The sequence below is a fragment of the Oncorhynchus gorbuscha genome, linkage group LG22, assembly GCF_021184085.1.
Source record: "Oncorhynchus gorbuscha isolate QuinsamMale2020 ecotype Even-year linkage group LG22, OgorEven_v1.0, whole genome shotgun sequence".
In the NCBI taxonomy this organism is placed as follows: domain Eukaryota; kingdom Metazoa; phylum Chordata; class Actinopteri; order Salmoniformes; family Salmonidae; genus Oncorhynchus; species Oncorhynchus gorbuscha.
In genome coordinates this window covers 37910478-38030902 of record NC_060194.1, presented here as the reverse complement: position 1 = coordinate 38030902, position 120425 = coordinate 37910478, and the positions used below count along the sequence as shown (strand labels likewise).

The 120425-nt window shown below is 43.4% G+C and overlaps 6 protein-coding genes and 1 pseudogene across 18 annotated transcripts; 4 read left to right on the top strand and 3 right to left on the bottom strand.

Moving 5' to 3' along the window:
- The first annotated feature begins 2068 nt into the window (after nt 1-2068).
- On the top strand, nt 2069-11822 carry LOC124009627 (MAU2 chromatid cohesion factor homolog). 4 transcript variants are annotated; one of them, XM_046321618.1, is made up of 20 exons: nt 2069-2380; nt 2645-2662; nt 2927-2992; nt 3237-3248; nt 3399-3494; nt 3698-3792; nt 3951-3978; nt 4327-4482; nt 8210-8356; nt 8450-8540; nt 8705-8808; nt 8889-8966; nt 9096-9161; nt 9274-9357; nt 9460-9509; nt 9603-9680; nt 9852-9963; nt 10095-10185; nt 10256-10383; nt 10751-11822. In XM_046321618.1, the coding sequence occupies exons 1-20, from the start codon at nt 2147-2149 to the stop codon at nt 10826-10828; spliced, it is 1812 nt and encodes a 603-aa protein (XP_046177574.1). In that variant the 5' UTR covers nt 2069-2146; the 3' UTR covers nt 10829-11822. The 4 variants fall into 4 exon arrangements, with proteins under 4 accessions (XP_046177574.1, XP_046177573.1, XP_046177576.1 ...); XM_046321617.1 differs by having other exon boundaries at nt 2070-2380; nt 9096-9170; XM_046321620.1 differs by lacking the exon at nt 3237-3248 and having other exon boundaries at nt 2071-2380.
- Nucleotides 11823-17041: 5219 nt separating this feature from the next.
- LOC124009613 (transcriptional repressor p66 alpha-like) lies at nt 17042-48101 on the top strand. Of its 6 annotated transcripts, none has more exons than XM_046321593.1 (11): nt 17042-17249; nt 36471-37034; nt 38625-38772; nt 39090-39239; nt 39539-39616; nt 39715-39843; nt 40139-40354; nt 42777-43050; nt 44150-44589; nt 44783-44912; nt 45731-48101. In XM_046321593.1, the coding sequence occupies exons 2-11, from the start codon at nt 36475-36477 to the stop codon at nt 45865-45867; spliced, it is 2262 nt and encodes a 753-aa protein (XP_046177549.1). In that variant the 5' UTR covers nt 17042-17249; nt 36471-36474; the 3' UTR covers nt 45868-48101. The 6 variants fall into 6 exon arrangements, with proteins under 6 accessions (XP_046177549.1, XP_046177547.1, XP_046177545.1 ...); XM_046321591.1 differs by having other exon boundaries at nt 17043-17249; nt 40163-40354; nt 44783-45026; XM_046321589.1 differs by having other exon boundaries at nt 17043-17249; nt 40160-40354; nt 44783-45026.
- A 150-nt stretch (nt 48102-48251) lies between these two features.
- Nucleotides 48252-49646, top strand: LOC124009607 (NADH dehydrogenase [ubiquinone] 1 alpha subcomplex subunit 13-like). The gene is made up of 5 exons (XM_046321551.1): nt 48252-48409; nt 48725-48803; nt 48926-48997; nt 49121-49190; nt 49390-49646. The coding sequence occupies exons 1-5, from the start codon at nt 48316-48318 to the stop codon at nt 49507-49509; spliced, it is 435 nt and encodes a 144-aa protein (XP_046177507.1). The 5' UTR covers nt 48252-48315; the 3' UTR covers nt 49510-49646.
- Nucleotides 49647-51943: 2297 nt separating this feature from the next.
- Nucleotides 51944-57477, top strand: LOC124009606 (yjeF N-terminal domain-containing 3-like). Its single transcript, XM_046321549.1, has 6 exons — nt 51944-52099; nt 55014-55122; nt 55209-55316; nt 55418-55531; nt 56016-56166; nt 56959-57477. The coding sequence occupies exons 1-6, from the start codon at nt 52044-52046 to the stop codon at nt 57150-57152; spliced, it is 732 nt and encodes a 243-aa protein (XP_046177505.1). The 5' UTR covers nt 51944-52043; the 3' UTR covers nt 57153-57477.
- Nucleotides 57478-71736: 14259 nt separating this feature from the next.
- Nucleotides 71737-76376, bottom strand: LOC124009494 (glycine-rich RNA-binding protein 7-like). Of its 5 annotated transcripts, XR_006834299.1 has the most exons (8): nt 76263-76376; nt 75387-75496; nt 75182-75288; nt 74807-74972; nt 74475-74658; nt 74290-74351; nt 71899-71978; nt 71737-71791 (listed from the first exon to the last, which is right to left on the bottom strand). XR_006834299.1 is itself a non-coding variant. In XM_046321315.1 (7 exons), exons 2-7 carry the CDS (start codon nt 75484-75486, stop codon nt 73932-73934), a joined length of 633 nt encoding a protein of 210 aa, XP_046177271.1. In that variant the 5' UTR covers nt 75487-75496; nt 76263-76376; the 3' UTR covers nt 72984-73931. The 5 variants fall into 5 exon arrangements, 3 of the variants coding, with proteins under 3 accessions (XP_046177271.1, XP_046177272.1, XP_046177273.1); XR_006834300.1 differs by lacking the exons at nt 71737-71791; nt 71899-71978 and adding an exon at nt 72984-73945 and having other exon boundaries at nt 74290-74355; XM_046321315.1 differs by lacking the exons at nt 71737-71791; nt 71899-71978 and adding an exon at nt 72984-73945.
- An 18712-nt stretch (nt 76377-95088) lies between these two features.
- On the bottom strand, nt 95089-97879 carry LOC124009752 (annotated as a pseudogene).
- Nucleotides 97880-104169: 6290 nt separating this feature from the next.
- LOC124009435 (basic proline-rich protein-like) lies at nt 104170-116714 on the bottom strand. Its single transcript, XM_046321248.1, has 9 exons — nt 116516-116714; nt 114274-116367; nt 114011-114198; nt 109137-109234; nt 108844-109001; nt 108537-108729; nt 105389-105533; nt 105214-105289; nt 104170-104981 (listed from the first exon to the last, which is right to left on the bottom strand). The coding sequence occupies exons 1-9, from the start codon at nt 116712-116714 to the stop codon at nt 104896-104898; spliced, it is 3237 nt and encodes a 1078-aa protein (XP_046177204.1). The 3' UTR covers nt 104170-104895.
- Between the last annotated feature and the right edge of the window lie 3711 nt (nt 116715-120425).

Genomic DNA, 120425 nt, shown 5'->3' with positions numbered 1-120425 from the left:
AAATGTAACCTTTATTTAACTAGGCAAGTCAGTTAAGAACACATTGTTATTTACAATGAGGGCCTAGGAACAGTGGGTTAACTGCCTTGTTCAGGGGCAGAATGACACCAAATGTTGTGTGATCATCACACCACGACTATGGAAACCATGCAGTTTATTAGGCTACAGATTAAATAATTCATGAAGAATTTAACAGGGTGGTGAAAGTGCAAGGTGAGCTTGATGCTTTTCCCACCACGACTTGTTGGGAAAGCATGCAGTTTATTAAGCTACAGATTAAATTAAAGTTATGATGAACTAACTTCACAGGGTGCTGAAAAGGCAAGGTGATGAGCTTAATGCTTTTTTTCCAATAAATATTGAGGGTCTGATTCTGGTGACATGATGATCGATGCTGTTTTGACTGCTGTTTGACAAATATTCTTGCTCTTATCCATAATAATTTCATCATGTAGGCTATACGTGCGCTCTAGCTAACAGCGCGCAGATACCGCTGTTTGCTAGCGCACACTTGCCAATACCAGAGTGGACCCACTCGCTATATAATGCCAACAATTTTTGTGAGAAAACCATCAGTAGAGTTGAAAAGAGAGTAGAGTTGTTTTTTTTCTTCGGTACATGAGAATTTAACAGCAAAATGTATTTTTGTGTGCACTATGTCAACAGGCCAATAAGATGGAAACATCTCTGGTGGGAAAATGTGCACATTGTTTTTATGCAGATTTTTGAATAATTGCATGAAAACCAATTCACCAATTTCACAAATGAAATGGAAACCTAGATACTAACCACGAAACAGAACGTTTTGGTACAATTGTATTATTATTATATATTATTAGGCAACAGATTAAATGATTTATGATGAACATTTTTAGGGTGGTGAAAGTGTGTATTTTGATGCTGCTTTCCAATAAATATTGAGGGTCTTATTCTGATGACATGATGATCAATGCTTGACAAATAAAAACATGATCACTTGTATCCATAATAATCTCATCATGTAGACGAGCCTATCCGCACAGTCTACACACACTGTATCTGTTGTTGGTTAGAGTGCACGTGGCAAGCCCAGAATATGCACATTTTATATTTAACACAACAGTTTTTATGACAAAACCATCAGTAAATCATCAGAGTTGAAAATGTGATGGAAACCCATTTAACCCAAAAGTCACTTTTATTTGTATATATGTACTGTACACATGAACTGGCTCCTATTTCAGTCATGTATTTGGTGACTGTATTTATTGTGGGTCAAAAAAAAATACAAATAATGATTGGTTGACAATAGAGCCTCAGAAAAACACAGGTGATGGCTGCAGGATTAAGTTGGTGAAGAGCAACTGCAGAAACTTGCAGTCAAAATGTCATGACCTTTGATCACATTATTTTTATTAAAGTACATGCAGTCGACATGTAGGTGCAAGTGTCATGGGTAATGGATCCATCTTTTGTCAAATTAATGTCCTAACCTTAACATGATGCGTAAATTCTCCTTACCTGCTATGAAAAGTCAAATCTGATGTTAATTTGACAAAAACTGGATCCCTTTGAAAGAGAGTGACTAACGATGGTCAAAGACTTGACAAAAGTGATCCGCTCGAACGCGCCCAATGACTCAAACCCAACTGGGGAGATTACGCAAATAACGTCACAGCGTGGAAGCCGATATTGCTGGAATTGATTGCTACGTTATTATACTGTAAATAGTTAAACATGTACGCAAGTCCTTCAAATAAATCGTTTCGTCTCGTTTGAGCTTTCATAAAATAAAAAGGTTCCGCATACTTTTTTTCTAGTTCTGTTAAAATACTATTCACTGCTGGAAGTCAAAGATAATCCATACAATATACAAATATTGGACTCAGGTAAACATATTTTGTCAAGCTATATCACTTTTACAAATGATAAATAAATCAACTGCATGTCCCAAGATGCAAGGGATCTCCGTGATCGCTGCCATTGAAATCACGTGGGGTCGCTTGCTCCTACGCGCAGATCCAGGATCAGCTGACCATTTCCCAACCTAACAATAGCAATCAGAAGTCAGAGAGCATAACCGATCCTAGATCAGCGCTCTGGAGCAAACTCGCTGAACAACGGCAGTGGTGCGATAGCGACTGTTGATGTTTTTGTTGTCAGTAAGATGGCGACAAGCGGAGAGGCCCCGGAATCTTGGTACCTAGCTCTGCTCGGCTTTGCGGAACATTTTCGCACCTCAAGTCCTCCGAAGATCCGTCTCTGCGTTCACTGTCTGCAGGCGGTGTTTCAGTTCAAGCCGCCGCAGAGGGTCGAGGCCCGAACTCATCTCCAGCTGGGCTCGGTACTCTACCACCACACCAAGAACACCGAACTCGCCCGAAGCCACTTGGAGAAAGCGGTAAGCATTCCCCAGAAACTCCGTGGATGTGTTTTAAAGGGGAGGGAAAAGGAAGGCCGCAGCTTTGGCAAAGCTGTCGGTGTGTTGTTGATCAGAAAAGTGGACGAGAGTGGTTGATTATCAGTAAGGATATTTAATTATCGCGCGTCAGCTTATAATAATTGTTGGGACATCAATCAAACAATGCAACATTGCATGTACTAAACAGATAACAGATATTGAAACTAATTTTCGCATTCTGTCCCCCCCATCCCCCTCTCAAAGTGGTTCATATCACAACAAGTATCCTTTCGGGTGTGTGTGTGTGTGTGTGTGTGTGTGTGTGTGTGTGTGTGTGTGTGTGTGTGTGTGTGTGTGTGTGTGTGTGTGTGTGTGTGTGTGTGTGTGTGTGTGTGTGTGTGTGTGTGATGAGAGAGAGAGCATGCATCTACCTGAACAAATGACTTAACAAATGTTTACCATGTCTCCATGCCCCGTACGTTTTTTTTTTCATTGATGCTAGTGTTATCATGCAGAAAAATACATTTCCTTTACAAGTAATACCAGATCCCTCAGTTTGAAGATGTCAAATTCGAGGCAGCAAGTCTTCTGTCAGAACTGTATTGCCAACAGGTAAGTGTAGTATTGTTCTCATTTCCAACCTGTGGCCCACCTTCACCTTGCACTATTACCTGAATTCAATCAAATGTCAGTGTAAACATGCCTTGCTTATCTGTTCACATGTTTATCTCAGCATTTTTGTTTGTCAACCTTTTGTAAGACAAAATATCATACTCCATTATTTTGGCTTTGGCTGTTATGTCATCATAAAATAGGCCTAATCGGTAATCCTTGCGTTGTCTTTTCCCTCATTAAGCTGCTTTTGCATGTAAGTGAACTCTGAAACAGTAAGATTAACTAGGATATGTTAGTTGGTTTAGCAAACACTTCTGATTTGTAGTGTCCTATACAGTATTGTTGTAAAAGTTATTTAAGTCAATGAACTGATGATTATCTCTGATCTGGTCTTTCTTTGAAGAATCTGGTTGATTCGGCAAAGCCCTTGCTGCGGAAGGCCATCCAGATCTCCCAGCAAACTCCATACTGGCACTGCAGATTGCTTTTCCAACTGGCGGTAAGTCAACCTAACAACCGGACCTGATAACCCAATCTGTAAAATGACTGAAATGTAAAAATTCAAATCAGTTCTGAAGTCGAGGTTCACAGAAATGTATTTAGCTGTTATTCACCTCAATTTACATCTATATGGGTCATTATTTACTTGTCTTAAATAGTGGATCAAAGTTTTCTTGTCCTTTTTTATTTCTTTTTCTTCAGCAACTGCACACACTGGAGAAGGATCTGGTGTCAGCTTGTGACCTCCTGGGGGTAGGGGCAGAGTATACCAGGGTAGTGGGCTCTGAATACACCAGGTAGTGTATCATGGTAGAACACAATACAAGTAAAACAGTTGAACAGTTCTAGTAATGTCTGTACTTTATCAAGGTGTTGTTTTACTGCCCTGAGGACTAGTGCTGTGGTCTGGTCAGGTAATGTTACTGATATCCTTGTTTTCTTTCTTCCTGCACAGAGCTCTCTTTCTGTTGAGTAAAGGAATGGTAAGTTGAGAAATATACTAACCACGTCAAGACATTCTCTCATGACGATGAATTAAAATCGAATAATGATAAAACTAAGTAAATTAAATATTCAATTCTGCTGAAACCACTTAGACCTTTGCTGTTTTTTAATGAATGTCTTGATGGCCACCTAAAAAATGAAACAAATGCTTATTTTTGCAATGTTTACTTACTTATCTGCATTAATAGTCACTAGCGGATAGACATTATTGTAATGGAAGTTTGAGGCATCCTACTTGAATAATTTGAAAGAAAAATATATTTTTAGGGACAAAATTGTGCTGGTTTTAAGAAGAGTGAAATGTCACCCTGTGTGTTTGTCTAAAGCTGCTGCTGATGGAGAGGAAGCTGGGGGAAGTGCATCCTCTGTTGACTCTGTGTGGGACCATCGTGGAGAACTGGCAGGGAAACCCCATCCAGAAGGAGTCTCTCAGGGTGTTCTTCCTGGTGCTGCAGGTCACACACTACCTGGATGCTGGACAGGTACAGAATCAGAATCACCTTTATACGCCAAGTACATTTACACATACCCAGAATTTGACTTGATGAAGTAGACAAAATATAGACAGGAATTTACACAATCTACATACAGTATTTACAGTGCGTTGCAAAAGTATTCATCCCCTTGGCCTTTTTCCTCTTTTGTTGCATTACAACCTGTAATTTAAATTGATTTGGGTTTCATGTGATGGACATGCACAAAGCAGTCCAAATTGGTCAACTGAAATAAAATATCTTGTTTCACAAAATTCAACAACAAAAAATACGGAAAAGTGGTGTGTGCATATTTATTCACCTCCCCTTTGCTATGAAGCCCCTAAATAAGATCTGGTGCAACCAATTACCTTCAGAAGTCATATTTGTTAGATTGCACACAGGTGCACTTTATTTTAGTGTCACATGATCTGTCACATCTCAGTATATATAAACCTGTTCTGAAAGGTCCCAGAGTCTGCAACACCACTTAGCAAAGGGCACCATGAAGACCATGGAGCTCTCCAAACAGGTCAGGGACAGAGTTGTGGAGAAGTACAGATCAGGGTTGGGTTAAAGAAAAATATCTGAAACTTTGAACATCCCACGGAGCACCATTAAATCTATTATTAAAAAATGTAAAGAATATGGCACCACAACAAACCTTCCAAGAGAGGGGTGCCAACCAAAACTCGCAGACCAGGCAAGGAGGGCATTAATCAGAGAGGCAACAAAGAGACCAAAGATTACCCTGAAGGAGCTTCAAAGCTCCACGGTGGAGATTGGGGTATCTGTCCATAGGACCACTTTAAACCGTATACTCCACAGAGCTGGGCCAGAAAAATGCCACTCGGGTGGCGCAGTGGTCTAGGGCACTGCATCGCAGAGACTTTGCATCGCGCCCAGGCTCTGTCGCAGCCGGCCGGGGCCGGGAGGTCCGTGGGGCGATGCACAATTGGCCTAGTGTCGTCCGGGTTAGGGAGGGTTTGGCCGGTAGGGATATCCTTGTCTCATCGCGCACTAGCGACTCCTGTGGCAGGCCGGGAGCAGTGCACGCTAACCAGGTCGCCGGATGCACGGTGTTTCCTCTGACACATTGGTGCGGCTGGCTTCCGAGTTGGATGCGTATTGTTTTAAGAAGCAGTGCGGCTTGGTTGGGTTGTGTTTCGGAGGACACATGGCTTTCGACCTTCGTCTCTCCCGAACCAGTACGGGAGTTGTAGCGATGAGACAAGATAGTAACTGCTAACAATTGGATACCACGAAATTGGGGAGAAAAGGGGGTAAAATAAAAATAAAACAATTGAAGGAATGATGGATGGCGCTAAATACAGGGAAATTCTTGAAGGAAACCTGTGTCAGTCTTCCAGAGATTTGAGACTGGGACGGAGGTTCACCTTCCAGCAGGACAATGACCCTAAGCATACTGCTAAAGCAACACTCGAGTGGTTTAAGGGGAAACATTTAAATCTCTTGGAATGGCCTAGTCAAAGCCCAGACCTCAATCCAATTGAAAATCTGTGGTATGACTTAAAGATTGCTGTACACCAGCGGAACCCATCCAATTTGAAGTAGTTGGAGCAGTTTTGCCTTGAAGTATGGGAAAAAATCCCAGTGGCTAGATGTGCTAAGCTTATAAAGACATACCCGAAGAGACTTGCAGCTGTAATTGTTGCGAAAGGTAGCTCTACAAAATATTGACTTCGGGGGGGTGAATGCACGCTCAAGTTTTCTGTTTTTATTTCTTGTTTGTTTCACACACAAAAAAATTGCATCTTCAAGGTGGTAGGCATGTTGTGTAAATCAAATGATTACAACCCCCCCAAAAAAAAATTTATTCCAGGTTGTAAGGCAACAAAATAGGAAAAATGCCAAGGGGGGGTGAATACTTTCGCAAGCCACTGTAAAATATAGATACAGTTAACCTCACTCACTTAGCAGACGTGGGATAATGCCTGAGTTTTTATGAAGTCTTGATTATGTGGTCCATGGTCACAAAATAAAAAGATAAGGCTGTCAAAAATGTACAGTTGAAGTTGGAAGTTTACATACACCGTAGCCAAATAAATTTAAACTCAGTTTTTCACAATTCAAAAAATTCCATGTCTTAGGTCAGTTAGGTCAACACTTTATTTTAAGAATGTGAAATTATTTAAGCTTTTATTTATTTCATCACATTCCCAGTGGGTCAGATGTTTGCATACACTAAATTAGTATTTGGTAGCTTTGCCTTATTAAATTGTTGAACTTGGGTCAAACATTTTGGGTAGCCTTCCACAAGCTTTCCACTTTAGGTTGGGTGAATTTTGGCCCATTTCCTTCTGACAGAGCTGGTGTAACTGAGTCAGGTCTGTAGGCCTCCTTGCTCGCACATGCTTTTTCAGTTCTTCCCACAAATTTTCTATGGGATTGACGTTAGGACTTTGATGGCCACTCCAATACCTTGACTTTGTTGTCCTTTAACCTTTTTGCCACAACTTTAGAAGTATGCTTGGGGTCATTGTCCATTTTGTAGACCCATTTGCGACCAAGCTTTAACTTCCTGACTGATGTCTTGAGATGTTGCTTCAAAATATCCACATTATTTTCCTCCCTCATGCGGTATTTTACTTCCTCGTGATGCCATCTATTTTGGGAAGTGCACCAGTCCCTCCTGCAGCAAAGCACCCCCACAACATGATGCTGCCACCCCCGTGCTTCACGGTTGGGATGGTGTTCTTCGACTTGCAAGCCTCCCCCTTTTTCCTCCAAACATAACGATGGTCATTATGGCCAAACAGTTCTATTTTTGTTTAATCAGACCAGAGGACATTTCTCCAAAAAGTATGATCTTTGTCCCCATGAACAGTTGCAAACCGTAGTTTGGCTTTTTTGTGGCGGTTTTGGAGCAGAGGCTTCTTCCTTGCTGAGCAGCCTTTCAGGTTATGTCGATATAGGACTAGTTTTACTGTGGATATAGATACTTTTGTACCTGTTTCCTCCAGCATCTTCACAAGGTCCTTCACTTTTATTCTTGGATTGATTATCACTTTTCGCACCAAAGTACATTCATCTCTAGGAGACAGAACACGTCTCCTTCCTGAGCGGTATGATGACTGCGTGGTCCCATGGTGTTTATACTTGCAAACTACTATTTGTACAGATGAACATGGTACCTTTGGGCATTTTGAAACTACTCCCAAGGATAAACCAAGCTTGTGGAGGTCTTTTTCTGAGGTCTTGGCTGATTTCTTTTGATTTTACCATGATGTCAAGCAAAGAGGCACTGAGTTTGAAGGTAGGCCTTGAAATACATCCACAGGTACACCTCCAACTGACTCAAATGATGTCAATTAGCCTATCAGAAGCTTCTAAAGCCATGACATCATTTTCTGGAATTTTCCAAGCTGTTTAAAGGCACAGTCAATTTAGTGTTCCTTCTGGAATTGTGAAATAATCTGTCTGTAAACAATTGTTGGAAAAATGACTTGTCATGCGCAAAGTAGATTTCCTAACCGACTTACCAAAACGATAGTTTGTTAACAAGAAATTTGTGACGTGGTTGAAAAACAAGTTGTAATGACTCCAACCTAAGTGTATGTAAACTTCTGACCTCAACTGTATAAAATAGGACTTAATTAACACGGCAAGATTTAGGAGCAATATGCACGCAGAGATGAAGTCATCATACAATTCCAGATGTAATCCCAGTTGAAAAGGCACATAACCGATGTAATAAATATCTTTGGGCTGATAGGTGAAGAGTGTGAAGCCGTGTCTGAAGCAGCTGCAGCAGTGCATCCAGACCATCTCTACACTCCACGACGATGAGATCCTACCCAGTAACCCTGCCGACCTTTTCCACTGGCTGCCCAAGGAGCACATGTGTGTCCTTGTCTACCTGGTGGGATACAGCTACTGCAAGTGACCTTTGACCTCTATTGGTCATATTGTTCTTGTCACGACAGACTTTACTTACTTGTTTTTCTTCCAACAGGTGACAGTCATGCACTCCATGCAAGCAGGCTACCTGGAGAAGGCCCAGAAATACACAGACAAAGCTCTCATGCAGCTGGAAAAGCTCAAAAGTAAGTCAATGGAATCCTCACCATAGAATTACATATGGAGGTCATTTAAAAGGATCTCTGTGATCCTCACCCTCTCTCAATCTCCCAGTGATTTTTCAGCTGTAGAAGTATTGTGGTTGTCAGTGACTTTCTGTTGATGCTACTGATATTGATGTGTTTTCCAGTGCTGGACTCCAGCCCCATCCTCTCCACATTCCAAGTCATTCTGCTGGAGCACATCATCATGTGCCGACTCGTCACTGGTCACAAGGCCACTGCATTGCAAGAGGTAGGGAACATGCTTAACATACACATGAATTCATGGAAACGGATAGATGTTCGTGATGCTGATGGTTTGCCTGTTCTCAGATCTCTCAGGTGTGTCAGCTGTGTGCACAGTCTCCCAGGTTATTCACCAACCATGCATCCCAGCTACACACCCTGCTAGTGAGTAGCTTTCTAGCCTTGGATTTCTATTTCTTATATCTGTACTTTGCAGTGGACAGGTAGTTGTTCTGTTATGATTTTCTATGTTGTGCCGATCACCTCCCTCGTCACTGTTGTGGTCTGTTCCAGGGTCTGTACTGTCTCTCAGTGAACTGTATGGATAACGCTGAGGCTCAGTTCACTGCTGCCCTGCGGGTGAGTGACGTGAGTGTGTCTACTAAGATATCTATTGGCAAAATTAGTAACCTCCTTAGTTTGATATTTATGGGTGTGTTAATTGAAATACATCTGCGTTTCACTCTTCCAGCTGACGACGCACCAGGAACTGTGGGCGTTCATTGTAACCAACCTGGCCAGCGTCTATATCAGGGAGGGCAACAGAGACCAGGAGGTCAGAGGGCATCTGGGGTGCATTCAGGATAGCAGGGTAGTTGTATGTGATGAATGTGAGTTCTTCACCTGACGTAATATGTCCCTGTTTCTGTTATAACAGCTTTATAACCTGTTGGAGAGGATAAATCCTGATCACAACTTCCCTGTCAGGTAAGAAAGTGTTTGTATGTTTATCTATGTATTTTTGCAATATTGTGATTGATGTTTGATTCTAAATGGACTCCTCTACTCCTCCCGTTCCAGCTCTCATTGTCTGCGAGCAGCAGCCTTCTACATACGTGGACTGCTCTCCTTCTTCCAGGGACGCTATAATGAGGCCAAGTAAGTTCAACCATGGCTCACCAGAAACTATTTATTGATGTACATCTCCATTACATCACATTCAAATGATATCTTCACACGTTTAGAATACCTGCTCAGTTGGAAAGAAAGCTGAAGAGCGCGGCTGTGAAACCTTAACAAAAACGTGTTAGTGACTGTGTGTCGCGTTAGGCGGTTCCTGAGGGAGACTCTGAAGATGTCCAATGCTGAAGACCTGAATCGTCTGACTGCATGCTCTCTGGTCCTACTGGGGCATATCTTCTACGTGCTGGGGAACCACCGGGTGAGATCACATCACAGGGCTCTCCAGGATCATACTGCAGTGTTTCCAAAAGCACATCATTTCTCGGAGCAATGCTAGGAGGTGTGATTGAATCTGAACCATGCATTTGGTTCTGTCTGTGTTTCCGCCAGGAGAGTAACAACATGGTGGTCCCAGCCATGCAGCTGGCCAGCAAGATCCCTGATATGTCAGTCCAGCTCTGGTCCTCTGCTCTGCTCAAGGGTAAGGCAACACCTGTCTGTGTGTGTCTGTTTTTGAGATGTACTGACTGAAATGACTGTTCTCCCTGTAGATCTGAACAAGGCATGTGGGAACACGATAGACGCCCATGAAGCAGCTCAGATGCACCAGAACTTCTCCCAGCAGCTCCTGCAGGACCACATCGCTGCCTGCAGCCTCCCTGAGCACAACCTCATCAGTGTATGATTCATCAATCACTCAGTCTTTATAACCCATGCACAGCCTTCCAAAGCATAACTTCATTTGGATAAGAACTGATCAATCAGTATATCAGTTAGTCATCCATCAATATCTTTGTACTGCACCATGGTGAATATTTATACACAGAAAATACACAACAAGTACATGCACAGTTAGAGGAATGATTTTATTTTATTAGGATCATCATTAGCTGACACCATGACGATAGCTTTTCTTCCTGGGGTCCGACACATAGCGAAAAATACTTTACAGACAAATGACTTTACAATTGACATTTAACAAGTAGACATTCCAGCTAGAGGAATGAGTGTGAGACAGTGAGCTGACAGACTGTGTGTTGTTGCAGTGGACGGATGGACCTCCTCCAGTGGGTCAGTTCCAGGCCCAGAATGGACCCTCTACCAGCCTGGCCAGCCTGCTCTAAGCACCACCACACCATGAGAGAGAGTGTGAGAGAAAGGAAGGGAAAGGTAGAAGAGGGATAGAGATGTGAAGGGGCAGACTGGTATGCCGCTGATCTGCATACAGCCTGGATGCTGGTTTGTTTCAGTATTGACCAGTTTCATTGTAGTTACTATGCCAACGAGCATAGCTAACCAATGCTGAAACAATACTACATATTTTATCTAGAATTCTAAAGATTTTAACTTGTTCTTTCAACAGTAGGACTTTTTTAGTGGGAGGGTGGTGGGACACGCAAAAGGTGTTTATCTTTAGGTGGTGAGATGAGAACTGAGCTTACACCTACCTCAGAGAGACTGCCACTGGGCACTGCATTAGCAGGGCGTACACATAATGAAACTATGCACCTTTATAGAGTTGAAATGTAACGTGATGAGTAGCCTGGAGTAGAAGCTAGCTTTTTGGTCTAGCTGGCGGTATGAATGGTTGACATTGAATTGCTGACAACTAAGGTACCATAGAAGGTTTTCACACACAGAGTTGTGCCCCGAACTCAAGGCAGGACAATAATCCAGGTGAAGAAAGAAGACCATCTCTGTGACACTGCAGCGACCTGAGATAGAACCTAACCATCGTTTAAAGTTCTACACTTTGTCCCCCAACTTTCATTGTTGTCAAGCTCCTAACAACGGTCCTGGAGTGGGAAGTTAAGACATTGGATTGGGTGAATATTTTAATATCATTTTCTTTTTTAAGTCAATAATAATTTTTAATGGCAAGTTGAATTTGGGAGGCAATGTTTGCACCCATTTTTTTTTTTCAGTAGGCGGTATCAAAACTAAAACTACATTTTATCTAGATACAGTGCCTGTGGAAAGTATTCAGCAAACCCTTTGCTTTGAGACTTCAAATTGAGCTCAGGTGCATCCTGTTTCCATTGATTGTCCTTGGAATGTTTCATCAACTTGATTAGAGTCCACCTGTTGTAAATTCAATTGATTGGACATGATTTGGAAAGGGACACACCTGTCTATATAAGGTCCTGCAGTTGACAGTCCATGTCAGAGCAAAAACCAAGCCATGAGATCAACAAAATTGTCTGTAGAGCTCCGGAAAAGGATTGTGTCGGCACAGATCTGGGGAAGGGTACCAAAAAATATATGCAGCATTGAAGGTCCCCAAGAAGACAGTGGCCTCCTCCATTCTTAAATAGAAAAAGTTTGGAACCACCAAGACTCTTCCTAGAGCTGGCTGCCTGACCAAACTGAGCAATAGGGGGAGAAGGGCTTTGGTTAGGGAGGTGACCAAGAACCCAGAGTTCCTCTGTGGAGATGGGAGAAACTTCCAGAAGGACGACCATCTCTGCAGCACTCCACCAATCAGGCGTTTATGGTAGAGTGGCCAGATGGAAGCCTCTCTTCAGTAAAAGGCACATGACAGCCCGCTTGGAGTTTGCCAAAAGGCATCTAAAAGACGCACACCATGAGAAACAAGATTCTCTTATCTTATGAAACCAAGATTGAACTCTTTGGCCTGAATGCCAAGTGTCACGTCAGGATGAAACCTGGCACCATCCCTACGGTGAAACGTCGTTTTAGCATCATCGTGCTGTGGGGATGTTTTTCAGCGGCAGGGACTGGAAGACTAGTCAGGATCGAGGCAAAGATGAATGGAGCAAAATACAGAGAGACGCTTGATGAAAACCTGCTTCAGTGCGTGCAGCTCCGCCGACTGGAGTGAAGGTTCACCTTCCATCAGGACAATGACCCTATGCACACAGACAAGACAACGCAGGAGTGGCTTCGGGACAAGTCTGAATGTCCTTGAATGGCCCAGCCAGAGCCCAGACTTGAACTCAATCTAATATCTCTGGAGAGACCTGAAAATAGCTGTGTAGCAATGCTCCCTATCCAATCTGACAGAGTTTGAGAGGATTAGCAGAGAAGAATTGGAGAAACCCCAAATACAGGTGTGCCAAGCTTGTAGCGTCATACCCAAGAAGACTCGGGGCTGTAATCGCTGCCAAAGGTGCTTAAAAAAAATGTTGGAAAAAAAATGTTTTTGATTTGTCATTATGGGATATTGATATGCCGAAAGGTATGCCTAAAGGTTGTAAGACTGAATCTGCCGTTCTGCCCCTGAACAAGGCAGTTAACCCACAGTTCCTAGGCCGTCATTGAAAATAAGAATTTGTTCTTAACTGACTTGCCTAGTTAAATAAAGGTAAAATAAAAAATGAGGGGGAAAGATACGATTTCATCAATTTTAGAATAAGGCGAGTGAATAACAAAATGTGGTAAAAGTCAAGGGGTCTGAATACTTTCCGACTACACTGTATGTTATTCCTACTCATATTTTCCCTTTTGTTCCACCGTTTGTTATTTACCTTGTAAATCTCCCTGTATTTTAGACATCTAAAAGGTATTGTCCCCCTGAAAACTCCCAAGTGCAACCAGAGAGAGGCACTGCAGAGTCATTTTTGAGCAACCTGTTGGTGACATGGCAGAGAACACTTACTTGTATTATTTTACAGAACTGTTTAACGAGTAAGGGTTTGTCAACTATCAAATCTATCACCAACTTTTTCAAGAATAACACACTTCTTAATCACTCTGTAATTATATTTGATTGTCATTGTATTGTATCACAATGCAGACTTATTTTAGCAGCCTTATAAACAATAATGCTTTGCAAATATTTCCCTCTTTATTTTCAACAAATGAATCCATTTATTCGATTTTGTAAAGTTTGACTATTTATATACCATGTTTGACCATATTATATCGGTTTCACTATTTATTTTTGCAGGTACGTTTTTGTATAGATATGGCAGAAAATATAAATGTTTTGTGACCTTTTTCCCCAATGTGTGTTTTTATGTTTCTTATGAATGATTTAAACATGTAAATACTAGGTTTGGTCAGTTGTGAAACAAAATGCTAGAGCTACGACGACTGCCTTGTGTTTTTATTTTCACGTCTACGTTATACTACAAGGTTATAATAGGTTGGTTACCCTGCTCATTAGAGTATTTTAGAATTCTGGTTTTGTGTTTTTAAATAAAAGATTTCTTTCAACACATCAAGACTTTAAAAAAAGAAGATAATTGTAAAAACAATATGTAGTTCTCTTTTGCATCAACTGTATTTTATGCTGATCTGAACATTCCAACTCAATACGTTATCAACTTCAACTTTGATTTGTCCAGAGCATTGGTCCTGATGCATAACATCTAACTGCTCTATTCAACCCATGGAACACACACATATGTGACAAATTTGATATGTGACACTCAAAATGCTTATTTTCACGTTTATGCTTAAAGGCACATTTATGCCCTCAATATACAGTACGTGGGAAGATGTGTGACAACGTTTTCCCTTTGAATGAAACTTGTTGTTGGGATTATACAGTTAATGGGTGTGGGGATTGTCGCTGCATTGGATTTTTAGCATACGCTCTTATCCAGAGCAACTTACAGTAATGAGTGCATACATTTTTGTACTGGTCCCCTGTGGGAATCGAACCCACAACCCTGCTGTTGCAAGGGCCATGTTCTACCAAAAGGCTGATTGTGTAGTGTCTTGACCAATGTTTGAATTACACTTTGACCCAAAGGTTCCCTAAAAAAAATAGTTGTCTAGACCAATGTTAATATTCTTAACCTTTTATGGAGGTTTCCATGTTAATATTCTAAATGAAATATTTCCTTGATTCCCAGTGTCCTTGATGCCTCAACGGCTTTCACAAAACACAGGTTCCTCCCCCCTCCTGAGAAGGAGGTTAAGGAATCAAGGACACGAATCAAGGAAAGATTCTTAAGATTTACCCCATAGTTGTTCTACCACAGGGACATTAAGGAAGTCAGTAGAGGGTTCCCCCTAACCACTGATACAGGGTCAGATATTTGAATCCCCCTAATGGTAAAGGCTAGGGATGTGGTGGCATAATCTCATCCTAGATCTGTAGTTACAGGCATATTCTACCTCAAGCGTATGTGAGACAGTTACTGAGATCAGTCCTCTAGACTAGTCACATGTTTGTCTTTATGTCTGATTTGCGGTGCCTAGTGTAGAAGCCTGAGGTAGACTAGCTTGAGGTAAAAGTTGCCCTTAAACGCAGGTCTAGGATCAGATTAACCAACGCTTGATCTAAATCTTAGACTTTAGGGAGGTGACAAAATACTGAACCCGTGTCAGAGTGTAGAGGCCACTTCTACCTCCTCAGACCGCTCCAATGAAAGGGCAGGATAACACCACCAATAACCCCACAATCTGCTTCATCTCAATATAACAAATGCAGATGATTACCCTCCAATGGTTTTGTGAAAGTATAGAGTAAAGAGAGATGAGCTTGGAAAGAGAAAGAATGGGAAAGGGGGAGGGGAGGGGGGGGGCGAGATTTCAAGGCACTGCTGTGAGTGTGATACTAGCCACTGATGCTTATTAGGTAATAGGTGTCTTAGCAAAGCTATGTGAAGGAGGAGGCCCTAGCACTTCCTGCCAAATAGTGAGTGGGGCTGATCGTGACTGCGACGGCTACTTCCTGCTTTGTACAGTACTTAATGGGGATTAAGTTGAAGCTGTCATGATGTTACTGGCGGCCATTACCTCATGCAGGGAGAGGAGAAGCCACAGTCCGTGACCATACCACAGTAAAAGAAACGCTGTGTGAATCTGAAATTAGGACGTGGTTCTTATTGGTTGATCGCCACAATGTGTTGTGGTTGATGAATATTTAGCAGAGATCATTCATATGTTCACATCTTTATGAAAGATGCATAAGGAATGTAGTCTGTTTTCTCACCAATGCTTACTGTAAATAGAGAGAAAAAACAGGGAGACTGAGTCAGAGAATGTAAGGGGACCATAACAGGAACAAAAATACATCACAAGCACAAAACCTCCATTGTATTACATTTACAAACGTACAAGTGCATGGGATATAAAGTCATGATTTGATAGTGCCAAGAAGAGAGCTGAGAATGGTAAAGGAACCCAGATGCTATGTGAAGGGAGTGGTATTCAGTCTGCGATGGACGGGTCACTAGTCAGATGCTCTGACTGCAGTAGTCCAGAACAATGAAGCAACCTGACTCTTCAGTACTCCTCTATATTAGGAGCCTCGTCTTCACTGTTAGTCCTAAGGCGCTGCAGGCTTTTGTTTTATTCTAATGCTACAACACCAGGTTTAACTAAGCAAATAATGATCAAGACCGTAGCTGAATCTCACATTCAATGTTGGACTCGGGGCGTATAATGCTGGTTGAGTGGACAGGTCTGACATCATCCAGGCAAAGCGAAAACAGACCCATTCACTGCCTGATTAACAAGTAACAGGGCTTTACTCTGACACGAGCAGACAAGGGAACCTGTGAAGAGATGAGCGAGATGTGTGGCGTGATGATGTATGAAGTCATTTAGGGCCAAAGATAAGGCTACCTTGACTAACCTTAAACATTAGGGAGGGGAAACAAAACTGACCTCAGATCAGTGTAGGAGGCAACTTCACCATGTGTCTTTGGGGAAGAACAGCATAAGAATTAGCTGAAAGGGGCATTCACTTTTTTGAGTATCCCTCCCCCACTCCCCCTGCTCGTTTGAGCATCCTTCTCCCCCTTACCCACAACCTGAGTACTTGGAGTATAACATTGACACTGGTCTAAGGTCAGTATTGTTAGCATTGGGGCAGGGTAAAGTAAGCTAAGCGGATCCTGGATCTGTTCGTAGAGGCAACTTGAACCCACATCTCCACACTTCCCTTACACACAGAGCATTACTTTAAAAAACTCAGGTTAGGTGAGCTGTGGTCATTTCTCATTGAGATTAACTGGATTATAAAACTGAAATCGAACATTCTACCAAGTGTGGGGTCTCAATCATGAATGCCCAAAGGTAGGCTATTCACCATGGTATTGATACTGCTGATGTTGATACACTTTGCTTCTGTATTGTCTTCTGACCTGTTATGAAAAGAGAAGGAGATATATGGCATCCACCATATCCACTGTGCACGTGAATAGGGTTCAGCCTCAGACCCATGTCTATGGCAACTGATCTGGGATCCGTTCTCCTTATTCCTCCTCGCTATGCTAAAAATCATCCTGATCCTGGATCAGCTGTTACTTGTATTTTAGGCAAGAAGCAACCACAAGACCTAGGGGACCGTGGCATGGTTGTGCTGCTTTGCCCCTTGGTGATCAGTGGTTATAGACGTGCACTTGGTCCCCCTGGCGTGCTGAAGCGCGCATGCCCACTGCGGTGACGCCGCGGCTCCATGTGTGTTGAGAAGCGCATTATTTGGCAACAGAGGCGGTAGCGGGGAGGGTAGAAAAAAAGAGGGTATCCCCTGGATTTTTAAATAACATCGAATTATCGGAGCTGATTGTCATCCTAAATACCTTGGACGACCCGCAGTCGACGGATCGCTGTCGAATCGACCGAGTAAGTTGATTGAGGTGTCCCGAAGTTTTTTTGTGGAAGTGGATTGAGGGAAGCCTTTTATTCGGACTTGTCGCGAGCCAGCTCCTCTTCCTCCACCTATCTGTGACGATAGAGAAGCTGATGGGCTGTTGAAAAGTAGCACTTCTCCGCAGAGCAAAAGCTACGGTTGGGAACGGGAAGGGCGGTGCATACGTTTTTATAGAAGTCGCATCTCCAGACTTTATTGTTATGACTACACATAGTCAGAAGATATTTAGTATTTTAATAATGTCACTTCGAAAGTATATTTTCTGAGTTGAGTCGACCGAACAGAGACAGTCAATCTGAATCGGATTGTCGAGTGTTTGTTCTGTCGTTGGACTGGGAGTTAGAATTATTTTTAGAGCAGCACTTGGCTCGTTAGCCTTTTGACAACCCAGGTAGTTTGCCAATGCGAAGATAGCTAATCACGAACTACTAAAACATGTAATTAATATATATATTTATATATATTAGCTAGCTAGCTGAAACATTTGGCCAGTGTTTGAGTTACAGTTTTCCGCTGGCCATCTTCTCCCCACCCCAAAAGCAAGCTAGCCTCAGCTAACGTGACTTCATTGTCTTGTTGGTCCGGGTACCTGGTTGTTGTTGTTGTTTTTGCTTAAAAAAAAGTTTAGGTAGCAAGCTAATTATTTGCTAGCAATTTAAATGCACCAAGTTACGGTTTCGTAAAGTGCGTGTATTGTGCTTCACTTTGTTGCCAAACAAATATCTGGACAGGTAGCTAAAATGGCACGAGTGCTAATGATAAATTGGCATTATGCTAGCTCGCTAGTTTATTTTCATGGTTGTGCGATTTATAAACATGCCAGCTATTTCCTCCATTTAGCCGTGGTCTTACGAAAAGCCGGTCAAAATAAAGCATGGGCTGTGTTTGGTCTTTAAATGGGCGAGTTTGCATTTTCGGTATTTGCATTGTTTTTAATGGAGGTTCTACTGTATCGGATTAAGAGTCCCTGGTAATCTTCCTACTTCTGTGTGACGACCATGGTCTTCCTCCTCTTAAAGCTGAACGCACACACATTTACACACTATTTTCTCCAGCCTAGCGGTATGTATAGGCTGGTGCAGCGCCCTGCAAATGTTTCTGAGCCAGCCTCTGTTACTTTGTGCTGTACTGCATGTAGCTACAGAGATCAGTGAGTTGAGTTGTCAGTGACTGGTACCTATGCTGGTTCCTTGGGTCCTGAGTTTTTCCTGGGCAGATCACGACACAGGAAATTCTGACCCCTAGTTATGTGTAACCAAGTAGTATGCAACAAGGTCATATTTTACCCTATGGAAATGGCTTTCATGATAAGTCTATCTCTCTCATTTAGTGCTAACTCTGGTTTCTGTTAGGACTTCTAGTGTGGCAAAAAAATAGAAACATAAAGGTTCTGGAACAGGACAATCAGTTGTTCATCAGAACAATAGATTTGGATGTTCTTTGCAATGTGATGTCACATGGTTGCTTTGGGGGTGCGCTTAGTCAAGAGGACCTTATAGGTGTCCTCACATTGCCGGTGAGAAATTCTGGCCGCATAGTAATGTAGAGTTGGATGGAGAGTGGCAGAGCAGAGTCTTTGTAAGCCCTTCTCTGGCCTATGTGATTGCATCCCTAACATTCACTTTATAGGGTTGAGTAACAGCTCCAAACAATTCACTCATGTTGATTTCCAAGAATGTCTGTTCCTGTGATTTAATGCAAGGGGCGTCAGGTAGCCTAGTGGTAAATTTGACCTTTATTTAACTAGGCCAGTCAGTTAACAACAAATTCTTACTTTCAATGATGGCCTAGGAACAGTGGTTTAACTGCCTTGTTCGGGGGCAGAACGACAGATGTTTCAGCTCGGGATTTGATCTTGCAACCTTTCGGTTACATGTCCAATGCTCTAACCACTAGGCTACCTGCCGCCCCAACAAACCACCTGCAGGCATAGCCGAGGGAAGTAGGGATGCTCCAGTAACCCCCTTAAAAATCAGGTGTGCTGCAGAAAAAAATTGCAGCACCCTAAACATCGTTCTGCGGCTGCGCCTGTAGTCCTAAACTGAAGAGAGAATTATCTTCTGTGTAAAGCAATCCTGAATGATGGAGACTGTTTGTCGTCAGTCTTCCGTAGTCAGTCTCCTGTCGTTACCAGTGAAGTGGTCATGCAAACTTTCCTCAACAACAGCATGGGTTCCAATTACATATGGTCTCTTCAGGATGGCCTAAAGGTAGTGGACAGGGCCACGGGTAATATTTTTTAATAACATGAGAGATCGGCTGTCCGTGTTGACGTTTGTAACAGTTATGGAGGTGACATTATTTGTGTCAAGGGGACACTCTAGGCTACACTCATTGGCACCCCTGTGTTTGGAACCCTGCTCAAAGTGGCATTGACTTTACTGTGTCCCACTCCCAGGCGTTCATTACATTGTCTAAACAAACACTTATCCTTGTGGATTTGTGTGTGTGTGTTACTGGTTCTGAACTCAATAGCCGTTAGCCTATGTAAATTTTGTTAGGCAAATGCGCTGATGCCAACAATTCAAATTCTAGACCAGTTCTCTGTAGTTTGTTTGCAGCATACAAACAGATGCCCAAAGTAAACCATTGAATTGCACAGTTCTGAAAAACCCAGCCACTAGCGATCGGTGTAGAAAGTTCAAGTATCCTAGAGAGGTAGCCCCGTCAAAGCTCATCTAAGCAGCTCATTGAAATATTACACATTTTCTGTCTCTCTCTTCTATGACCTTTTACCACCTGTCCTGTCCAACAGGCCATGGGTCGTAGGTTAACACAAGTGGTGTTTAACAGGGTGTTTGTAGCCTATGGTGTGAGAGGCCTGCTTTTTGTCTCCTCTGTGTAAGGACACGTCGGCCCTGACTCCACATAGACACAGGGATGGCTAAGCCTTGGAAGATCTGCCACTCACACTAATTACACTAATTACTGATGGAGCTAGGACCACAGGCATTTCACTACACCCACAATAACATTTGCTAAATATGTGTATGCGACCATATTATTTAGGCGGCAAAAAGGGTTATTAACACATGTTGTTTTGTCTTAATGTAGGCCTATAATCTAGTCTGAAAGAGCAGATTAGACATGTATTGATGCCTTGAGAAGGGTCTCAGTCCCCCTGTGTGTCTGTTATCTTCAAAGATTACATGGTTTTTAGGAGAGCCTTATTTTGGCTTGAGCCAGTCCCATCGTTGATCTAGAGCAGTGGTTCCCAAACTTTTTATAGTCTCGTACCCCTTCAAACATTCAACCTACAGCTGCGTACCCCCTCTAGCACCAGGGTCAGCGCATTCTCAAATGTTGTTTTGCCATAATTGTAAGCCTGCCACACACACACTATACAATACATTTATTAACTTCTTGTGGGACGGTGGCGTCTCACCTGGCCAACATCCGGTGAAATTGTAGCGCGTGAAATTCAAATGACAGAAATATAAATATTTAACATGAATGAAAATACAAGTATTATGCATCAAAATAAAGCTTAACTTCTTGTTAATCCAGCCCCTGTGTCAGATTTCAAAAAGGCTTTACGGCAAAAGCATACCATGCGATTATCTGAGGACAGCACCCCGCATACAAAAGCGTGAAAAACATTTTTCAACCAGGCAGGTGCGACATACAAGTCAGAAATAGCTATATAATAAATGCCTTACCTTTGAAGATCTTCTTCTGTTGGCACTCCAAAAGGTCCTTTTGTTCGATAAAGTCCTTCTTTATATCCATCAAAACTCAGTTTAGCTGGTGCGCTCATTCAATAATCCACCGGTTTCCCTCCTTAAAAATGCATACAAAATGAATCCCAAACCTTACCAATAAACTTATCCAAACAAGTCAAACAACATTTATAATCAAACCTCTGCTTCCCTAATACGTAAATAAACGATACAATTTAAGACGGAGAATAGTATGTTCATTACCGGAGATAAATAACAAAGAACGCTCTCATTCACACGCATGGAAACACTACAGCCAAAATGGGAACCACTTAGAAAAACTACAACTTCTAGCTCATTTTTCCAAAAACAAGCCTGAAACTCTAACGACTGTTGACATCTAGTGGAAGCCCTAGGAACTGCAATCTGGGAGGACTTCGCCTCATCATAAACATGAAAGCCATTGGAAACAATGGTAGATTGAAAAAAAAATTGAATGGTTTTTAGCTGCCATATCAGTTCTGTTATACTCACATACATTATTTAAACATTTTTAGAAACATTAGAGTGTTTTCTATCCAAATCTACAATTATATGCATATCCTAGATTCTGGGCCTGAGTAACAGGCAATTTTACTTTGGGGACGCTTTTCATCCGGACGTGAAAATACTGCCCCCTACCCAAGAGAGGTTAATTTTTTTATTTGACCTTTATTTAACCAGGCAAGTCAGTTAAGAACAAATTCTTATTTTCAATGACGGCCTAGGAACAGTGGGTTAACTGCCTGTTCAGGGGCAGAACGACAGATTTGTACCTCGTCAGCTCGGGGGTTTGAACTTGCAACCTTCCGGTTACTAGACCCACGCTCTAACCATTAGGCTACCCTGCCACCCCGTTCTTAAACTTAAGAATGAATGTGAGTTTTTGTCACAACCCGGCTCGTGGGAAGTGACAAATAGCTCTTATAGGACCAGGGCACAAATGATAAGATAATAATAATCAATCATTTTGCTCCGTATTTAACCATCTTACATATAAAACCTTATTTGTTCATCGAAAATTGTAAATAACTCACTACAGGTTCATGAGAAGGGTGTGCTTGAAAGGATGCACATAACTCTGCAATGTTGGGTTGTATTGGAGAGAGCCTCTGTCTTAAATAATTTTCCACTCACAGTCTGTGCCTGTGTTTAGTTTTCTACTCTCCGTATTTAGAATCCACTCACATAGGTACGTGGTTGTAAACGGCATCAGTGTCTTAACAGTTCGATTTGCCAAGGCAGGATATTCTGAGCGCAGCCCAATCCAGAAATCTGGCAGTTGCTTCTGTTTAAATTAAATTTTCACAGAACCACTTTTTGCCATTTCGATGAGGCTCTCTTGTCAAATATTGGTAAGTGGACTGGAGGCAGGGCATTAAAGGGATAACAAATCCAGTTGTTTGTGTAATCTGTTTTGGGAAAGTACCTGCTTAATTGCGCACCCAACTCACTCAGGTGCTTCGCTATATCACATTTGACATTGTCCGTAAACTTCAGTTCATTTGCACATAAATCATACAATGATGGAAAGACCTGTGTGTTGTCCTTGTTAATGCAGACAGAGAAGAGCTCCAACTTCTTAATCATAGCCTCAATTTTGTCCCACACATTGAATATAGTTGCGGAGAGTCCCTGTAATCACCCAGGTAGGCCAGTCGTGTGAGAAACTCGTCATCATGCAAGCGGTGAGACAAGTGAAAATTATGGTCAGCAAAGAAAATATTAAGCTTGTCTCTCAATTTAAAATAAAATATGTGTCAATACTTAGCCCTTTGATAACCAGCACACTTCTGAATGTTGTAAAATCGCTACATGGTCGCTGCCCACATCATTGCATAGTGCAGAAAATACACGATAGTTCAGGGGCCTTGCTTTAACAAAGTTAACCATTTACACTGTAGCGTCCAAAACATCTTTCAAGCTGTCAGGCATTCCCTTGGCAGCAAGAGCCTCTTGGTGGATGCTGCAGTGTACCCAAGTGGTGTCGGGAGCAACTGCTTGCACGAGCATTACCAGTTTACTATGTCTCCCTGTCATGGCTTTTGCGCCGTCAGTACAGATACCAACATGAGCAGCAGCTACGTTTGGCTACATACGAACCGTTAGTGGAATTCCCGTGGGAGAGTAATGGTTAATGTGATTGAATGTTAGTTGTTTGACTGGGCTACCTGTATTTGACATTGTGTTGTTATTTAGCTGAACACTAGATGGTTTAATTTTTTATTTTTGGCAGTGAAACTAAGCTACTCAGGCGAGGGGGAAAAAACCTCACCCAAATGTGTTGGAAAATATAAATGGACTGTTTGAAAATGTGAAGAAAAACACACTACGGTTGAAAAGTTTGGGGTCACTTACAAATTTCCTTGTTTTTGAAAGAAAAGCTTTTTATTTTGTCAATTTTTAAATAACATCAAATTGATCAGAAATAGTGTATATATTGTTGATGTTGTAAATGACTAAAGTTGGAAACAGCTGATTTAAAATAATAATAATAATAATAAATAAATAAAAATATATATATATATGGAATATCTACATGTATCAGCAACCATCACTCCTGTGTTCCAATGGCACGTTGTGTTAGCTAATCCAAGTTTATCCTTTTAAAAGGCTAATTGATCATTAGAAATCCCTTTTGCAATTATGTTACCACAGCTGAAAACTGTTGTCCTGACTAAAGAAGCAATAAAACTGCCCTTCTTTAGACTGGTTGGATATCTGGAGCATCAGCATTTGTGGGTCTGATTACAGGCACAAAATATCCAGAAACAAATAACTTTCTTCTGAAACTTGTCAGTCTATTCTTGTTCTGAGAAATGAAGGCTATTCCATGCGGGAAATTGCCAAGAAACTGAAGTTCTCGTACAATGTTGTGTACTACTCCCTTTACAGAACAGCGCAGACTGTCTCTAACCAGAATAGAAAGAGGAGTGGAATGCCCCTGTGCACATCTGAGCAAGAGGACAAGTACATTAGTGTCTAGTTTGAGGAACAGATGCCTCACAAGTCCTCAACTGGCAGCTTCATTAACCTTTCTGGCGCAGGCATTCCACTAGCGACCCACCTCGACAACATCCGGTGAAATTGCAGAGCGAGAAATTCAAATTACAGAAATAGAGCTATTTAACATTCATGAAAATACAAGTGACATACATCAGAAAAAAAGCTGAACTTCTTGTTAATCCAGCTGCTGTGTCAGATTTCAAAAAGGCTTTATGGTGAAAGCACACCATGTGATTATCTGAGGACAGCGCATACAAAAGCGTGAAAAATATTTTTCAACCGGGCAGGTGCGCCACAAAAGTCTGAAATATCGATTTAAAAAATGCCTTACCTTTGAAGATCTTCTTCTGTTGGCACTCCAAAAGGACCCAGCAACATCACAAATGGTCATTTTGTTCGATAAAGTCCTTCTTTATATCCATAAAACCTCTGTTTAGCTGGCACACTTCATTCAATAATCCACCAGGTGCCCTCTTTCAAAATGCATACAAAATGAATCCCAATCCTTACCAATAAACTTATCCAAACAAGTCAAACAACGTTTATAATCAAACGTCAGGTTCCCTAATACGTAACTAAACGATAAAATTTAAGAATGAGAATCGTTATTGTCTTTCCCGGAGATGAACAAAGAACACGCTCTCATCCACGCTCATGAAAACACTACAGCCAAAATGGGAGCCACTTAGAAAAACTAAATATTATATTTTTCCAAAAACAAGCTGGAAACTCTTTCTAAAGACTGACATCTAGTGGAATCCCTAGGAACTGCAATCTGGGAGGTTTTCACTTATTAAACATGACAGCCATTGGAAACAGTGGTAGGCTGAATGTTTTTTTATGGAGGGTTTGTCTTCGAGTTTTTGCTTGCCATATCAGTTCTGTTATACTCACAGACATTATTTTAACAGTTTTAGAAACTTTAGTGTTTTCTATCAATTGTATGCATATCCTAGCTTCTGGGCCTGAGTAACAGGCCGTTGACTTAAGGCACGCTTTTCATCCATACGTCAAAATACTGCCCCCTAGCCCAAAGAGTTTAAATAGTAACTGTAAAACACCAGTCTCAACGTCAACAGTGAAGAGGTGACTCCGGGATGCCGGCCAGTTTGTGAATACCTTATCTAAAGGCTCCATATGTAATGTATGGTTCTGCGTAGATCCATTGAGCTGGTTCGAATCCCGCACTGCAGATAGATATATATTTTCACCAGGGTAAAGGTCTGTATTAGTGAGTAAACGGCATGCTGACGCGGCTGCTGAGAAGAAGGGAACTTGGTCTTGTTGTAGGTTACAGAATCCACACAAGGCCTGGGCATGGATATGTTAGCTACAGCAGAGATTGAGTTTTTGCTGATTTTCTGACCTTGGAAAAGTATCATATCATTGCACAGCCTACATCTGCTTCTTGTCGTTGGAATTAACCTCTCCAGAAGCCATTTTCCTGATTCTCTCTATGTTCTGAGAGTCGATGATCATGTTCTAAAGCTGATACTTGGATATCAAGAAAATTATAATTTAAATCACATTTAATTTGTCACGTGCGCTGATTAAAAAGGTGTAGACTTGACTGTGAAATGCTGACTTAAAAGCCCTTAAAAAAACATGGAGTTAAGAAAAATAAGAATTTAGAAAATATTTACTAAATAAACAAATGTTTAAAAAATGTATATAAATAAATTAACAATAACGAGGCTATATACAGGGGGTACTGAGTAGAGGTCGACCGATTAATCGGAATGGTCGATTTTAATTAAGGCCAATTTCAAGTTTTCAAAACAATCGGAAATCAGTATTTTTGGACACCAATTATTTTTTAAAATATATATATTAATGACCTAATATATATATATATGTATATATTTTGCCGTATCTTTATTTGTATTTTTTTACACCTTTTATTTAACTAGGCAAGTCAGTTAAGAACACATTCTTATTCTAAATGATGGCCTAGGAATGGAATGGTGGGGTAACTGCCTTGTTCAGTGGCAGAACGACAGATTTTTACCTTGTCAGCTCGGGGATTCAGTGTTGCAACCTTATGGTTAACTAGTCCAACACTCTAACCACCTGCTTTACATTGCACTCCACGAGGAGCCTGGCTGTTACACGAACACAGTAAGAAGCCAAGGTAGGTTGCTAGCTAGCATTAAACTTATCTTATCTTATAAAAAACAATCAATTAATCATAATCATTAGTTAACTACACATGGTTGATGATATTAATAGTTGCAAATAATCGATGCGGTGCGCATTCACGGAAAAAGGACCGTCGTTGCTCCAACGTGTACCTAACCATAAACATCAATGCCTTTCTTAAAATCAATACACAAGTATATATTTTTAAACCTACATATTTAGTTATTAATATTGCCTGCTAACATGAATTTCATTTAACTAGGGAAAATGTGTCACTTCTCTTGCAACAGAGTCAGGGTATATGCAGCAGTTTGGGCCGCCTGGCTCATTGCGAACTATGTGAAGACTATTTCTTCCTAACAAAGACAGCTAACATCACCAAATGGGGGATGATTTAACAAAAGCGCTTTTGTGAAAAAAGCACAATCATTGCATGACTGTACCTAACCATAAACATCAATGCCTTTCTTAAAATCAATACACAGAAGTATATATTTTTAAACCTATATATTTAGCTAAAAGATATCCAGGTTAGCAGGCAATGTTAACCAGGTGAAATTGTGTCACTTCTCTTGCGTTCACTGCAAGCAGAGTCAGGGTATATGCAACAGTTTTGGCCGCCTGGCTCATTGCGAACTAATTTGCTAGAATTATACGTAATTATGACATACCATTGAAGGTTGTGCAATGTAAAAGGAATATTTAGAGTTATGGATGCCACCTGTTAGATAAAATACAGAACGGTTCCTATTTCACTGAAAGAATGAACGTTTTGTTGTTGAGATTGATAGTTTCCGGATTTGACCATATTAATGACCTAAGGCTCATATTTCTGTGTGTTATTATGTTGTAATTAAGTCTATGATTTGATATTTGATAGAGCAGTCTGACTGAGCGGTGGTAGGCACCAGCAGGCTCGTAAGCATTCATTCAAACAGCACTTTCGTGCATTTTGCCAGCAGCTCTTCACAATGCTTCAAGCATTGCGCTGTTTATGACTTCAAGCCTATCAACTCCCGAGATTAGGCTGGTGTAAGCGATGTGAAATGGCTATATAGTTTGCGGGGTGCGTGCTAATAGCGTTTCAAACGTCACTCACTCTGAGACTTGGAGTAGTTGTTTCCCTTGCTCTGCATGGGTAACGCTGCTTCGAGGGTGGCTGTTGTCGATGTGTTCCTGGTTCGAGCCCAGGGAGGAGCGAGGAGAGGGACGGAAGCTATACTGTTACACTGGTAATACTAAAGTGCCTATAAGAACATCCAATAGTCAAAGGTTAATGAAATACAATTGGTATAGAGAGAAATAGTCCTATAATTCCTATAATAACTACAACCTAAAACTTCTTACCTGGGAATATTGAAGACTCATGTTAAAAGGAACCACCAGCTTTCATATGTTCTCATGTTCTGAGCAAGGAACTTAAATGTTAGCTTTCTTACATGGCACATTTACTTTCTTCTCCAACACTTTGTTTTTGCATTATTTAAACCAAATTGAACATGTTTCATTATTTATTTGAGGCTAAATTGATTTTATTGATGTATTATATTAAGTTAAAATAAGTGTTCATTCAGTATTGTTGTAATTATCATTATTACAATAAAACAAAAATTTGTCTGATTAATCAGTATCGGCTTTTTTTGGTCCTCCAATAATGGGAAAAATCATAATCGGTCGACCTCTTGTACTGAGTCAATGTGCGGGAGTACAGGTTAGTCAAGGTAATTGAGGTAATATGTAGGTTAGGGTAAAGTGACTGCATAGATATTAAACGGTGAGAAGCAGATTAGCTGTTCAGTAGTCTTATGGCTTGGGGGTAGAAGCTGTTAAGAAGCCTTTTGGACCTAGACTTGGCGCTCCGGTACCGCTTGCCGTGAAGTAGCAGAGAGAACAGTCTATGACTAGGGTGGCTGGAGTCTTTGGCAATCTTTAGGGCCTTCCTCTGACACCGCCTGGTATAGAGGTCCTGGATAGCAGGAAGCTTGGCCCCAGTGATGTCCTGGGCTGTATGCACTACCCTCTGTAGCGCCTTGCGGTCGGAGACAGAGCAGTTTCCATACCAGGCCTTGATGCAATCAGTCAAGATGCTCTCCATGGTGCAGCTGTAGAATGTTTTGAGGATCTGTGGACCCATGCCAAACATTTTCATTCTCCTGAGGGGGAATAGGGATTGTTGTGCCCTCTTCACAACTGTCTTGGTGTGTTTGGACCATGATAGTTTGTTGGTGATGTGGACACCACGGAACTTGAAGCACTCAACCTGCTCCACTACAGCCCCGTTGATGAGAATGTGGGTGTGCATGGCCCTCCTTTTCCTGTAAGTCCACGATCATCTCCTTTGTCTTGATCGTGTTGAGGGAGTGATTGTTGTCCTGGTACAACACTGCCAGGCCTCTGACCTCCTCCCTATAGGCTGTCTCATTGTTGTCAGTGATCAGGCCTACCAGCGTTGTCGTCTGCAAACTTAATGATGGTGTTGGAGTCGTAATTGGCCATGCAGTCATGGGTGAACAGGAGGGGACTAAGCACGCACCCCTGAGGGGCCCCCTTGTTGTGGATCAGTGTGGCAGATGTGTTGTTGCCTACCCTTAAGATATGCAATAAAGAAAAAACAGAAAACATGGAGGGTTGCAGACTTAGACACTGTTTCTATTGACCGGTAGTGGTTGTGCAGCGGCCTAATAGTGTGTTTTTGTCTGACTGTTGTATGAAAGACCCAGCTGTAGACTTCCAGATGGTTAAGGTCTGTGATGGTGGTGACAATGATGAAGTTGATCGTAGTTGGTATCATTTAGAAATTGTCTCCTGGTGAGACAGAGAGCATTCCATAGGTAAGATTACTTGCTTTTTTGTCAGTTTGTTGTCATGGTTACATTCCTTTTGGGCTAAATCCCATTCAGAGTCAGAATGGTGTGTCTCTATGCTGATATGTATACATACACCCATTGCCATGGTAATGCCCTGTTTTGGCAGGCGTTACATCACAAGCTATATACATTGGGGCAAAAAATTATTTAGTCAGCCACCAATTGTGCAAGTTCTCCCACTTAAAAAGATGAGAGGTCTGTAATTTTCATCATAGGTACACTTCAACTATGACAGACAAAATGGAAGAGAAAAAAATCCAGAAAATCACATTGTAGGATTTTTAATTAATATATTTGCAAACTCCCATACGGGAGTTGTAGCGATGAGACAAGATGGTAGCTACTACAACAATTGGATACCACGAAATTGGGGAGAAAAGAGGGGGTCTAATTTTTTTTTTAAAGAAGGAAAAAAATATAAAAAGATGGGTCGTGGCCTCCTTCCCTTAGTAAGAGCATTGAAGATGGGTCGTGGCTGGCTCTTCCAGCAATGCAACGACCCGAAACACACAGCCAGGGCAACTAAGGAGTGGCTCCGTAACAAGCATCTCAAGGTCCTGGAGTGGCCTAGCCAGTCTCCAGACCTGAACCCAATAGAAAATCTTTGGAGGGAGCTGAAAGTCCGTATTGCCCAGCGACAGCCCCGAAACCTGAAGGATCTGGAGTAGGTCTGTATGGAGGAGTGGGCCAAAATCCCTGCTGCAGTGTGTGCAAACCTGGTCAAGAACGTCAGGAAACGTATGATCTCTGTAATTACAAAACAAAGGTTTCTGTACCAAATATTCAGTTCTGCTTTTCTGATGTATCAAATACTTATGTCATGCAATAAAATGCAAATTAATTACTTAAAAATCATACAATGTGATTTTCTGGATTTTTGTTTTAGATTCCGTCTCTCACAGTTGACGTGTACCTATGATAAAATTACAGACCTCTACATGCTTTGTAAGAAGGAAAACCGGCAGTGTATCAAATACTTGTTCTCCCCACTGTAGCTTCCGTCCCTCTAATCACTCCTACCTGGGCTCGAACTAGGAACACATTGACAACAGCCACCCTCGAAGCATCGTTAACCATCGCTCCACAAAAGCCGCGGCCCTTGCAGAGCAAGGGGAACAACTACTTCAAGTCTCAGAGCGAGTGACTTTTGAAACGCTAACTAGCTTGCCATTTCACATCGGTCACACTGGCCTAATCTTGGGAGTTGATAGGCTTGAAGTCATAAACAGCGCAGTGCTTGAAGCATAGCGAAGAGCTGCTGGCAAAATGTTTGAATGAATGCTTACGAGCCTGCTGCTGCCTACCATCGCTCAGCCAGACTGCTCTATCAAATATCAAATTATAGACTTAATTATAGCATAACACACAGAAATACGAGCCTTTGGTCATTAATATGGTCGAATCCGGAAACTATTATTTCGAAAACAGAACGTTTATTATTATCGCATATACCCTGACTCTGCATGCAATGAACGCAAGAGAAGTGACACAATTTCACCTGGTTAATATTGCCTGCTAACCTGGATTTCTTTTAGCTAAATATGCAGGTTTAAAAATATACTTCTGTGTATTGATTTTAAGAAAGGCATTGATGTCAATTGTTAGGTACACGTTAGAGCAACGATGGTCCTTTTTCCGAGAATGCGCACCTCATCGATTATATGCAACGCAGGACACGCTAGATAAACTAGTAATATCATCAACCATGTGTAGTTAACTAGTGATTATGATTGATTGGTTTTTTAAAATAAGATAAGTTTAATGCTAGCTAGCAACTTACCTTGGCTTCTTTCTTCATTCGCATAACAGGTAGGCTCCTCGTGGAGTGCAATGTAAAGCAGGTGGTTAGTGTTGGACTAGTTAACTGTAAGTTTGCAATATTGAATCCCGAGCTGACACGGTAAACATCTGTCGTTCTGCCCCTGAACAAGGCAGTTAACCCACCGTTCCTAGGCCGTAATTCTTAACTGACTTGCCTAGTTAAATAAAGGTGTAAAAAAAAATCTAAAATAAATTAATAAATAATCGGCCAAATCGTTGTCCAAAAATTCAGATTTGTTTTGAAAACTTGAAATCGGCCCGAATTAATCGGCCATTCCGATTAATCGGTCGACCTTTAACATATACTGCCTGGGCACACACACACTTTTTAGTGAGTAGAGGAGGTACAGTATGGTGAGATTTTCAGATCATGCCAATATAGGCCTTTCCTGTGTGTGGCAAAGAGGGAGAGCTTGCGGCTAGATGGATCTATCAGTGTTTCCCTAACGCTGTCCTCGTGACCCCAAGGGGGTTCAAATATTAAAGTAACCAAGTTTTGATTATTTTAATCAGCTGTTTAGTGCTTGGGCATAAACCAAAACATGCACCCCTTTGGGTTCCCAGGACCGAGTTTGGGAAACACTGATCTATCAATACTTATATCCGTAAGGGACAATGTCACAGACAAGTCATCTCGGTAGATTTTTGTGTGGGTGCCTTAGAGGTGTGTGTGTGTGAGCTGCCATGGAGATGTAACCTGATATATGTCAGCCATTAAGTCATTTAGATCCTGACCTTTCCTGTTAAAAAGCTGAACTACCCTAGGACCTGCTGCTCATAGGGTTAACATCCACTACACTGTAGACCATGACATTGCACTGTAAGAATAGGATGACGTTTCCTCCAGACACCAATCTGAAGTCAGTTTAGCGTTTTCGGCCCTAATAGAGGAGCTTAGGATTTGGGGAGGGTGAGCTGGTCCTAGATCTGTGCCTTGTAGGCCTTACTACCTAGTCAGTGCCTACAGAGTTCTGTGCAGAGTTGTCATGGTGACAGCAGACATGAGTATGCATCAGTATGTTGGGTGTTTTTATTCCTCCCTCTTTTTAATTCTTTCATCTCCCCTCCCCCCTATCAATTCATTTCAAAGGGCTTTAATGGCATGGGAAACAGATGTTTACATTGCCAAGGCAAGTGAAATAGATAATAAAAAATGAACAGTAAACATTTCACTCACAAAAGTTCCAAAGGAATAGAGACATTTAAAATGTAATTTTATGGCTATTTACAGTGTTATAACGATGTGCACAAATAGTTAAAGTACAAAAGGGAAAATAAATAAACATAAATATGGGTTGTATTTACAATGGTGTTTGTTCTTCACTGGTTGTCATTTTCTTGTGGCAACAGGTCACAAATCTTGCTGCTGTGATGGCACACTGTGGTATTTCACCCAGTAGATATGGGAGTTTATCAAAATTGGGTTTGTTTTCAAATTCTTTGTGGATCTGTGTAATCTGAGGGAAATATATGTCTCTAATATGGTCATACATTGGCAGGAGGTTAGGAAGTGCAGCTCCATCTCATTTTGTGTGCAGTGTGCACAGCCTGTCTTCTCTTGAGAGCCAGGTCTGCCTACGGCGGCCTTTCTCAATAGCAAGGCTATGCTCACTGAGACTTTACATTGTCAAAGCTTTCCTTAATTTTGGGTCAGTCACAATGGTCAGGTATTCTGCCACTGTTTACTCTCTCTTTAGGGCCAAATAGCATTCTAGTTTGCTTTTTTTGTTTTGTTTATTCTTTCCAAAGTGTCAAGTTATCTTTTTGTTTTCTCATGATTTAGTTGGTTCTAATTGTGTTGCTCTTTGGGGGATCTGTGGGGTCTGTTTGTGAACAGAGACCCAGGACCAGCTGGCTTAGGGGACTCTTCTCTAGGTTAATCTTTCTGTAGGTGAGGGCTTTGTTATGGAAGGTTTGGGACTTGATTCCTTTTAGGTGGTTGTAGAATTTAATGTCTCTTTTCGGGATTTTGATAATTAACACCAAACTGGCCTGATTCTGCTCTGCATGCATTATTTGGTGTTTTACGTTGTACACAGAGGATGTTTTTTCAGGATTCTGCATGCAGTCTCAATTTGGTGTTTGTTCCATTTTGTGAATTCTTGGTTGGTGAGCGGACCCCAGACCTCACAACCATGAAGGAAATAGGTTCTATAACTGATTCAAGTATTTGTAGCCAGATCCAAATTGGGATGTTGAATTTTATGTTCCTTTTGATGGCGTAGGCCCTTCTTGCCTTGTCTCTCAGATCGTTCACAGCTTTGTTGAAGTTACCTGTGGCTCTGATGTTTAGGCAGAGGTGTGTATAGTTTTTTTTGTGTGCTCTAGGGCAACGGTGTCTAGATTAAATTTGTATTTTGGGTCCTGACAACTGGAGCTTTTTTGGAACACCTTTCTTTTTGTCTTAGTGAGATTTACTGTCAGGGTCCAGGTCTGACAGTGCAGAAGATCTAGGTGCTGCTGTAGGCCCTCCTTGTATTTGTTTTACATTTATTTAACTAGGCAAGTCAGTTAAGAAACATACTCTTATTTTACAATGACGGCCTACCCCGGCCAAACTCTCCCCTAACCCGTTCGACGCTGGGCCAATTGTGCGCCGCCCTATGGGACTCCCGATCACCGCCGGTTGTGATACAGCCCGGGATCAAACCAGGGTCTGTAGTGATGCCTCTATCACTGAGATGCAGTGCCTTAGACCGCTGCCCCACTCTGGAGCCCAGCAGCATCAGATCATCAGCAAACAGTAGACATTTGACTTCAGATTGCAGTAGGGTGAGGCTGGTTGCTGCAGACTGGTCTAGTGCTCTCGCCAATTTTTTGATATATATATACAGTATATTCAGTGCATTCGGAAATAATTCAGACCTCTTTCCCTATTCCACGTTTTATTACTTTACAGCCTTGTTCTAAAATGGGTTTAATTCATTTTTCCCTTATCAATCTACACACAATACCCCATAATGACAAGGCAAAAACCAATGCATTAAAAAACAGAAATACCTTATTTACAGAAGTATTCAGACCCTTTGCTAAGAGATAGAAAATTTAGCTCAGGTGCATCCTGTTTCCATTGATCATCCTTGAGATGTTTCTACAACTTGATTGGAGTCCACCAGTGGTATATTCAATTGATTGGACATGATTTGGAAAGTGACACACCTGTCTATATAAGGTCCCGCAGTTGACAGTTCATGTCAGAGCAAAAACAAAGCCATGAGATCGAAGGAATTGTCTGTAGAGCTCCGAGACAGGATTGTGTTGAGACGCAGATCTGAGGAAGGGTACTAAAAGATGTCTGCAGCATTGAAGGTCTCAAAGAACACATTGGCCTCCATCATTCTTAAATGGAAGAAGTTTGGAACCACCAAGACTTATCCTAGAGCTGGCCGCCCAGCCAAACTGAGCAATCTGGGGAGAAGAGCCTTTGGTCGGGGAGGTGACCAAGAACCCAATGGTCACTCTGACAGCGCTCCAGAGTTCCTCTGTGGAGATGGGAGAACTTTCCAGAAGTACAACCATCTCTGCAGCGCTCCACCAATCAGGCCTTTATGGTAGAGTGGCCAGACGGATGCCACTCCTCAGTAAAAGGCACATGACAGCCTGCTTGGAGTTTGCCAAAAGGCATCTAAAGGACTCCCAGACCATGAGAAACAAGATTCTCTGGTCTGATAACCAAGATTAAAATCTTTGGCCTGAATGTCAAGTGTCACTTCTGGAGGAAACCTTGCACCATCCCTACGGTGAAGCATGGTGGTGGCAGCATCATGCTGTGGGGATTTTTTTCAGCGGCAGGGACTGGGAGACTAGTCAGGATCGAGGGAAAGGTGAACGTAGCAAAATACAGATAGACGCTTGATGAAAACCTGCTCCAGAGCTCTCAGGCCCTACGACTGGGGCGAAGGTTCACCTTCCAACAGGACAATGACCCTAAGCACACAGCCAAGACAAATCAGGAGTGGCTTCGGGACAAGTCTCTGAATGTCCTTGAGTGGCCCAGCCAGAGTCTGGACTTGAACCCGATCGAACATCTCTGGAGAGACCTGAAAAAAGCTGCACAGGCAACGCTCCCCATCCAACCGGACAGAGCTTGAGAGGATCTGTAGAGAAGAATGGGAGAAACTCTCCAAATACAGGTGTTTTAAGCTTGTGGCGTCATACCCAAGAAGCCTCGGCTGTAATCGCTGCCAAAAAAACAGTTTTTGGTTTGTCATTATGGAGCATTGTGTGTAGATTGAGTGGGGGGAACAAAAACGATTTTAGAATAAGGCTGTAACGTAAGAAAATGTGGGAAAAGTCCGGGGTTGTCAGGGCATTGTATGTTGCAGAGGGTGGGGCTCAAGCTGCATTCCTATTTCACCCCACGGCCCTGTGGAAAGAGATGTGGTTTTTGGCGGTTTTAACCGCACACTTGTTGATTTTTACAGTATCGTCAGTCCAGTATCGTTTTCCCCCGAACACCACTTTCCATTCATTTGTATAACAGACCCTTATGCCAAATTGAGTCATAAGCTTTTTTGAAATCAAATCAACTAATCAAATAATAATCTGTCAGTGTAGGAGTGGAGTTTTCATTCCGGGCCTCAAAGGGTTAACCTGCTTCAGCCTCACTCTCAACCACACACACACACTTGCCAACCGGTTTAAACGGGTTCTTAGGAAAAGTGCTTTGTGTGTCCCAATGAATCCTGGGAAGGGTCATATGTGCCTTAGTGATGTCAGATGGGTTAACAAAAAAAAAAAACTTGTCAGGTTTCTTTTATCAGATGAGATGTGTACAGTACAGTAATGAGTGCGGCTGTGTGTGTGTGCTCTGCATACTCGCGGACATAACTATTCTGAGAAATTGAAAGGGGAGGGGGCAATGTGTGGGTGCTGTGTGTAATCGCTGAAAAGTGTCCCCTGGTGAAAGTGTAAATGTGGTTGTTTTTTTCCAAAGTCGTAGCTTCCTGCCGTGCGTCACTGGGCAGACGAGAGGCCTGAGTGTTCAATTTGTTTGTTTACTGCATGTATGACACTGCATGTATGACACAGAACTCAACTCCTCACTTTACTATCTGTCTGTCAGTATGACTGTGGTTAGTCTTGCAGCATCTCAAACAGTGTTGTCTGGTCAAGTCTCTCTACTCCTTGTTTGTCTCTGTCTCCCTATCTGTGTGTGTGTGTGTGTGTGTGTGTGTGTGTGTGTGTGTGTGTGTGTGTGTGTGTGTGTGTGTGTGTGTGTGTGTGTGTGTGTGTGTGTGTGTGTGTGTGTGTGTGTGTGAACGGGAGGCAGGGATTAAGAGCAGCTAGCATCTGTGTAGCTGGCACCAAGGTGGTCATGTGTGTTCCAATCCCTTAGCCATCAGTCGCAGTGAAAGAGAGAACTAGCTAAGTACTGTAAGTCTCCTACTCCTTTCTGTCCCATAGGACAACATCTGTTGCCCACCTAGCTTCATAGAGAGGGACCGAATCTGGCGTTAATGTTTTGTCTCTGTCCTCAGTAACTGCTTCAGGGTCAGCGATGCCTGTCCAAGGTCTATACACATTATGCTTTACAACTGATTTGAGGTCAGCTATAGCCACCCTAGTCAAAGTCAAGCAGAATATAGCCTATCTATTGATGTCAGCTTTGTCTATTCCAGTGAATGGCTGACCAAGTCTTCTTCTCTCCTTATCTTTGTAGGGGGATGTCTGAGGAGGCTGTTCGTCAGACACGCAGCCAGAAGAGGGCGCTGGGGAGGGAAATCTCACCCCATGATTCTGAAGCACCTCCCACTCAGTCTGACAGCAAAAAGATCAAACTAGACGAGGCCGAGACTGGAGCTCCGGACCAGGATCATGAGAGCCCAAATGAACCACAACCAGAACCACAACCTGAAACCACGAAGGAAGATCAGGACCTGGTTAAACCTCTGGTCAAGCCTGTGGTCCAGCCTGAGAAGGCAACGGAACCAGAACTACCCCGATTAACATTACCGTTGGTGTTACCATCGCACCCGGCAAAAGAGCAAGAGCAGGACCGGGCACCGAAACAGTCAGAACAGAACTTAGAGAACTGGACTGAGCGGAATGACTGCGGCGACCAGGTAAATGTGAAGAGTGAGATGCATCTAGATGGGCAGAACCAGACTGTGCGGTCAGAACCGAAGGTGGCCAGCAGCATGATGACGTCAACGGAGGTGAAGGCTACCATTAAAGTGGAGGTCCAGACAGGAGAGCAGGCTCTGGACATGAGCACCTCTAGAGGGTGAGAACACTGTATTTATTCTCTTAAAAACTGATGTGAGATCAGCTCCTTTTACTCTAGTACTAGTAGTAGCATTTACTCTATACCATTTGAAACTGACTTCAGATCAGTTTCCCCCAATGAACAAAACGTTTTATAATTTGGTTCTGACAGAAGTCTTTTAAATCGGTTTGGTGTGGGCAAGGGGGAGATCAATTAGATGAACATTATTTTGTAAATTTTTTGAGGGGAAGGGGGTGGAGCTTTGTTTGCATAGCTCTCTGTGTACTTTGTGCTGCTTCATTTTTGAAACGCGAGAAACTGTGAAATCACTGGAGAGCCCTTAACTCCCCTGAACGAAATGAAGCCTGTGTGTCATAAACCGGTTCCAACTGGCTGTTGCCATGGTTTTCACTGTGGAAGGAACAGCAAGGGGAGGGGGGCAGAGTGAGATGCAGGGTCACGTGATGATGCCTGAGTGGAGGGTCATGTGACCTGCTTTGGAAGAGTGATTAATCCACAGGAAGTGGTGATGGTGCTGCTACGCCCTGAGGAAGAAGACACTCAAGGTGTTGAGGAGGAGGCTGGTTGTCCCTCCTTATTCATTAAATATTATATTAATGTCCACTTTTGAGAATTTACAATCTGTCTTTACAATCTGGAATTAGTAAATGACTACGTCACACTGTCAACTGAGTAATTCATATCAATACAAGTTTACAGCAAAAAAAGACATTTCATTGATGCTAATGAAACTCAAATAGAATGTGGTTAGACTAGTGTTGAGCCACTGGCCCACACACATCTGATATAAACTGGTAGCCTTCCAGTAGAGGCACCGCTAGTCTAGGTGTGAGGAGTTTATAATGCAGTTTCCTCCTACTCCTTATCATGTCAACACAGCTTTATGTTTCCTGGTAAGAAGGGGGCCATTTCTGAGGACAGTTGTCTGATACTGGACACTGTAGATAACAGAGAACTGATCCAAATTGTACCCTCTTCAATATATTCCCTCGGTCCCAAAAGACCCCCGTTCTTTAACAAATCAAATGTATTTAGAAAACCCTTTTTACATCAGTAGATGTCACAAAGTGCTTATACAGAAACCTAAAGCCTATGAGGCTAGCCAGGTGCCACCTGTAAGAGGCTAGCCAGGTGCCACCTGTAAGAGGCTAGCCAGGTGCCACCTGTAAGAGGCTAGCCAGGTGCCACCTGTAAGAGGCTAGCCAGGTGCCACCTGTAAGAGGCTAGCCAGGTGCCACCTGTAAGAGGCTAGCCAGGTGCCACCTGTAAGAGGCTTGCCAGGTGCCACCTGTAGGAGGCTAGCCAGGTGCCACCTGTAGGAGGCTAGCCAGGTGCCACCTGTAGGAGGCTAGCCAGGTGCCACCTGTAAGAGGCTAGCCAGGTGCCACCTGTAAGAGGCTAGCCAGGTGCCACCTATATCTCTTATTGTTGAAGTGCAACTTCGTGAGAAGTGAAACTATAGAAGATATTATTATGAATGTACTCTTGTTACCATCTTGTGGACAACATGGGTTACTACACCTCTCTCCACCTTTTTCAGATTAAATTCAATGTAAATATCAACCCCTTTCTTCTTCCTTCGATTAGGGCCATAAAGAGGGAGCCGTGTCCCCCGTCCCCAGATGATGATGATGATGATGATGATGATGTCATTGTCCTATCAGATAACGACTCCTGCAGTCCGCCGATGAACGGTTTGGACCACTTCAAGGAGGTGGACACAGTCCTACTCATGGTTAGTGAAAGAGCTATACCACCCTCCCATAATGTTCCTCATACCAGTCTCTTTCTATGGTTTTCTGATCCTAGATCAGCACTCATAACTAGTCCGGGCCCAGGGCCCTTATACACAAAGCTTCTCTGAGTAGGAGAGCTGATCTAGGATCAGTTTCAACTTTTATATTTTATGTGAAGCAGATCGTACGTACAGACAGATCCTAGATCAGCGCTCTACCTCTGAGACACTTTGTGGATTGAAGCTCTGGTCTCTCTTTATGCTGTACCGGTCTTTCTCTCTTTGGTCTAACTAGTCTTTATCTGTTGTCTGTGTAGAAGAGCAGGCCAGAGGAGAGGGATCGCATCATCAAACAGTTGAAGGAGGAGCTGAGGTTGGAGGAGGCCAAGCTGGTGCTGCTGAAGAAACTACGCCAGAGCCAGATACAGAAGGATGTGTTGCAGAAGGTATGGACACATGCAGCCAAGGTGAGCTGGACTCACTCTATCGTGATGAGGTAGCCCTGGTTGCCACTTAAAATCAGTGTTTCTCCCTCGCCCAGGAGGGAATTTGGTTTCCCAGAGCGGAAGATTGGAGTTCAGATCCCAGTCTCACACACACACAGACAAACCCACACACACAAATATAGACAAAGCCACACAGGCCAACACAAATACATTCACCCAGATGCATACCTCTTTACACTTACAAATTGACAGACACTCTGATACAAACAAACCCACACACACAAACAGCTCATTCTGTCCATTTCTGTCTTGTTCCACAGCCCTCAGGATTGTCGGGTTCTGCGGCTCCTCCATCTCTGATCCGGGGATCCATCACAGCCAGCAAAGGCTCCCAGCAGGTCGGTCACCTGTCTCACACAAACAAGCTTTAATTCACACACAAGTTTATCATCTTAACCACATTTCTGTTTACTGCATCGTTTAATTTTATCCCCAGGTGGTGTCAGGTAGGAGTTCAGGCACAGTCATTCCACCTCCTCTAGTGAGGGGAGGGCAGCAGATCTCCTCCAAACATGGCTCCCACAACTCCCAGATCATCATGCCACCTCTGGTCAGAGGGGCACAGGTAAGACACGCCACAATCTACTGATATCAATACTCAAAATGACAGAGTTTTGTGTCTTAGACTATGCTCACCTGTTTTCTTTTTTCTCTCTCTCATTCCCTCCCTATCTCTCCACACTCCCCCCATATCACTGCTTTGTCCCTATAATTGTTCTGTCCTCTGTTGACTGTCCCTTGCCCTTTCCTATATGTCCTCTGTCTGACCTATGTTGGCCCCCTATATCCCTGCCCTGTCCCTCTTCTCCTCCTCTGTCCACTCACTCCCCTGTCCCCCATGTGTCATGTGTCCCGGGTAGCCAATCGCTGTGTCTCCCCAGCAGATCCAGTCTCTCCGGCAGCAGCAGCAACAGCAGCTGTCAGGGTCTGGCTCAGGGAGCTCTGGCCCCCCTCCTCTGCTGCTGGCTCCCAGGGCCAACGTACCCGGCTCTCAGGCCCAGAGAGGCCTCATGCAGTCAAGCCTCATCAGGGTGGGCAACGTCAACAATGCCAGCCTGCTGGTTAACATCTCACAAGTGGGTCAGAGGTTTATCTCGATAACAAATCATTTCTGGGTAACAAATAAGTCGCTTACTGCAATAGGTTTCCATTAAAATGGTTAAAAATAAACAAACTATTTCTCAAGCAATAATTTGGCTATGAATGTCTTGGATTGGTATGAGAGGTGAGGGGGAGAGCACCAGAGCGGTGCAATAACCACAGTGTGGACAAAGATTATAGAATTAACCCAAGATAGTTCATTTGTGTCTTTTCCAATGGGAGCAAATGAAGTACAGTGGGCAGAACAAGCAAGGAGGTGGGCAGAGCCAAGCACCTGCGAGCTCGATCCCATTGGTGCAGCTTAGCATTTAATTGCATATTTTCATCAGGGAACGTCTAATTTTTACGTGTGCAAAAACTCAATTTGGCCTTGCACTGCTTCTAAACAACACCCTTTTTTTTTTTTTACTCTTGCAAAGCGTCAATACTACAAAACTTAGTGCACTTCGTTCATAAAATATTCTACTTTTGGGAACAGAAAACTATTGAGATCTGATTTTTCATTGATAAGAAAATCAGCAGAATGTCGGCCCAGTTTCATCTAGCTCCATCTCCTCCCTCTGCCCGCCAATGGACTTCCCTTCATCACCATATTTGCTGGTGACTGGGTTCTAAATAGATTCTTCAGATTTATACCCCCTGTGAACTATCTGGGTTTCCTCTTTTATCTGTGGTGTGGATCAATCCACCAGCCTGGAGGGACCTAATGGGAGGGATATGTAACCTGAAATGAGCTATTATACACTATTCAAGTGACACGGCAGGCATCCTTATAGTTTTAGAGTTTTTCTCTGCTTTTTGAATTGTCTTCAATTGGCAAAAACGTAGCATAATGGTTTTCAGTGCTAAAACACCATGAAAGGCATCTAGCAAAAGTAAATTCATCCATAAACACAAATATAATTTTTTATATAGCTTATGTGCCCACATTATAAGGAATTTGAGGACCAGGGTTAATGCAATTAATTGATTATTGAATGTTATTCGATGAACACAGCTTTGTAGAGCCAAAACAAACGCATGCCTCTACTCAACACTCGAGAACGATTCGTTTGGATGGCTGCTGCAGCTTGCATACTGTGCTAATCTCTCGCTATTGTCAAGCCGAGAACATTCCGCAAAGAGTTGTTCAGAATCTAGTCTGGTTGTGGCCACAATTAGACTTATTTTCAAAGCTATTACTAAATAATCTTATTTGTATACTTAGATATCACAAATGGACACTTTTTTGTAGAAGTCTGTCACAAATGACAGCTACAATAAGCCTCTATGGTGAATGAGAGGCTTGTAGAATCATGAAACCTACAGAGTTTTTACTTAATTGTTTGCCAGTAGGGGGTTCTGCATGCTCTTGGCATTACTGAATAAAATGAGTCGAAAGATTTGTTCTTTTGACTGAACGAGTTGAACAGATCTAAGTAATTCAAAAGAGCCAAACGTCACATCACTACTGGGCAGCAGCTACGTAAAAAAAAAACCTGCACTGGCGCCGAAATCTCCATGAAATCCAGAACTGCCTCCACTTTGTTAATTTATAGAGCCTGGTGATGTCACCAGCCAAGCCAAAACTACACCCATGCAACACCTGATGATTACAATATCCTGTGTAGATTGTATTAGGAAATAACACTGATTAAATAGTCTTGAATTTGTACGGTGTTAGTTTCATCAGTTGACCAAAAATGACACAAAACACATGAAAAACAGTATTTTTAAAGGCTTTGCCAGGGGGGTGGTTCAGACTCTGCGAAGCAGTGATTTAAAAAAACAAATATGGAGAACCAAAGTACTAAATTAAATAATTAGTTACATCCTTTTGGCAATTAACAATAATTTTGAGAAGTTTGGATAGGAAGGTAGTAGTAGTAGTAGTAGTAGTAGTAGTAGTAGTAGTAGTAGTAGTAGTAGTAGTAGTAGTAGTTATTAGACGATAAGTGCATTGAATGTGCATTATAAAACAGATATGGTTGATGAAAGATTAAATGCATGATTGTTTTCAACGTTATCGTTGCGATCAGGTGGTGCACATGAGGCAGCCTTGCACTTGATATAGATTGAAAATGGCAAGTAGAGATGATGTTCTCTCCTCTAGGCTAGTGGATCATAGAGTGGTGCAATTGAGACTTGCAGATTTGATTTGATCAATCAAATTGCATTCACACTTTGCGTATATTGAACCGCTCAAGCTTAGCTAACTCTAGAGAATAGACCTGAATTTACAACAGTTTTGATTAATCTGATCTGTCTTGTTGTAAAAAAAAAAAAAAAAAGTTTTTTTAAATGATTGACCTCAAACCTCACCTGGATACCTTCTTTCTCCACTTGTCTCCTCTATTTGTCTATCCCTTCCCTCCTTCCTTCTCCCTCTCATCCGGTCCTCATCCCACTCTCTCCCAGGCCTCTCCAACCAACATGAAGGGTTCTTCTATCTCTTCCCAGTCTGGAAACAGCAGTGTGTCTGTGGTCAACGTGAACGACTCTCCTGCTGCCTGTCAGGCTGCGGCTAAGCTAGCCCTGCGTAAGCAGCTGGAGAAGACCCTTCTGGAGATTCCTCCTCCCAAGCCTCCCGCCCCAGAGCTCAACTTCCTGCCCTCGGCAGCCAACAACGAGTTCATCTACCTAGTGGGCCTGGAGGACGTGGTGCAGAACCTGCTGGACTCCATGATGAGAGGTACAGTACCTATTACGCTGGTATTAACTCTAAATTACCCAATACCAGTGTTTCCCAACCCTTTCCTCTGCACCACCCCATGCTCACTACACTGTTATAAACATACTCACTACACTGTTATAAACATACTCACTACACTGTTATAAACATACTCACTACACTGTTATAAACATACTCACTACACTGTTATAAACATACTCACTACACTGTTATAAACATACTCACTACACTGTTATAAACACTCACTGCTGTTATTAACATACTCGCTACACTGTTATTAACATACTCGCTACACTGTTATTAACATACTCGCTACACTGTTATTAACATACGCGCTACACTGTTATTAACAAGCGCGCTACACTGTTATTATCATACTCGCTACACTGTTATTAACATACTCGCTACACTGTTATTAACATACTCGCTACACTGTTATTAACAAGCGCGCTACACTGTTATTATCATACTCGCTACACTGTTATTAACAAGCGCGCTACACTGTTATTATCATACTCGCTACACTGTTATTAACAAGCGCGCTACACTGTTATTATCATACTCGCTACACTGTTATTAACAAGGGCGCTACACTGTTATTATCATACTCGCTACACTGTTATTATCATACTCGCTACACTGTTATTATCATACTCGCTACACTGTTATTATCATACTCGCTACACTGTTATTATCATACTCGCTACACTGTTATTATCATACACTGTTATTATTATACACTGTTATTATCATACTCGCTACACTGTTATTATTATACTCGCTAACAACTGTTATTAACGCGCTACACTTCTTATAATCACTGTATATCAGTACTAAACCATCACTAGCGGTACAAAACATTTAGCTGATATTAACACTATTAAATTACAGTATTCCATCATCAAAGTTACACAAACACATATTATACACTCACAGACACTTCATTACACAATAATATCACTTCACCAGGCGAGGTCATACCCTAACAGCACAATACTGTCAGATGGGTTTCCTCCAGTAGTATTTGATCATTAGGCTTCATATTGAAACCAGTTTTCTCCTGTTCTGTCTAATCCCAGTCACCCTCTGTCGTCCTCAGCTAAAACAGGGTTGCCCCCGGTCAAGCCTGCCATCAAAGAGCCCTTCACCTGCATCCAGTGTAGCACCGACTTTACTTGTCGCTGGAGGCAGGACAAGGCCAAGGGCGGGACCATACTCTGTGCTGACTGCATGTCCTCCAATCAGAAGAAAGCCCTAAAGGCTGAGCACACCAATAGGCTGAAGGCTGCGTTCGTCAAGGCCCTGCAGCAGGAGCAGGAGATAGAGCAGCGGATCCTCCAGCAGACCGCCTCCCCTGTCTCTCACACCCCCTCCTCCTCTTCCTCCTCCTCCTCTCCGTCGGTGAAGGCGGAGCATCTGATGTCCCAGCAGCTGAAGCAGGTTCAGGCCCAGGCTAGGGCCTCCTCTTTGCACCAGCACCATCACCAGCAGCAGAACAGAGGACAGAGCATTGCACGCCACCACTCCAACATCAAACAGGTAGGGGTGAGACACTTCTCAACAGTTCCCTGAAACTGTCACATCACCACCAGAGCCACTCCAGGCCCTGTCACGTTCAATTTGATACAGACGGTTCTAAGATTCTCCTACATACAGAGAGTATGGTTCCCTTGGCTTGTGTGGTCTGTTCTTGTCACTCAATATTCTAGATCTTCTTTCTCCCTTCCCCCAGAGCCCTCAGGGCCAGCTCTCCCGTGGCGGTATCCCATCGGTGGGGGTGAGGGGCGTGTCCCACTCCTTCTCCTCCTCCTCCTCTCAGCTGCAGAGTGCTGTGGCCGCTGCGGCCTTGGTCAGCCGGCCAGGTAAGCATGCCCATGTGCGCCCCGCTGCCCAGGGTTCAAAGGGCAGCTCCAGTGGGAACAGCAGCAGAGGTAGCGCCCAAGCCACTGCATGGAGGAAGCAGAACATCAACACAGGTAGACTCTAATACCGACTGGGCCCCCAACCAACCAACCCACCACACCACACTTCCCACAGCTTCTACCTCTACACACTGAACGTTTGTCCCAGTCCAAAAACACCCCCTAGCACATTTTACTAGTTGCTTCCCTTTGGGTGTTTGCTGATCTGAGGGAAACAGGTGTAAACAAAATGTCCGAAGCTTGTCTAAACCTACTGAAGCTTCCTAGGTGGAGTCATCACCATAATGTTTACTCCTAAGCCAATGGGATAGGGATTGTTTTTGGACTCTGCATCTCACTTCTCTGTGGGAGAATCTCAATTGCATACTCATTGCATCCTCTTTCCTCACCTCCTCAAAATCCATTGGAGGACAAGGTCAGAGGGGAGGGACCTCTGGCTTTCTCATCTAATGGGTTTTGAGAAGGAGGCGAGAAGAGAGGACGCGAGGGGTATGCAATTGAGATTCTCTCTCTGTACCCCTCAATGCTCTGTCTCCTCCTTCCTGCTTCAGTCCTTCTGGTGGCTGGGTTTTTCCTTGGACTCCATGGCTAGCTCACCTCACCTCCCCCTAGAGTAGAGTTAGTCCATGTTTTCTCTGCTTTGGGATCAATGTTATTTACACGTGTGTGGTTTTGTGCATCTGTACGTGCTCTTGTGTGTGGTATTATGCTCCGTGCACTCTCCTCGTCAGAGACTGACCTCTCCCCTCTCTCTGCAGGTGTGACCATGGCCTATGTGAACCCCAGTCTGTCAGTCCATAAGACCTCGTCCACAGTGGACGCCCGCCAGAGAGAGTACCTCCTGGACATGATTCCATCGCGCCCCATCTCCCAGACAGCTAACACATGGAAATAATAATCTCATTCATTACCATTATCAATAACCATTAGCTACTGTTGTCAATGCCAACAATACAGCCCCCCCATCCCCCTGGGGACAGTTATGGAAACGCAGCCTCCAAACTTTTGAATGCGGAAGCATTCTCAATAAAAAAAACGTCTTTGTGTTTTTGTTTCTCTTTCAAGTCTGTTGTTTCTCATGAGGCTCACCGATGTTTGATCAGTGTGCATAAAGAGCGATTTACACCGGAGCAAAACAAGAAATGCATAAAGGGCTTCCTTCCATATGTTTATCAGCCATGATGTCTGTGAGTTTATGATGGCTTGAGAATGTTGCTTTTCTCTCAAGAACTTATGCTGGCCTTCTGCCGACTGCGTGTTGACGTCTTACCATGGAAACGATGGACAGCTCTACCTATTGGATGGGAGTAGGAGCTGATTGGCCCTCTGTCATCTTAGACTCAGCGAATGGGATGCAGACAAACTGTTGGGGTGTGGTCAAGGTGAAATTACTTGGAACTGTTCATATTCAAGAGTACCCTAAAAAAAAGCTGAAAGACAAAAAATATGATCTCCAATAAACATTCTCTTTAAGTTTAAAAGAACTGAGCAATGATGTTTTCAGTACATAACCTCAGTAGCAGTTCATTTGGAATTTGTTTTTATTTACAGTAAATTATTGGATGTTTGGGAACTGATGTCCTGTCATGAAAAAGTCCTGTCATGATGTTGGGGTTTTAACAACTGAACAATTTATACTAGCCTCATACACTTTTTAGAACATAAAGTAAAACATTTTTGCTTCCCATGCATGTTCTTCATCTACAGATATGGTATCTTAATTTGATCACCCTGTTGCAGGAGAACATTCTTGCAACTTGCAGCGTATCTGAAATGTTAAAAAAGCTTCTAAAGTTTGTAATTTCAAGATTTTCCCTTACGAACATTGTATCAACTGTTACAAAAATATCCATTAATTATAATTCACATTTCCTGTTGCTGCAGGATTCTGTTCCTGCTGTAGGAGAATGGCTCAAATTAAGAACCTACATCTGTATTTGCAATTTGACAGAGCTGCTCCACACTCATGTTTGACATAAGCAAAACAAGTAGAGGATCTCTATATTTTTGTCTGAAGACTGCTTTGGTTTTCTATTATTCCATTCTGAGTTGTCCCTTCATATTTGTAATAACATGTCTGTAAAGAGAACCAATAGTATAATAGTCTCTTGAATTACATGCTAAATTGTTTCCATGGAAGACAAGATTCTAGAATCACAAGAGTCATATCACAGGTGTGTTCTGATTACATCTGTTCTATATGTTTTACACTGATTGTCGATTTCTCTGGATCAGTGAATTGCTTTTTTGTTTTTTATAATTGATCAAAGTTTCCATATGTTGGCTGAAAAAGTTAAGTCATCTAGAATCATTATACTTTTTGGAATTGGTCTGGAAAAAGTAATTGAATATGGATAATATTTCAATTGGTTTAATATGCTCAAACCTACTGTATCAATCAATGACACTTGTCATTTTACAGAATGTTCTCATCTGGGGATGAAAGTGAACCGATTGCAGGTATTGTCACAAGCTCTGGGACATCTCAACTTTAGGTTTCTGGTTGCCATATGTTGAAGCTGGGTTTGTTAAAGCAACTTATAGAGGATCTTTAACCAATTTGAAATGTACAAAAGACTGAGGAGAGAATAAAAATGTCTAATATTGAAATCCCTCGTTAATTGTTTTTGGTTGGCATCAGGACCAATACCTTGTATCCCAAACAGGCCTGTGGTGAGGTAACTGGATTTACAACAGTGCTCCTGTTAAAAAAATAATCATAATAATGTGGCTTCTTCTCTTCCTCAACTACAGTCTCCTACTCATTTTTCAGTTTTGTTTTGTACTTCTGTAAAAGTTCCATATGCTCTCTATGGTTTATAAATAATGAACATATGGGTCGTCAAAATTGTTTGAGATTATTTTCAGTGCTAGATCAGATGCCATCATTGAGAACTATGAAAAACAATACACACTGCAGGAACTGAAGTTGGCCCCCAGAACCCCAACTCAACACCGACCACCAGTAACCACCCTGTTTGCTATTTAGGGTAGCTTGGGCTGTTAACTGTCAAGCGTAACCCTCTCATCCCTTTATGCATAATACAAAATGATGTTCCAATTTGTTTGGTTTAATTTTTTCCCAGCTACAGAAAGTAATAATAAAAAATAAACGTAATTTGAACCCTTTCATTTGGTCTGAATGAGTCATTAAATGATTGATTATGCCAATCATAGCATGATTTTTTTTCCCAGGACGTGATTTTCCACGCGGCAGTTTTGATCTGGTTCGGATGGGGGCGATAGAGTCCATTCAACGCAGTTTAGCTCCCGCTGCTGTCACGCTCGAAGCAGAACACCTTGTGACGTCACGCTCCAGTCTGTTTTGGAGAAGGGGTGGAAGATGGCGGCGTCCAAGGTGAAGCAGGACATGCCTCCTCCGGGGGGTTATGGTCCCGTTGATTATAAGAGAAATCTCCCCAAAAGGGGACTATCTGGTTAGTAAATTACTTACATTTGTATTGCGTTGTTTAACAGTTCGGAGTAGATCGTTTTATAGTCAGGCCTGTCAAACAAGGGACGCTAGCTAACGTTAGCTAGCTAATGTCTTGTCAAGTTTAATAATTTGTGTGATATTGTAAAACAAAAAAAGAGTTGTTCCCCTGTTTGTTATCCCAATGCTGTATTTTATTCACAAATTACAACTGAGGTAGCACCACAATTCAATTGCGTAAGTATATGGGTAGCACAGACAGGGTTTGGAGATGATCTTGATTAAATAAATTGCTGACCGTGAATATTCTAATTTTCAGGGTATAGCATGCTCGCCATTGGAGTCGGTGTCATGTGTTTCGGTTATTGGAGACTCTTCAAATGGAACAGGGAGAGGAGGTAAACATTTCCGTAATGGAGTTAATGTCACTGGCATTGATTCATTGTAACAGTTCAGGTCATTGAGGTGGGGTTTATTGTTGGTCAATGACCTGCTGATCTTTTCTGATGGTGTGTTGTAGGCGGTTGCAGATTGAGGAACTGGAAGCAAGGATAGCTCTTCTGCCTTTGCTGCAAGCAGAGCAGGACCGGAGGTAAGATAAGCACCAACATTGACACACAATCAAATGCTACTTCAACCAGGTACAGGTAATTTACCAATTTTGGCCATGAATAATCAGTTGTTTTAGGAGCTCTGAATTCATTTCCCCCAAAAGGCAACTACGGATGCTGCGGGAGAATCTGGAGGAGGAAGCAGTCGTAATGAAAGATGTCCCCGGCTGGAAGGTAAAGACATATGCTTGATTTTATTTGTGTCTAGACAGACCGATGTTTGTTTTATTTGTCAATTGTCATGAAGCTGCAGATGGATGTTTTTCTAAATGTTCTAGAATAAGCACTTGAATGGAAGCAAATAACTCTCAGCAATGCTGCTTTGATCTACAGTGATGAGGAATAATAAGCTCCTCCTTGTTTGTCTATTTAGGTGGGAGAGAATGTCTTCCACACAGACCGCTGGGTGGCCCCCCTCACTGAGGAGCTGTTTAACCTTAGACCCCGGGAAGAGCTTCTACACAAGCGCTTTGGCTTCCTGTGGTACGTGTAGTCGCCCCCAGTCCAACCGCGTCACTACAGTACTCCTCGGCTACTATACCAGTCACAGCCACTAACCTGTTGACCTGAGTCCACAACTCAACACAGCTTGTAAATGTTCTATATTAAAGTTATCTTTTCTGTACCTCATACTGGTTCTCTGTTTTATATCATTACTGAAGGCATATTACAGGTTAAACAGGATCTTGAATGCATTCTGTTCTATAGCCTACATATGGTTGTCATCAAGTTCAAGCAATTGTTTTTAGCTCAGAGGAAATTAATTTGCATAACAATGATAGTCTATCCAACATGGAAGCACATTTTCAAAGCACAGACCCAGTCCTTCCTTAACAAGATGTAATAGAAAAGGAAAACATTGTGTCCTTCAGGCAATGTGTAAATTGCCTGAATTAACAAGGGGTTGTCTGTGCAGCCTCACATTCCTTCCAGCTCACATGGACGGAGTGATTCTGTTGAGCGCTGCCAAACATTGGCTACTCTTCAGACTCCTTTAAGCCATTTTGGGGAATTTCAACCAAAGAAACTTGTTTCCCGTTTTTAGTCTGCTATTCAGTGAGATTCAGTCATTGTTGTGTAAGGAGTATTAAAGTCTGGAAGTGTGAGTGTGTGTTGGGTAGACCACCCTGTGTGTTAAGCAGCTGCTCTTCATTGTGCTGGCACCTGTAATAACAGGAGGCCTGACTGGGCAGCGGCCAGTAGAGGCATGGACCATCTCCAAGCTTATTCAGGAGCAAGATAGAACTGTGTTGTCTCTTATCCAGAGCGACTTACAAATTGGTGCATTCACCTTATGACATCCAGTGGAACAGCCACTTTACAATAGTGCATCTAAATATTTTAGGGGGGGGGTGAGAAGGATTACTTTATCCTATCCTAGGTATTCCTTAAAGAGGTGGGGTTTCAGGTGTCTCCGGAAGGTGGTGATTGACTCCGCTGTCCTGGCGTCGTGAGGGAGTTTGTTCCACCATTGGGGAGCCAGAGCAGCGAACAGTTTTGACTGGGCTGAGCGGGAACTGTACTTCCTCAGTGGTAGGGAGGCGAGCAGGCCAGAGGTGGATGAACGCAGTGCCCTTATTTGGGTGTAGGGCCTGATCAGAGCCTGGAGGTACTGAGGTGCCGTTCCCCTCACAGCTCCGTAGGCAAGCACCATGGTCTTGTAGCGGATGCGAGCTTCAACTGGAAGCCAGTGGAGAGAGCGGAGGAGCGGGGTGACGTGAGAGAACTTGGGAAGGTTGAACACTAGACGGGCTGCGGCGTTCTGGATGAGTTGTAGGGGTTTAATGGCACAGGCAGGGAGCCCAGCCAACAGCGAGTTGCAGTAATCCAGACGGGAGATGACAAGTGCCTGGATTAGGACCTGCGCCGCTTCCTGTGTGAGGCAGGGTCGTACTCTGCGGATGTTGTAGAGCATGAACCTACAGGAACGGGCCACCGCCTTGATGTTAGTTGAGAACGACAGGGTGTTGTCCAGGATCACGCCAAGGTTCTTAGCACTCGGGAGGAGGACACAATGGAGTTGTCAACCGTGATGGCGAGATCATGGAACGGGCAGTCCTTCCCCGGGAGGAAGAGCAGCTCCGTCTTGCCGAAGTTCAGCTTGAGGTGGTGATCCGTCATCCACACTGATATGTCTGCCAGACATGCAGAGATGCGATTCGCCACCTGGTCATCAGAAGGGGGAAAGGAGAAGATTAATTGTGTGTCGTCTGCATAGCAATGATAGGAGAGACCATGTGAGGTTATGACAGAGCCAAGTGACTTGGTGTATAGCGAGAATAGGAGAGGGCCTAGAACAGAGCCCTGGGGGACACCAGTGGTGAGAGCGCGTGGTGAGGAGACAGATTCTCGCCACGCCACCTTGTCTAGAACAGACTCTCGTGTGAAGTAGAATCTCTGATCTAAGGTCATTTGTGCATGCTATTATTTCCTTATGGTTAAGGTTGGGGTAGGATAAGATGATCCTAGATCTGTTCATGTTTCCCTAAATTTTGTCTCATTCAACAAAGAAAGTGGCCAGCACTGGTCACTGCACCCAGACTATGTTCAACATTCACACTGAAAGAATGAAACCTGTGACAGATGGAGTCTTTCCTTCAGTTATTTTCAGCCTCTCGCTGTTTCTAAATGACTCTGTCTTCTGTTGGAAACGCTGCTTCATTATGTGTAGATAAAGGAGTGAGAAGCATCAATGCTGTGATTTTATGTCCAGTTCATCAGTGGGGGCTCAAATTGGTAACTATGTCCCTGCATCTGGCACACACCCCTCCCAGCTGCTTTGCTTTCCAGCTGTGTGTGTGTGTGTTACCCCTTGCTTTAGTTGGAATGAGCTGTTGACTTTGAACCAATCAGATTCACCCACGGTAAGTCCTGGAAGGGTATTGTCACTCACAGGATGTGTGCATCAATGTGAGTTTGGGAGACGAGAGACTAACAGAAGAAATAGCAAGGAAGAGAGCTAGACCAAAAAAAATCCAATTTGCTCCAGAGTTACAATTTGCTCTCTCTCCGTCACACATTCTGAAGATGGACTACAGCTGTTCTAACATAGAGACACTCAGAAAGCCTCTCCGCTACCTCAGGTGAGAATGAACACTGTCACACTCATGACTCTTTAAGGCATTGTTATCAATGGGTGGTTGTTTTTTCATGAGTAGTGTTTTAGGAAACTCAGCTACTTTGTCCCACAAAAAAGTCTTAATGAGTTTACCCAATTGTATGAATTGCTCTTAATTTCTCAAATACTTGCAACAGGAATTTGAAAAAATATGTTTCCTATGTTAATATTCAATATTCCAGAAATTGTGGCTGAGACAGGTGTTAGATTGATCGTGGTGGTATGTTATGAATAATCCCACTGTGTGACATTTTGGAGGATTATTGTGGCCCCATAGGGATTAGGAAAGGGATTGGGAGGTCTTTACCTGCTTTTAGATGTGCTCTTTTAAATCAGACCAATCTAATAAAAATGTGGTAAAATATCAACGCAACATGTAAAGTGTTGTTCCTATGTGTCATGATCTGAAATACAAGATCCCAGAAATTGTCCATATGCTCAAAAAAGGTTCTCTCAACTGTTGTGCACAAATTTGTTTACATCCCTGTTAGTGAACAATTTCTCCTTCACCAAGACAATCCATCCACCTGACAGGTGTGGCATATCAAGAAGCTGATTAAACAGCATGATCATTACACAGGTGCAGCTTGTGCTGGGGACAATAAACGGCCACTCTAAAATGTGCAGTTTTGTCACATCACAATGCCATAAATGTCTTAAATTGAGGGAGCGTGCAATGTCCACCCCAGCTGTTACCATTTAATGTAATTTTAATTTCTCTACCATAAGCCACCTCCATCGTTTTAGAAAATTTGACAGTATGTCCAACCGGCCTCATAACCGCAGACCAGTGTAACCACGCCAGATCTAGTTTCTTCACCTGCGGGATCGTCTGAGACAGCCACCTGGACCGCTGATGAAACTGTGGGTTTGCACAACCGAAGAATTTCAGCACAAACTGTCAGAAACCGTCACAAAGGAAGCTCATCTGCGTGCTCGTCGTCCTCACCAGGGTCTTGACCTGACTGCAGTTTGGCGTTGTAACCGACTTCACCATTGAATCCCGATTTCAACTGAACCGGGCAGATGGCAGACAAATCAAACTTTGCACCGAATACAACACATGCACACATGCACCGAATACAACACATGCACACATGCACCGAATACAACACATGCACACATGCACCGAATACAACACATGCACACATGCACCGAATACAACACATGCACACATGCACCGAATACAACACACCGAATACAACAGGTGTAGACCTTACTTACAAGCCATTAACCAACAATGCAGTTAAGAAAGTACCTAAAAACAGTAATTAACAAATAATTAAAGAGCAGCAGTGAACAACAAATCAAATGTATTTATATAGTCCTTCATACATCAGCTGATATCTCAAAGTGCTGTACAGAAACCCAGCCTAAAACCCCAAACAGCAAGCAATGCAGGTGTAGAAGCACAGTGGCTAGGAAAAACTCCCTAGAAAGGCCAAAACCTAGGAAGAAACCTAGAGAGGAACCAGGCTATGAGAGGTGGCCAGTCCTCTTCTGGCTGTGCCGGGTGGAGATTATAACAGAACATGGCCAAGATGTTCAAATGTTCATAAATGACCAGCTTGTATGGCATTGTGTGGGAAAGCGGTTTGCTGACGTGATGGCAGTGGGGTTATGGTATGGGCAGGCATAAACTACAGACATTGAGCACAATTGTATTTTATCAATGGCAATTTTAATGCACAGAGATACCATGATCCTGAGGCCCAATTGTTGTGCCATTCATCCGCCGCCATCACCTCATGTTTCAGCAGGATAATGAACGGCACCATGTCGCAATGATCTGTTCACAATTCTTTGAAGCTGAAAATGTCCCAGTTCTTCCATGACCTGCATACTCACCAGACATGTCACCCATTGAGCATGTTTGAGATGATCTGGATCGAAGTGTACGACATCGTGTTCCAGTTCCCGCCAATATCCAGCAACTTCGCCCAGCCATTCTCGAGTGGGACAACATTCAACAGCCTGATCAACACTTATGCAAAGGAAATGTGTCGCCCTGCATGAGGCAAATGGTGGAGACACCAGATACTGACTGGTTTTCTGATCCACACCCTACCTTTTTTTTTACAAGGTATCTGTGATCAACAGATGCATATCTGTATTTCCAGTCATGTGAAATCCATAGATTAGGGCCGAATGAATTTATTTCAATTGACTGATTATATGAACTCAGTCAAATATTTGAAATAGTTGGATGTTGCGTTTTATATTTTTGTTCAGTGTATATATTTATATTTACAAAGTTATTTTTTCACAGAATACCTCATCCTCCAAACCCCTAAAAGAGCAAGTTTAGTGCAACATCCGAGACAAGGAAAATAAAAGACGAAGAAACCTTTAGAGGAACCAGTTGCAGCAATCCAGCCCCCCATGCCCCATTTTCTACTCCCCCTTGTTTCCCCTACCCACCACCGGCTTCCATCTGAGGCAAAGAGGCAGTGCTAAATACCCCCCAGAATCACTCATTCATTATGGATATATATACTGTTAACAGAGCTGTGTATTAGAGCAGGATTCACTGAAAGTTCAGCTCCTTGCTTCCTGATCTCATACAGGGTGGCCATTGATTAGACAGCAGTGATATAATACCCCCCCTCAGAGTTTAACCTCTTTCAGGACACTTAAGTGTTCTCTCTCTCTGTTTCTCCTGACCTCTCTCTCTCTCTCTCCCTCCCTCCTTCCTTCCTTCCCTCCCTCCCTCCCTCCCTCCCTCCCTCCCTCCCTCCTTCCTTCCTTCCTTCCTTCCTTCCTTCCTTCCTTCCTTCCTTCCTTCCTTCCCCTCCTTCCCTCCCTCCTTCCCCTCCCTCCCTCCCTCCCTCCCTTCCCTCCCTCCCTCCCTCCCTCCCTTCCTTCCCTCCCTCCCTCAGTAATGAGGAGGCTGCGGCCTTGGAGGCAGAGTTGTTGGGAGAGTATCGCTTTGGACCGCAGCAACTGATGGAGATCTGGGGCCATGCCTGTGCCATCGCTATCACCAAGGTATGTGTTCTCTTTTTCTTCCTTTAAGGGTAGTTTTGAGTTAGGCAATTGAATGCATGATATACAACTTCTTTCCCTGTGTGCAGGCCTTCCCCCTGAGTTCCCTCAAGAGGCATCCTACAGTGTTGGTGATCTGTGGTCCCAGTCAGAATGGCTGTATTGGTCTGGCCTGCGCTCGCCACTTACGCATGTTTGTGGGTAACCTGCCAGTGAAGTGAATTTGTTTTTCTGAACTAACTAAAGGGCAGTTCTTTGACACTCAGTCCCTCTTGCCCTCCATCTATCTCTGTGCCAGGACTATATGCCCACAGTGTACTACCCCAAGCGCTCTACTCTGGCCCTGCACCGAGACTTTACAGTACAGTGTGAGAAAACGGACATCCCTTTCCTCTCATTTCTTCCCGCAGAGGTAAGGGAACTACTACGAGCTAACCAAGGTTCATTTGTATTGTGTGGCCAATCAGACCACCATGCCATGATATTGCAAAAAGAAACAAGACTCTCTAAAATGTGGAATGTTCACACGGATTGTGTGTGAATGGTGCTCGCTCCCGAGTGGCTCACTACATCCTCAGTGCTAGAGGCATCACTACAGACCCTGGTTCAATTCCAGGCTGTATCACAGTGGTCTAAGGCACTGCATCTCAGTGCTAGAGGTGTCACTACAGACCCTGGTTCGATTCCAGACTGTATCACAACTGGCCGTGATTGGGAGTCCCATAGGGCGGTGCACAATTGGCCCAGTGTTGTCCGGGTTAGGTCTTGGCCGGAGTAGGCCGTCCTTGTAAATAAGAATTTGTTCTTAACCGACTTGCCTTGTTAAATAAAGATAGACTAATAAATGCCATTCTACTGGTTAGTGGACTGACTGACGTGTTTGTCTTGTCCTACAGGTGCAGCTGATAAACGATGCATATAACCTGGTGGTGGATGCCATCCTGGGGCCGGAGACAGAGCCGTCTGATATCAGTGAGCCCTACAGCAGCATCCTGCTCACCCTCAGACACATCCGTATCCCCATTGCCAGTGTGGACATCCCCTCAGGTAACCAAACCTACACACTCCTGTCTGACAGCATCTACCTGCAGGGTTACTAGGGCCTAAAAAGCTATCCAAGTGTACTGTTATTTGTTAGGGTTGGTCTGATACCATGGACTTGTCTGATGGCACTCTTTTACGCTGCTGCTACTCTCTGTTTATCTTATGTGCATAGTCACTTTATCTATACATTTATGTACATACTACCTCAATTGGCCCGACTAACCAGTGCTCCCGCACATTGGATAACCGGGCTATCTGCATTGTATCCCTCCACCCGACAACCCCTCTGTTACGCTACTGTTACTCTGTTTATCATATATGCATAGTCACTTTAACGATACCTACACGTGGTCCTTCTGTAGCTCAGTTGGTAGAGCATGGCGCTTGTAACGCCAGGGTAGTGGGTTCGATTCCCGGGACCACCCATACGTAGAATGTATGCACACATGACTAAGACGCTTTGGATAAAAGCGTCTGCTAAATGGCATATAAAAAATATATATAAATACATACTACCTCAATAAGCCTGACTAACAGGTGTCTGTATGTAGCCTTGCTACTCTTAGTTTCAAATGTCTTTTTACTGTTGTTTTATTTCTTTACTTACACACACACACACACATACTTTTTTTTTATCTCTGCACTATTGGTTAGAGCCTGTAAGTAAGCATTTCACTGTAAGGTTGTATTTGGCGCATGTGACAAATAAACTTTGATTTGATGTCTTATTTTACTGCCAGTATCAGATAAACTCAAACGTCATATGATAATGTTGGATAAACTAATTGATTTCAGGGTGGGACGAGGCCAACGTTGACTCTATAAACCCGACAGTGCTCATCTCCCTCATGGCACCAAAGAAGTGTGCTGTCGGTTTCAGTGGGACACATTACCTGGTGGGACGCATCCTGCCCTATGACATCCAGAGGAAGTATGAGCTCAATGCACCAGAATACCATGGCACAGACTGTCTGGTTGAGCTAGGGTAAACAAACAGATGCTCTGTTTTTCCAAGGGTTTCATCAAATATTTAGAAGTGTAGACCTTCCTTCATCCTTGAGGTTCTCTACTGAGTAAATATTATTGCTTTTCACCAAACATTTCACATCAGATCAAGGGATGAAGGAAGGATGCCTTATTTGTAATGAGGATATTTAGCAGATCTCTTTCTTAGTGTATCAAGGAAATAGAGCTTTCTTTATATTCATCATCTCAGAAAACCGCTCAGATTCACCAGCTTGGTTCTAAACCGTGAGGAAGTTTGCAAAAGCTGTATAAAATATGATGTAACGTTTGCCAAAATAAACACGAGCTGTTAATAATTGATCTATGTTCATGTTTTGGTTTAGTGAAGAAAATAGTTGTTGAACATAAATGAAACAAAAGTATGTGTAATGTGGTATCTACACTGGGAGGAGACTGCTCTCTGACACTATGTACCATCTCTTGTTGTTGTGCAAGGCACTTAACCCCACAAAGTAGAACACTTGTTAGGCAACTGTATCAACCCTCAGTCTGGAGAGCCACTGTGTGTGTAGGATTTTGACCCAGCCTTACTCAACCAGTTTATCAAGGTCCAGTTGAGCAGCTCATTTCTAAAATGTGGTTTGTTGAGGGGGACTGGAATAAAAGCCTGCACACTCAGTAGCTCTCCTGAAGGATGGTTGACCACCCTTGATGTAAAACATTGCAATAGTACAACCAAATAAGTTGTATGCTTTTTTTAAATAATTCACTCATTCAATATAGCAAAGATCAAATGGCTATGGTAGGCTACAAATATTTTTATTCAGCTGAAGCCAGCCCATAAATGTACCTTTTCTAGTTTAGTCATATGTACTTTAGCTACCTTAGAAGTGTTTACTTTGCATGCTGCTTAGCATCTATTGAGTTGCAATGTCCCATACATTGGATGCCCAAATCAACTGGAACTATCTACAAAACAAGTTAAGGCACATAATCCTAAAGAAATATCCATATTTTACCTAAAATTATTGATCGCAAATAACAAATTATTATTTTGATTCACGTGCCAATTCAACGTGATTGACCCGAATCCCAACTAATACAATGCGAAGTGAATCGTTTGTTTCGTCGAAAATAAGTGTTAAATGAATCGTTAAAAATTAAGCCAGCTTTGTATGGCCTTTGTATCGCGCGTATCTGTGGAAAGTTTGGGAGACGACGAAAACATTAACACATGCGAATAATAGCTAAACCGTTAAGTAGAGGCTACGTTTTTAATTGTCAGTCTGTTCTCATATTTCATAGGCTAGGCCTGCCTACCTGCTACTGTAATGTGGGACCAAGTCACTATTATTCATGAGGAGGAAGAGGATTGTATATTGCAGGGTAGATTGAAAAATTCAGAAACACTGGATATTTTAGACAGTCTTCTCACTCACCTACCTGTTGATTGATTTCAAGTGTTTTATGCTTCAAGTACGCAAGGTCCGAGTCCCAAGGACAATATGTCAAGGCTTGAGTCAAGTTCATGTCAATCATTCTAAGAGCAAGTCAAGTAAAAAAAAAAATGTATACATGCAATGACTTGTTCAACTACAAATCTTTGTATATTAATTGAGCTACCAGACAGCCCTTTTCATAGGGACCTTGTAGCAGTCATAAGGGCATGAAATCAGCAGAAGGCCAGACAGGTTGACGTGCTCAGTGTAGATGTATATACATGTCTTGGTGATCCAATGGTGAAAGTGCCATATCATACAAAATATACAAGTAGATTTACCAAATATACACAGACAACAGCCTCAGTATCAGGCTTGACCTGTCCTACCTGAACGGACACAGGTAGAGCTGGCAAGACTGAACAGCCTCAAAGAGGTTGCTTACCTCAACTCCCCTGCTCCTCGCATGGATTTTGAGAAACCTAATGGACTCTGTCTGACAGGAGCTCCAACAGGTAGGCCTGCATAATAAGCACTTGGAACACAGAACCATACAATTACCCAATTAGCAAATACTTGGTGGCCTATTGTTTGTTTGCTTTGGCACCTTTCATCACCCTGCATTATCACATTCATTCACCAACGGTTCGTGGAACCATACAATTACCCAATTAGCAAATACAACCAATAAACCTGGTTCTACGATATAAATGGCAATTTCCACATTCATTGTTACATTAGTCTTAATCAGACCTAATGATATTTCAACACCATGCATACAGGGAAGGCTATGTGGAGTGCAGGCCACATTGCCTATTTATATGCGCTCCTATCACACACACACACACACACACACACACAACTAAAATGACAGATACATGGGACACAAACACACGGAACTCTGACAACCTGTGAAATATGAACAAGGAAACCATATAAATCAAATCAAATTTTATTTGTCACATACACATGGTTAGCAGATGTTAATGTGAGCGTAGCGAAATGCTTGTGTTTCTAGTTCCGACAATGCAGTAATAACCAACAAGTAATCTAACTTAACAATTCCAAAACAACTATCTTATACACAGTGTAAGGGGATAAAGAATATGTACATAAAGATATATGAATGAGTGATGGTACAGAGCAGCATAGGCAAGATACAGTAGATGGTATTGAGTACAGTATATACATATGAGATGAGTATGTAAACAAAGTGGCATAGTTAAAGTGGCTAGTGATACATGTATTACATAAGGATGCAGTAGATGATAGAGTGCAGTATATACGTATGCATATGAGATGAATAATGTAGGGTATGTAACATTATATTAGGTAGCATTGTTTAAAGTGGCTAGTGATATATTTTACATCATTTCCCATCAATTCCCATTATTAAAGTGGCTGGAGTTGAGTCAGTGTCAGTGTGTTGGCAGCAGCCACTCAATGTTAGTGGTGGCTGTTTAACAGTCTGATGGCCTTGAGATAGCTGTTTTTCAGTCTCTCGGTCCCTGCTTTGATGCACCTGTACTGACCTCGCCTTCTGGATGATAGCGGGGTGAACAGGCCGTGGCTCAGGTGGTTGTTGTCCTTGATGATCTTTATGGCCTTCCTGTAACATCGGGTGGTGTAGGTGTCCTGGAGGGCAGGTAGTTTGCCCCCGGTGATGCGTTGTGCAGACCTCACTACCCTCTGGAGAGCCTTACGGTTGTGGGCGGAGCAGTTGCCGTACCAGGCGGTGATACAGCCCGCCAGGATGCTCTCGATTGTGCATCTGTAGAAGTTTGTGAGTGCTTTTGGTGACAAGCCAAATTTCTTCAGCCTCCTGAGGTTGAAGAGGCGCTGCTGCACCTTCTTCACAATGCTGTCTGTGTGAGTGGACCAATTCAGTTTGTCTGTGATGTGTATGCCGAGGAACTTAAAACTTGCTACCCTCTCCACTACTGTTCCATCGATGTGGATAGGGGGGGTGTTCCCTCTGCTGTTTCCTGAAGTCCACAATCATCTCCTTAGTTTTGTTGACGTTGAGTGCGAGGTTATTTTCCTGACACCACACTCCGAGGGCCCTCACCTCCCTGTAGGCCGTCTCGTCGTTGTTGGTAATCAAGCCTACCACTGTTGTGTCGTCCGCAAACTTGATGATTGAGTTGGAGGCGTGCGTGGCCACGCAGGTCGTGGGTGAACAGGGAGTACAGGAGAGGGCTCAGAATGCACCCTTGTGGGGCCCCAGTGTTGAGGATCAGCGGGGTGGAGATGTTGTTGCCTACCCTCACCACCTGGGGGCGGCCCGTCAGGAAGTCCAGTACCCAGTTGCACAGGGCGGGGTCGAGACCCAGGGTCTCGAGCTTGATGACGAGCTTGGAGGGCACTATGGTGTTGAATGCCGAGCTGTAGTCGATGAACAGCATTCTCACATAGGTATTCCTCTTGTCCAGATGGGTTAGGGCAGTGTGCAGTGTGGTTGAGATTGCATCGTCTGTGGACCTATTTGGGCGGTAAGCAAATTGGAGTGGGTCTTGGGTGTCAGGTAGGGTGGAGGTGATATGGTCCTTGACTAGTCTCTCAAAGCACTTCATGATGACGGAAGTGAGTGCTACGGGGCGAGGGTCATTTAGCTCAGTTAACTTAGCTTTCTTGGGAACAGGAACAATGGTGGCCCTCTTGAAGCATGTGGGAACAGCAGACTGGTATAGGGATTGATTGAATATGTCCGTAAACACACCGACCAGCTGGTCTGCGCATGCTCTGAGGGCGCGGCTGGGGATGCCGTCTGGGCCTGCAGCCTTGCGAGGGTTTACACATTTAAATGTCTTACTCACCTCGGCTGCAGTGAAGGAGAGTCCGCATGTTTTCGTTGCAGGCTGTGTCAGTGGCACTGTATTGTCCTCAAAGCGGGCAAAAAAGTTAGTCTGCCTGGGAGCAAGACATCCTGGTCCGTGACTGGGCTGGTTTTCTTCTTGTAATCTGTGATTGACTGTAGACCCTGCCACATGCCTCTTGTGTCTGAGCCGTTGAATTGAGATTCTACTTTGTCTCTGTACTGACGCTTAGCTTGTTTGATAGCCCTGCGGAGGGAATAGCTGCACTGTTTGTATTCGGTCATGTTACCAGTCACCTTGCCCTGATTAAAAGCAGTGGTTCGCACTTTCAGTTTCACGCGACTACTGCCATCAATCCACGGTTTCTGGTTAGGGAATGTTTTAATCGTTGCTATGGGAACGACATCTTCAACGCACATTCTAATGAACTCGCACACCGAATCAGCGTATTCGTCAATGTTGTTATCTGACGCAATACGAAACATATCCCAGTCCACGTGATGGAAGCAGCCTTGGAGTGTGGAGTCAGCTTGGTCAGACCAGCGTTGGAGCTTCTTTTTTTAAGTTTCTGTCTGTAGGCAGGGATCAGCAAAATGGAGTCGTGGTCAGCTTTTCCAAAAGGAGGGCGGGGTATGCGTTGCGGAAGTTAGAGTAACAATGATCCAAGGTTTTTCCACCCCTGGTTGCGCAATCGATATGCTGATAAAATTTAGGGAGTCTTGTTTTCAGATTAGCCTTGTTAAAATCCCCAGCTACAATGACTGCAGCCTCCGGATAAATGGATTCCAGTTTGCAAAGAGTCAAATAAAGTTCGTTCAGAGCCATCGATGTGTCTTCTTGGGGGGGATATATATGGCTGTGATTATAATCGAAGAGAATTCTCTTGGTAGATAATGTGGTCGACATTTTATTGTGAGGATTTCTAAAATCAGGTGAACAGAAGGATGAGTTCCTGTATGTTTCTTTCATCACACCATGTCTCGATAGCCATAAGGCATACGCCCCCGCCCCTCTTCTTACCAGAAAGATGTTTGTTTCTGTCGGCGCGATGCGTGGAGAAACCCGCTGGCTGCACCGCCTCCGATAGAGTCTCTCCAGTGAGCCATGTTTCCGTGAAGCAAAGAACGTTACAGTCACTGATGTCCCTCTGGAATGCTACCCTTGCACGGATTTCATCAACCTTGTTGTCAAGAGACTCGACATTGGCGAGAAGAATGCTAGGGAGTGGTGCATGATGTGCCCGTCTCCGGAGTCTGACCAGAAGACCGCCTCATTTCCCTCTTTTTCGGAGTCGGTTTTTTTGGTCGCCGCATGGGATCCATTCCGTTGTCCTGTTTGAAAGGCAGAACACAGGATCCGCGTCGCGAAAATCATATTCTCGGTCGTACTGATGGTGAGTTGACGCTGATCTTATATTCAGTAGTTCTTCTCGACTGTATGTAATGAAACCTAAGATGACCTGAGGTACTAATGTAAGAAATAACACGTAAAAAATAAATTAAAAAACTGCATAGTTTCCTAGGAACGCGAAGCGAGGCGGCCATCTCTGTCGGAAGTATATACATTGAATTAAATAAAATCTATACCTGTTTGGTTCTAATTATCAGAGTAAGTACTCGGACACTATGAAAGCGTAAACCAAGTTTATTCTTCGGAAAGGATTGAACAGCTGAACAGACAAAAACATTTTCACCCAAACACTGATATTTAACCCTTTCTCCTATGCCAAGTCTCCTCCTACACATCTGAACAGCCAATGCATCTCTGTTAAACCTTAGTGATATCTGTTCTTCCTCACTTCATCTGACCTGACCTTGACCCAAAGTGCCGACTCCTCCCCAACTCACGGCTGACATGGTGACTGGTACCAGACTGTCTCCTCTACTCAGAGGATCCCTCCCATAGGATCTTTAATGGCTAACAATAAAACATCCTGACATAATGTAAACATTATACATTACCCTCTCTCCCTCACTGACATGAATAAGTATATTTCAGTACCCAACATACCTAATGAGTCTTACGAACTTTCATGTGCACTATAAACATTGCACCCACAGCAGGGTAACAAATGGTTGGCTAAATGGAAATGTATATGTAGGCCTATCAAACATGGAACAGAAATGCCTACTTGTTGCAATAAACGGTACGGGATGGAATGATGAAATGCTAGCAATTATTGTAGTATTAGATGGAATATATATTTACCACATAGGGCCTATGCATTTAAACGTGTGAAAGCAACAGCCAACATTTCAACAAGAGAAAAAAAAGCACCCTCCACTGGAAGGAGTTTGGAGAGAGCATGTGAAGAGCTGGAGAGAGCATGTGAAGAGCTGGAGAGAGCATGTGAAGAGCTGGAGAGAGCATGTGAAGAGCTGGAGAGAGCATGTGAAGAGCTGGAGAGAGCATGTGAAGAGCTGGTATTAGGTGAACAATGGGTAAGTAAAGAAATAAAAACAACACTAAAAAGACAGTGAATAATAACAGTAGCGAGGCTATAAAAGTAGCAAGGCTATATACTGTAGCGAGGCTACATACAGACATTGGTTAGTCAAGCTGATTGAGGTAGTATGTACATGTAGATATGGTTAAAGTGACTGCATTTTTATTTTTTACATTTACTTAACTAGGCAAGTCAGTTAAGAACAAATTCTTATTTTCAATGATGGCCGAGGAACAGTGGGTTACCTGCCTGTTCAGAGCCAGAACGACAGATTTGTACCTTGTCAGCTAGGGGATTTGAACTTGCAACCTTTCGGTTATGCTCTTGATGTTGCAGCTGTAGAACCTTTTGAGGATCTCAGGACCCATGCCAAATCTTTTTAGTTTCCAGAGGGGGAATAGGCTTTGTCGTGCCCTCTTCACGACTGTCTTCGTGTGTTTGGACCATTCTAGTTTGTTGGTGATGTGGACACCAAGGAACTTGAAGCTCTCAACCTGCTCCACTACAGCCCTGTTTATGAGAATTGGGGCGTGCTCAGTCCTCCTTTTCCTATAGTCCACAATCATCTCCTTAGTCTTGGTTACATTGAGGGATGGGTTGTTATTCTTGCACCCCCCGACCAGGTCTCTGACCTCCTCCCTATAGGCTGTCTCGTCATTGTCGGTGATCATATTGATAAGTCACCTTGTCCAAGAGAGATACAGTGCATTCGGAAAGTATTCCCTACCCCTTTACCGTTTCCACATTTTGTTATGTTACAGCCTTATTCTAATATTGAGCTGGCCGCCCGGCCAAACTGAGCAATCGGGGGAGAAGGGCCTTCGTCGGGCTGTTGACCAAGAGCCCGATGATCACTTTGACAGAGCTCCAGAGTTCCTTTGTGGAGATGGGAGAACCTTCCAGAAGGACAACCATCTCTGCAGCACTCCACCAATCAAGCCTTTAAGGTAGAGTGGCCAGACAGAAGCCACTCCTCAGTAAAAGGCACATGACAGCCCGCTTGGATTTTGCCAAAAGGTACCTAAACCATGAGAAACAAGATTCTCTGGTCTGATGAAACCAAGATTGAACTCTTTGGCCTGAATGCCAAGCGTCACGTCTGGAGGACACCAGACACCATCCATATGGTGAAGCATGGTGGGGATGAATGGAGAAAAGTACAGAGATCATTGATGAAAACCTGCTCCAGAGCGCTCAGGACCTCAGACTGGGGCGAAGGTTCACTTTCCAAAAGGACAACAACTCTAAGCACACAGCCAAGACAACGCAGGAGTGGCTTTGGGACGTTCTTTGAATGTCCTTGAGTGTCCCAGTCAGAGGCCGGACTTGTACCCGATCAAACATCTCTGGAGAGGCCTCCCGGGTGGCGCAGTGGTTAAGGGCTGCAGCGCCAGCTTTGCCATCAGAGACTCTGGGTTCGCGCCCAGGCTCTGACGTAACCGGCCGCGACCGGGAGTTCCATGGGGCGCACAATTGGCATAGCGTCATTCGCACCAGCGACTCCTGTGGCGGGCCAGGCTCAGTGCGCGCTAACCAAGGTTGCCAGGTGCACAGTGTTTCCTCCGACACATTGGTGCGGCTGGCTTCCGGGTTGGATGCGCGCTGTGTTAAGAAACAGTGCGGCTAGGTTGGGTTGTGTATCGGAGGACACATGACTTTCAACCTTCGTCTCTCCCGAGCCCGTACGGGAGTTGTAGCGATGAGACAAGATAGTAGCTACTAAAACAATTGGACACCACGAAATTGGGGAGAAAAAGGGGTAAAAATTCCAACCCAAAAAAAAAACATCTATGGAGAGACCTGAAAATAGCTGTGTAGCAACGCCTCCCATCCAACCTGACAGAGCTTGAGAGGATCTGCAGAGAATAATGGGAGAAACTCCCTAAAGCAGGTGTTTACTTATGTAAATAGATTTCTAAAAACCTGTTTTTGCTTTGTCATGGTGGGGTATTGTGTGTAGATTGATGAGGGGAGTCAAATACTTTCCGAATGCACACGAAACAGCCCTTATGGTTTGGCTAGGTGCTAGCCGAACTGTAGCATGCTGACGTCTTAACCGAGCTTGGCTAGCCGAACCCTACGAGTGTGCTTACACACTATTGATCTTGGCTGATATGTGGATTTATTGGTTGATTTTTTAAAACATTTTAAGCAATTACATTAACAGGTATTAATTTCCATTACTTTTCAGATTTGTATCATTTTCCAAAACCTTTCCAGGCCTGGAAAACACCTGGATAAAATTCCATGACTTTCCCAGCATTTTCATGACTATATGAACCCGACACCACCTAAACTCAGCAAAAAAATAAACGTCCCCTTTTCAGGACCCTGTCTTTCAAAGATAAGTCATGAAAATCCAAATAACTTCACAGATCTTCATTGTAAAGGGTTTAAACACCGTTTTCCATGCATGTCCAGTAAACCATAAACAATTCATAAACATGCACATTTGGAACAGTTAAGATACCAACAGCTTACAGACGTAGGCAATTAAGATCAGTTATGAAAGCTTTGGACACTAACGAGGCCTTTCAACCAACTCTGAGAAACACCAAAAGAAAGATGCTAGGGTCATCGCTCATCTGTGTGAACAAGCCTTACAGGCTAACCACACTGCTCCCGTCGCAAAATAAATGTAGAAATCTGTTATTCAGTTCACACGCCAACGAGTGTCTGCGTTGCCAAGGGCAAGAAGTCCTTTCTATTTGTGACGCAGATCACGCTGCAAGTCCTGCCTCTCCCATCTCCTCATTGGTTTATAGACGCAGGTACTCACGTGCCATCTCCTCATTGGTTATACCCACGTGGGTGACTGAAAGACGAACGAGGTCAGTGGTGGTTATGCACCTAATTTATGAAAGTTGCCAATCGCAATGTAAAGTCAAGAGAAGACAAAGCCTGGAAAAAGAGAGATGACTAGAAACGATTTGGTTGACCGTTTTATGTGTGGATTAATTGGCAGAGTAGAGGACCTTGTGCATTTCAGGTAAAATAACAACTCAATGTTAATATCCCAGGACAAATTAGCTGGAAACTAGCTAAATTGCCAAAAATGTTGAATGCTTTTCAACCTGTTCCCAAATTAAATGTAATTGGCTCAGTTTGTTTTGATATTACAACCTGCGTGTCGTGATCGCGTTTGGTGTAGGGGAACAAAATACATTCATGCACGATGGCGCACGTGCGCAGCCAGTTTGGGTTCCGCGTTAGGCATGCTGCAAGGAGACATGAGGACTGCAGATGTGGCCAGGGCAATAAATTGCAATGTCCCTACTGTGAAACTGTGAGCTACAGGGAGACAGGACAGACAGCTGATCATCCTCGCAGTTGCTGACCATGTGTAACAACACCTGCACAGGATTGGTACCTCCGAACATCACACCTGCAGGACAGGTACAGGATGGCAACAACAACTGCCCGAGTTACACCAGGAACGCATAATCCCTCCATCGGTGCTCACACTGTCCGCAACAGGCTGAGAGGCTGGGCTGAGGGCTTGTAGGCCTGTTGTAAGGCAGGTCCTCACCAGCAAAGTCACCTATGGGCACAAACCCAACATTGCTGGACCAGACAGGACTGGCAAAAAGTGCTCACTAATGATTAGAGGCTCTCTCTCACCAGGGGTGATGGTCAGATTCACGTTTATCGTCGAAGGAATGAGCGTTACACCGAGGCCTGTACTCTGGAGAGGGATCGATTTGGAGGTGAAGGGTCTGTCATAGTCTGGGGCGGTGTGTCACAGCATCATCGGACTGAGCTTGTCATTGCATGCAATCTCAACGCTGTTCTTTACAGGGAAGGCATCCTCTTCCCTCATGTGGTACCCTTCCTGTAGGCTGATCCTGACATGACCCTCCAGCATAACACCACCAGCCATACTGCTCATTCTGTGAGTGATTTCCTGCAAGACAGGAATGTCAATGTTCTGCCATGACCAGCGAAGAATCTGGATCTCAATCCCATCGGAGTGTGAGGGCTATTCCCCCCAGAAACGCCTGGGAACTTGCAGGTGCCTTGAGCGGGTAACATCTCACAGCAAGAATTGACAAATCTAGTGCAGTCCACAAGGAGACGCACCACAGTATTAATGCAGCTGGTGGCCACACCAGATACTGACAGTTAATTTAGATTTTGACACCCCCTCCTTCTTTAGGGACACATTATTCAATTTCTGTTAGTCACATGTCTGTGGAACTTGTTCAGTTTATGTCTCAGTTGTTGAATCTTATGTTCATACAAATATTTACACGTTAAGTTTACTGAAAATAAACAGCTGACAATGAGGACATTACTTTTTAGTTTATAGCCTTAAAACATGGGATTGGTTACAGTCTATGACTTCATTGAAGTTCACACTATATCTTATTAACAGTAACAGTTAAGAGCATAGTGCCAGTAACCAAAAGGTCATTGGCTCAAATCCCTGAGACATTAAAAATCTGCCCGAGCAAGGCACTTCACCATAATTGCGCCTGTAAGTCACTCTGGATAAGAGCGTCTGCTAAATCACTAAATGTACATAAGACACAACTAACTAGACATACCTAAATTCCACAATACCTCTTTCGCCATCTGGCTTGGATTCTCTGTCGACACGGCGCCCGCCGCACCACCACGACTGGTCTGCCGACGAATACTCCATCCGCTGTGCCTTCATCCAGCTAGTGCAAGGCTACTAACTTTAAACGCCTTGTCGCCTGCTAGCGTAGTGGCGGCTCCCCTGTTCAGTCTACTGCTGCCCCCTGGACACTATGATCAGTTGGTTACATAGCTGATGCCTGCTGGACTGTCCATTAATCACAGTAGTCCATTCTGTTTATTTATTTTTTTAATCTGTCGGCCCCAGCCGCAAACTCAGGCTCTGTGTGCACCTGCGATTACTTTATGCCTCACTGTATGTCTCTCTCAAATGTCAATATGCCTTGTATACGGTTGTTCAGGTTAGTTATCATTGTTTTAGTTTACAATGGACCCCCTAGTTCCACTCTTCATACCTCTGATACCTCCTTTGTCCTACCTCCCACACATGCAGTGACCTCACCGATTACAACCAGCATGTCCAGAGACACAACATATCTTGTTATCACCCGGTGCCTGGGCTTACCTCTGCTGTTCCTGCACCCCACCATACCAGTCTGTGCATTATGCCCTGAATATATTCTACCACGCCCAGAAATCTGCTCATTTTATTCTTTGTCCCCAACGCTCTAGGCGACCAGTTTTGATAGCCTTTGGCCGCACCCTCATCCTGCATGTCCCCAGGCACCCTCATTTGTTGACTTCTGTGATCGAAAAAGCCTTGGTTTCATGCATGTCAACATCAGAAGCCTCCTCCCAAAAATTATGAGATTTCCATACCCAACTATAACATTTTCCATCAAAGATAGAACTGCCAAAGGGGGAGGAGTTGCAGTCTACTGCAGAGATAGCCTGCAAAGTAATGTCATCCTTTCCAGGTCCATACCCAAACAGTTCGAACTTCTAATTTTAAAAATTAATCTCTCCAGAAATAAGTCTCACTGTTGCCGCCTGCTAAAGCACCCCCCTTAGCTCCCAGCTGTACCCTGGACACCATTTGTGAATTGATCGGCCCCCCATCTAGCTTCAGAGTTTGTTCCGTTAGGTGACCTAAACTGGGATATGCTTAACACCCCGGCAGCCCTACAATCTATGCTAGATGCCCTCAATCTCACACAAATCATCAAGTAACCCACCAGGTACAACCCTAAATATGTAAACAAGGGCACCCGCATAAACATTATCCTGACCAACTGGCCCTCCAAATACACCTCCTCTGTCTTCAATCAGGATCTCAGCGATCACTGCCTCATTGCCTGTATCTGCTACGGGTCCGCAGTCAAACGACCACCCCTCATCACTGTCAAACGCTCCCTAAAACACTTCTGCGAGCAGGCCTTTCTAATCCACCTGGCCCAGGTATCCTGGAAGGATATTGACCTCATCCCATCAGTTGAGGATGCCTGGTCATTCTTTAAAAGTAACTTCCTCACCATCTTAGATAAGCATGGTCCGTTCAAAAACTGCAGAACTAAGAACAGATATAGCCCCTGGTTCACTCCAGACCTGACTGCCCTCGACCAGCACAAAAACATTCTGTGGCGGACAGCATTAGCATCGAATAGTCCCCGCGATATGCAACTGTTCAGGGAAGTCAGGAACCAATACACGCAGTCAGTCAGGAAAGCAAAGGCCAGCTTTTTCAAGCAGAAATTTGCATCCTGTAGTTCTAACTCAGAAAAGTTCTGGGACACTAAAGTCCTTTGAGAACAAGAGCACCTCCCAGCTGCCCACTGCACTGAGGCTAGGTAACACGGTCACCACCGATAAATCCATGATAATCGAAAACTTCAACAAGCATTTCTCAACAGCTGGCCATGCCTTCCTCCTGGCTACTCCAACCTCGGCCAACAGCCCCCCCCCCCCCCCCAGCTTCCTCTTTTCTCTGTATATATCAATGATGTCGCTCTTGCTACGGGCGATTCCCTGATCCACCTCTACGCAGACAACACCCTTCTGTATACTTCTAGCCCTTCCTTGGACACTGTGCTAACCTCCAAACGAGCTTAAACGCCATACAACACTCCTTCCATGGCCTCCAACTGCTCTTAAACGCTAGTAAAACTAAATGCATGCTTTTCAACCGTTTGCTGCCTGCACCCGCATGCCCGACTAGCATCACCACCCTGGATGGTTCCGACCCAGAATATGTGGACATCTTTAAGTACCTAGGTGTCTGGCTAGACTGTAAACTCTCCTTCCAGACGCATATCAAACATCTCCAATCCAAAATTAAATCTAGTCGGCTACCTATTTCGCATGCAAAGCCTCCTTCACTCACGCCGGCAAACATACCCTTGTAAAACTGACTATCCTACCGATCCTTGACTTTGGCGATGTCATTTACACAATAGCTGCCAATATTCTACTCGGCAAACTGGATGCAGTTTATCACAGTGCCATCCGCTTTGTTACTAAAGCACCTTATACCACCCACCACTGCGACCTGTATGCTCTAGTTGGCTGACCCTCACTAGATATAGATATGTCGCCAGACCCACTGGCTCCAGATCTACAAGTCCATGCTAGGTAAAGCTCCGCCTTCTCAGTTCACGATGGCAACACCCACCCGTAGCATGTGCTCCAGCAGGTCTTCCTCACTAATCATCCCTAAAGCCAACACCTAATTTGGCCGCCTTTCCTTCCAGTTCTCTGCTGCCAGTGACTGGAACGGATTGCAAAATTGTTGGGAGTTTTATTTCCCTCGCCAACTTTGAACATCTGCTATTGCTGCAGCTGTACGGAGTCCATTGGTAAATAGCCCACCCAATTTAACTACCTCATCCCCATAGTATTTATTTACTTTTCTTCTCTTTTGCACACCAGTATCTACCTGCACATAACCATCCGATAATTTCACTCGTTAATTTGCTAAAATTGTAATTATTCACCTCCCTCATGCCTTTTGCACACAATGCTATTGATTGGCTTGTTTACTCCATGTGTAACTCTTGTCTGTTCACACTGCTATGCTTTCTTGGCCAGGTGGCAGTTGTAAATGAGAACTTGTTCTCAACTAGCCTACCTGGTTAAATAAAGGTGAAATATAATCAGAGTTAATTTACTAGTTATTGGAAGAGGTGAAACTATTGACTACATCCATCTAGAGCTGTGAACAAACACGAGGAGTGTATCTTTTCATTTTTAAATTTTTTATAACATGTTAGTATGGTGTCCCATAGACAAATCACCCTACCTAAAGCGGTTTCCCCAAAGAGATGCAGCTTGTAGGATCTCTATACATAATGTTTAGATGGGAAAATGTTTTCCCAAAACTCCTGGGAACCAGTGACTGCATTGAAGACACCACTCGGCCAATGCAGAGTACTGGGTTGATGTGTTCACTCCACTGCTGCTCACACCACTTCCAGACACTGGACCTAAGACCAAGGAATGAAAGAACTAGTCAATATTGCATAAATCATGCTTTTTCAGAGCATTTGAAATGGCAGCTTAACAGATACGCAAAACTGTACAAAAGACAAACCTGGAAGACTGCTGCAGAAGATTCCAGTTTATCACCATCTGACACACTGGAGAGTTCAGTCTCCAAAAAGTTAACTCACCCTAAAAGAGAAGACAGTCATGACATTAGAACAGAATCTCACAAAGACAACAGGACTTTGGCATGCAACAGCTTAACTTGTTCAACTACCCAGACTTTATACACAATGCTTAGAACCACGCTATAAAAATAAAACAGAGCAAGAAACAAAAACAGATCAGTGGGTTGTACATCAAAAGGGGCAATTGAGGTGATCACAATTGAGTTTGACTGAAATACACAAGACATGACGGAAGAGTAGTCGTACGGAGGCCAGGTTGTCATTTCGCTAAGGCACATTTCAAGAGGGGGCAGTTGGACTTAAGCATCGTGGGTTGCAAAATGGCCAGGGGACGTTTGACTGCAGTCTCTGCAGCAGGGGGACAATGGCTAAAACATTGCTGGAAATAAAAAATTACTGAAGGATGTGAGCAAAAGGAGTTTACCTCACGTGAACTGGCCTATTGATTGTCCACAAATGAACTAGGCAAGAGAGCAGCTTTCACTTCTGATGAGCACTGGTTGGTAGGAGCAACACGTCATTCGCCAAGGACTTGTAGACATTTTCTGTAGCTGAGCAATGAAGCATTAACAGGACCCCCCCACCCGCATAAGTAGGCCACACTAGTCATGTCAAGATCATACAATATTCCTCTAGGCAAATAAACTACCCATTTATTTACCAAACCACTAGTGCCCAGTGGCATCAAGTACTCAAACTAAACTGTTAAGTGCAACTATAGTCAGAACGTTTTGACTACCAGTACCCCACTAACCATTAGCCACTAAAAGGTAAACCCCACACTTCAGCCTCAGAGGGAAACTATGCCAGAAGTTATTTAAAATACTGGAACCATGGCACTTCCTGTGAAATGCAGTATAAAGGTATTCCCAGTTTTGGGATGTATATGTTTGAAGTCTGTAGTACCAGAGAAGTTAAAAACCACAGAAGGGACACATTTAAATGCTATGAAGATACACGAAATGGCAAAATGCTAACTTCCCCATAAGTACGTTCAAGGCACACGTATTTTCAACAAATCGTTTTAATGGGCTCCATGAAGCCAAAATTGACAAAAAAAAATAATCTTCAATGTTGATGATACAAAGAACAGAAAGTACAAAATCGTTCCCAGGTGGAATATTGGGGAAAGAGTAGTAACAGAATGAATTGTTTTTGTTGTTGTTCTCTTTAAGTTAAGTCCATTATAACAAGCACATTTAAAATGCAGGCTTCTGAGCAGAGCAAAACACTGTGGGCAGACTGTAGCCCACTGCAATTTGCAACTTCATGAACAGCTGGCCACTTCAGGCGTGCAGTGTCACCAGCCTTAAAGGAATTCACTCTTTTTGGAAACTTAACACAGGACCATCGGCTATATCAAGAACCCCAATGGTATGGGTAAAGGCATTGCTGCCTAGTAACACAAGGAATGCATTCATAAAATCCAAAAAGCACTTCCCGGCCAGTTTTCAAAAGCATCTAAGTGGAATATTTTTTAAACTGTTTTAAAACTTGGCAGGAGGTAGGTCGGACATTGTCGTTTAAAACAAAAACAGGAAGTTAACAAGCCCCATTGGTATCCCCAATATTAATATTTAGGATTCAAATGGTGATGTCAGACAGTGCTGGATAGGAACAGGGCGTAGAAAGTAACTGAGGCTGTTATTCAAAAACAGCCATGTGAAGCAATATTTGAGTTCACTAAATTTGCAGCACCAACAAGTCAGACATTATGCTTTATCAATTGAGATGCATCCTTTAGAGAACATCTCCAACTGGAACTTCTATTAAACATGGTTTGTAAATGAATGGCCGAAACCCAATGGCTAAATTTAAAGACGCTCGAGCTACTTAAACACAGAATAGGACTACAAAAAATCATCAGGTCAACACGTGGACAAATTTCTTGAGAGGAGCGCATCTTTTTAAATACAGCCAGCCAAGGGATGATCTTGAATCGGGGGGCAGATTTTTACTCGTGAGCAGCTGAGGACAAGAAGTGGGCACACAGACACTGAGTTTAGGAAACAAGTTCACGAACATTTGAGTTTGACACATCCAACATGGTTACCCACTAAACAGTCGCAAATAGCTGAACCAACTAGTGTGGGAGGTCTCTGTATAAACAGTGCTGGGCGTAAGATGAAGCAAATATGATCCCAGCAAATTGAATGAGTTCTGAGTACAAGGGAGGGAAGGAACGGCGCATTGAACTAGATGGCATTCTACACTAGTCAGAGGAATAGATTTGATTCCAGAACCCTGAGGAAGTGTCCTAGGCCTATTGATGCAAGCACATCATTATGTAAGTACACATAACTCATACATACCATAACTGTCGTAGCTGTCTCTGTAGGATCCCCCAGAGCGATCCCCGTAGCCTCCCTGGCCCCTAACATTGGAGGAGAAAAAATATATATAGGTAAAGTCGCTGTCCGATATAAAAGACGCAAGAGGGAAATTTCTACAAACAATTTGAGCATCTCTTAATTGGCAGTCGGACGTGTCGCCTCACCTATTGTCCCTGTATCCTCCGCCACCGGAAGAGTATCCTCCGCCACCGCCGCTCCTGTATCCACCACCACTTCCATAGCTCCGGTCTCCGCCACCACCGCCATAGCTCCGGTCTCCGCCACCACCGCCATAACTCCTCTCACCATATCCCCTGTCACCACCACCACCACCATATCCTCCACCACCTGGGAACAAACAGGCACAGGCCGTTCAAAAACCAACCCATATTGAAAGCAAAACACACTGAAATGTTGACTACGGCCAAGAGGGAGGGCAGGACAAACGCTAATGGAGGATGGGGAGCACACCATTTTGCAGATTGTCTGCCCATACCTCGCGAGTAAACTCGCCCACCTCTTCCTCTCCCCCCTCCATATCCACCTCCACCGCCATATCCACCACCGCCTCCTCTGGACCCTCTGAATCCACCACCTCCGCCTCCAGAACGACCACCACCCTTGCCTGCCTCGTCCACACGAATTGTTCTGCCGTCAACTGACTGCAAGAGAGAAAGGGGTTAACCATTGTAGTTCATAATCATTTGTTTTATGTATGGGCTTAACACATTGACATTGGTCTGGGTGGTCCGTCATTGTTTATAGCGTTACATTTGTGGTAGGGCTAGATCTTCAAACAGGTGCGCTATAATAATTATACATGCAAAAACGAGGTAAATAAGCTTCCTTAGAAAATGATCGACATATCTACCTTGCCGTTCATGCCATCCAATGCATCCTTCGCATCCTCGGCATTATCGTACTTTACGAAGCCGAATCCACGAGATCTTCCCGTTTCTTTGTCCCTGATGACATCAACTGAGCGAGACCAAAACATCAATTAACCGGAAGTTCCCAATTTCTGAAAATATATTTAGTAGCCAACCATCGCGCAAATAAAATTATTTAGGACGCACCTTTTGCTATGTTTCCATACTTAGCGAAAGCTTCAGCCAGAGATTCTTCTGTTGTGTCGAAGCTCAGGCCACCGACGAAAAGTTTTCCTTCGTCGGACATGTTTCTTTGTCTGCAAGGGAAAAAGCCCGGGTCAAATACAATCCCATTAGGTGTCGTTTCCTGGCCATTTTCCTTCATATCAAACGTTACATAACGTACTCCCGATTCCTACATGAGTTGTAAATCTAGCTAGGTCACATCTAGGGTAGTTAACAAATTGTCTGACGCACATTGCGCACAACATAATTAGCTCCGTTAGCGCTAGGCCAACCTGTCAATAATCGGAATTCAGGCTAATACATTTTTTAAAACGTTATTTAACCTGCTATGGTGGAAAACAAATTAAGCGTAAACCGTACGCGCTGATTAGCCGTCTGGCTAAATGAGTCTTAAAAATAAAAAAAACCAGGCCAAGAAGGGAGCGCCATTTTACACCACGTTGTTGGCCTGCTTCGCCACCTGGTGCTAAACTAAAGGCGGAGACGCAGCCATCTTTACAATGAAGTTGATAGCTAGCGTAAGGTGAAACGAGGACTGAAAATAGAATTTTAAAAAAAAGGGTTAAACATCCGTGTATTTAATTTATGTTAACTAGCTAGTTCTCGCAGAAAAACTCAAAAATCAGCTTAAGTGAACTGGCGAAATACAGGTCGAAAAAAAATCAACGTTAACGAGTACTTTCGCTAGCTAAAGCGGTTTCGAACCACGTTTATTCAACAATAACACAATTTCTGTAATTTACACAATAATTATTTAGAATACCTAAAGACCACCAAAATAACGATAAATTAGGCAATCAGCTAAATACACCCGCCACAAAATATACAAAATTGTACCTTTTACGGACAGAACGAGAAGAGCTGGTGTTTAGAGAGGCACGTCGTCACAAAAGAAATGGAAGCGCACTCTGTCTGTGACGACTGTTGGCGAAGTATTTAAATGACTTTGCGGGGGGGGGGGGGGGGGGGGCGTGATCTTGTCTTATTTGAATATGGGCACATCTTTTTCGCGGTAACCTTTCATTGACAATTTCATACGAATTGATACAATTATAACAGCTATTCAATGATATATGAGTTTGCTATTTGAGTTTGTAAACTTATACGCCCAATGTCTTTTACACTTTTAAAGTCAGTCCAAATTGGGCTATATTTGAATAATTATTCAGGCTACTTTGCCCACTAGTTTTATATAGGCAATTTTCTAAAACATTTATCCAGAAGTGGAAAGGATACACATGTTAATGGTCCAGTGTGTCCATGTATCTCACAGTCCACTTTTTCTGCATGTACTGTATGTCACCCAATGCATAGGCTTGGTTTGCTTGTCTCTGCAACTGTAGGCCTTAGTCAAGCTACTGTGCTTTTCTTCCTAAAGTATTATTGAAAGAAGAAGAAAAATAACCGGACCTTGCCAGATTTTGATGCTGGCATGAATCGGTATATGGAATTGTTTGACCTTTGGCATTAGCCTGTATCTAAACTGAACAAAAATATAAACAAAACATACAACAGTTTTAAAGATTTTATTGAGTTAGTTCATATAATCAAATCAAAGTTTGTCACGTGCGCCGAATACAACCTTTACAGGCTCTAACCAACAGTGCAAAAAAAGGTAATAATAGGTAAAGAAATAAAAACAACAGTAAAAAATATCAGTTATATTTTACCTTTATTTAACTCAGCATGTCAGTTAGGAACCAATTCTATTTTTCAATGACAGCCTAGGAACAGTGGGTTAACTGCCTTGTTCAGGGGAACAACAACAGATGTTTTACCTTGTCAACTCTGGGATTTGATCTTGCAACCTTTCGGTTACTAGTCCAACACTCTAACCACTAGTCTACCTGCCACCAGAAATAACAGTAGAGAGGCTATATACAGTAGCAAGGCTATAACAGTAGCGAGGCTATATACAGTGGCGAGGCCATATACATGCACCGGTTAGTCGGGCTGCTTGAGGTAGAATGTACATGTAGATATGGTTAAAGTGACTATGCACATATGATAAACAGAGAGTAACAGTAGCGTAACAGAGCGGTTGGCAGGTGGTGGGTGGCGGGATACAATGCAGATAGCCCGGTTAGCCAATGTGCGGGGGCACTGGTTGGTCGGGCCAATTGAGGTAGTATGTACATAAATGTATAGTTAAAGTGACTATGCATATATGATAAACAGAGAGTAGCAGCAGCGTAGAAGAGGGTTTAGGGGGGGGCACACAATACAAATAGTCTGGGTAGCCATTTGATGATCTGTTCAGGAGATTTATGGCTTGGGGGAAAAAACTGTTGTGAAGCCTTTTGGTCCTAGACTTGGCACTCCGGTACCGCTTGCCATGCGGTAGTAGAGAGAACAGTCCATGACTGGGGTGGCTGGGGTCTTTGACAATTTTTAGGGCCTTCCTGTCACGTCTGCTCCCGCTCTTCCCCCACTGACACTTGAGGGCGCCAGACTGCCCTGCATCACGCACTCCTGCCATCTTTTACGCACACCTACCTTCCCTCGTCACGCGCATCAGCGATATTGGACTCACCTGGACTCACTCATCACCTGTTATCACCTCCCCTATATTTGTAAGTTCCCCTGCTCTGTTCCCCGCTGCTGCATTAATTGTTTGTTGTCTGTATTACTCGTTTGCTGACGCTGTTCCTGTCTCGTTCTATATTTTTTTATGTCCCATATTAATTTACAGTATCAATCAAAAGTTTGGACACACCTACTCATTCCAGGGTTTTTCTTTATGTTTACTATTTTCTACATTGTAGAATAATAGTGAAGACATCAAAACTACGAAATATGGAATCATGTAGTAACCAAAAAAGTGTTAAACAAATCAAAATATATTTTAGATTTTAGATTCTTCAAAGTAGAAAAACTTGATTGATGCAAAGAGTCAATATTTGCAGTGTTGACCCTTCTTTATCAAGACCTCTGCAATCCGCCCTAGCATGCTGTCAATTAACTTCTGGGCCACATCCTGACTGATGGCAGCCCATTCTTGCATAATCAATGCTTGGAGTTTGTCAGAATTTGTGGGTTTTTGTTTGTCCACCCGCCTCTTGAGGATCGACCACACATTCTCAATGGGATTAAGTACTGGGGAGTTTCCTGGCCATGGACCCAAAATATCAATGTTTTGTTCCCCGAGCCACTGAGTTATCACTTCTGTCTTATGGCAAGGTGCTCCATCATGCTGGAAAAGGCATTGTTCTTCACCAAACTGTTCCTGGATGGTTGGGAGAAGTTACTCTCGGAGGATGTGTTGGTACCATTCTTTATTCATGGCTGTGTTCTTAGGCAAAATTGTGAGTGAGCCCACTCCCTTGGCTGAGAAGCAAACCCACACATGAATGGTCTCAGGACGCTTTACTGTTGGCATTACACCTTGTCTTCTCCGGACAAGCTTTTTTCCCAGATGTCCCAAACAATCTGAAAGGGGATTCATCAGAGAAAATGACTTTACCCCAGTTCTCAGCAGTCCAATCCCTGTCCTGGAGAGAAGTGGCTTCTTTGCTGCCCTTCTTGACACCAGGCCATCCTCCAAAAGTCTTCGCCTCACTGTGCGTGCAGATGCACTCACACCTGCCTGCTGCCATTCCTGAGCAAGCTCTGTACTGGTGGTGGCCCGATCCCGCAGCTGAATCAACTTTAGGAGACGGTCCTGGCGCTTGCTGGACTTTCTTGGGCGCCCTGAAGCCTTCTTCACAACAATTGAAGTTCTTGATGATCCGATAAATGGTTGATTTAGGTTTTATTTTTATTTATTTTTATTTCACCTTTATTCAACCAGGTAGGCTAGTTGAGAACAAGTTCTCATTTGCAACTACGACCTGGCCAAGATAAAGCAATGCAGTTCGACACATACAACAACACAGAGTTACACATGGAATAAACAAACATACAATCAATATTACAGTATAAAAATATATATACAGCAAGTGCAAATGAGGTAGGATAAGAGAGGTAAATGCAATACATAGGCCATGGTGGCGAAGTAATTACATTTTTTATTTCACCTTTATTTAACCAGGTAGGCTAGTTGAGAACAAGTTCTCATTTGCAACTGCAACCTGGCCAAGATAAAGCAACGCAGTGTGACACAGACAACAACACAGAGTCACACATGGAGTAAACAAGCCAATAACACAAACAAGTCAATGACACATGAGAGAAAAGCAAGTCTATATACAGTGTGTGCAAAGGATTATGAAGTGCTAGGCAATAAATATGTCATAGGTGTGAATTATTACAATTTAGCAGATTAACACTGGAGTGATAAATGAGCAGATGATGTGCAAGTAGAGATACTGGTGTGCAAAAGAGCAGAAAAGTAAATAAAATAAAACAGTATGAGGATGAGGTAAGTAGATTGGGTGGGCTATTTACAGATGGAGTGATCAGTAAGCTGCTCAGATAGCAGATGTTTAAAGTTGGTGAGGAAGATAAAAGTCTCCAACTTCAGCGATTTTTGCAATTCGTTCCAGTCACTGGCAGCAGAGAACTGAAAGGAAAGGCGGCCAAATTAGGTGTTGGCTTTGGGGATGATCAGTGAGATATACCTGCTGGAACGTGTGCTACTGGTGGGTGTTGTTATCGTGACCAGTGAACTGAGATAAGGCAGAGCTTTACCTAACATAGACTTATAGATGACCTGTAGCCTGTGGGTCTGGCGACGAATATGTAGTGAGGACCAGCCGACTAGAGCATACAGGTCGCAGTGGTGGGTGGTATAAGGTGATTTGGTAACAAAACGGATGGCACTGTGATAGACTGCCTCCAGTTTGCTGAGTAGAGTGTTGGAAGCGAAGATATAGATGACATCGCCGAAGTTGAGGATCGGTAGGATAGTCAGTTTTACTAGGGTAAGTTTGGCGGCGTGAGTGAAGGAGGCTTTGTTGCGAAATAGAAAGCAGATTCTAGATTTGATTTTGGATTGGAGATGTTTAATATGAGTCTGGAAGGAGAGTTTACAGTCTAGCCAGACACCTAGGTACTTAAAGATGTCCACATATTCTAGGTCGGAACCATCCAGGGTGGTGATGCTAGTCGGGCGTGCGGGTGCGGGCAGCGAACGGTTGAAAAGCATGCATTTGGTTTTACTAGCGTTTAAGAGCAGTTGGAGGCCACGGAAGGAGTGTTGTATGGCATTGAAGCTCGTTTGGATGTTATGTTAGATAGCACAGTGTCCAAGGACGGGCCGGAAGTATACAGAATGGTGTCATCTGTGTAGAGGTGGATCAGGGAATCGCCCGCAGCTAGAGCAACATCATTGATATATACAGAGAAAAGAGTCGGCCCCAGAATTGAACCTTGTGGCACTCCCATAGAGACTGCCAGAGGACCGGACAGCATGCCCTCCGATTTGACACACTGAACTATGTCTGCAAAGTAGTTGGTGAACCAGGCAAGGCAGTCATCAGAAAAACCGAGGCTACTGAGTCTGCCGATAAGAATATGGTGATTGACAGTCGAAAGCCTTGGCAAGGTCGATGAAGACGGCTGCACAGTACTGTCTTTTATCGATGGCGGTTATGATATCGTTTAGTACCTTGAGCGTGGCTGAGGTGCACCTGTGACCGGCTCGGAAACCAGATTGCACAGCGGAGAAGGTACGGTGGGATTCGAGATGGTCAGTGACCTGGACCACCCATACGTAGAATGTATGCACACATGACTGTAAGTCGCTTTGGATAAAAGCGTCTGCTAAATGGCATATATTATTATTATATATTACCTGTTTGTTGACTTGGCTTTCGACGACCTTAGATAGGCAGGGCAGGATGGATATAGGTCTGTAACAGTTTGGGTCCAGGGTGTCTCCCCCTTTGAAGAAGGGGATGACCGCGGCAGCTTTCCAATCCTTGGGGATCTCAGACGATATGAAAGAGAGGTTGAACAGGCTGGTAATAGGGGTTGCGACAATGGCGGCGGATAGTTTCAGAAATAGAGGGTCCAGATTGTCAAGCCTAGCTGATTTGTACGGGTCCAGGTTTTGCAGCTCTTTCAGAACATCTGCTATCTGGATTTGGGTAAAGGAGAACCTGGAGAGGCTTGGGCGAGTAGCTGCGGGGGGGGGGGGGGCGGAGCTGTTGGCCAAGGTTGGAGTAGCCAGGAGGAAGGCATGGCCAGCCGTTGAGAAATGCTTGTTGAAGTTTTCGATAATCATGGATTTATCGGTGGTGACCGCGTTACCTAGCCTCAGTGCAGTGGGCAGCTGGGAGGAGGTGCTCTTGTTCTCCATGGATTTCACAGTGTCCCAGTACTTTTTGGAGTTAGAGCTACAGGATGCAAATTTCTGCCTGAAGAAGCTGGCCTTTGCTTTCCTTACTGACTGCGTGTATTGGTTCCTGACTTCCCTGAACAGTTGCATATCGCGGGGACTATTCGATGCTATTGCAGTCCGTAATCAAATCAAAATCAAATCAAATGTATTTATATAGCCCTTCGTACATCAGCTGATATCTCAAAGTGCTGTACAGAAACCCAGCCTAAAATCCCAAACAGCAAGCAATGCAGGTGTAGAAGCACGGTGGCTAGGAAAAACTGCCTAGAAAGGCCAAAACCTAGGAAGAAACCTAGAGAGGAACCGGGCTATGTGGGGTGGCCAGTCCTCTTCTGGCTGTGCTGGGTGGAGATTATAACAGAACATGGCCAAGATGTTCAAATGTTCATAAATGACCAGCATGGTCCAATAATAATAAGGCAGAACAGTTGAAACTGGAGCAGCAGCACGGCCAGGTGGACTGGGGACAGCAAGGAGTCATCATGTCAGGTAGTCCTGAGGCATGGTCCTAGGGCTCAGGTCCTCCGAGAGAGAGAAAGAAAGAGAGAATTAAAGAGAGCACACTTCAATTCACACAGGACACCGAATAGGACAGGAGAAGTATAACAAACTGACCCAAGCCCCCCGACACATGAACTACTGCAGCATAAATACTGGAGGCTGAGACAGGAGGGGTCAGGAGACACTGTGGCCCCATCCAAGGACACCCCCGGACAGGGCCAAACAGGAAGGATATAACCCCACCCACTTTGCCAAAGCACAGCCCCCACACCACTAGAGTGATACCTTCAACCACCAACTTACCATCCTGAGACAAGGCTGAGTATAGCCCACAAAGATCTCCGCCACGGCACATCCCAAGGGGGGGCGCCAACCCAGACAGGATGATCACATCAGTGACTCAACCCACTCAGGTGACGCACCCCTCCCAGGGACGGTATGAGAGAGCCGTAATCATGATTGACAGGGAAGAACTGTGCCGGCCGTTAAAAGAAGAGGACCAAGGTGCAGAGTGGTGAGCGTACATGTTCTCTTTAGTTGGAAAATGACGCCGAACGAAACAATAAACACTACAAAACAAACCATGAAGCTAAAGGCTATGTGCCCTAAACAAAGTAAACTTCCCACAAGACAGGTGGGAAAGGGCTACCTAAGTATGGTTCTCAATCAGAGACAACGATAGACAGCTGTCCCTGATTGAGAACCCTACCCGGCCAAACCATAGAAATACAAATAATAGAACATAGAATACCCACCCCAATTCACACCCTGACCAAACCAAATATAGACATAAAAAGGATCTCTAAGGTCAGAACAATGACTCCAAGCACCACCCTCCTTTTCAAGCTTCCAGTCTGTTATTCGAACTCAATCAGCATGACAGAGTGATCTCCAGCCTTGTCCTCGTTAACACTCACATCTGTGTTAACGAGAGAATCACTGACATGATGTCAACTGGTCCTTTTGTGGCAGGGCTGAAATGCAGTGGAAATGTTTTTTGGGGATTCAGTTCATTTGCATGGCAAAGAAGGACTTTGCGATTAATTGCAATTCATCTAATCACTCTTCATAACATTCTGGAGTATATGCAAATTGTCATCATACAAACTGAGGCAGCAGACTTTGTGAAAATGAATATTTGTGTCATTCTTTTGGCCACGACTATATGTAAAAAAATAAAAAGACGTGCTAACAACAACTGCCTGATTTAGCTTTTGGTATAATTGGCCTTTTTATACATGTTCTGTATTTTCACTGAAGAAAGCAATAATTAATCAACACACTACTGTGAATAAATGGACACTAGGTGTTATAAAACGGAAACTGCTGTCTATACATAAATTGTGAGAAATGCTCAGTCTGAAGCCATTTGGCTATGGGTTTCACAGCCTTATAATAATAATAATAATACAAGTTATATCGCATTAAAAAGGGTTTATTTACAACCTATGGGGTATAGGATATATATAAGATAGAGAATAGTGGCATAGGAGAGTCTGAAATGAATGAAATACCCTAAGATGTGCCCAATGTCAGCAGCAATTTCCATTGAGAAAAGCTCAGTATGAAGCCATTCGGCTATGGGTTTCACAGCCCTATATTAATGATATAAGTTATATCACTTTAAAATGATTTATTTACAACTTCTGGGGTATAACATGTAGAGCAAAGTAGTATAGGAGAATCAGACATATAACCCCTAACTTGAGTTCAGTTTTCACCAATGAGAACCAAGAGGGGCCTAGCTTCATCCTTTATGAATGGGAAAGGCCTTGATTCTAGGCCGTAGAAAATTCTCCATCCATCTCATTAGATCAGAACAGGATGGATCAACAGTGATTCATATAACTGGTTTGCATCCTAAAAAAGTATAGTTGTGTTTTGCTGCATAACACATTATTTTGTCTACCCATATGATGTGGATCATCGTCAGGTTATTAGATGTATAAGCTTCTGTAACAAAAGATAATTGGGCATAGGTGAGGATAACAGAGCAGAGAGAGGGAGAGAGAACATAGACAGTTAATCTCATTCTAGTTCTGCGAGTGATACAGGTGTGCTTCTCTCTCTCACCACAGCAATGGCCACACGTTGGTCTATGCAAGCTACAATGTTGCGCAAACCAACCCTAACCCTAACCCTAACCCTAACCATAAACACGGGCCGGCCCAACACAAATCAATTCTTAGAATGCCAGGCACGTTTTCACATTACGTGTTTTAGGGGGCAGGAGAATTACAGAGAAGTCAACTTGAATTAACTCTGATTGATTTTATTATAATTTTTACATTGCAAACAGTGACAATTATTTTTCATGCCAAGAGAGGTACTGATCCTGGCAAAATGGGTTCTGGAACAAAGCAGTCTAAAATTGAGAGGTGCCAGATCCGTCTCAAATTAAGCACTGGGAGTGAGCATAGGGAGAGAGGCGAGCTGTTTTAAACTCTTTGACACAACATTTATTTGAATTCTGAACACATTTGTGTGTGTGTGTGTCTTGCCTTCTCTGAGACCTCTATCCCCTTCTTTATTAAGTCGAGGAGACAAGAGTTGTCTTTGTTAGGAAGTGTGAAAGGGAAGGTTGGTCCCTTCTGGTTCATGACTGTACTTTGTACACAGACCCACAAAGAATTGGAAAACAAATCCAATTTTGATAAACTCCCATATCTATTGGATGAAATACCACAGTGTGCCATCAAAGCAGCAAGATTTGTGACCTGTAGCCACAAGAAAAGGGCAATCAGTGGTAAACAAAGACCATTGTAAATACAACCTATATTTATGCCGATTTATTTTCCCTTTTTGTACTTTAACTATTTGCACATCGTTACAACACTGTATATAGACATGATATGACATTTGAAATGTCTCTATTCCTTTGGCACTTTTGTGACAATAATGTTTGCTGTACATTTTTTATTGTTTATTTCACTTTTGTTTATTTTCTATTTAACTTGCTTTGGCAATGTAAACAAATGTTTCCCATAGCAATAAAGCCCTTTGAATTGAACTTTGGATCCCTACAGGGGTGATAGTCGATAGTTGGTGAAAGATCTACCCCCCCATCTAGAATAACAAAGATGTGACCATCCCCCACCTCACGGAATGCAATGTGGTTCACACTGGGGCAGATGGCTGTCCCATTCACAGTAAACTCTTGATTGTGTGGATGGAAATGAGAATTCTGGCCATGTGACCAAGATATATCCCCATGGAAATGAACAGCAAAACCCCCACAGAAGACACAGTAAATGCAAAGTTGTTGGGTGCTAGGGCACGCTATACGTGCAGCATAAGGGATAGTGTTTTAAATGGTGCCAAAATCATCAATTACAATGCAGGCCCTGAAGTTTTGAAGTATTGAATTAATTTTCAATTCTCTATCTAACCCGTTACATGTGGAATGTGGAGTATTTCCATTCATGCTGTTTCCACAAAGTACAACAGTTAGAGTATAATCAGTGTTCCTCTCCATAACCCAAAGTGTGCAACACCGCTATCTGCTGGCATGAAAAGGTCGATTTTTCAGTGTCCTTAGAATTTCTATTCCTTTCCTACTCTTTTTCATGTTGACATTATATTTAAAATTTCAGTCAGTTAGCAGACGCTCTTATCCAAAGCGACTTAAAATTAGTGCATTCATCTTAAGATAGCTCGGTGAGACAACAAAACACATCACAATCGTATCAAGTACCCTCAAGTTCCCTTAACAAATTATTTATCGGCAAAGTCAGTGGTCCCTTCTTCCTCCTCCTTTCACCTGTCCCAGAGTCGATGAGCATCACATCAAATGTATTTATATAGCCCTTCTTACATCAGCTGATATCTCAAAGTGGATAGTAGAGCATCGAAAACTTTCTTAACCTCTGACCCAAACTACTCCTGCCTGATGCATACAGCCGAATGTTGTTCCTATACTGCCGTAGCCCAGGCGAGAGGCCTCCCGGACATCAGCATGATGAGGTACGCTATCTTAGAGTGATCTGAGGGGAATGAGGAGGGCTGCAGCTCAATCAGGTGCCCGACTCTCCATCGAAGCGTTCTGGGGGAGGTAGGCTGGGTTCCCGGGAAACTGGGATGACAGGGGAGGCAGCGCTGCTATCAGTCGGGTTACTGAGGGGCTGGGAGGTTACCATCGTGGAAGGGTGCCTAACAGACAATCAGAGGAATTGCTCCAGCAATGTGTTCATTGCTTGGTCATGGCGTGCGGCCAAGGTCTGGAACCCTTCTATAAGACCAGGAAGCAACTCCTCGTGCTTTCCAATGGTGGCTCCTTGGGAGGAGATGCGGCGTTGCGGAGCTGGTCCGAGTCTGCTGGGTCAGTCATGGCCAGTTCGTACTATCATATTTCAGGTAAGACCCCGATACAGATAGTGTCGAAATAACAAAGGTTTATTACTAGTACAATGGGCAGGCAAGACGACAGGTCAAGGGCAGGCAGAGGTCAATAATCCAGATAGGATGCACAAGGTCCAGAACAGGAGGCAGTCTCAGGGTCAGAGCAGGCAGGGGTCAATAATCCAGTGTGGTATGGCAAGGTAGAGAATGACAGGCAGGCTCAGGGTCAGGGCAGGCAGATTGGTCAAAACCAGGAAAAACTAGAAAACAGGAACTAGAACAGACAGGAGCAAGGGGAAAAACGCTGGTAGGTTTCACAAAACAAAATGAACTGGCAACCGACAGACAGAGAACACAGGTATAAATACCCTGTGGATAATGTGGATAATGGGCGACACCTGGGGTGGGGTGGAGACAAGCACAAAGATGGGTGAAACAGATCAGGGAGTGACACTAGAATATAGTATATACTGTAGATATAAAGTGGGTAAAATAATATGTAAACATTGTTAAAGTGACCAATGTTCAATGTCTCTACATGGGGCTCTAAGTTGCAGGGCAGAGTACCGGGCAGTAGCCGGCTAGTGATGGCTGTTCAACTGCCTGATGGCCTGGAAATAGCTGTTTTTCAGTCTCTTGGTCCTGACTTTGATACACGTGTACGTACTGTCTCCGTTTGATAGATGGTATCAGGATGAACAGGCCATGGCTCGGGATGAAGGACAAACAAATATCAACTCATTTGTTTTGATTCAATAGTGTAATGATAAAATAAGTAATATTGATGTAAATCTGGGCCAGTATTCATCAAGCATCTCAGAGTAGTAGTGCTGATCTTGAATCAGGTCCCCTCTGTCCATATAATCTTATTCATTATGACCTAAAATACAAAACTGATTCTATACTGAACAAAAATATATATGCAACAATTTCAAAGATTTTACTAAGTTACAGTTCAAAGAAGGAAATCAGTCAATTGAAATAAATTCATTAGGCCCTAATCTATCGATTTCACATGACTGGGCAGCCATAGGCCCACCCACTGGGGAGCAAGGCCCAGCCAATCAGAATAAGTTTTTCCCAACAAAAAGCCTTTACAAACATATTAACTATTTTGAGTAGAGGGCAGTATTGTTGCAACTTCTTTTTTTTTGTGTCCGAAAAGCAACAGTGGAGGTCTGGAGGGAGGGTAATTTGGCCAGACAGGAAGACAATTCTGTTCATGTTCTCAGTACCTACAGATCTGCTATCCTAATTTGATCAATCTGTTGTCGAGACCATTTTCAGGGAAATGCTAATTATAGTGTACTCAAGGTTTAAAAGGCTTCTAAATTTTGTAATTTATACTTTAAAACGTCAGACTTGATTTGCCCTAACAAAAACGTATCAACCCCTACAAAAATGTAAATGAATTATAATCCACATAATAATTCCCATTTCCTGTTGCTGGAGGATTATTTTCCTGTTGTCAGAAACAGGGTCAAATGAACAGTGCATCTGTATGTGTTTCTCTGTCTGCTGGAGGCTTGTCTGTGCTTGAGAAGACAGTGTGAGTGTGAGTATGAGTGAGGCGAGAGGACGATTTGTTCCAGACAAAGCCTGCTTGCATGATGCCACCCCCGTCTGTCACACACACACACGCCCCCGTCTGTCACACACACACACACACACACGCCCCCGTCTGTCCATCTCTACTCACCATCCCGGCTGTCTCACAGTCTAGTGATATCGACAGGCATGCCCTCTCGCCTACTCCACTACCAGCGCTGAGGGGGCTAAAATAAAGCTTCTGCCGTTGTCATGGAAATACTTTGATACTTGAGGAGAGAGCATGCTGCAGAGAGATGATTTTACAGTAGGCTAGAGGCCATTTTGAAAGAGAGGTAATAGAGTGCACAGTGGTATTGTTTCTGATTCTCATTTCTCTAAATAAGAATCTTATCTTTCCTTTAGGTTTCTTTTTTTCCAGGTAAAGGACATTTCCAATATTTTGCTGTATACTCTTTATTTGAATTTAATCACAGAGTGAACCAGATCAACGTTCACTACCAAGGGCTTCAGAGAAAGGCAACTCTCCATCCCTGACCCCCCCATCTACGGGAGAGTACATCCCATACACAGGTGAGCCAAAGATGACATTCTGAGGAGTTTATCTTCATAGCAACAGCAAGTTGGGAAAAGTCTTTGCCTCGCACCAGGAGTTTCATCATGGTGTGTATCAGAGGAGGGCTTAATGAGCCTGTCCTCCACTAGCTCCTTCCACCAGCCTCCTCTGGTATACATTATGTCCTTTACATCATGGCCCTGTCCTATTTGCATACTTTATCTCATTGATCTTGAGTTCTTATAGACAGACATGCAGGTTCTGATTACAATGTTTACGCAACTGAACAGTAGATCAATGTAGGCCTACTCTGTGGAAAAAAACAAATCGAGGCAACTTTCTTTACGTAGACATACTGTAGCTTTCTGAGGCAGACTAGAATATATTTTTTAGGCTTCCATGTAGGGCCTATTGTAACATGTTTAAGATAAAGTATGTGAACCCTTTGGAATTACCTGGATTTCTGCATAAATTGGTCAATTTTTTTTATTTGATCTTCATCTAAGTCACAACAATAGACACACAGTGTGTGCTTAAACTAATAACACACAAATAATTATATTTTAAATGTTTTTATTGAGCACACCGTGTAAACATTGACAGTGCAGGGTGGGAAAAATATGTGAACTCTCAGATTTAATAACTGGTTGACCCTCCTTTAGCAGTTATAACCTCAACCAAACGTTTTCTATAGTTGCAGATCAGACCTGCACAACGGTCTAGTGGAAATTTGGACCATCCCTCTTGACAAAACTGTTTCAGTTCAGCAATATTTTTGGGATGTTTGGTGTTAACTGCTCTCTTGAGGTCATGCCACAGCATCTCAATCGGGTTGAGGTCAGGACTCTGACTAGGCCACTCCAGAAGGTCAGGACTCTGACTAGGCCACTCCAGAAGGTCAGGACTCTGACTGGGCCACTCCAGAAGGTCAGGACTCTGACTGGGCCACTCCAGAAGGTCAGGACTCTGACTGGGCCACTCCAGAAGGTGCATTTCCTTCTGTTGAAGCCATTAGTTTGTTGATTTACTTCTGTGTTATGGGTCATTGTCCTGTTGCATCACCCAACTTCTGTTGAGCTTCAAATTGGCAGACAGATAGCCTTACATTCTCTTGCAAAATGTCTTGATAAACTTGGAATTTCATTTTTCTGTCGATGATAGCAAGCTGTCCAGGCCCTGAGGCAGTAAAGCAGCCCCAAACCATGATGCTCCCTCCACCATACTTTACAGTTGTGATGAGGTTTTGATGTTGGTGTGTTGTCTTTTTTCTCCACACATAGTGTTGTGTTCCTTCCAAACAACTCAACTTTAGTTCAATCTGTCCACAGAAGTTTTGCCAGTAGCGCTGTGGAACATTCAGATGCTCTTTTGCAAACTTCAGATGTGCAGCAATGTTTTTTTGGTCTGTGGTGTCCTCCCATTAACACAAATCAAATCAAATCAAATTTTATTTGTCACATACACATGGTTAGCAGATGTTAATGCGAGTGTAGCGAAATGCTACACCATTCTTGTTTAGTGTATTGCGTATCGTAGACTTGTCAACAGAGATTTTAGCATGTTCCAGAGATTTCTGTAAGTCTTTAGCTGACACTCTAGGACTCTTGACCTCATTGAGCATTCTGCGCTATGCTCTTGCAGTCATCTTTACAGGATGGCCACTCCTAGGGAGAGTAGCAACAGTGTCATTTTGAGCTTTTCTTTTTGGATCTTTTCTTTCAAAAACAAGGACATTTCTGAGTGACCCCAAACCTTTGAACGGTAGTGTATACAGTGGCAAAAAAAGTATGTGAACCCTTTGGAATTACCTGGACTTCTGCATAAATTGGTCCAAAAATTTGATCTGATCTTCATCTAAGTCACAACAATAGACAAACAGTGTGCTTAAACTAATAACACACATTATTGTATTTTTCTAGTCTATATTGTATAAATCATCTAAACATATAAGGTGTAGGTTGGGAAAAGTATGTGAACCACTGGGCTAATGACTTCTCCAAAGCTAATTGGAGTCAGGAGTCAGCTAACCTGGAGTCCAATCAATGAGACGAGATTGGAGATGTTGGTTAGAGCTGCCCTGCCCTGCATAAAACACTCACAAAATTTGAGTTTGCTATTCACAAGAAGCAGTGCCTGATGTGAACCATACCTTGAACAAATAGAGATCTCAGAAGACCTATGATTAAGAATTGTTGACTTGCATAAAGCTGGAAAGAGTTACATTAAATAATACCCGTAAAACACCAGTCTCAACGTCAACAGTGAGGAGGCGACTCAAAACAAATCAAATGTATTTATATAGCCCTTCGTACATCAGCTGATATCTCAAAGTGCTGTACAGAAACCCAGCCTAAAACCCCAAACAGCCTTCTAGGCAGAGTTCCTCTGTCCAGTCTCAACGTCAACAGTGAAGAGGCGACTCCGGGATGCTGGCCTTCTAGGCAGAGTTGCAAAGAAAAAGCCATATCTCAGACTGGCCAATAAAAAGAAAAGATTAAGATGGGCAAAAGAAAAGACACTGGACAGAGGAAATCTGACTAGAAGGCCAGCATCCCGGAGTCACCTCTTCACTGTTGACGTTGAGACTGGACAGAGGAACTCTGCCTAGAAGGCCAGCATCCCGGAGTCACCTCTTCACTGTTGATGTTGAGACTGGACAGAGGAACTCTGCCTAGAAGGCCAGCATCACAGAGTCACCTCTTCACTGTTGACGTTGAGACTGGACAGAGGAACTCTGCCTAGAAGGCCAGCATCCCGGAGTCGCCTCTTTACTGTTGATGTTGAGACTGGTGTTTTACGGGTATTTAATGAAGCTGCCAGTTGAGGACTTGTGAGGCGTCTGTTTCTCAAACTAGACACACTAATGTACTTGTCCTCTTGCTCATTTGTGCACCAGGGCCTCCAACTCTTTCTATTCTAGTTAGACCGTTTGCACTGTTCTGTGAAGGGAGTAGTACCCAGCGTTGTACCAGATCTTCAGGTTCTTGGCAATTTCCCGCTTGGAATAGCCTTCATTTCTCAGCAAGAATAGACTGACGAGTTTCAGAAAGTTTTGTTTCTGGCCATTTTGAGTCTAATCGAGCCCACAAATGCTGATGCTCCAGGTACTCAACTAGCCTAAAGGGGGACAGTTTTATTGCTTCTTTAAATCAGAACAGTTTTCAGCTGTGCTAACATAATTGCAAAAGGGTTTTCTAATGATCAATTAGCCTTTTAAAATGCTAAACTTGGATTAGTTAACACAACGTGCCATTGGAACACAGAAGTGATGGTTACTGATAATAGGCCTCTGTAGATATTCCATAAAAATCTGTCGTTTCCAGCTACAATAGTCATATACAATATTAATATCTACACTGTACTTCTTATCTTATTTTTTTTTTTAAAGGACACTTGTAAGTGACCTCAAACTTTTGAATGATCGTGTACATCAGACTGCAATGAAATTTGCCTTCATATCCATTCTAACAGACTATTCAGCAGCTTACTCAGGACAACATTGGAAATAAGCATTTTGATGAATGATTGATCAATTACACACCTTGATGGTTTTTGTACCTCAAATTAAAATCAGATTTAATTCAAAAGTCTGCAACACAGAAATTTCTGTGCTTTTATATTCTACATTTACAAGGAGTGTAACAGATTATATATAAGGTGAAATCTGGTTGTGATAATGCAGCAGCCACAGGAATCCATAGAAACAGATAGACATGTCAACAGTACTCATTAGGACACAGTGTGATTGAAACGTGCTTAATATTAGCACCATGTGCAGTGTTCCTAAAATAGTTGCGTAGATAAAGTATCCCAACACACTGCTTTATGCGTGACTAGTGGCTATGACTCATAGTGATTAATGACACATCGTGACTCAAGCTCCTCTGTACTTTAGAGGGAGAGGACTTGCTTAATCAATGTTTCTCACCTCAACCCTCAGCCCCTGAACGGTTGTTCCACCAAAACTGTTTTTCCCATTGTTATCTAGTGCCTAAAAGGTATCAGTTGAAAATGTGTTATTGCTTGAACAATTTGCCAAAGGTATGCGTGTACATCTCCCATGTTGGCTATTGTGACTTGAACATGGTGATTCGTTGTGATTCTTCAGTTCAGAGGCTGATTTTCTCCTTGCAGTTCTGTGGTCATTGAGCACTGAGTATATTATGGTATTGACACAATGAGACCAGCAGAGGGCTCTCAACTGTAAACTAATGATCCGCGTGACCCCTTCCTCAGGATGAACTTGAGCTCAAGGTGAGAATCTGAATATCATTTCCTTGATTCATCTCATCCTCTAATTCCCTCCTTCTCAAAACCCATTGGATGAGAAGGTCAGAGGTCCTTAAACATCTGACCTCATCCAATGGGTTTTTAGGAGGAGGCGAGGACAGGAGCAATCAAGGAAATGCAATTCAGATTCTCCCAATGTATAAATTGCCCTTCCATCTCAATGAGGGCAACCATAGAGATGGATAGAGTTCACTACTTAGAAATAACCCGTTTTTGCATGAACATTGCCATTGCCCGGGCAACCATTATTTTGAAGTAGTCAACAATTATACTTGTGAGCAAACATTCCATAACTGCAGGTGGCAGTAATTCACCAACCTTGGCTTTATACCTGTTCAAACACCACATTCCAGGTGGCAGTAATTCACCAACCTTGGCTTTATACCTGTTCAAACACCACATTCCAGGTGGCAGTAATTCACCAACCTTGGCTTTATACCTGTTCAAACACCACATTCCAGGTGGCAGTAATTCACCAACCTTGGCTTTATACCTGTTCAAACACCACATTGCAGGTGGCAGTAATTCACCAACCTTGGCTTTATACCTGTTCAAACACCACATTCCAGGTGGCAGTATGCACCCTTTCAGTTTGTTTACCAACTCATAGAAGTAGAACATTGACTACTTCAAAATGGAGACAACCTCAATGGCACTGCCCGTGCTCTCACAGGCACCATACTGGTACAGATACAAAGATGAGTCATCTAAGTCTATGGTTGCACTGATAACCACATACTTTATCCAGGACAAATGAGAAGGCATTGTATAAGATCAAGATGAACGGCATGACTGCCTGTTCCTGGAACTCTGTCAGCAGTGGCAAAGGATGCATGTCTGACTGTACGCCAAGTTTTCGGGTTCGTGCTTGCAGTGTGTGTGTATACGTTTGAGTGTACACTAGATATGTTCCTGTGTGTTGTGTGTCAGTATAGCACATTGGTGAAGTGTGTCTTTCATAGTGTAGGAAGTGAAGTGTGTCTTTCGTAGTGTAGGAGGTGAAGTGTGTTTGAATGGAAGCATGTGTGAGGGGGAGGCCTAATGCCCCATCAGAGGTGATACTGTCGGTCTACAGTCTGTCTTGTCCGTTACTCAGACCCAGCGCTGACAAACACTAGCAGGATATGGGACGAAGGAAGCAATAGGTCCCCTTCTCCCACGCCAACCCCTTCACCACTCCTTATCTATCATTTTTTAAATCCCCCATACAGTGTGTCTTCCTACCTAGCCCCATCCACTTCACGTATTTCAGAACTTCCTGCCCATCTCTCCCTCTGGTTTCATATACCCTCCGCCTCCCACACTATAGCAGGCTGATAAACATGTCTGCGTTGGTGTTTTGTCTTAGCCTCCAAAGGGTGTAGCATGACTGAGAAGGCTACAAAGAGGGCACAGCTTCAGCGACAGCTGGCCAACCCACTCAAAACAGGGCTGCCAGATTAGCTATTCATTGCGCTATCTATATGAATGTCAACCGTATGCATCATCTCTCATGGCTTTGCGTTTAAAGCAAATTAGCAGTGGCAGAAAAAGTACACAATTGTCATACTTGAGTTAAAGTATAAATACCTTAATAGAAAGTAACAAGTAAAAGTGGAAGTCACCAAGTTAAAGTCAAACTATTTGGTTCTAAATATACTTTTTTTTAAATCAAAAGTAGAAATATTTTCAAATGCCTTATATTAAGCAAAGCAGACCGCACAATGTTCCTTGGTTTCACGGATAGCCAGGGGCACACTCCAAAACTCAGACACCGTTTATCAAAAATGCATGTGTTTAGTAAGTCTGGCAGGCCAGAGGCAGTAGGGTGACCAGGGATGTTCTCTTGATTAGTGTGTGAATGGACCATTTTCCTGTCCTGTTAAGCATTACTCATGTAACAAGTACTTCCGCATGTCATGGAAAATGTAGGGAGTAAAAAGAACATTATTTTCTTTAGGAATCTAGTGAAGTAATAGTTTCCCCAAAATATAAAATAGTGAAGATTAACTACTTACATACTTTAAAAGTATTTCACACCACTGCAAATTAGTATCCAGTCTTGCTTTTCTGTAATAATTTAAGAAACCAAGTATTTTTCAGACCAATTAGAGTTTAATAGCAAAATAACTTAACCAGACAGGCAAGTTCAGGTCATCGGTTACCCCCCAGACCAAAGAAAAAACTACAATAACCAGCGCCATCAGAGGAATTATTTAGCCAATCACGTGTCAGGCAAAAAGTAAATCCATCACTAATGGATCTAATGCAAGCAACCATGACTAGACCTCTACTAATTCCACTGAAATGTTAAACATGACCTGCCAGGCATTCATTGTCTACTTTGCTTGTTAAATGTTTGCATTGTCTTAATGTAATATCTTTACTTCTGTGTTAATGCTGCAACTAGCTTCTACCCCAAGCCATAAGACTGAACAGTTAATGAAATGGCTACACTATTTACACGGACTCCTGCACATTCCCTATCATATGCTGCTGCGTAGGTAATCAAGATACATGAACTTTTACCCCTACACCTTGTACCTGTATATAGTCATTTTATTGGGTTAACATTTCCTTCAACTCCACATTGTTGGGAAGGGGCTTGTAAGCAAGCGCTTCACAGTAAAAGCCACACCTATTGTAGCCATCAAGTGATGGATATTTTGATCTGATCTCCAGGTTAGATAACAGTAGATCTCCCTTAATTTAGTATGATACATACGTATTAGTTGGTGGATGTCCAGCCCCGTCATACAAAACTAAGAATCTGCAACATGCATGATATTACGAATTCCAACATTAGCCACATGGCTAATGCTGACAAGGTAGCTGACATTAGCTTAACAGTTGGGTTAAGGTTGGCTAACATGTTAAGGAGTTGCAAAGTAGCCGTGATAATTTCCAAACATTTGGGATGCTTGACAGTTGAGTTACACGTACCCATCCACCTTCCTTTCGCCTCAAGTAAACGTCATTCTTATGCAACCACTGAGTGTATGGATTCGTGTTTACTATGACACATCTGGTTTATGAGGAAACTGCATTGAGCCACGGGAAGATAAGCCAATGGGCAGCCTAATAATTCTCCACATCCAATGTTAAGTTCCAAAGATGTGAGCATCTAGTCAATACAGAAAATTGGGGCTAAGTCAGTAGGGTTGCTATATTTAGACACGGGACATCCACTATATACACATCATTCTCCAATCTGAATGGTGATAATGCTAAACCTTCCAGAATTAGTCCCAGCAGGCATCCTCCCTGAAACAAGTTGTTAAAGTAGTAATATTACTCTTGGACAATTACGGGTCCAGGGTAGCTTTACCTTCCCACCGCAAATCTGAGGAGAGTAGACGCACATCACCAGTGATGAGCTAAAACAGTGAAATATGATATAGCTCTGGCTTTAACACCATCCTGAATCACTGTCCAGATGTCCAGCCTTCCTCGCAGCACAGTGGAAGTCACAGCAGCCACAAACCAGGTCATCCCCACCAGCAGCCTTCCAGCTACAGATAAATATGAAGGTTAGTTTATATAGCAGCATGTCAAAGGTACTATACCCACAACCCAGCTTATACATACCCATCTGTGAAAGAGCAGGCCTTGTTCTCAGCATCAATGGGGGAAGAGGCTGCAGATGCTTTCAGATGACATGTTATGTAGAGCTGTTGGGAATCAATCTGTGGTTGGAACCTGAAGGACTCCAGCTGAAACTGGATCTTGTCATCCTGGGATCTGGACAGGAACTGGGAGCTGGAGCCGGTCAACTTGGCATCAACCAGACACCTGAGGAGACCAAGGGTCAACGTTAGGCTTCAGGGGTTACATTTAAGGTAATATAAGAGGAGTCAAACTGACAACTAAACTCACCCATGGTCCTCAATGAAAGAATATCTAGGGACAGTGTGGACATCAGGCGCCAAGGTGGCGACACAGCGGTCCACAAAGACACGGAGGGGAACGTGGTGGTACGGCATGACCGAGGCTTCCATGTTGATCATGTCACCAAGATAGTAATGGTTGGAGGGCCTCTCAAACTGCCAGTCAGCTGAAAAGAGGAGTGGCATGTCAGTGGGGGTTTACACAAAGGAAGAGGCTTCCAGTCAGGTTTACCTACCAGTCATTAACCTCAGGGAGAAGTAGAGGAGTTCCTCTGCCACCATGTTGGAAATGTTGGGGATCCAGTTTGGCTTCAGGGCATTGCTGCTCACATCGTGATTCCTAGAAACAAACATGGACTATGGCATTACTCAAACCTCAGAATGATATGGGTTGTCAAAGTGAAGAACGCAACAATAGTTACCTCAAGTAGTCGCACTCAATATCAACCATAGCTGCACTGGTTTTCACTATAGAAGTGTTAGCAAGAGGTTTTGCTCATAGACTAGAGTGAAGGTGTAGATCAGCACATCCTCAGTCATCTAGGAACAGGATCATAAGTCAAGCATCAATAATGTGATGAGTCACATTATTCAGGAAGTTAAACAACAAATGTGACATACCGTCAGCTCACTGCCACAGCCATGCAGCTCTGATTCAAAGGTGATCACATGAGCTTCAGTGTCCTCCTCAGTGGCAGGACAACCTCCTAGAGTGATACGCTGTGGCTGAATGAGCCGGCCAATCCCCAGCAGATCCTGCTTCACCTTCACATGGACCACATGTCACTACACTGTTGTTCACCACCTGCGGCGGCCACTCAAGCACGGTAGGCTTGCGCTCAGGCTTTTCAACTTTATGATAGTTCAAAGTCAGAGGCTTCTCAAAGGCCTGCTTGGACTGGGAACCCTCAGGCTCTTCAACAGCCTCGCTAGGGTCCGGCCTTGCAGGCTCTTCTTGCACTGGCTTCTGAGAGTCAAACCTGGCTGGGACTTCATCGTGTAATAATAATAAATAGAATCCCTGATCTCGGATAAAACCGTCTGGAGTCCCACACATCACAAACAACACAGCCAAAGGCCACAACCAACAGAAGCCCTGCAAATGATTACCAGAAACCCATCAGTGGGAATACATCTTTGTTTTCCTTCCTCAGTTTGTCAAACCATTTTATAACCCCTTCAGCAATCAGCTTTATTCTGGCCCAGACCTGACTAACCAAACAGGTTATAAAGGAATGTCGCTGAGGAATGTGAGGTTGAATGTCATTTAGCTACCATTGGCCACCTTCCTGCAGACAAAATCAAGTACACCCGGGCCTTTATTGAGGAGGGCTCAACTTTACAGAGCATTGATAGAAATGTATTATGTAGAACAGACATGTCTACATAGTATAAAGAATTATGTCAATTACATATATTGTATTTCTATCAGAAACATTTTAAGTTGCATATGGTTTGCAATTGCAACCTACTGAACCCTCAACTTATTCAGTGGGTACAGGGCAGAACAATCTATAGCCCTGCTCCACTTCAAATACTTGTATGTATCAGTCCCAATAATACAGTGCCTTGCGAAAGTATTCGGCCCCCTTGAACTTTGCGACCTTTTGCCACATTTCAGGCTTCAAACAAAGATATAAAACTGTATTTTTTTGTGAAGAATCAACAACAAGTGGGACACAATCATGAAGTGGAACGACATTTATTGGATATTTCAAACTTTTTTAACAAATCAAAAACTGAAAAAAAAAGAATTCTCTTTTTATTCAGCCCCCTTAAGTTAATACTTTGTAGCGCCACCTTTTGCTGCGATTACAGCTGTAAGTCGCTTGGGGTATGTCTCTATCAGATTTGCACATCGAGAGACTGAATTTTTTTCTAATTCCTCCTTGCAAAACAGATCGAGCTCAGTGAGGTTGGATGGAGAGCATTTGTGAACAGCAGTTTTCAGTTCTTTCCACAGATTCTCGATTGGATTCAGGTCTGGACTTTGACTTGGCCATTCTAACACCTGGATATATTTATTTTTGAACCATTCCATTGTAGATTTTGCTTTATGTTTTTATCTTTATCTTTAGTTAACTCCACATGGTTGATGATATTACTAGTTTAACTAGCTTGTCCTGCATTGCAAATAATCAATGTGGTGCCTGTTAAATTAGCATCGAATCACAGCCTACTTCGCCAAACAGGTGACGATTTAACAAGTGCATTCATGAAAAAAGCACTGTCGCTGCACCATTGTACCTAACCATAACCATCAATGCCTTTATTAAAATCAATACAAGTATATATATTTTTAAACCTGCATATGTGGTTAAACAAAATGTATGTTAGCAGGTAATATTAACTAGGGAAATTGTATCACTTCTCTTGCGTTCCGTGCAAGCAGTTTGGGCCGCCTGGCTCGTTGCGAACTGTGTGAAGACCATTTCTTCCTAACAAAGACCATAATTAACTTGCCAGAATTGTACATAATTATGACATAACATTGAAGGTTGTGCAATGTAACAGTAATATTTAGACTTATGGATGCCACCCATTTGATAACATATGGAACGGTTCCGTATTTCACTGAAAAACATTTTGTTTTCGATATGATAGTTTCCGGATTTCTTTCCATATTAATGACCTAAGGCTCGTATTTGTGTGTTATATTATAATTAAGTCTATGATTTGATTGAGCAGTCTGACTGAGCAGTGGTCGGCAGCAGCATGCTCGTAAGCATTCATTCAAACGGCACTTTCCTGAGTTTGCCAGCAATGCTTGAAGCACAGCGCTGTTTATGACTTCCAAGCATATCAACTCCCGAGATTAAGCTGGCAATACTATAGTGCCTATAAGAACATCCAATAGTCAAAGGTATATGAAATACAAATGGTATAGAGAGAAATAGTCCTATAATACCTACAACTTCTTAACTGGGAATATTGAAGACTCATGTTAAAAAAGAAACTTAAACGTCAGCTTTTTTACATGGCACATATTGCACTCTTACTTTCTTCTCCAACACTGTTTTTGCATTATTTTAACCAAATTGAACATGTTTCATTATGAGACTAAATAGATTTTTATTAATATATTATATTAAGTTTTTAAAAAGTGTTCATTCAGTATTGTTATTGTGATTATTAGAAATAAAAATTGTCCGATTTAATGGGTATCGGCTTTTATTTGGTCCTCCAATAAATCGGTATCGGCATAAATCATAATTGGTCGACCTCTATTACAGACAGTAGGAAATTAAGATCACAGTTATGAAAACTTAGAACACTAAAGAGGCCTTTCTACTGACAGCTGATCGTCCTCGCAGAGGCAGACCACGTGTAAAAACACCTGCACAGGATCGGAACATCCGAACATCACACCTGCAGGACAGGTACAGGATGGCAACAACAACTGCCCGAGTTACACCAGGAACGCATAATCCCTCCATCGGTGCTCAGACTGTCCGCAACAGGCTGAGAGGCTGGACTGAGGGCTTGTAGGCCTGTTGTAAGGCAGATCCTCACCAGACATCACCGGCAACAACGTCGCTTATGGTCACAAAACGCACCGTTCCTGGACAGGACTGGCAAAAGTGTTCCTCACTGACGAGTCGTGGATTTGTCTCACCATCATTTGCGTTTATCGTTGAAGAAATGAGCGTTACACCACGGCATGTACTCTGGAGAGGGATCGATTTGGAGGTGAAGGGTCTGTCATAGTCTGGGGCGGTGTGTCACAGCATCATCGGACTGAGCTTGTTGTCATTGCAGGCAATCTCAATGCTATGGTTACAGGGAAGACATCCTCCTCCCTCATGTGGTACCCTTCCTACAGGCTCATCCTGACATGACCTTCCAGCATCACAATGCCACCAGCCATACTGCTCGTTCTGTGCGTGATTTCCTGCAAGACAGGAATGTCAGTGTTCTGCCATGGCCAGCGACGACCCCGGCTCTCACGTCTGGGACCTGTTGGATCAGAGGGTGAGGGCTAGGGCCACCCCCCCCCCCAGAAATGTCTGGGAACTTGGTGGAAGAGTGGGGTAACATCTCAAAGCAAGACCTGGCAAATCATCTGGTGCAGTCCACGAGGGAGATGCACTGCAGTACTTAATGCAGCTGGTGACCACAACATATACTGACTTTTGATTTTGACTCCCCCTGTTCAGTTTGTCTCAGTTGTTGAATCTTATGTTCATACAAATATTTACACAAGTTTGCTGAAAATAAACGCAGTTGACAGTGAGAAGATGTTTCTTCTTTTGCTAGGTTTACATTATTGAAGGCATAGAACATTAGATCTTACCTACAAGGAGGATAAGGCGTGCATAATACAATTATGAATATGCCAGTGTAATGGATGTGAAACGGCTAGCTTAGTTAGCGGTGGTGCGCGCTAAATAGCATTTCAATCAGTGACTTCACTTGCTCTGAGACCTTGAAGTAGTAGGTCCCCTTGCTCTGCAAGGGCCACGGCTTTTGTGGAGCGATGGGTAACGATGCTTCGTGGGTGTCAGTTGTTGATGTGTGCAGAGGGTACCTGGTTCGCGCCCGGGTATGGGCGAGGGGACGGTTTAAAGTTATACTGTTACATTGATGCTGTTGACCCCGGATCACTGGTTGCTGCGGAAAAAGGAGGAGGTCAAGTGTAACGGATGTGAAACGGCTGGTTTAGTTAGCAGTGCGCGCTAAATAGCGTTTCAATTGGTGACGTCACTTGCTCTGAGACCTTGAAGTAGTAGTTCCCCTTGCTCCTTGCGATGCTTGGCTTCCGTTGGACAAAAACATTCATGCTCTTATCCATAATAATCTCATGTAGACTAGTCTTCACACACTGTATCTGCGAGCTGTTGGCTAGAGTGCAGGTGTTAGGCAACACCAGAGTAGGCATAGGTGCAATTTACATTTACATTTAAGTCATTTAGCAGACGCTCTTATCCAGAGCGACTTACAAATTGGTGCATTCACCTTATGACATCCAGTGGAACAACCACTTTACAATAGTGCATCTAAATATTTTAAGGGGGGGGGTGAGAAGGATGACTTTATCCTATCCTAGGTATTCCTTAAAGAGGTGGGGTTTCAGGTGTCTCCGGAAGGTGGTGATTGACTCCGCTGTCCTGGCGTCGTGAGGGAGTTTGTTCCACCATTGGGGAGCCAGAGCAGCGAACAGTTTTGACTGGGCTGAGCGGGAACTGTACTTCCTCAGTGGTAGGGAGGCAAGCAGGCCAGAGGTGGATGAACGCAGTGCCCTTATTTGGGTGTAGGGCCTGATCAGAGCCTGGAGGTACTGAGGTGCCGTTCCCCTCACAGCTCCGTAGGCAAGCACCATGGTCTTGTAGCGGATGCGAGCTTCAACTGGAAGCCAGTGGAGAGAACGGAGGAGCGGGGTGACGTGAGAGAACTTGGGAAGGTTGAACACTAGACGGGCTGCGGCGTTCTGGATGAGTTGTAGGGGTTTAATGGCACAGGCAGGGAGCCCAGCCAACAGCGAGTTGCAGTAATCCAGACGGGAGATGACAAGTGCCTGGATTAGGACCTGCGCCGCTTCCTGTGTGAGGCAGGGTCGTACTCTGCGGATGTTGTAGAGCATGAACCTACAGGAACGGGCCACTGCCTTGATGTTAGTTGAGAACGACAGGGTGTTGTCCAGGATCACGCCAAGGTTCTTAGCGCTCTGGGAGGAGGACACAATGGAGTTGTCAACCGTGATGGCGAGATCATGGAACGGGCAGTCCTTCCCCGGGAGGAAGAGCAGCGCCGTCTTGCCGAAGTTCAGCTTGAGGTGGTGATCCGTCATCCACACTGATATGTCTGCCAGACATGCAGAGATGCGATTCGCCACCTGGTCAATTTAAAGAAAGAGTTTGTGACAAAACCACTAGTAGAATAAAAAATGCGATGGAAACATATTGAACTTTAGATTTGTATTCAGAACGTGAAAATGTATGCACAAAAAAAATTACCACTGACTTTTATCCGCAAAAAGTCAATTTGGTGGTAACGCCACTGGTGGGAAAATGCGCATGTTTTCTTTATGCGGATTCTAGAGTATTCGCATAAATCTATCGCCAATTGGATGGAAACCTAGCTAATGAGACAAAAGAAAGATTGCATAGTTAAACAAACCATCACTATTTTTAACAATTTCTACTCAATTTGACAAACATACCGATGCTAAGTTTAACAGAATGATGGCAAAAACAGCAAAAACGTTCATACTGTTACCAAACTTTTGTGGATAATTGTATGTTATATCTTTGCAATCATTGGCTTATTTGACAGCCCACATTAAGGCAAAAAAAACAAGTCTCATCTCTTACCATGGAAATGCCCATATATACTGAACCAAAATAAAGTGTTTATTACATGAGATGAAATAAGATGCCAGAAATGTTCCAAATGCAACATTTCCCCAAAATTTGGGCCACACATTTGTTTACATCACAGTTATTGAGCATTTCTCCTTTGCCAAGATAATCCATCCACTTTACAGGTGTGGCATATCAAGATGCTGATTAAACAGCAGGACCATTACATAGGTGCACCTAGTGCTGGGGCCAATAAAAGGCCACTCTAAAATGTGCAATTTTGTCACAACACAATGCCACAGATGAGGGAGCGCGCAATTGGTATCTGACTGCAGGAATGACCACCAGAGCTGTTGCCAGAGAATTGCATGTTAATTTCTCTACCAAAAACTGCCTCTAACATTGTTTTAGAAAATTTGGCAGAACGTCCAACCAGCCTCACAATGGCAGACCACACCATCCCATCCACGTCCAACTTTTTCACCTGCGGGATTGTCTGAGGCGGTGCTGAGGAGTATTTTTGTCAAATAAAGCCCTTTGTGGGAAAAAACAAATTCTGATTGGCTGGGCCTGGCTCCTCGGTGGGTGGGCTTATGCTCTCCCAGGCCGCCAAATGGTTGTGTACTTGCCCAGTCATGAGAAATCCATAGATTAGGACATAATTTATTTGAATTTACTGATTTCCTTATATGAACTGTAACATAGTAAAATCTTAAATTGTTTTATATTTTTGTTCAGTATAGAAAACTATTTAGACTGTTCTGTGTTTTGGCATTGAACAGGGCTCTCCTGGAGAGCTACCCTGTAGGTTTTCACGACAACCCCAGTTTCAACAAACCAGGCTCAGTTTATTAAGCAGCTAATTGTTATACTCAGGTGCATTGAAAACCTACAGTAGGGTAGCACTCCAGGAACAGGGTTGGAGTGGCTTAGCATAGAATGATCGTTCTACACAACCTTGACCACTGCTTTCAATGATTCCAGGAATAAGACAATGCCTTCACATAACAAACCTGACAAGATTTACAGATCCTATATCCACATTTATGTGGTAAGAGTAGGTTTTAATATCCACAAATAAGTCAATATAATTTGGGGGGTACAACTGTTTATTAGAAACGAATACGTTGCGAAATCAGGAACCCATGTTTTATCATAGCCATGTAAACACGACATTTAGCGGCAGAGCTAAAGCTTGTGTCTGATGTCATGCCTAAACTGCTGTTTAGCCGTAATCAGGATATTTTAGACAAACCTTTACTTTGAGGTACATTCTTCATTCTCGATTCAGAAGGTTCCAGTCTTATAAACTAATTTGTCCAGTTGCAGATGGAACACCAGAAAACCACGAATATTCAGAAAAATATTAAATCCACTGTTTGTATCTAATGAGAAATGCCTCTTGCATGTGTATAGAACATTGTTTTGGCCGCACTGTGTGATGCGCTGTTGTCTACTTCTACGCGTTGCTGCACCGTGTCGCATAGAAAAGAGTAGTCCCTGCAATATGTTGGGAAAGGCGAGGGAACTCCTCACTCGGTGCAAAAAGTGGATTTAATATCTTTCTGAATAGTCTCATTTTTGGAGTACCACCTGCAAATGGACAAGGACGTTTATAAGAGACACGTTTCTTCCGTATTAAGAAATTAGAAACAATCGCCAGGTAAAAGGTTTGTAGAAAAAGTACTGCCAGTGATTTTCAATACCTACACTGTAATGGGTAAGGAAGGACGGAGTACATCATTTCATATCCTGCTACAAACTGTTGCTAGTATCAATAGTTTGAAGGCTAGGCTGGCTTTTTGTCAACCAGGACCACTTCTCCACTGGAGACCACAGCAGTTTGCCTAGTCTTCATCCAAGCAACATCTCTTCCTGTAAATCACAACGGAAACGGTTAAGAACAGAACCTGGGTCATATTCACAACCACAAAGCATCTGAGCCTAGGATTGTTGATTTAGGATCAGCTGTCTTTTAAATCATGCTAATGATTAAGGTTATGGACAGGAAGAATCTGATCCTAGATCAGCACTCGTACTCCGAGACACTTTAAATATGGGCTATAGTGTCCAAACAAGGCCTTTGTAAAGGGAGAATACTACCCACTTTGTTTGATGCATTTTGGTTCACAGGAGTCCCATGGAGTAGGGTAGCACAAAGATGCACTACAGTGGATGAAAATCTGGCAAGAGTACAGCATAAAATCAGTTGGTGAAAAGCCAATGGCACATCAAGTTGTGTGTATTATATCAAATAGGTATGAATAAAGGTAGCCAATTACTGTATCTTTGCGGGGAGCCAGAGTGTGATCCACAAAGGTAAACATCTTGAGGATGAAGCGTTTGTAGTGGCTGGGGTACAGAAGGCCAGAGGAGAGTTCCACAGGGACCATGGTGGTCTGGTAATTATCATTCTGTTCGGAACATCTGGAGAAAGAGAGAGGAGTAGTAGAAACTTCATGTTGCCAAGCCTCAATTCCAAATACACTAAACAAAAATATAAATGCATTATACAACAATTTCAAAGATTGAACTGAGTTAGTTCATAAAGGGAAGTCAGTCAATTGAAATAAATTCATTAGGCCCTAATCTACGGATTACACATAACTGGGAATACAGATATGCATATGTTTGTCACAAGATACCTTAAAGGTAGGGTGTGGATCAGAGAACCAGTCAGTATCTGGTGTGACCACCATTTGCTTCATGCAGCGCAACATATCTCCTTCGCAGAGAGTTGATCAGGCTGTTGATTGTGGAATGTTGTCCCACTACTTTTCACAGGCTGCTATATGCAGTATATTTTCCGGAACTGGAACACCCTGTCATACACGTCAATCCAGAGCATCCCAAACATGCTCAATGGGTGATATGTCTGAGTATGCAGGCCATGGAAGAACTGGGACATTTTCAGCTTCCAGGAAATGTGTACAGATTCTTGCAATCTGGGGCTATGCATTATCATGCTGAAGCATGAAGTGATTATGATGGTCATGTCATGACGTTGCCCTCTTTGGGTATAGCAAGCCCCATCCCCCTCTCCCTGCCTCCGCCTTGCCTCCTTCAACTAGGCTGCTGTGGTCAGAGAGAGAGGTCGTACATTCCTGAGAAGACCCTGCCACATAGTATAAGAGGCAGAGTACATTTTCATAGAGCACAAAGGAATTTCTTCCACCTCAGAGAACTTGAGGTAAGAACAAATTTCATTTTCCGGAGAAAGTATAAAAGATTGGTGAAATCCAGCTACGAACTGGTCCGTTTGTTACAACTTGGGGAAGCTCATGGGAGACGGTGTGGCCACAGTACCATAATGCTGTTTATATAACAGCCTCAGATATGAGGTTTACATCTAATTGTTGTATAAGATGAATGAGTGAGTATGATACAGTTTGTGAAATTGTGTAATATGATTTTGGACTGTTGAATGAAGGAAAATACAATTCCCTTTTGACTTGAACTAAATCAGAGGACCGCCCCTGAGCCCAGTTAGGGTCAGGCATCCTGGGACAGCCCCTTTTCTGCAATTCCGAATAAAACCCAACTTTGGGAAATGATCACCAGACCATGTTTTTCTCCATTAGGAGAGGATAAAGGTTACGGGATCTTTTAACCATACCACGTGGTTAAACTCTGAGACTATCGATACCGACAGAATAAGAACAAGTCTTTGATATGAATTACTACTCTGCAGCTAGGAATTCGGTATCATTGAACACGAAGAACGACAATCGCCGAAAAATCCATTCTTATAATGAATGAATGTCACTCTGAACTATCCCCTCCAACCAAGACAGAGAGAAGACGAAACTCTCCAACAGAAACAAACTTTTCACCAGCGATCAAGACGACACACTGAGCGTAAATATATATGTTGATTGCAATTGTTCCCAAATTAGTGAGCGTTCATGTGCAAAGGATTATCATTTCTATTGTTATAATTATCAACTCTGTAGTGACTTCTTAGTCGACCCCCACTTCCCCTTTTGTCTAACAAGCCTCCATGCCTGTTTAGCCCACTAGGGCACATTCCCCTATCATTTCTTATAACCACATTTACCTTGTTTATTTCTTTATGCATTTCTGTGAATTACTTAGTTAGTAATAAATAAATTATTTAAGACAATTGATGTATGGATGACTCAGTGAAGACTGGGTTCGTGCAGATAACCAACAATTTACAACGTTTGGAATGAGACTAACGTGAGGTAAAGTAAATAATTAATTAATTTGAAGACTATTTGATCAGATAAAATATCTGAAAAGTTATTTTAGGAAATGATAACTTTGTAATCTGAATATTTTTCCTTGGTGCCCCGACTTCCTAGTTAATTACAGTTACATGATTAATCAGTTGATCGTGTAATACTAATTAGAGAATTTTTGATAAAAACTATAAGTCTTCAATTTAATGATAGTAAAAATACGACAGATGAATAGCACAAAAATGGGCCTCAGATACTCATCACGGTACTGTATGTCTGTGCATTCAAATTGCCATTGATAAAATGCAATTGTGTTTGTTGTCCGTAGCTCATGCCTGCCATAACCCCACTGCCACCATGGGGCACTCAGTTCACAACGTTGAATTCAGCAAACTGCTCGCCCACTCGATGCCATGCCATCTGCACGGTACAGTTGAAACCGGGATTCATCCGTGAAGAGCACACTTCTCCAGCGTGCCAGTGGCCATTGAAGGTGAGTACTTGTCCACTGCAATCGGTTACAACGTCGAACTGCAGGCAGGTCAAGACCCTGGAGAGGACGATGAGCATGTAGATGAGCTTCCCTGTGATGATTTCATCAGCTCTCCGGGTGACTGGTCTCAGACGATCCCGTAGATGAAGAAGCTGGATGTGGTTCCTGGGCTGGCATGGTTACACATGGTCTTCAATTGTGAGGCCGGTTGGACGAACTGACAAATTCTCTAAAACAACATTGGTGGTGGCTTATGGTAGAGAAATGAACATGAAATGCTCTGGTAACAGTTATGGTGGACATTCCTGCTGTCCGCTCCCTCAAAACCTAAGACATCTGTGGCATTGTGTTTTGTGACAAAACTGCACTTTAGTGTCCTTTTATTGTCCCCAGCACAAGGTGCACCTGTGTAATGATCATGCTTTTTAATCAGCTTCTTGTTATGCCACACTGGTCAGGTGCATGGACTATCTTGGCAAAGGAGAAATGCTCACTAACAGGGATGTAAACAAAAATTCTGCATATGGAAGATTTGAGATATTTTATTTCAGCTCATGAAATATGGGAGCAACACTTTACATGTTGCGTTCACATTTGTGTTTAGTGTACATAGTGGTAGATGATGCAATCTGAAGTCACATAATGACGAAATGTCAAACATATTGTTCAAAATACATATTTGAAAAAATGAGCAAGACAAGCAAAATCAAGTGGATTAGTACTGTAGTTACTCACTTTTCAATGAGGAGGTCCCACTGGGGCATGCTGACAAGGCTGGGGTCAGAGGTGGTCCAGCAGCGCTGCAGCAATAGGACCAGGTTGGGATCCTTCTTCTCCAGGATGCGCACCTCAACGTATACAGGTTGTCTCAGGACTTTAGTGAGAGGGTAGTCTTCCTCAGTGTAAAACGATGTGAAGGCACTGGACTCTGGAAGTCAGACAGGATTCAAGAAAAAAAAATGCATGTAAAAGTCAATTATAAAAAACACTTTGAAGTTCTACAAATTGACACAGAACAAGTCTGAAATGAAATAAACCTTACCATCTTTACATGTCTTGGTGTCACAAGTTCCTTTGGCCAGTCTGAGTTCCAATCTGAGCGGTCCCATAACAGCAACCGGAGCGGGTGCAGGAACACTGTTCACCTCAATAACCAGAGCCTTCACCGCAGTATTGGAGTACTTACACTGGAACAGCAGCCTAGAGAAGGAGACCATGGCAGTGACTGATACAGTAGGATCTTGAAGCATATCAACACTTTGTGGGCTAAATCTGGATGCAGGAAACTAGCTCATGGGAATCAATAAAATTCAATCTTACAGAGAGAAGACTCACTCAAATTGGCTGTCTCTGGTGATGGCGCCTTGGGGTACGACCCCCACTTCATAGGAAGACACCATCCTGTTCTCATAAACCATATAACCATTTTCCTCCTGCAGGGGAGAGTCCACTGTTAAAGGGCAACTCCACCACCTTTAAATCTCATTTTCAGGATCTCCAGGATAATACCGCACATTTCTAAGTTTGGTATCATCAAAAACTGAAAAACAGTGATTTTCAAACACTATGAGATTCGTGTTGATGTGAGAAGCAAGAAAATACCTTGGGCTCAGGGCTCTAAATGAACATTTTTCAAGATTCTTTTTCATTTTCCCAACATTAAAAATGTACGAATATCTGTCATTGAAATTACATAAGTCATTTTATATAAACACCATTGGTCAATCTGTTAATGGTAAACTTAATCTATATGCAGATGATACTATTATGTATGCTTCTGCCTCTACTGTTGATCTGGCTGTGACAAAACTAAGCTATCCAGGAATCCTTTGCTGATTTAAAAACTTGAGCTTAATACTGACAAAATGAAATGCATGTTATTTTCAAACTACATGTTTACTCATTAGATGGTTCTCCAATCGAACGCCTTCCCGCATATAAATACTTAGGCGTTTGGATTGATATGAATTTGACATTTAAAAAATATATAGATGAGTTGTTTAAGAAGCTAAGATTTAAAGTTATTTTTCTACAAAAACAGATTGTGGCTTTCTCTCAGCAAGTAGGAAGCAGATTATTCAGTCAACCTTTTATCTGTTGATTATGGTGATATTATTTATCAAATTGCAGCTGCTACTACTCTTAAACCTTTGGATACCGTCTACCATAGAGCCCTTCGTTATGTTACAGGTGACAGTTTTGATACTCATCACTGCATCCCATTTCAAAAGGTTGGCTGAACTTCGCTAAAGACCCATAGATCTCTACATTAGTCACTTTTTGTTTACAAGACCCAACTTCATAAATTTACCTCTTATCCATCTTTTTTTGCTGTTGAAGTATAGACACCTGAGTTGCCTAACCCGTTCACAGGATTGGTTAACTCTTGAGGTTCCTAGGGTCTCCACCAAGCTAGGTAAACCCGTTCACAGGGTTGGTTAACTCTGGAGGTTCCTAGGGTCTCCACCAAGCTAGGTAAACCCGTTCACAGGGTTGGTTAACTATGGAGATCCCTAGGGTCTCCACCAAGCTAGGTAAACCCGTTCACAGGGTTGGTTAACTCTTGAGGTTCCTAGGGTCTCCACCAAGCTAGGCAAACCCGTTTACAGGGTTGGTTAACTCTGGAGGTTCCTAGGGTCTCCACCAAGCTAGGTAAACCCGTTCACAGGGTTGGTTAACTATGGAGGTCCCTAGGGTCTCCACCAAGCTAGGTAAACCCATTCACAGGGTTGGTTAACTCTTGAGGTTCCTAGGGTCTCCACCAAGCTAGGTAAACCCATTCACAGGGTTGGTTAACTCTTGAGGTTCCTAGGGTCTCCACCAAGCTAGGTAAACCCGTTCACAGGGTTGGTTAACTCTTGAGGTTCCTAGGGTCTCCACCAAGCTAGGTAAACCCGTTCACAGGGTTGGTTAACTCTTGAGGTTCCTAGGGTCTCCACCAAGCTAGGTAACCCCGTTCACAGGGTTGGTTAACTCTTGAGGTTCCTAGGGTCTCCACCAAGCTAGGTAAACCCGTTCACAGGGTTGGTTAACTCTTGAGGTTCCTAGGGTCTCCACCAAGCTAGGTAAACCCGTTCACAGGGTTGGTTAACTCTTGAGGTTCCTAGGGTCTCCACCAAGCTAGGTAAACCCGTTCACAGGGTTGGTTAACTCTGGAGGTTCCTAGGGTCTCCACCAAGCTAGGTAAACCCGTTCACAGGGTTGGTTAACTCTGGAGGTTCCTTGGTAAATCTGCTTTTAGTTTTCATTCACAAAATTCAAAATTTGTTTAATCTTGTTGTGCTGGTGCCGTTCAATTGAATGTATTGATTGAGGTCATATTTGTGGATGAATGTAACTGTTTTTCTAGGTGATTTGAGAAGTATATTTGTGCTTCCCATGACAGTGTTTTTTTATTATAATAACATTTCTATATATATACACACACACACACACACACACACACACACACACACACACACACACACACACACACACACACACACACACACACACACACACACACACACAGTTGATGTCGGATGTTTACATACACTTATGTTGGAGTCAGAAGTTTACATACACTAAGTTGACTGTGCCTTTAAACAGCTTGGAAAATTCCTGAAAATGATGTCATGGCGTTAGAAGCTTCTGATAGGCTAATTGACCTCATTTGAGTCAATTTGAGGTGTACCTGTGTATATATTTCAAGGCCTACCTTCAAACTCAGTGCATCTTTGCTTCACATCATAGAAAAATCAAAAGAAATCAGCCAAGACCTCAGAAAAAAATTGTAGACCTCCACAAGTCTGGTACACCCTTGGGAGCAATTTCCAACACCTGAAGGTACCACATTCATCTGTACAAACAATAGTATGCAAGTATAAACACCATGGGACCACGCAGCCGTCATACCACTCAGGAAGGAGACTCTGTCTCATAGAGATGAACGTACTTTGGTGTGAAAAGTGCAAATCAAATCCCAGAACAACAGCAAAGGACCTTGTGAAGATGCTGGAGGAAACAGGTACAAAAGTATCTATATCCACAGTAAAACTAGTCCTATCAAGACATAACCTGAAAGGCCGCTCAGCAAGGAGCCACTGCTCCAAAACCATCACAAAAAATCCAGACTACTGTTTGCAACTGCACATGGGGACAAAGATCGTACATTTGAGAAATATCCTCTGGTCTGATGAAACAAATATAGAACTGTTTGGCCATAATGACCATTGTTATGTTTGGAGGAAAAAGGGGGAGGCTTGCAAGCCGAAGAACACCATCCCAACTGTGACGCACAGGGGTGGCAGCATCATGTTGTGGGGGTGCTTTGCTGTAGGAGGAACTGGTGCACTTCACAAAATAGATGGCATCATGAGGGAGGAAAATGATATGGATATATTGAAGCAACATCAGTTAGGAAGTTAAAGCTTGGTCGCAAATGGGTCTTCCTAATGGACAATGATCCCAAGCATACTTCCAAATTTCTGGCAAAATGTCTTAAGGACAACAAAGTCAAGGTATTGGAGTGGCCATCACAAAGCCCTGACCTCAATCCCATACAAATGTTTGGATATACTGGTAAAGTTACTAGGGTGTTAGTGTAACGGATGTGAAACGGCTAGTTTAGTTAGCGGTGTGCGCTAAATAGCGTTTCAATCGGTTACGTTACTTGCTCTGAGACCTTGAAGTAGTGTTTCCCCTTGCTCTGCAAGAGCTGCGGCTTTTGTGGAGCGATGGGTAACGATGCTTCGAGGGTGACTGTTGTCGTTGTGTGCAGAAGGTCCCTGGTTCGCGCCCGGGTATGGGCGAGGGGACGGTTTAAAATTATACTGTTACATTAGCTAGCTAGCCAATGATGGAGCAATGTGTCCCCAAATGTTTGGATATACTGGTAAAGTTACTAGGGTGTTAGCTAGCTAGCCAATGATGGAACAATGTGTAAACAAATGTTTGGATATACTGGTAAAGTTACTAGGGTGTTAGCTAGCTAGCCAATGATGGAACAATGTGTCCCCAAATGTTTGGATATACTGGTAAAGTTACTAGGGTGTTAGCTAGCTAGCTAGCCAATGATGGAACAATGTGTAAACAAATGTTTAACAACGCGCGAGTAGTTTTAGAACAGCCCAGGGCACATTATATACAGTATTGTATAGATCTCTTATTGCTCAAATAAACAGCAAACCTGGTAAAGCAACACCTCGCGGCACAACGCTTCTCCCCTATGTGACCTAGATAGTTTGTATGCATTGATATGTAGGCTACGTGTGCCTTTTTTTATGTATGTAGTTCTGTCCTTGAGCTGTTCTTGTCTAGTTCTGTGTTATGTTTCATGTTTTGTGTTGGACCCCAGGAAGAGTAGCTGCTGCTTTTGCAACAGCTGATGGGATCCTAATTAAAATACAAAATGACATGGTTTATGAATATAAATTGCAGTCCCGGCGATCCGCTCTAGCCCTGATTGGGCTAGATGCAAGCCATTTTCGCTGTGGTAATGATGCAACCATGACTCTATCGAATCTGCATTTGGAAATAAAGGTGCAGCGAAGCCTTATCATTACAACAATTATTATTTGGGAGATTAGAGCCCTGCTTGGGCTAGAAACTTGTTGCAGGTTTTGAATATCACAGTTTTTCCTTTTAATTCTACCCTGTGACGTCGCAGAAGCACTTTTAAAGGCTCCCTCTTTTTAACCACAGATCATAGAAACGTGCTGTTTTCACATATATAGACACTGGTTTGGTGCTGGAGATGAGAATGAAGTTGAAAAGTGGCGGAATTTTGCCTTTAAACGTCCAACAATACAACCATTTTTATCTCTAACAAATCATTTCTGGGTAACAATGATGGGTTTAAATTAAAATGGTCAAAAATAAACTAAAATAACTTCTTAGCAAAGAGCAATTTCTCAAGCAAGAATTTTGCTAGGACTGTCTGGGAGTGGGGAGGGGAAACTGAAAGCTGCGATTGGCAGAAAGGTTTGGAACTTTATTTCCTAATGGTCTGTTAACTAATTTACTACCAAAACTCCATCCCACCGAAACATTGACATTTCAGGCAGTCTTTTCAAACAGCTCTGACACTAAAAAGGGCATTATCATAATTTTCACAATATTATTCCAACCTCATAGTGTGGAAATGTATATAAAAAACAGGAATCCTGTTTTCTACTACGCTGGGCCTTTAATACTGAGCCAGTGTACCCAATTCATATTCTGTCTCTCACCTTCAGAGTGGTTCCACAGGCTGTGACAGGGAACTGGTATATGGCAAAGGCTGAAGTGATGCCAACAGGACTGCAGGGGCCATTGTTTCCCCCCAGCAGGATGATGGTATCAATGTCTATTTTGGGCCAAGTGGCATTCCTGGCCACCACCACCACAAACTGAGCATCCATGGTACACTGCACAGTCACTGGGGAAAGATACAGTTTTTATGTTTTGTTCAAATACAGAGCATTACAAGGAAGAAGATCTATCAGACACTCACCTGCCTTCCCATAGTAGCACTGCTGTCCATTGAAGCAGCAGTCGATAGCCTCACATTGAGCCAAAGTAATTTTAGAGGTTCCACATTGCACTCTATCGTTAGACTCAACTTGGCATCTCGGATTTAGAGTTTTAGTTACTGCTGGCCACTGGGGAGCTTGTTTATGTGGACCTTGTGGCTCTGGCCCCTGGAGAGTCTGCAGCTGTGGCCCCTGGGGCACCGATCTCTGGGGAGTCTGTAGCTGTGGCCGCTGAGGAGCCTGGGGAGCCTGCAGCTGTGTCCCCTGGGGCTCTGGTCCCTGGGGAGCCTGCAGCTGTGGCACCTGGGGCGCTGGTCTCTGGGGAGTCTGCAGCTGTGGCCCCTGGGGTGCCGGTGCCTGGGGAGTCTGTAGCTGTGGCCCCTGGGGAGCCTGAAGCTGTGGCCCCTGTGTCTCTGGTCCCTGGGGTGTCAGCAGCTGTTGCCCCTGGGGCTCTGGTCTCTGGGGAGTCTGTAGCTGTGGCGCCTGGGGAGTCTGTAGCTGTGGCCACTGGGGAGTCTGTAGCTGTGGTCTCTGGGGCTGTGGCCACTGGGGCTCTGGTCTCTGGGTGGTTTGCTGCTGTGGCCCCTGGAGCTCTGGTCTCTGGGTAGTTTGGTGCTGGGTCTCTGGTCTCTGGGTGGTTTGCTGCTGTGGCGCCTGTGGCACCGGACTCTGGGGAGTCAGCAGCTGTGGCCCCTTGGTCTCTATTCTCTGGGGAGTCTGCAGCTGTGGCCCCTGGGGCACCGATCTCTGGGGAGTCTGTAGCTGTGACCCCTGAGGAACCTGGGGAGCCTGCAGCTGTGTCCCTTGGGGCTCTGGTCCCTGGGGAGCCTGCAGCTGTGGCCCCTGGGGCGCTGGTCTCTGGGAAGTCTGCAGTTGTGGCCCCTGGGGTGCTGGTTCCTGGGGAGTCTGGAGCTGTGGCCCCTGGGGAGCCTGCAGCTGTGGCCCCTGGGGCTCTGGTCCCTGGGGAGCCTGCAGCTGTGGCCCCTGGGATGCTGGTCTCTGGGGAGTCTGCAGCTGTGGCCCCTGGGGTGCCGGTGCCTGGGGAGTCTGTAGCTGTGGCCCCTGGGGAGCCTGCAGCTGTGGCCCCTGTGTCTCTGGTCCCTGGGGTGTCAGCAGCTGTGGCCCCTGGGGCTCTGGTCTCTGGGGAGTTTGCAGCTGTGGCCCCTGCAGCTGTAGCCCCTGGAGCTCTGGTCTCTGGGGAGTCTGCAGCTGTGGCCCCTGGGGCTCTGGTCTCTGGGTGGTTTGCTGCTGTGGCCCCTGGAGCTCTGGTCTCTGGGTAGTTTGGTGCTGGGTCTCTGGTCTCTGGGTGGTTTGCTGCTGTGGCGCCTGTGGCACCGGACTCTGGGGAGTCAGCAGCTGTGGCCCCTTGGTCTCTATTCTCTGGGGAGTCTGCAGCTGTGGCCCCTGGGGCACCGATCTCTGGGGAGTCTGTAGCTGTGACCCCTGAGGAACCTGGGGAGCCTGCAGCTGTGTCCCTTGGGGCTCTGGTCCCTGGGGAGCCTGCAGCTGTGGCCCCTGGGGCGCTGGTCTCTGGGAAGTCTGCAGTTGTGGCCCCTGGGGTGCTGGTTCCTGGGGAGTCTGTAGCTGTGGCCCCTGGGGGGCCTGCAGCTGTGGCCCCTGGGGCTCTGGTCCCTGGGGAGCCTGCAGCTGTGGCCCCTGGGATGCTGGTCTCTGGGGAGTCTGCAGCTGTGGCCCCTGGGGTGCCGGTGCCTGGGGAGTCTGTAGCTGTGGCCCCTGGGGAGCCTGCAGCTGTGGCCCCTGTGTCTCTGGTCCCTGGGGTGTCAGCAGCTGTGGCCCCTGGGGCTCTGGTCTCTGGGGAGTTTGCAGCTGTGGCCCCTGCAGCTGTAGCCCCTGGAGCTCTGGTCTCTGGGGAGTCTGCAGCTGTGGCCCCTGGGGCTCTGGTCTCTGGGGAGTCTGCAGCTGTGGCCACTGGGGAGTCTGCAGCTGTGGCCACTGGGGAGTCTGCAGCTGTGTCCATGGGGCTCTGGTCTCTGGGGAGTCTGTAGCTGTGGCCCCTGGGGCTCTGGTCTCTGGGGATTCTGCAGCTGTGGCCACTGAGGAGTCTGCAGCTGTGGTTCATGGGGCTGTGGCCACTGGGGCGCGGGTCTCTGGGGAGTTTGCTGCTGTGGCCCCTTGGACTCTGGTCTCTGAGGAGTCTGCTGTTGTGGCCTCTGGGGCTCTGGCCTCTGGGGAGATTGCTGATGTGGCCCCTGGGGCTCTGGCCTCTGGGGAGTTTGCTGATGTGGCCCCTGGGGAGTCTGCAGCTGTGGCCCCTGGGACTCTGGCCTCTGGGGAGTCCGCTGTTGTGGTTTCTGGGGAATTTGCTGCTGTGGCCACTGGGGCTCTGGCCATTGGGGCTGCTTAGGCTTAACTTGAGGTTGGGGGTTGTTGGTTGGAGGAAACCACCAGTTGGGCTGTGCATCAGCATAACATGCAATCACTACCAACATAAAAAACCTATAGGAACACCACCTCACTGCCATACTTGCTCAATAAGATATAAGCTAAGTATCTTTCTTCAATAAGACATATATCTGCAATACTGTCCTTTACAGCCTGTTCTGCCTAATGCAGATATATATACCTGATTGCGTATAATAAAATGCTAGAAACTGACCCTGTAATCAAAATCAATCCCTTTCTAACCCTGTGCAATTAAATAGTCAGCACCTTATTGGTTAGACTAGAGTCACTGGCCATATCCTGAAATAACCACTAATAGTCCCAGTGGATATAAGAATACAATTCCAGTTGCAAAAATTGATCGCAACAAGGGAACAAAAATCAGCTTCAAAGCAGAAAAATTGTTCAAGCTCCATTAGGAAGAACACAGCTTATATACCCTGAGCTATATGATGTAATACATCACTATGTGTGTACGTGTTCCTCTGTGTCCTCGGTCCTTATACTAGGACCTTCAGCGATTAGCTGACGTCAATTACTATTATCAAGGAACAAGAGACATGTAAAACCATTCCAAATATTCAGTCGACACCTTGAGTGTCTGTCTGGAGACTAGAGTTGATAAGTACTGTATGTGAATCATGTAGGTTACAGAGACTCTGAATATGTTATACATTGTCAGTCACATGCAATTTAAATATGAACATTAGTGATCTTACATTTCTCCATTACACTTCTTATGCCCTTCAGGTACATCTGAATGATTGGATAGGTATAAACAATGATTGCAGCCCTGTTAAGCTTTCACCATATTGCTTTAAACCTATCCAATACTTACATATTCCACAAGTGCTAGGGCTATGAATGTTCATTGATTGATTGATTTTATTTGAAAGTTAAAAATGCATATACACACATTTCACACAAAGTAAGTGACTTATTTCCATTGTGGTCCCTTAAACCTAGAACCTGCAGTTAGGCATTACCAAGGTAACGGATTTATGCTTTTGACTAAGATTTTTCTCTTTAAAATGGATGCCAAACAAAAAAAACATTAATTTCAAAGTTTAACAAACCATTACAACTCTACGCACAAGGACTACTTTGAATAACTTACACAGATCATTTCACAAAAACACATTTACTGGAAGAACTGTGCAGCTGCAAAGTTTGGCAACAGAACTATGGTAAAATCTCCCTCTGTTATTTATGCGACCCTGTTTTTCAAAATATCTGTTTCACAAGTTTGTACTGTACTGTAGATGACTGTGCTGTCCAAACTTGTGAAACATCGGCGTCTATGATTGGTTAAGATTTGATCTGGTCCGGCCCAATCAAATTTGGTCTCTTTTGGGGGGCAGAGCTCATTAGAATTAATAGCCAGTGTTTAGAATAATACCCACATGTGCAAAAGAAGGATAGTGCATATTTCTACCTTTGTGGACCTATTCAGGATACATCACCATGAAGAGAATGATATTCATATCCGTAATTATGCATTTCATTAGCTTATTGCAGTGCCAGAATAGGTGCAAAAAAGTTCCTTTCTCGGTCCTACATTTCAGGCAATTTGGTGAAGTGTCCGGGAATGTACAGTTTAATTTAACAGGGGTATTTATGAATTTGTAGTTTAGTCTTCTTAATATTTGGACTAGTAAGTAGGTAGTACCAGATCTTCAGCCATACCTCCTTATCAAATTCTGTACCTAAATCGTTTTCCCACATCCTTTGAAAAGGGATGAAGGCGGATCATGCAATTATTATACTGGACAAAGATATAAACGCAACATGCAACAATTTCAATGATTTTACTGAGTTAAAGTTCATATAAGGAAATAAGTCCATTAGGATAAATAAATTAGGCCCTAATCTATGGACTTCACATGACTGGACAGGGGCGCAGCCATGAGTAGGCCCACCCACTTAGGAGCCATGCCCACCTACTTGGGAGCCAGGCCCAGCACAAGGTGCACCTGTGTAATGATCATGCTGTTTAATCAGCTTCTTGATATGCCACACCTGTCAGGTGGATGGATTAGCTTGACAAAGGAGAAATGCTCACTAACAGGGATGTAAACATTTGTGAGAAATATGCTTTTTGTGCTTTACATGTTGCATTTATATTCTTGTTCAGGATAGATGTTAGCAATTATTAATTTGATAAATATAGATGTGGTTAATTAATTCTTCAACTTCTTATAACTGAAATCTCAGCTTTCCTTCTTCAATAAACATAAAGATAACTTTTTTATTTGAAGATAGATTTTAGGTACCAGGGATGTTGTATTCAGTCCAGATTTTGAAAAATTACTTAATTGCATTCAATCCACTATGGAACAAGTCAACGAACCTCATAAGACCCAGCGAGAGCCACTTATAGAAGTTGACCTTTGAGAACACATTGGCAAGTCAGGGTTAAAAGCGATAGGAGGAAGAATGCCTGTTTGAAATACCCAATTGCTTTCTAGAGTCTGCCTATGCCATTCATTTGTTGTACATACTGTATTGAAGGTCTTCCTGTCATCACAAATGTGTTGAAACTGACTCACAAACAAAGAATTCTTCAGAGGTAAAGGATGACTCGAATTGTGCTTCATTCGGAAACCTATAGGGATTCCGGTCTGTCCAAAGTCTAGGACAACAAATTGCGAGTTTGGGCAGACACAGACCACCCATAGATTTAGGTTTGACCAGAGTAAAGTTGTCAAGTGTACTCTCTCTCCGGCCTTTAGGTCACCAGGCTGCTCATGATGGCGCACACCTGTCACCATCGTTAAGGGCACTTGCGCATCACCACTCACCTGGACTCCATCACTTCCCTGATTACCTTCCCTATATATGTCACTCACCTTGGTTCCTTCCCCAGGCCTTGTTGTTTCTGTATCATGTCTGTGCGTTGTCGATGGTTCTTAGTTTGTGTAATGTGTTGTTTTTTAAAAATGTAAATACTCACGCCCTGAACATGCTTCCTGACTCTCAGCGCACATCATTACAAGAGTACTTAATTCAGTTTGATTTTATTACGCCATATTAACCTTTTGTTGATTCTTATTTTTTTTTCAATGAATAAACAAAAAATGTAAGGTAAATAACAGGGCAACATAAGAAATAGTTTCTGAGAGTGTGGACCAACAAATCAGGTGTTTTTTAATTTAGCTTTTTAATTTAGCTAACGATGGGAGTGTCATTTTTTTTAAACAGTTTTTTTTTTTTTTTTTTTGAGTTGGGATAAGTTCTTCCCAGATATTTGAATCCATTTGGTTTCCAAGAGAATGGACAGACAGAACAGCTCCTCTGTTAGCGGGCTATCTAGCAAACAAGCATTTGATATGCTTTGTATACAGAGAATTAACTGAATTGGGATATGGTATCAACATATGTGGAATGGATTTCACTGGGTGTACGACATATAGTGAAATATCCTCTGCATAGCTTAAGTTCTTGTTCTGCAATAGTGGGACTTCTGATAATCTCGTTAGAACGTATGGATTCTGCCAGCGGTTCTACGACCATCAACAAGAGAAGGGTAGACAGAGGGCAGGCTTGCCGGGTCCCTTTACTCAGGCTGAATTCTTGAGACCTTAAAACAGGGGTGTCAAACTGTCTATGGAGGGCCTAGTGTCTGCAGGTTATTTTTCTTCCTTTCAATTAAGCCCTAGACAACCATGTGAGTGGAGTTTTTTCCTAATTAGTGACTTTAATTCATCCAAGTACAAGGGAGTAGCGGAAA

Bases quoted from the DNA above. Each gene is read 5' to 3' on its own strand.
- LOC124009627 (XM_046321617.1), top strand. From the start codon at position 2,147: ATGGCGACAAGCGGAGAGGCCCCGGAATCTTGGTACCTAGCTCTGCTC. The intron at 9,171-9,273 runs GTGAGTGTGTCT...TCACTCTTCCAG, and splicing joins CTGCCCTGCGGGTGAGTGAC to CTGACGACGCACCAGGAACT. The intron at 9,358-9,459 runs GTCAGAGGGCAT...CTGTTATAACAG, and splicing joins AGGGCAACAGAGACCAGGAG to CTTTATAACCTGTTGGAGAG.
- LOC124009613 (XM_046321587.1), top strand. From the start codon at position 36,475: ATGTCTGAGGAGGCTGTTCGTCAGACACGCAGCCAGAAGAGGGCGCTG. The intron at 39,617-39,714 runs GTCGGTCACCTG...TTTTATCCCCAG, and splicing joins CCAGCAAAGGCTCCCAGCAG to GTGGTGTCAGGTAGGAGTTC. The intron at 45,027-45,730 runs GTAGACTCTAAT...CTCTCTCTGCAG, and splicing joins GAAGCAGAACATCAACACAG to GTGTGACCATGGCCTATGTG.
- LOC124009607 (XM_046321551.1), top strand. From the start codon at position 48,316: ATGGCGGCGTCCAAGGTGAAGCAGGACATGCCTCCTCCGGGGGGTTAT. The intron at 48,410-48,724 runs GTTAGTAAATTA...TCTAATTTTCAG, and splicing joins CCCCAAAAGGGGACTATCTG to GGTATAGCATGCTCGCCATT. The intron at 49,191-49,389 runs GTAAAGACATAT...TTGTCTATTTAG, and splicing joins AAGATGTCCCCGGCTGGAAG to GTGGGAGAGAATGTCTTCCA.
- LOC124009606 (XM_046321549.1), top strand. From the start codon at position 52,044: ATGGACTACAGCTGTTCTAACATAGAGACACTCAGAAAGCCTCTCCGC. The intron at 52,100-55,013 runs GTGAGAATGAAC...TCCCTCCCTCAG, and splicing joins AAGCCTCTCCGCTACCTCAG to TAATGAGGAGGCTGCGGCCT. The intron at 55,123-55,208 runs GTATGTGTTCTC...CCCTGTGTGCAG, and splicing joins GTGCCATCGCTATCACCAAG to GCCTTCCCCCTGAGTTCCCT.
- LOC124009494 (XM_046321315.1), bottom strand. From the start codon at position 75,486: ATGTCCGACGAAGGAAAACTTTTCGTCGGTGGCCTGAGCTTCGACACA. The intron at 74,973-75,181 runs GTAGATATGTCG...TCTCTCTTGCAG, and splicing joins TGGATGGCATGAACGGCAAG to TCAGTTGACGGCAGAACAAT. The intron at 74,659-74,806 runs GTATGGGCAGAC...GTTTGTTCCCAG, and splicing joins TGGGCGAGTTTACTCGCGAG to GTGGTGGAGGATATGGTGGT.
- LOC124009435 (XM_046321248.1), bottom strand. From the start codon at position 116,714: ATGCACAGCCCAACTGGTGGTTTCCTCCAACCAACAACCCCCAACCTC. The intron at 109,002-109,136 runs GTGAGTCTTCTC...CTCCTTCTCTAG, and splicing joins ACCAGAGACAGCCAATTTGA to GCTGCTGTTCCAGTGTAAGT. The intron at 105,534-108,536 runs GTGAGTAACTAC...CTCTTTCTCCAG, and splicing joins TGGGACCTCCTCATTGAAAA to ATGTTCCGAACAGAATGATA.